The sequence below is a fragment of the Drosophila serrata genome, unplaced genomic scaffold (assembly GCF_035046125.1).
Source record: "Drosophila serrata isolate PLE 108 unplaced genomic scaffold, ASM3504612v1 contig_376, whole genome shotgun sequence".
Lineage (NCBI taxonomy): Eukaryota > Metazoa > Arthropoda > Insecta > Diptera > Drosophilidae > Drosophila > Drosophila serrata.
This window is the reverse complement of record NW_028257274.1, coordinates 1,969,319-2,107,873: the sequence shown is the minus strand read 5'-3', so window position 1 is coordinate 2,107,873 and position 138,555 is coordinate 1,969,319. Positions and strand designations below refer to the sequence as shown.

General features: G+C 37.6%; 13 protein-coding genes, 2 long non-coding RNA genes and 1 other non-coding gene across 22 annotated transcripts; 9 read left to right on the top strand and 7 right to left on the bottom strand.

Annotated features, from left to right (window-relative positions):
- The first annotated feature begins 2,654 nt into the window (after positions 1 to 2,654).
- On the top strand, positions 2,655 to 7,530 carry LOC110191133 (uncharacterized). Its single transcript, XM_020961885.2, has 2 exons — positions 2,655 to 7,105; positions 7,162 to 7,530. The coding sequence occupies exons 1-2, from the start codon at positions 6,569 to 6,571 to the stop codon at positions 7,501 to 7,503; spliced, it is 879 nt and encodes a 292-aa protein (XP_020817544.2). The 5' UTR covers positions 2,655 to 6,568; the 3' UTR covers positions 7,504 to 7,530.
- TRNAS-GCU (transfer RNA serine (anticodon GCU)) lies at positions 3,455 to 3,536 on the bottom strand. Its single transcript has one exon. It is a non-coding gene; the product is annotated as a tRNA-Ser (tRNA).
- Positions 7,531 to 20,216: 12,686 nt separating the features above from the next.
- foxo (forkhead box, sub-group O) lies at positions 20,217 to 59,618 on the top strand. Its single transcript, XM_086839700.1, is given in 12 exon segments — positions 20,217 to 20,355; positions 21,181 to 21,579; positions 32,736 to 33,134; positions 33,213 to 33,427; positions 49,692 to 49,984; positions 51,061 to 51,297; positions 51,568 to 51,790; positions 51,864 to 52,020; positions 52,134 to 52,279; positions 52,350 to 52,569; positions 52,572 to 53,014; positions 58,480 to 59,618. Coding segments are annotated over 9 exon segments (1,950 nt in total). The 5' UTR covers positions 20,217 to 20,355; positions 21,181 to 21,579; positions 32,736 to 32,881; the 3' UTR covers positions 52,778 to 53,014; positions 58,480 to 59,618.
- A 2,145-nt stretch (positions 59,619 to 61,763) lies between these two features.
- Npc2b (Niemann-Pick type C-2b) lies at positions 61,764 to 65,237 on the top strand. Of its 4 annotated transcripts, none has more exons than XM_020961996.2 (3): positions 61,764 to 61,981; positions 63,629 to 63,736; positions 64,615 to 65,237. In XM_020961996.2, the coding sequence occupies exons 2-3, from the start codon at positions 63,652 to 63,654 to the stop codon at positions 65,007 to 65,009; spliced, it is 480 nt and encodes a 159-aa protein (XP_020817655.2). In that variant the 5' UTR covers positions 61,764 to 61,981; positions 63,629 to 63,651; the 3' UTR covers positions 65,010 to 65,237. The 4 variants fall into 4 exon arrangements, with proteins under 4 accessions (XP_020817655.2, XP_020817653.2, XP_020817656.2 ...); XM_020961994.2 differs by having other exon boundaries at positions 61,765 to 61,981; positions 63,625 to 63,736; XM_020961997.2 differs by lacking the exon at positions 61,764 to 61,981 and adding an exon at positions 63,126 to 63,247.
- On the bottom strand, positions 65,030 to 70,824 carry CCHa1 (neuropeptide CCHamide 1). The gene is made up of 4 exons (XM_020959174.2): positions 70,457 to 70,824; positions 66,076 to 66,111; positions 65,941 to 65,987; positions 65,030 to 65,823 (listed from the first exon to the last, which is right to left on the bottom strand). Exons 1-4 carry the CDS (start codon positions 70,518 to 70,520, stop codon positions 65,410 to 65,412), a joined length of 561 nt encoding a protein of 186 aa, XP_020814833.2. The 5' UTR covers positions 70,521 to 70,824; the 3' UTR covers positions 65,030 to 65,409.
- Positions 66,283 to 66,700, top strand: LOC147642652 (uncharacterized). Its single transcript, XR_015273187.1, has 2 exons — positions 66,283 to 66,421; positions 66,554 to 66,700. It is a non-coding gene; the product is annotated as an uncharacterized LOC147642652 (long non-coding RNA).
- Positions 66,791 to 68,116, top strand: LOC147642651 (uncharacterized). The gene is made up of 2 exons (XR_015273188.1): positions 66,791 to 66,925; positions 66,984 to 68,116. It is a non-coding gene; the product is annotated as an uncharacterized LOC147642651 (long non-coding RNA).
- A 3,852-nt stretch (positions 70,825 to 74,676) lies between the features above and the next one.
- Positions 74,677 to 75,860, bottom strand: LOC110191052 (10 kDa heat shock protein, mitochondrial). The gene is made up of 2 exons (XM_020961778.2): positions 75,572 to 75,860; positions 74,677 to 75,505 (listed from the first exon to the last, which is right to left on the bottom strand). Exon 2 carries the CDS (start codon positions 75,440 to 75,442, stop codon positions 75,134 to 75,136), a length of 309 nt encoding a protein of 102 aa, XP_020817437.1. The 5' UTR covers positions 75,443 to 75,505; positions 75,572 to 75,860; the 3' UTR covers positions 74,677 to 75,133.
- A 1,964-nt stretch (positions 75,861 to 77,824) lies between these two features.
- PK1-R (Pyrokinin 1 receptor) lies at positions 77,825 to 81,057 on the bottom strand. The gene is made up of 4 exons (XM_086839698.1): positions 79,757 to 81,057; positions 79,087 to 79,304; positions 78,844 to 78,999; positions 77,825 to 78,781 (listed from the first exon to the last, which is right to left on the bottom strand). The coding sequence occupies exons 1-4, from the start codon at positions 80,616 to 80,618 to the stop codon at positions 78,701 to 78,703; spliced, it is 1,317 nt and encodes a 438-aa protein (XP_086695824.1). The 5' UTR covers positions 80,619 to 81,057; the 3' UTR covers positions 77,825 to 78,700.
- A 1,413-nt stretch (positions 81,058 to 82,470) lies between these two features.
- Positions 82,471 to 86,637, bottom strand: LOC110190962 (uncharacterized). Its single transcript, XM_020961652.2, has 3 exons — positions 85,830 to 86,637; positions 84,295 to 85,583; positions 82,471 to 84,230 (listed from the first exon to the last, which is right to left on the bottom strand). The coding sequence occupies exons 1-3, from the start codon at positions 85,914 to 85,916 to the stop codon at positions 83,711 to 83,713; spliced, it is 1,896 nt and encodes a 631-aa protein (XP_020817311.2). The 5' UTR covers positions 85,917 to 86,637; the 3' UTR covers positions 82,471 to 83,710.
- Positions 86,638 to 87,861: 1,224 nt separating this feature from the next.
- On the top strand, positions 87,862 to 89,650 carry Or88a (Odorant receptor 88a). The gene is made up of 4 exons (XM_020962053.2): positions 87,862 to 89,060; positions 89,115 to 89,304; positions 89,359 to 89,514; positions 89,582 to 89,650. The coding sequence occupies exons 1-4, from the start codon at positions 88,249 to 88,251 to the stop codon at positions 89,627 to 89,629; spliced, it is 1,206 nt and encodes a 401-aa protein (XP_020817712.2). The 5' UTR covers positions 87,862 to 88,248; the 3' UTR covers positions 89,630 to 89,650.
- A 292-nt stretch (positions 89,651 to 89,942) lies between these two features.
- On the top strand, positions 89,943 to 91,147 carry LOC110191361 (putative gustatory receptor 85a). Its single transcript, XM_020962209.2, has 2 exons — positions 89,943 to 90,942; positions 90,992 to 91,147. The coding sequence occupies exons 1-2, from the start codon at positions 89,968 to 89,970 to the stop codon at positions 91,145 to 91,147; spliced, it is 1,131 nt and encodes a 376-aa protein (XP_020817868.2). The 5' UTR covers positions 89,943 to 89,967.
- Positions 91,148 to 91,510: 363 nt separating this feature from the next.
- LOC110191268 (uncharacterized) lies at positions 91,511 to 95,927 on the top strand. Of its 2 annotated transcripts, none has more exons than XM_020962064.2 (3): positions 91,511 to 91,695; positions 94,776 to 95,149; positions 95,536 to 95,927. In XM_020962064.2, the coding sequence occupies exons 2-3, from the start codon at positions 94,904 to 94,906 to the stop codon at positions 95,788 to 95,790; spliced, it is 501 nt and encodes a 166-aa protein (XP_020817723.2). In that variant the 5' UTR covers positions 91,511 to 91,695; positions 94,776 to 94,903; the 3' UTR covers positions 95,791 to 95,927. The 2 variants fall into 2 exon arrangements, with proteins under 2 accessions (XP_020817723.2, XP_086695821.1); XM_086839695.1 differs by having other exon boundaries at positions 91,518 to 91,716.
- On the bottom strand, positions 91,731 to 96,990 carry ro (transcription factor rough). The gene is made up of 3 exons (XM_020962063.2): positions 96,061 to 96,990; positions 92,577 to 92,811; positions 91,731 to 92,067 (listed from the first exon to the last, which is right to left on the bottom strand). The coding sequence occupies exons 1-3, from the start codon at positions 96,584 to 96,586 to the stop codon at positions 91,821 to 91,823; spliced, it is 1,008 nt and encodes a 335-aa protein (XP_020817722.2). The 5' UTR covers positions 96,587 to 96,990; the 3' UTR covers positions 91,731 to 91,820.
- Positions 95,887 to 133,863, top strand: T48 (FU domain-containing protein T48). 3 transcript variants are annotated; one of them, XM_020962061.2, is made up of 4 exons: positions 95,887 to 95,913; positions 96,063 to 96,176; positions 99,657 to 100,283; positions 132,321 to 133,863. In XM_020962061.2, the coding sequence occupies exons 3-4, from the start codon at positions 100,019 to 100,021 to the stop codon at positions 133,310 to 133,312; spliced, it is 1,257 nt and encodes a 418-aa protein (XP_020817720.2). In that variant the 5' UTR covers positions 95,887 to 95,913; positions 96,063 to 96,176; positions 99,657 to 100,018; the 3' UTR covers positions 133,313 to 133,863. The 3 variants fall into 3 exon arrangements, with proteins under 3 accessions (XP_020817720.2, XP_020817719.2, XP_086695820.1); XM_086839694.1 differs by lacking the exons at positions 95,887 to 95,913; positions 96,063 to 96,176 and adding exons at positions 97,566 to 97,704; positions 118,095 to 118,313; XM_020962060.2 differs by lacking the exons at positions 95,887 to 95,913; positions 96,063 to 96,176 and adding an exon at positions 97,286 to 97,704.
- Ets97D (DNA-binding protein Ets97D) lies at positions 133,657 to 135,753 on the bottom strand. Its single transcript, XM_020962059.2, has 5 exons — positions 135,571 to 135,753; positions 135,369 to 135,501; positions 135,233 to 135,302; positions 134,471 to 135,173; positions 133,657 to 134,413 (listed from the first exon to the last, which is right to left on the bottom strand). The coding sequence occupies exons 1-5, from the start codon at positions 135,632 to 135,634 to the stop codon at positions 133,980 to 133,982; spliced, it is 1,404 nt and encodes a 467-aa protein (XP_020817718.2). The 5' UTR covers positions 135,635 to 135,753; the 3' UTR covers positions 133,657 to 133,979.
- Positions 135,754 to 138,555: the final 2,802 nt, after the last annotated feature.

Below are 138,555 nucleotides of genomic sequence, written 5' to 3'. Positions count from 1 at the left end.
ATCATCATTTGGCGGACACCAGAAGCTAAACCATTTATGACATCCTCATTCTCAATGAAAAATTTTTGCTCATATCGTAAAGTTTCCTCTGCGAAGTTGCTTTTTTTATTAACCCGCTGCAAAAATGGTCAGCGATAGAAAAGGCATCAAATTTGATGACGGAGACAAGAGCTTGGTGCGACTTTAGACTTGAGACTGGAAATATTCAACAAAAAGAAAGGGCTTTAAAAGGCAAAGGGTTAAGTCTGGTTTAAGGGTTAAGACATAAAACCGTCGAGGGACAAGCTCAATTGAACCGCATTTGCATATTGAAGTGACTTGAACAGAGTTGAGTCAACGCAACTTCAACTGTTCGGAGAAAAGAATACATTTCAAGGATTTTTTTTGGGAAAGGGAAAAGAAAGATAGTTTTGTAACGATATTTTTGGAAGCCTTGAGCTGCAAGGATGCACTGTAAAACTTTTTATTTTATTTTAAATAATTTGAGAACTATGCCTAAATAATCAAATTAATATCCATCATAGAAAAAGCCATTGGTTTTGAATTTAATTTGAAAAGACAACCAAAAGTAGCAGTACATCCCTAATTTTTAATTATTTCAACTCGTGAGTTTGAATACTTTTTATGACTTTTTAATTTTAATATGAAATTCAGTGCTATAAATTTTCTCCACTGTCTAAAAGTGAGATATTCCAATTCTGGAGATGCAAAACCCTTAAAAGAATAACGCTCCTCGTGTATGACTTATGGCGATGGCTACATCCATCCCCTTTTGGAGTGCAGTTCGAGGATTTCAATTTCATCATTACCAGCACCCCTTCGACCCCCCCTTTCACTGGGGTTTCTCCATCCCGCCCCCTTTGCCCACACCCCTGCAGCACGTCAGCTGTTGATGGCGCCGCGTTGCGCACTCGCAAAGATTTATTTTTATCGCCTACCATTCCAATTCAATCCAATTCATTTCGCTTGGCTTTCCATCTCTTCTTTCCCAGGATTTCCTTTTTCTTTTTTTTTTTGAAGATTTTGATTTTTGGCCACAAGTGCCAAGGGTGGGAGGGGGTAGCCCGGCAATTGTGGAAACATTTGGTTGCCATTTCATCAGGACAAAGTGAAAAGATGCCTCCGCCGCGGCTTCGTTTTGGCTTTTGGCTTTATGGCCAATTGGGTTAAGCCATGGTTCAGGGGGGAAATATCGATGCCTAGCCACATCAGGCAGCCAAAAAAAATGTATATTGATATATGGAACCAGCCAAGAATCAAAAAAAGGGAAGAATAAAAACTAAAACTAACAAAGAAAGGAAGCTAACTTTGAGAGGCCGAAGTAAGTATATCCTCGAAGGAAATCGATCATAGCTAAGCCAAAAAAGCATTAATTTTAATTCGGAAAGCTGTCTGATGTTAGTTTTTATTAGGTTAATAAATCTGCATACTCAATTTGGGATTTTAAAAAAATAAAATTTTTGCCAATTTTTTCTTGACAATTTTAACGATTTCATCCTTCAGAAAATTTTGCAAAAATTGAAAAATTTATTTTTCTCCCAGACATGGCTAGATCGACTCGGCTAGTGATGCTGATCATGAATATATATGGTTTATAGGGTCGGAAATGAATTCTTCACTGCGTTGCAGGCTTGTTTATGAAATTAAAATACCCTGTAAGGATATAAAAAGAGGCACCGGTAGACACAAATGCTGCCAAAAAGTTGCAGGTTACCCTTGTTTTATAAAAGTTTTTAATGAAATAATCATAAATTTTAATACAAGATACAAATTTAACTTAAATTTGTTGGTAACTTGAACACCTTTCTAAGGTTCCATTGGAAACTTGAATGCATTTCTTAATTATTTATAACAAAATAAATTATATCAATATTACGGCTTCTATAGTAATAATATAATAATATAATAATTTCTATAAAAACAAATTGATTTCTTTAAGAATTAGTAATTGTTCATTAATTATAATTAATAATTCTCACACATATATTTTATTTTTAGCTGTACGTTCTGAGTTTATATGTATACATTTAATTATTATAAGCCAGTTCCAAACATTGTTTTATTAAAAGTTAATTAACATGTCCGGTAAAAAATATTCCATTCGATGGTGTATATATTTATAACACAAATTTTATAAATATATTGCTGTATTTTCTTTACTAAAGATATTAATTCGATAATTATTAGCAAATATGACACAAACAAACAAAATAATGCTAGCTCAAGTATTCAATTTGAAGTCAATTGAAATAATGAATAATAGTATTTGTATGTATATAGTCCACGAATTCGACATGCTCCGACTTTTATACTAGTAAAATTATATAGAAGAATAACTCCATAGTTTTATTTAAATAGCTTACTTCTTAATTTGTTCCAAAACACATCTCTCTCATATCTGATCATAGTTACTTAGTCATAGATACTTAGTGTTAAGAGTTACTTACTGCTCATAGTTACTTATTGTTTATAGTTAAATTAAATATCAGCTCGCTGCTCCTCTCTGCCTCTCCCCGTCTCACTCTATGTTAATCTCTAGAGGCAACTGCTTCTCTCCCACGCACTCACACTTACTTTCTCTGCTCTTCTCTGCTCTGCTCTGCTCTTCTCTGCTCTGCTCTGCTCTTCTCTGCTCTGCTCGTCGACTATAAATAGAGGCGCTGAGGTCGCGCGCGCCTCAGTCTGTCCTAGGGGTACCTAGTGTTTACATCGATAGTGATAGTGCAAGTGATCAGCCTTCGACCTCAAAAATATGACGTGGCCAATGCAAAACATCTGGATGACCAGGAAGAAGCTCTCTTGGATTCTTGGTCGCTACACTGGAAGGAAGTAAGCAATGACGTGTCCTTTACTGCGGTAAGTCTTAACCATGACATGATCAGGCCTAGGTCTAGACTTTATATTCCAATTTATTTCTTTATTGCCATGGTCCTCTTTACATCCTTAGATACTTACTCATACTTTTAGATAGTTTAGATAATTACTGATATAGTGACTTACTGGTTATAGATACTTACTGTTCAGAGTTTCTTAATGTTACAAATGTTGCAAGTCATTCAAAGTGATCATACATACTTACGGGTCATAGATACTTACAGAACATAGTTACTTACTGATCATAGCAACTTATTGATTATAGTTACTTACTAGTCATAAATACTTATTATTACTGCTCTGAGTTAATAACTGATCATAGTTACTTAATGTTTATTGATCTATCTGGCCATAGATACTTAGTGTTGATGCTGATCAAGAATATACATACATATGTATAAACTTTATATGGTCGGAGATGACTCCTTCACTACGTTGCAAACTTCTAACTGAAATTAGTATACCTTGCAGGGGTATAAAATATAAATGTAATTAAATTACTAATAGAAAAAATATAAGCTAATAAATATATATAAAATCCTTATTAAGGTCTAACAAATAAAAATAAAAAAATATCATTCGACGAGGATGGGATTCGAACCCACGCGTGCAGAGCACATTGGATTAGCAGTCCAACGCCTTAACCTCTCGGCCACCTCGTCACGTCTACTTTCTCTGCCAAAATTCGCATTTTCTTCTATCGTAGATTTTGCTAAATTAAAAAAAAAGAGAGTTCGAAGTTGCCAACCGCGAATTATGAGCGGAATATTTCTTATCTAATTTGTGTTTATTATTATTTTGTTTTTGTAGAGAACTGGGACAGAGTTGTTGCTACTACTTGGCTCGAATGCTGATAACTGGTTTTGACTTGAAACTCCAAGTGAATGTCTTACACCAGCTGCGTTTGCTGAGAGAGACTTATATAATTTATGGTTAGATAATGAATAAATTAGGTGCCAACAAAGGCCATTTAAGATCCAGTATGAAAGAGTTAATGGAAATGTGAAGAATGCAAATAATTATGACAAGTGATTTGCAAAAAAAATATATTAAGAAGTATGAGGGAAGTTCAAAAAGTTTTTTGTGTATGAACTTTTATAGTTCCATCTATATATTTATTGATATTTTAATTGAGTTATTATAGCCTCAAGGCAAAAGGGTTTTAAAAACACCATTAAGCTTCCGTAAACCCCAAAAAATAAATCCAAGCCCCGCCTTAGAGAGGTTCCTTGAACCCCCACACATCACAAAAATCAATTTAAATTAATTTTTACGAGCGGCAAAACTCAAAAAGTTTCCACTCCACCGGCTTAACTTTGTAAAAACCGTATTAAGTCATAAAAAATTATCGCGTGAAGGAGCATATAGTCAGGACCAGAAAAGGATAAATGAAATTGACTTTGACGGAGGGAGGCGCGTGTATAGTTTTACGATCATTCCTGATATATATGTACATACTATATCGCGGGGTTAACCGAGCATAAAATCTTCGAAAGGCGTCGACGGCAGGAACTTAAATGCTTTTACGACCTCCAAGAAAACGGAGGGGAAATCGGGAGCTGGGACACTGTAAAAGTCAAGCCAGAAGCTAAAAGAGCATTCTTTGATGGATGTGGTGCGAAGGCGCTGTCAGGTTTATGGATATACATATCTCAGTAGTATAGTATCTCTGTGTATCTGGGGGGCACTTGCCAGTCAGTGCTAATTGAGCATAAATCAGAGATGCTAAAAATGTTCGTTACTAAGAATTTATTGCCATCGGTATACTTTGCGCACTGTGAAAATTCTTTTCGCAACTCCATACCTCTTTACATCCCACTTTCGAATTGGCGAAAAACTTTCCTAATACAAATTGCATCGACACTGAAGCGGAAATCGCACGGAAAGGAGCAAAACATGGCTAGTTGGGGGTGTTACGACCATGAGATACTTTGCATAATATAAAAAATATTAATAGAATATATATTATTTTATAGTTATATATTTATATATCGAATATTTCATTTCTCAAATTAAAAGTTAAAAGTTTTCTTATGTTATAGAAGCAAAGTAAGATTTTAAAATCATATTACTTCCTTTTTCTTATAGCGCTTATACCTTAAAAAAATAATTAAAAAAATTAAAATTAAGCGGCCTTGCTTAATACAGTTAAAGCAACTTACATCCCAATATTCAGATCATTCGGTCAAAAATTTCCCGAGATTTCGATATCCCGAGTTCTTTAATATTTTTAAACAACCACACATGGTTAGATGGATAAGGTTACAGATTTATTTTCAGTACAAACAAATTTTACTCTTAAGTAAATATATTGTTTTTTTACTATATTGTCTTGCCAAAGAATAATCACATTTATTCTTTAAAAAATATTCAATAAACAGATTTAATCTAATAAAAATCTATTTCAATTAAGGGCATAATATTGGCAATCTATGTATGCAATTAAAAATTTACCATAATATTTATCCTAGTATCAGTAAAACCTATATACCCTCCAATAACCATACTACACGATATAAAAAACTAGCCAAAGGCCGACGACAAAGTGGTCAACATGCCACAAACTTTTTTTCCCCCCTCCTGTTAGTTATCCCTTTTGCCAATCGCTCGGGTGGCAAAGTTCCATTGCTCTGCAGAATTCTTCTTCCAACATTTTTAAACAATTTAGCGCAAGAATTAAAAATCGCCAACGCCGCGCAACGTGAAAAACTTTTCATCGCAACGCAGCACAAAAAAAATAAAAAGAAATAATAAAATAGGCGAAAAAAAGAGCAAGAAAATCGTGGAAGAGCGAAAACTTTTGTACGCAAAGTTTGTCGGGTTATAAATTATCCTCTCCTGGGAGGGACGGAGGGGTGTGTGGAGGCGGCGAGAGCACCTTTGGCATACTGCTGGGCACGTTTTTTTTTAAGCCGATTTTCATCTTTCGTTTTCGGGTTTTTCCTTTTGCCATTGGCAGAACCGTAGACTTTTGGCGCCAACGGGTTTGACTTGTACAAATTGCTGTGTCGACTCACACACACTTGCACACACTCATGGACGCACCCGCACGCACAGGATATGAAAATCGGAGGGGAAAAGCGAGGGAAATTCGCGTTCTTGTCGTCAGCGTCGTCGTCGTCGTCGTCGTCGTCCTGGCAATGTGGATAAGTTTGTGTCGCCCTTTTTTCAAGAATACCCTTTTAGGGTATGGGTCTCACTGATCCTTGGGCTTTCTTGGCTAAAATCATTGCCTACCTTACAGCGCATGGTACAGGAATTGTTTCAGAAAACAGTTTGCTTAAAATAATTAAATTAAAATAAATTGAAAAGAGAAATTACGACTTAGTCTGATATCTGCATTTAGTTTAATGCTGTTAACTAGTCTTACATCGGTATCTCCTTCAAAGATAAGTAAGGACTTCCTTTCAATATATTCTTTTGCCTTGGCTTTCTTTACTATTTAAAATTCAGTTCACCAAGTAGGCATTGCATTTTTGTGTCAATTATGTTTATTTAAAACTCTGGGAATATCCCTTCACTCACACACCTTACACACGAGCACCTCACAAGGACGCACTCACGATCACCCCACAAGGACGCACTCACGATCACCCCACAAGGACACATACTCAATTCCCTTTCAGATACACCTAATATTCATCCGTAAACAAAATTAGTCCCCTGATATACAATACAACAAAAAGGACTTGTGATGTTCTGCAAGGCGCCAGGAATACCCCCGGTGGAGAGCAGCATAGAGCTGACATCCTGCAGCATTACAGAACACCATGATGAATTGGACTTGGATGAGGCATACGATCAGTTGGAGAAGATGAAGCAACGAGTATTGCAGATGAAAAGTATGATAGTTCGGGAGCCAGCAACCACTACAGATGAAGTGGAAGCGGAATTCGAGAAGTTAGCTGACTCGAAGAACGAACAGTTGAGGGAAATCCAAAAGGATACCTCACGATCCTTTCGGCAGATCGAGGTAGTAAGGAATCGCCTGGCGGAGACAACCAAGGAGCTGGCCTGCCTGACTGCACGGATCCAGGAGGCTGAGCGATGCACCAAAGATCTGGCCGAGAAGATGGAAAAGGTGCCCCAGTGGATAGAGGAGCTTAAACATCAAACAGGAATTTGCTTGGAGCGGTTCAACGAGCTGGACATTACCCTTTGTACTTACCTGACCTACAGCAATCACATGCGACCTTTAATGGTGACCCTGGAACACAATTCCACCTCGAGGGTAAGATCTTACAATTTATTTAAATTTATCTACTAAAATAATAATAATACCCAAAGGTACCTCTACGTTGCTATAAAATGCAATATGTAGGCATTTTAAGTCGCCTAAAGAAAACCCGTGAGTTGCTGCAGAATACTCATGACCAACTGATGAAACATACCCAACATATAAACAACGCCCTATCAGAATCCATACCGAAGAAATTTGCCATGCTGCCTGAGTTCTGTAATCTGTTGCTGGATCTACAGAGATCTACAGTAAAGCCAAAGAAGGCCGCTGCTAAAGTCAAAGCTCGAAGTCGGGCATCCATTCAGTTGGCCACGGCGGTATCAAAACTCAAATTATTGCAACCAACTAATGTGATTAAGTCAAGATATTTGCCACCGATAAATGAATAATGAAAATAAAGTAATGTTAAGAGATTATTGGTTAATTTTCTTGATATATACTAAGAGCTAATAAACCTTAAGTTAGGGATGTACATAAATACATTTGTATTCAATATTGAGAGGAAAAACTCTTCAGACACTTGAGAACTCTTTATAATATATACCTTCAAGAGTATTCCCGATTTCGTTCTGCAACCTACAAAAAATCCAACTTCCTTTGGCCGTTTTATACCTTTTGGCTTGGCCTTTGGCACTAATGGATTATCTAAGCCTTTTAGTGGCTATTGGTTGCCTTGGCAATTGTTCCAGCGGCTTTTGGGTCAGAAAAAAGGATTCCTAGACCATCCTGTCCTGCTGTTATCCATCGACAGCTGTGTTGGCAAAATCTTGGCAAAAGGGCACAACTAGCATTTAAATAGTTGGCATATACATACATATATAAAACCCCATGCCATTTGTATTTGGGTCATCATTTCATATGTAGATATTTTACATTTTAATCGCTTTATTATACCGGGGGAAAAGCAAGAAAAAGAATACGAAATAAAAAGGGGTCCATGGAATATGCATAAATTATGTTTATGGAATGAATATAGTTTCAATTTATGGATCAACTAATCAATATTAATGCCTTCCTGAATGCCTAAAACCTTGAGTCAGATTACCATATTACAAGGGTGTTCTCTGGACTACCTACATTTTGTGGAAGTATGATCTAATCGTGGATGGAAAAATATATTAAATTAGGCCTAAATATTCGTGGGAAATAAATATTAAAGGGGTAAGTTTGGTTACTTGGTTTATTAAAATGATTGTATTAATAAAAGGTTCTGGAAATTTTGAATTTTTTATAAATCCCTGAATAAATAAATATCTTTAAGTTATTTATACTTAAAACAGCTTCATTTTCTCTGTGCAATCAGTATAAACTACAAAAATTCCTTTTCCCGTGCTCCGGCATCAGCTTCATTTATATAATTTGCAGATACGAATGGAATTCAAGAATGCCCGCCCGTGGATATCGCAAAAACTTGTTGCAGTGCATTCAACTTCATTCACCACATGATTTATGCCCTTCCAGACCAATCAAGAGGCAGAACCAGAGTCAGAGGAGAAGGTACTTGCCCCAGACTCGTACTGCCACTTGTATATACTCGCGTGCACACTCAATGTATTCGCATTGATTTACTCATACTGGACTTACCTCTGCGGCGAAATCATTCATTTCAGGCCACAGCGCCAGACATTGTGATATCAGTTGAAGCTGAAGCGCCAGACACAAACCGGCACATGAACATTCTACATATAGCTTATATAGATACGTACTGTAGAGGGCGATATGACCAGAACTGCATCTATAATTGGAACAAAGGAGCTCAGACTGAAGCTCAGGCTGTGACTGAGGCAAAAGTTGATCAAACCAAGAAACAATTCATATTCATATTTCCGCATATGCCAAGTAAGTTTCAATTGCGGTTGCAATTTTGCCATTGCAATTCCATTTGCTGCCCGGCAACAAGCAAAACGAACGAATCCACACACACTCACTCGAGTTTGAAATTCTTATATACATATAGAAATGCAATCAGCAAGGCCGAGCGAAGCTTAAGCAATTTTCCATACTCCCGCAAACTTTTTCCACCCACACAGAGCAACAGAATTTCCACTGGCAATTTTCCTGCTCTTTTTTTTCGCTCTCCTTAGATAGCTCTTGGCGTTGCCTCAATGATAATACAAATCAACGAAACAAAGAATTTTCCAAGTCAAGATGGTTCAATGTAGCCATCAAAAGTGCAAACAACTGTTTGTACAGTAAAAATTCTTAAAGAGAGAATCTAGATACTAAACTATATGAAACTGTTTTGACCCATAAAAATATATACCAGAAGTTTAAAAAGGGGTTTGTGCTTCTATATATTTGAGTTTGTTTTATAGGCTTACTATCCTATGAATATAAACACAACTTTGGTTTCACAAGTTTAGTTATCTTTCTTGTTTTTATTTTGTAATATAATTTATAAATTTTCCATGTTATAGACCTAATTTTAATCTAATAAAAAACGACATATTTGTGACATAAAAAACAACTTGAAAATAATTCCTGTTATCAACAGCACCCAACTTAGGCAGTTTCCACTGTCTGGCCTATAAGTTGATAACATTGATAAGGCTACAAGCAGAGCTGAATCTTATCTGTACATTTGTTATATATATATATATATATGTATATATATATATGTATGTGTATATACCCCACGTATGAGAGGCTGGGCACTCCAACCACCAATCGCTCCCCCAAAAAAAGGCCATTCAAGTGAACTTCTTGGTCATGTCAAACATATATAGTATAACGTCTGATGACGTCGATTGTCTGCCCCCTCATTACTTTCATGGCTCGAAGTCACTTATCGCGGAACTACACAGGGTGAGAGGGGAAGTACATTGGAATATCAGCAGAATGCTTTAACCTAATTGGCAAATTTCATCAGATTTCTAAGAGGAACTCTTGGGGGAAATTCAAGAGGAGCGTTTGCATCCCATTAAAGTAAATTCTGAGAGCATTTATTAGTGCTAGCATGTAGTGCTAAACATCTTCATACCTATCTATCTAATATACATAATTATTCTATATATTTCCCTAATTGTTCATTGTTTGATGTAAACAAAGAGTCAATTCTTGGGTTAACCCAATTCTGCAGGAAAAGCATTTTCTGACGGATAGGAATATCACAAAACAAAGTGTTTTAATTAACAGGTTTTTATAATGACTTAAATGGGTCAACACTCTACTCACACACACTGTTGAGCATAATTTTCCTAATGGATTCATGAAGTGAACAATGATAATAATGATGCTAAGAATATGAATATTGTGTATAATAATGGTGTGGTTTTGAGGGGTCAGCCATCGTTGTCCACTTGTTGATATGGCAGCGTCCCCCCTGCTCATACTGATGGGTGTCATTGCGTCTCATTTGGTGTTATATAATACGGATGTATTACCAAGCTTATTGTCTGGTTTGGTTGAGTAATTAAATATCCTTAACCTAAAATATAATGGTAAGAGGAAAGTAGGTTATGAGATACTCAAGTATCTCGAGGATACTATACAAAGATACTAGCAATTATTAGAATTATAAATAGTTATTGTGAGGAAGAATGTCAAGGGTAGTAAAGGAAAGTCACAGGAAGTAACAGGAAGTCACTGGAAGTCACAGGAAGTCACAGGAACTCACTGGAAGTCGCAGGATGTCAAAGAAAGTCAAGGAAAGCTTCCCAGGAGCTATATATGTGATGACCCCTATCGTAAGTATCCTTCCTCCAAGCTGTTTCTATTACCATGCAAATCCTTTAAATAAAAAAACTGAAATCACTTACATATGTTTATCAGAAGGACTCCCCCCAAGTTTGTAAAGTAATTAAAGCCCATACCCGCGGCCACAAAAGGAAGAGAAGGATAAGCATCTAACTTAAATGGTGACCCCGATCACAAAAGGACCTCACAAACAAAAAGTCCTACTGTATGTATGTGTTTGTGCGTGTGCGGGTATGTAAGTACCTTTTTATTATGTACACGTGTAATGTATGCGTACAATATGGTAATGGACCATTACCGTTTGTCACCCACTTACACCCGCTTACGCCTCCGCCTCAATATCCTGCGGGTATTTCGATACATACAACCAAGGACATCGCGGACTGAAAAAGACTGCCTAACAACCAAAGCAAAAAAAAGGAAAATATATATACCATATTCCGACGGTGAATAAATCTAGGGAGCAGCCGTGATAAAGGCCGACGGTGAACAAGACTTCGGCATGCGGCACTTCGGCACGATCCTGCCGTGAAATAGAGGTCCTGGAACGTATCTCTAGGGGATGGGTTCCTTTCTAGGCTCCCGTCCAACCACGAGGCTCGTCCTGGGAGTCGGCAATTAAGCGGCCAACTAACCCAGCTGGCCAACAACCTATTGGAGCCGAGCATATCCTGCGCAGAATCCTGAGAGGTCGGCATGCCACACCCACCAAGGATAAATGGGATGGTGGGATGTCCTTTTTGAGGTAGGAGAAATGCCACACATTAACCGGCAGGCAGCGTTAACGTTGCATCCACTTCCATTTCCCCATCCTGCGGAAAGTGTGTCAGCGGAAGAGCTTGCTATTATTACCTGCCGAAGGCGAGTCCTTAAACAAGTGCCATCTCCTTCCCCCCAAAAAGGAGCCAGCAGCGAGTGAGCAGGATAGCCAGTGTTTGAATCGATGGGGGGGGGGGGAGGAGAGGTTGAGTGAGCAAACCAAAAGGAAAGCCCAAGAAAAACAGCCGAGCGAGTAAAAGTTTGTCGTGTCTTTGCTAAGGAGCGAAGGACATGCAGCGGGAAAAGGGAGAAAGTTTGGCCACGAAGGGGATGTATGTATGTGTGGAGAAGTCCTGTGAAAGAGAGGAGAGTAAGGAACTTGGAGAGAGAGCTCGTGTGGAGCGTAAGTCAAGTCAAGGTGGAATCCAACAAGTGGGCAAAAGGAGAGAGTCAAAGGCAAAGGACTTCTTGGGGAGAGTTGGAAAAGGATAAGAGAGTGGATTGGGTTTGTGCAAGATCGGAGAGCACAATTGTGGACAATAAAGTAGAAACATTCCATTATTTAAAAATTATAAACTTATGAAATATTTTATTTATTAATCAGAAATAGTTTTGGAATTATTTTTTATTATTATTATTAAGCTGTATGTCTGGAAAAACGAATATCAGATTAATTTACTTAAATTAAAACATATAGGAGTGACTTTATCAGTTTTACCCGTTCACTAAGGATTAATCCAACAAATCATTAAATTTCTTTGCTGCTCTTAGCAGATTTTTTAACTATTTTTTTAATTGTGTTAAAAATTATATAATGATATTTAATGTTAAGGCCTTATAATTTGTACTTAAAACTAACATTTACAAAGAGTACCTTTTCTTTTGCTATGATCTAAAAATAATTCTTTATTCTCTTTCCTATCATCTCTTAATTAATAGAAGAAGATGTTGCTCTTCTACAAGTTTCATGCTCTTTAGACCCTTAAACCCCAAAAAAACGCCCCCAACCCTAAAACCACAAAAAAAGCTCAAAATTCTTTAGTCGGCTGCACGTTTTAGTAGCTTTTTTCAACGTTTTTTTTTCTTCTGAATTTCTTGTCGTATTTTTTTTGTGCTTCTATTTTTTTTTTCTTTTAGTTTCTTCAGTTTTTATTTTTTTGTTGTATTGTAAGAATTTGTGAACGACGCAATAGCGTCGACGTCGCTGCCAGCGCACCACGTTTTTCGCTGTGCGAGTGTGTGAGTTTAGAAGGGGGGGAGGGCGTGTGTGTGTGAGGTGAGGGAGTGTGTGAGTGGAGGTGAGCTGGTGTTGGTGTTGGTGGGGCATTTCATAGCCCACATTAGGTAAGGTTAGGTTTTAAATTCTGTTTTCGTTTTTTCACAATCGTCGCTGCCACGAATTTGATTTGTTCTGGTTCCGCTTTTGACTCGCGTTCCCCGGCTGCTCCACTCTGATCGTTATCCGCACTTCTTCCACATCCTGTTCGCTCCACTCTCTTTCTCACTCTCTCTGTTATTTTTTTCGTCTCTCTATCCCCACCCCTTTACTCTCTCCACCTCCGCACTCACACCTCTTACTAATCTTGGCGGTGCTTTGTTTACATAAACCGCGCGCTTTTTTTCGCCGCTGTTTGTTTCCGCTTTTCTTTGCTTCGCTCTTTTGCCATTTGCTTTTGCTCTATGCTCTATGCTCTTTGGCTTTGTTGTTGCTTTTGGCCATAGGTTTGCTTTCCCGCCTCTTTCTAACTGGTTTTGCTTTCAAATCATTTCGCACCATGTGGTTTTCCTCAATTATTCTCACGGCTACACTGATAAACATAATTTTTCCTATGTGGAAAGCCGGAAAATGTTTTGGGAATTTTATAAAATGTTGTATTTGAAATTAAAATTAATTATATACGTAGAAAAATAATATTTTCAAGCTCTAGAATTAAAATAAACCTTATAACCAGCACCCGAAATCTGGTATAATCATAGTACAAAATGTATTGCCTACTTTTTGGCATATACCAAGAGATTTAACAAAATTGGCTAATTTTTAACAGTTTAAAGGGTTTCTAACCAATATTTTAAATTTCTCGGATATAAATACATTATTTTAAAGTATTTTAAAAATAATAATAAATATATTCTTATAAAAATTCTTCAAACAAACGTTTTTTGGTAATAATTGTAGTAATAGTAAAACAAAATATTGTCGCCTTACATTTCTTATTTAAGACAGAAGATATCTAATTAAAAAACTCTGCAAATCTAGAAAAGCACTCAAATACTTTGATCATTTTCGCTTAGTGTATTGCTTACATATACATTGAAACTTGTCTCTCTTTTGCGGTCAGCCCTGGTTTTTTATGTGCGCTCTTCATATGCTTCTTTTGCGTTATTTATTTTTTATTTTTTTCGCCTATTTATTGTGCTCTACGCCTTTGCCTACGATTCTTCTGAACTTGGGGAGACCACGTGGTGTGTAGTGACTGTGAGTGGATGTCAAGCGTGTGTGTGTGTATGTGTGTGGATCGCGTTCGCTCTGTATCTCTCAGATACTGTATCTCATATCTCTGGGGGTTTCTTGAGGAAGTGCTCCAACGTCGCGGCATCGCCTTCATTTACATGTGCGCTCGCAAAATTTGCATACTTGGGGCCCCGCCTCCTCTTGTTGCGCCCCCTTTTTTTGTGTTCGGCAATAGTTTGCGCCAATCTAAGTCGCACTTCTATCGGCAAATTCTGACGAAAGAAGAGATCGGTATCTGTGTATCTGTATCTCGGGGGCACCCGTATGGGTGCGTATCTGTGTTGTCCGGGAGTAGTCGTGCGCTTTTGCGGCTGCATCAATTACGTCGTTAAATTAATCAGCCCGCCTTAATCTCAATAAATTAGAGATAACGCTTATGCGATATACAATGTATATGAATACTTTTTTTTTGCATTTTAAATGCCACACGCTTCTAAGGCTGGGGGAGGGGCACAGGGGGAGTGAAAACACACCGAACCGGTACAGTTATTGGATCGCAAATGGGTCCAGCACTACGACACTAAAACGAAGTCAGGGGTGTCCTTAAGGGGGGTTCTAAGCGGAGCTCTTGAAATCATATCATTTTTAAGGAAAATTGATTTGTTTGAAAACAAAATATTCATAAATGAATAAAAATAATCTAGAAAACAAAGTATTCATAAAAGAATAATAAAAATATTGATAGCGTATAACTCAAGGAGAAATCAAGTTAATATCGGAAAACCGAAAGTTTCAATCGATCATGACTAAGCCAAAAACTCATTAATTTTAATTCGGAAAGCTGTCTTATGTTAATTTTTATTAGGTTAATAAATCTGCATACTCGATTTAACATTTTAAAATATGTCAAATTTTGACCCTTTTTTTTTGACAATTTTAGCGATGTAAGCCATTACAAAAAATTGAAAAAATTTAAAATGTTGTATTCTGCCAAAATCATGATAGATCGATTTGCCTGTTGATGCTGATCAACAATATGTATGATTTATAGGGTCGGAAATGACTCCTTCACAACTTTATAAGCTGCTGACTAAAACTATAATACCCTGCAAGGGTATAAAAATTCATTGGAAAACACCTTAAAATCCTATGACTTTTAAGTAAAAATATTAAATTTTGTTTTAAATAATAATAATATAAATAAAAATTATTTATTATTTATTAAATTATTTATCCACTTTCTTAAAAATTCGGAAACTAAAAAGGTTGCGAAACCACCTTAAATTCTCATGCCTTCTTAGTACAAATTTTAATTTTGTATTAAATTATAATCGATAAAATTAAAAATCCTTAAATTTTAAGGAACCCCTCCTCTTTCATGCACTTCCTGGCTACGCCTCTGTCCCCGTAGAATTCCATGTGGCCACATTAGGGGGGCTCGCTTTCGACAAACACATGCTCGCGGTGTGAGCATAATTCCGCGGGGCAACGACGACAACGACGACTGTGCTGTGTGGTGCTGAGTGGTGCTGTGTTGGTGGTGCGGTGGTGAGTGGGTCTTCCAAGTCTCGATATGATAGGCGCCCCATCCACAACAAGTCGACATTCGACTTCGAGTTCGACCTGACAATCGACGTCACGAAATCTCGTTTTCCCCAACGCAGTAGCGCCTGCAAATACCGTTTCAGCCACAGTTGATCAAGCGATTATAATGGGGGAAGTTTCCAGTCTTAAGTCACCTTTCAAAAAAAGGTCTCAATGGAATTACGATATGGTGATAGGGGAAGCTAATGGGGAAATATATGCAACAAATTTGATTAAGAAAGGGGTTTCAGAAGTGTTGTTGAATATTTTAAATAAGTTATAGCCGTTTCTAGTAATTCTAAATCAAGAATAACTAACATGTTATTATTACTGAATACCCACTTTATATAGTAATATAATTCAAAGCTAACATTATAAATTAAGTAGCTTTCTACGATAACTGTCTTAAAGCCCACTTAATAAATCCTCGTCTTTATAATAGATCAAGTATTAATTATACCTGTTATATAAAAACTAATCTCAATTTATTTATTTAACATTCTATAGATTCTAACCATTAAAACACCAGTAAATAAATCCTCAAAACCTCCTATTTATTGCAATCATAAACGAACTTCAAACCAATTAGGAATCTTGATTCCAATTATTGCTGCAAACAAGTTAGGAAAACAATCGTGTTCTATCAGAGCTCTCTCTTTCGCTCCCTCTCTCTATAAACTGTTGAGTTAACAAATTGTTACTAACAATATTTCAAATATCTATAGCTGAGAAGCACACTCATACTCATACTCATACTCATACTTTTTGGCGGGTAAACAAACATCGGGCGAGCTAACAACTGGAGCCCGAGTTTCAGAGCTTAGGAGCTTGGAGATCAGACCTCCGGCCCCCGGCTGGTTCATCCACCAGATCGGTCGAGACATTAAAGCAGAAATTATAATTTTTTGAAGGCCATCGGAGTCAGCGGCTCGACGCGATGCGGATCGGTTCGGTTCGGAGGGTTTAATGCCAATTGTGTTGACGCCAATTGGCGGTAATGTTAATAATGCTCTATGACGCAGGCAGGGTATCGAAATTATATATATACAGGATGTCATAAAGTTTTTAATTACTATGTTTTTAGATATATTTAAATAAAAGTTAATATTATCAGATAATTTGGATAGGTTCTTATAAGTTAAAGTTGTACAACTGGTCGTATACGTGATATTAGGAGTGACTCTGAGAAATAAGAACTAGAATGTAAATATAGCGAAAAGAAAAGTCCAACATTATATTTGGAGCTTAATACCATAATAAAATATCGTAAATTTTGATTATCAGTACTTTTTTTAATATTGAATAATTAAGAATTTAAATTTAAAGCATAAAGATTTTTAAAACATTTTCCATAAATTTTATTAAATTTATTTGTGTGTGATTACATTGGTTCGATATAATTATTAATAAAAAGTAAAGATATTTTGCACAATGTTAAATATCGCTTTATATATAGAATTTTCAGTCAAATATTAATGCATTATGAATATATTGATATTTTCTGCCTTTCTAGAATGAACTCTTAAGAAGAAGAAAATATTACAGAGATATTTTTGTATTGCAGATGATTTGTTTAGAAATGTAAGAACCTTAAATATTAAATAATTATTCAAAATATAAATTATAAAGGGTATTTGGAATATATCCCTTTCAAAGACCTACATTCTGGTTATACTACGTCGCCATTTGCTGACGTAGCCACCAAATTTTAAACATTTTATTTTTTGGCTGCTTGAATGGCGCGAAACTTGACCGTAATGGTTATCCAAAGTGTCCAAATAACCGGCCTGGAAGTGCGTCACTGGAGGAGCAACAGCATCACTAGCTCCGTTATGGGAAATAGCCAAGGGAGGACTCTCTCCCAGACGTGGTTCCAAAGATTTGTATTTTGGCGCGCAGTTTGAAACTTGAGCCCGGGTCTTGCGTGTCCAGTTTTTGGCCAATTTGGATGCGATTACGAGACGACGTCGCCACGCGCCAACGCAAATGAAACACTTTATGTACCACTTTTATTTGAAACCATTTTTTTTTGTTTTTATATATATTTATGGCCAAGTCTAGACTGGCTTTACTCGAAACTGAGTTTGTGTAATGCTAATGGAATGTGTCGCCGAAGTGGGTGTGGTTCTAATAAGCTAATAGTCTTTATTCGATACACCAATTACCACCGATTTTTATAGTATGCATAAACCTGTCCAGTTGCTCAGATGGAACTTACCTATACCAACGTGTTACTTATCAATCCAGAGCCAACTTCATAACATTGTAAAATACATCTAAGAGATACTTATCTTCTTGTTGTTCTCGCTTTTTTTATAATCCCTGCTTCAACAAACTGATTTTTGTTTGTCATTTCTTGTGGCTCTGAAGACATGACACTAAACTACTGGGCCTTAGAATGTATTTAAATCAGCTTAAATTTATGAAAATATATGGAATGAAATAGGTTTTAACAAACAAAAAGATAATTTTTAAATTATCTCAGTTGGAAACACACTTAATACGTGATATAAAACAAAATATGTTTGTAGATATCTGTGAGATGTTTTTAGATTACCTAAAATGATTTCAAATTTATTCTGAGATCTAAAGTTTAATTTTATTGTGTTTGTACATGTTTTAATAAAAAAACTGATATGTATTTCTGGAAATATTTTTTGGATTTATTTAAATGACTTATTACTTTATATTTCTATTTCTAAATAATTACTCAATTTTGTTCATATCAAAAGAACTTATAAAACTGAACTTATAGTTTTTAATTGCCAAAGATTTTAAATTTGTCATTTATGTTTTTCTTTTTAAATTTTTTAATACACTTTGGAGCATTATTTTTCAGACATCATAAATGTCATCAATATATCACCTGAAATAACCACTGTAAACTGTATATAATTCTATAATTCCCCTAAAAATACATTTTTTATGATAGTGACCCAATTAAAACCGAACAAAGACTCTTATTTTCTACAGATCCCCTGAACAGGTGCATAGCCTGAATTCCCACAATTCTAACTTGTCTGCTCGTTCTCATTAGCATCAGCATCTCATCGGATAGATAGGATAGGATAGGATAGGCTAGAGAGCTGAGAGTTAAGTCCAACCAGATCCATAAACATAAACACAACGTCTAGACTTCATTAGCCATGTAATGTTGCAGAATTTATGTGGCAGGCACTTAAAAAAAAAACAACGATACTCGAAGGCATACATAACATACATATTTCTGTGTTTATATATCGCATCGGGTCTAGACTTTTAGCTAAAAACTAGTATTTTTGGGAGTTGTCGCAAGGGGGGAACTGATATATGTTCTTATGCATTTTAAGCTCATTTTAAATTCATTTTAAGCTCTTATATTTATTATGCACAAAATATGCATTGCTGGCATTATCAGTTAAATGCAATTTCGGGAAATTTTCCATCGCATCACGAGACAATGAACGGAATGTACTAACCAGAGAGTGTGCGAGCAAGGGAGATAGACAGAGGTAGAGAGTGAGCGAGCAAGGCAATTGTGAGATAACAGCTGCTGCCTCTACGTTCTTATCAGCCCCCGCTGTCCCGCCCCCCCATTCCTCTACACCCCTCCTCTCCTTGCGCTATGGAACTGAACCTCAAGTTGACAGCAAAAAAAAATAAACAATTTAAATTCCAAATGTATAAAATAGGTAAACTATGGCTTTTATTTATTGATACGGGAGAGCGAAGACACGGATGCGTTCAAAAAAGCGTACGAAAAATTAAGACTTTTAGCAAGAAAAAGTTTTTATACTCTTTTTGTTATTAAGAAATATTAAAAACATAATAATATTTATTTGAAATAATTAATAACTTGAAAAGGAAGATAAACAGGAGGAAATTCAGCTCATCAAAAATTCCTAAAGAGCCCAACAGCATTTTTAGTTTGCAAAACAAATTTATTTTATGATTAGGGATAGTTTTAATAATATTAAATTAATATATTATTTTAATTTAATCATTTTTAGTTAAATCATTAATAATTAATAAAAGTATAAGGTAATTTTTAAATAAAACCTAATATTTTAAATATATTCTAGCCAAAAATATATTTATAAATATAAAAATAATAAAATTATTACTAAAACAGGTTGAGAATTTTTCTTCTTCTGACTTACAAAACCCTTTAAGAATTTTGTATTATTATTGTAATTAAATATGTACTGTTAATAATTAAATAGATCTACTATTATATATACCTTCTGCAATAGGTTAAAATATATTTTATTAAAGCAAGAGCATTTAACAGGTTCACAATTTTCTACGTTTTAAGGCCGTTTCAATTCTCATTCTTCTTTGGCATTTCTGGTTCCAGTAAATAAAAATAAATAAAATAAAAGTTTTACTATTTTGACCGCAACTGTATGTGTGTGCGTGTGTGTGTGTTTATGAGAGCAAGAGCGCCACAAAACCCAAACAAAAAAAAATAACGTAACGTGAAATAAGTGCGCTCTGTGTGGAACTTGTGTGTGGAATTCAATCCAGAGAGAGGGAGAGAGAGGGTTGTTGTTTTTTTCCGCTCACTCACACACACTCAGAGACGACACGACCGCCTTTTTGCGCCACAGAAAACCGAACGAAGCAACGACGTAAAGCAAAACGAAAGCTTACGCGACGTAAAGCAAACCGAGCGCTTACGAAGGCAACGACGAATCAGTTGTCAGTTCGAATCCAACTAGAAAGTTTCGAGCAAGTCCGTGTCTCTACGCTTGCGGTTGAAAGCCACGAGGTCGTTCAATTTATTCCGTTTCACAGTTTCACAGCCAGCGTTTATACGTTTTGAAACACTTTCGTTGATCGCAGGAAAATCTCCATATAGTTTGTTTCAAATAAAAAGTGAAAAAATTAAATAAATATACATAGAAAAATTAAAACAAATAATAAAATACAAGTGAAAGAAAAATAGAACGTAGAAAAGAAGCAAAGGCCGCGTATCAGCATTAAATAGGCGAAAAGAGCAAGGCACACCGAAATAAAAAAGAAATACATAGCGATGCTTGGATGATCTTCGTTTCAGTCACGTTGTATACACACACTCGCAAATAAACACACGCACATAGCCCTATATAACACACACACTCGAACATACACACACACACACCTCGCATATAGCGAATATACAAATACGAATACGGTTTTTTTTCAATTCGAATTGGAGTAAGCTTCGGAAACGTGTTTATATTAAAATTTTGTGTTCCCCATTTGAACTTTAAACAACTTTTGAACGTCGCAGCTCCACCCCCCGCTTCCTCAACCGTTCGGTCTTTTCATTGAATTCTCATACGAATTCCAATTAAGTGTAGTGTGTGCGTCCAATTGGCATGAATTGATGACGTGATCGGTGTGTGTTGGTTCTCTTTAGCACGCACACTATTGCGACATCGCGCCATAGCCGCTCTCTTTAGTGTTCCGGCCGCGTGTTCGCCGCTCGTTCTCTCATTCTCTCTCTCTATCTATATCTCTCTTTTGTTGTGCTTTTTTATTGTGTTTTATTGTTATTGTTGTTGTTAATTACACCCATTTATAATATATATTATTTTTTATATATACGCAGCTTAAGCAAAACGCCGCAAAAAAAAAGAATTGTTCTGTAATCCCAAAAGTGTTTGTGTGTGTGAGCAAGAAATTATGCACGAAGAAATCTAAAATCTAAAAGAAATAAATACGCAGCAATTTCCGTAATAAAATAAATAACACAAAAAAAAAAACCGCACAAGTTTTGCTCAAAACAACAACACAAATTACCGCATAAAAAACAAACAAACAACAGTGCAAACTAACAAGAATAATAAATTTAAAAAACAGTGCCAATTTCAAAAGTAACTAAAAACGCAGATCAGCAAATCCACAAAGTCAACAGAAACTTTAAATAATCGCAGTCAATAACAAAAGGAGCAGTGATTTAGCGAGCAACTTAACCAGCGATCTCCTCCACTGCGGCAACTTTTGGCGGGTAAATAACTAATTAAATATTAAATAAAATAATAAATAATAATTAGTAACTCGATTCAGGAAATGTTTTACTAGGTATTTCTCAGGTATTTTTCAAACTGTAATCTTTTAAAATTAGTTAGTTTTTAGGGTTTTAAAAAGTAAAACTAAGAAGTGGGTTTATAAAGAGCTTTGTGTCACTTTTGTTTTGTTTCTGTCCCTTTTTAATAACTTATAACTTATAAAAAAGTAATACTTCGCATTAAAAACTCCTTGATTTAATTAAAGTAACAACTCAATGTTTATTTATTTTAAAATAATTGTAATAATTACATCAATAATTGCAATATTCCTTTATTTGTAACTACTTTTGGCGGGAAAAAAAAACTTAATCAATTTGAATTTGTTTAATAAACAGTTTTCCGGATTATCGTTACAGTTTCTAGCTTATATTTAAAGATCTTTTCAAAGACTATCTATTAAAATACCATGTTCTTTTAATGTTCTAAAAATATTAATAATAATTAAGTGACTTACAAATATAAAATCTTTAAATATTTCGAGATTTCTTCGAAGACAATTCCTGAAAAATGCTTCTATATTCTTTTTTCTATCATATTTTCAACAATAAATTTAAATGATTTTTACAAAGATGAAGGAATTATTAAAAAGTTTTATTTAAAGTTAGTTCTTTATATCAAATGATTTCTAAGCTCCAGAAAATACTTTATAAAGTAAAATAATATATAAAAAACTTTGTATTGATACTGTGACTAAATATTGTGTGAAATCTACCCAGAGTAATCCAAAATGAATCTTATATCAAAGAAAACCCCGTATTCAACTGTCTAAAAAAATTCCATAAAATCATTTAAAAATTGTATTTTACCTTAAAAATAACTTCAAATAAAAACAAAGCACCATTAATGTCTCAAAGTGATTTACAATCAATTCACTTTCAAGATCAAAACATAGAAACGGAACTAAAAAACCAAAAAGCTAAAGCTGTATAATGTCAAATCCAAATCCAAATCACGTTTAATGCTCATCCAAAAGCTGATCTCTCTCTCTTTCGGTTCGTTCAGGGCTTTGATTAGTCCGTTTTGGGGTGTTAGTTGTACTAGAAAGAGGGAGAGAGAGAGACCAGGGGGGACCTGGGGGAGATCTTAATTAGAGCACTGCTGATAATGGCACTAAAAATAGAATTGGAACCCAGCGCCACACTGATAGCACCGAGCGGAGGAGCGTGTGTGTCGTGCAGCTCATTTCTTTCTGTTTCTGTTTTTGCTTCTCCTCGATTTCATATTATTATTACTTCTTATTATTAGTATTTTCTTTTTCAAATGTTATATTGGACACTTGAAGGCCGATTTGTATGCTCGCACTATATATTTTTAAATAACTCCAGTATTATTTTTTCAACATCAATATTGACATTGAAATGAGATTAGGTTTAGTTTTTCGTAGCTCCCCAGTTTGGTTGGCAGCCACAAGAGGCCTAAGCAGATAGGGTTTTATCTATCCGCAAATGTGCCAAGGTACAGCAGCAGCAGCTGATGGCCCAGGGAATATGGTAGTGTATATAAATATATATATTTTTGGGTCTTTTATCATATCTTGAGTGTTTGCTGGAACGTGCCGCGAGGTGATAACAGCCCAAGTGTGCGAAAAGTTTGTCGAAAAAAAGCTGTAATTACAGAGAAGAAAGTAAGAGAGGAAATCATAGGAAGAAGGAGAGAGTATATAAGGTGGAATTTTAGGTTAATTAAGGTATGATTTGTTATTAAATATAACAAAGAAGTTAAAGGAAGAAGAAAAGAAAGTGCATAAGGTAGAATTTTAGGTTAATTAGTGTATTATTTGGTATTAAATATAATAAAAAAGGAAAGGGCTTATAAAATGGAATATTAGGTTAATTTGTGTCATGTATTGTATTAAATAGAGCAATGATATTGTCAGTAAAATCTTATAATTATTTGTCAGGAAAAGGTGATTTCTGAGAGAATTTAAAGGGAGTATAAGTATGAGTATGACGTCTATTAAAGTTTATTAAATCATTAATTTCTGTATTATTATGTATCAAGTCTTTACCACATTTTGGTGCCTCTGAGCAAAACTTTATTGATTTTTAATTCAGTTAAAAGCTATATTGATTATTTCGTATTAAAACTTAAATTATGCTGATTACATTTAATATTATAATAAACTCTTTAAATCTGAATACTGAACTTTGAACCCGACAACAGAAATCAATGCTAAACATTATTCAAAACATTATTTTTGAATACTTTTACTTGTTTAAAGTGTCATAAAGTATAACCAGATAGTACAATGTTGTTTTCAATTAATTTATATTCTCCTTTATTTATTTTTATAGACTGTATACGTTTACAAATGCCAATCAAGTGCGTTAAGTGATCGATAGAGGATTGTGTATTTTGCGGATGATGATTAAGTCGGATGATCGCATCAAAGTTTTCCATGCGTCAAAGTTTTCCCAAGCCTCTGTGTCAGCTGTCAGTTGTTTTGTCGTTGGAATGGATGACTACTGAGGGTTACATTCTTGGTTGACTTTTCCTTTGCCCCGTTCTCTTTAAATTATTTTAATGAATTCTCAATATAGACTTATGCTTTTTGCGCTCTTGCATTTGCATTTCTGCTGCATTCCTTAGCTGATTTCGATTTCGATTTACTCAGAATCTGAGCTATATAGCACTATATAGTGCTCTCTCCTCGCTCTCCTCAAGTAGCGCGTGTTCCTCTCGCACAGTGCACGTGCCACCACTTTTAGTGATAGATAACTGCACTTTCAATAAGCTTTTATTTGAATAAGCTTCCGCGATAATTGACTTAATAAATTATTAAATATTATACAGCGTAGAAAAAACCAGAATGCAATTCACTCTCTGACAGAACAGACAGTTGGCATTTTCTCCTCGTGGATTTTCTAATGAAAACTAATGAGTAAATCATGCAAAGTAGCTCTACACTCAGCTTAGAAAAGTGGAAACAAAATGTTTATTAACACCCACTATTAATGTCATAAGTGTAATTAATATGAATGAAGGGAGACTTCTACTTTGTTAAATTTCAAAATATTAAAATATTCAATAAACTTTGTTGGCATTGTTTTAAAATCCTAGTGGAATAACTTGTAGCAGAATGAAATTGTACATTTCTGTGAAGCTTGGAATTTTATAAAATAATTTATCTTTAGATTAAAGCTCTTTTCCTTTAATTTTCCTTGCGATTTTTATGTTGTTTGTTGATTTAATATATCAAAATTAATACTTAGATACATGTATATATTTATAAACAATTTTAATCAACAAAAAAAAACCCTTAAAACCCTATTTTTTAACTCATCATACAAATAAAATAGGTTCCTCAAGAAAGACTGATGTAAAAAAAGAGTGCAGTGTCGCAAAAAAAAATTTGTTGTCCAAGGTTTATGTTTGGCATTGTCAAGGGGTTAAGGCGGGGCATGAATGTGGGTGTTGTGGGTGGGTTTGGGGGGTGCGAGGGTCGTGGCGGTGGTGATAAGCTGACCGGGGAAAGAGACACATAGATAACATGGCCAGCAAGTGAGTAAGTGAGCAAAAGACACAGAGACAGAGACAGAGACAGCCACATGACAACAGTTTATTTTTTTTCTTTCTGTGGCGGGAATGCATAAAATACACTATATTGTGCATTGCTTTTGCTATAATGCTTTATCTCAGCTTTATATCTTGGGGGCTTGATGATAACACACACATTCAGAGACACACAAGAGCAGGGAAACCGGGGGGAAAACTTGAGGAAAGCGTCCAGTGTCCAGAGGGAATTAAAGAGGAATTATGGAAAGTTCACCGGTTGAGTGACACTACTCAAAGGGAAAAGAAAATACTAATGGATTTATTATTATATATTCTATATCAGGTGAAATTTTACTTAATTTAAAGCTGCAAATATATTTAAGATATAATTTTCTAAATACGTTTTTAATAAGAAACCTAAATGATTTCTAAAAGCTAAGTAATTTGATTAACTAAGACCATTTCTAGATTGTTATCTTGAGTCTGCTGGTTTAAAATAAACAACCTGGAACCAATTTATAACATTTCTTTGTATCTAAAACCCATTTAAAATTTGCTTATTTTAGTTTTTATAGCTATTGATTGTTATTTCAAATACCAAATACCAATTAACCGAATGTAAAGCCATTAACATATAGATTATACTTCGATTAAAGTTAGCAAAATAATAGCAAAAGGAAACCCAAGTATGTTCATTACAAAATCATTAAGAGTTAATTGTTTTACACTTTGTAAATATATTATTTTTAGATTAACCTTGCTAATGTAACTTGGATTTAACCGAAAGTTACAAAGAGAATGTTTAATAATCTGATTAAACATTAGGGATTTTCTTAAATATGAAATTATTTTGAATACGCCAGACTTTTCAAAAAACACTATTAAAAACTAAATTGACTTTACTTTCTCAGTATGTGACTTAACTGAAAGATTAAATCTCTCTAATTTATTCTTAAGATTTTGGATTATTTACATAATACATTTGTTGTATTTATATATTATTTTTATATTTAATAATATAATTAGGTTGACTTCACTTGCTCAGCTGAACCCTAAGATCTAAACTTAACATGAACTTAATTGGATGTTAACAGAATAGGTAACCTGCAGATTAACCTATCTGAATTTTTAAATTATAATTATATTTTTCATAATTAGCTTGACTTTCCTCTCCCATCTCAACACAAACCCCAAAATAAAACTTAATTAGAGTCTAAAACAAGACTCTCTATTAAGCTAAATATAGAAATTCTTTATCAGCAGGTTAAGCCATGACAGAGTTTATATTGTTTTGGGTTTTAATTCACTTTCAAACCAAAGGTCGTACGAGGTTTGGTTTTATAGAGAGGGTGACAAAGCACACACAACTCGCACACACACACAGAGATCCCCCCCAATACAAACACTACGACAAGTGTGGGTTCGTCACCGTCAACATAATGATGATTGTCATTATCATTATCGTCATAATGGGTCGCGAGGTACTTGAGCTTGGGTCCCCAAACAAGGGCTCGGTTTTGGGATCGAAATCGGGATTGATGTCGTCGTCGTCGTTGTCGTCTACATCCCTCCATCTCCATCTCCATCTCCAGCTCCATCTCCATCTGTGTGAATCCACCTCCATCCTCCAGCTCATTAGGCAGGGGCAGACCGGACCAGATCGGTGCAGACCATACCAGTTGCTATATCTCCCCGAACTCGGACCAGCTGTCAGTCTTGCTTTTTATTTTCACTCTTTTGGGTTTCTTTTTCCTCATTTTCCATTTATTTATATATATATTTTTTTGTGTTTTTTCGGTCAGCACTGACTTACTTTGCCTTGCTTCCTCCAGTCTGCTCCGCCTTTATACTACACACATCTGTATGTATGTATATAATCCTGTTTGACGGGTTGTGCCGGGTAGTGTGGATCTCTTTTACTTCCACATTGCTGAACCCGGTCGGTCGGTCATGTGTGGCGGTGCAGAGGGAAAGGGTATCCTACAATACCTGAGATTTTCAGGGGCAGAGAGTAATAGTGTCTCATGCATAAGGAAAAAAAATCACATGGTTTTCTTTGCTGGATCCAAAAAAAAGCATCTGGCAGATACTTTTTTTGTGGTCCCCGGTTTTGGCAGCGATCTCCTTGGTCGCGGTACTCACTGATAAGCTAAGAAATCAGCAGGGACGTTGGGAGAAGGGTTTATTATTTTTATTATATATTAAGTTAAGAAAATTTATACTAAAATGTAGTGATTGGTAATGAAAGATTCAGACTTTAATCGTTTTTAGAAGTTATTTTCCTTATACTTGCATGCTTTTATTCAAACCTGATGTTAAGAAAAGTAATCTCACATGATTACAAATAACTTTTAAATATTGGATAATTAACCTTCTTTTATTACAATTAAAAATCGTCTTCTTTAATATTACGTAACAATATATAAAACTTTTCCTTTTTTGGTCCTTTATCCCTTAATTTTGTTTTATTTGAAATAACAGTTTCTTCCAAAACGGAAGTGATAACTAAACAAACTTCGAATAAGTAGAGTTAAAACCTCATCCATTACAATTAATAGTCTTATTTAAGTGTCTGATTTAATTGTCTAATTTAATGATCTGACTTAATATGATCTTTCCCCTTTTGAACTTATTTATATATTATTTTTTCGGCGCCCCTGGGAGCTTGCCACTTTTGGGCTTATCACTTAATCTTCGAGGCCGATTCTCTACCGGAACAGATGCTCTATGAGAAGGTGGCCTCAGCTAGGATTAGTTTCGGTACTAAATAGACAGTACTTAGTACTTAAAGTACCTAATTCTCATTGAGTCTAACTGATAGGGAAAATAATACGCATACGTATTGGAAACTGAAACGAAAACTCATGAGAAAAGTCGTACGAACTATAGAAAAGGAAAATTACGTAACGAGAGTGGGGTTTATTTTTGTTTTGTTCGCTCTGTTGATCTTTCTTCATTTCGTTTTCTTTCTGCTCATTCTTTTCTGCTTTCTTTGTACTGATTCTGTTTTTAATTTTTTGTTTTCTATATATTTTTTATTGCCGTCTTTATTTAGTTTTGCTTTGCTTTTGGACTCTTGCTTGTTTTGCTTTTTATTATTATTTAAGATTTGTTTTTGCTGCTCGTTTTTGTGTCGCTTTTTTTGCATTTGCTTTTGGTTCCCCCTATCTCTCTCTCTAGCTATATATATATGTTTTTAGAAGCTTTCTGAGGACTCCCACATCTAGTTTTAGAATTTCCCATCATGCCTGGCTGCCCCCATTTCGTAGTCACGCCCCCTTGTCAAAAGAACAACCCGAACACCACCTGAAGATTTTCCACCTAAATGGAACTCTGTGCTGTTCGTGACATTGAAATATTCGAAATTCTCAGATACAAAACAAGAACATATATCCACTTCCCATTGTGTAATGTTTAAAAACAGAGAATATTTAGGGTATGATGATGATTTTTCAATGCTAATTTCTCCAACATCCCACGCCGGGTGCTTTTAAAGGTGATTTAATGGTATACAATATGTTTTGCCAAACAAATAAGAAACAGAATCGGAATCTGAATCATTTTATACAATTTTCATTTTGATAACACTCAAAATATTATAGGTTTTTGCGTTGTTTGGAGCAGTTTGATGATGGAATATTTCTGTTACTCGAGATTAAACCAATTAACATAATCTAACATGGTTGAGTTCTGATCTCTCACGATCAAAGAGAAAAAAACACCTACGCAAATAAGCCCAGTTGTCTTTTAATCTAATGTAATAAAAAATATATATAATATTCATACATGTTTGTTAAGAACCTGTCGTTAACAATAAGCTCAAGCCCCCACTTAAATGATTCCGATCCGATCTGATCTGATCTTATATAGTAAATACTGTGTGACGCAGCAGATCGAGCAAAATTAATTCTCAACCCATATTTTGAGAGGAATTGTCTTGTTATTGTTTACATTTTCTATGCTTTTCCCATTCCTTGTTGTGTGTTTTTTGTTTTGCTTCTGCCTTTTTGGTTATTTTCATATAATGACGTGTTTTTTGCTAAATATTATTATCAAATGTTATAATTTAATGTTTCAAAAGTCTGAGTGTCCCCGAATGTGCGACGCAATTTCAGTCCCTCCCTCTTTCACTCGAAAGTAAAGAAATAGATTATATATATTTAAGTGCAAAATGCAAAATAGCAAATTGTTCACGTTAATTTTACTTAAAATAGTTTGGCAGCCGGCAATGGAGAGGCGGCAATTAGAATTTTGTACACTATTTTTAGAGGCAGACGAACTCTGGACTGTTTTGGTACTCAGTAATTAGGAAGGGTGTGTGTTTGGGTATTTAAGTATACAAAATTGGTAATTCGAGTGAATTAAACTTAAGTTAGTGCATAAATAAATATATTTAAGATATTCTAGACAATTATCAAATTATCTCAAACATGTATCTTGTAATGTTTTGATCAGGAAATAGGGTTACAATAAATCCTTATAACACATGGTATGATAAAGAGATATATTAAACTCATTATCACTACTAAATACATTTAAAGTCAATAAATAAATATTGAAAAACAGAAACAATTCCTAGAATGCCACTATTGAGGTAATATAGGTAAGGAAGATAGATTGTATCTCAAAAATTAAAGATGTATCTTATGTTGTTTTTATCAAGAAATGAGCTTGCAACAAATCCCTAAAACACATATTATAAAATAGATATACATTCTAAAGATTAAAAACCTTTAAAACTCTTTGTTTGTAGGTAGATTTTTTACATTTATTTTATTATGTATTCCCAAAATTCACAAAGATTTTTAAACCTTAAAGAAAGACCCACAAAATAAGCCCAAGAAAGGCACCAAAAAGAAAGTAAGTTAAGATAAACTTTTAACTCCAAGTTGTGACCCAAAAAGGCTTCAAATTTCACTGGGAAAAAACCCCATACTAAGAGGAATATTCCATTCGATCAGGTTAAACTCTAAGTTAGGGTATTTCTGGGGTCTCTTTTTGTTATACATTTTCGACAGTCTCATTATTTTTCGCTTTGATTTTCGTTTTGTTGGTAGTGGCTTAGGTCAGGTTGGAATGTTTCGGTCTGGGTTTTTTTTTATTTTAATTTTTTTTTTTGCTGGGGGCACTTAAGTGCGACTCATTCGCATTTGCCATTATTTGCGGCCATAAACCTTTCGCTAGGAAGATATTATGTAATGACAAACGTTGGACGCGACGTGCGCGACCTTATCTAAATAATTTTGTATTTAAATACAAGCACAACACAGGCATACACACACACACACACACACACTCAAAAATATGAGGAGATCCAAAGTTTTTTGTGTAAAAGAAATAATGAGGCGATGATTCGGAATGCTCTCAGGTAGAAAAGTGTGTTTTAGGTAGCGAATGAATGAACTTCCGTGTTCTCAAGGTAAATTCTTCGATGTCGTTCGGGTGTCTCTTTCTCCTTTTTTATTATTTCCCTCACACTCTCTCTTTTTTTCTCTGTTATAAAAAAAGCTTAATAAAAAATGCCTGTACCACGATCCACACTCGCACACAGATACTTTTCGCTTGGACTTTGTCACAGTGTGTGTGAGTTGATTTTTAATTGAGTTTACGCGCTCTACGCACACTTTTCAATTTGTTTACAATTTTATTGAGATTAAGAGAGACGAGAGGGATTCTCTTTATGTTTCATTTAAAAGCTTTGAGCTCTCTTTAAATTTGTGTTATTTTCTTAACCTGAAATTTCGAAATATTGTTACTTAAAAAACATGTTATTTGCTTTTACAATAGTTTTTCTGAGAGGTTTCTCAGATAGTTTTTATAAGAAATATAATATTAGCTGGGAATTTAGAAATATATATTTAAGGCATATTTTATTATTTATTTCAATACTTAAGACCATCCTTATTGATCTTCCTACTGCCCTAAAACTGTCTTAAAACTTATGATAGTATTAAACCTAAAAACTCTGTTTAAATAATATAAAATTAGCACACAAAATATGACAAAATAAGTTTCAAATAAGTTATTATTATTTTATTTGAATATTTCTTTGTTAGCAAAATATTTATTAGGTTTTATAAATAACACTTTAAATGGAAAATTTAATACTTATCAATCATACTGCCTTAAAGATACCATTTTTCCAAAGAATAATCGCAGTTTGCAGACTAAAAAATATTGTATATTCCTACTTAAAAGTTAATGCAATCAAAAGCTCATTGATAAGGCACGTTCTATATAATTTTATATATGTATATACCGATTTTTTCGGTTAAAAATTGCACCAGACAATGTTGTGTATGCTATCATGAGAGTTCGAGCGATGCCCGTCAGGCTTCGTTGACTTATCAGCTGGGTTTTTGTTCCATTCCAGACAGAGTCAATAGACCTTTTATATTCCAGACTCACAAACAGATTCTCTCAGTGTTATAAGTGAGAGAGAGAGAGAGAGAGAGAGACAGACTTCACATCACGTTTTTCAGTGTATTTAAATGGCATTTTGATAAAACAAAAATACTTATATTATGGCTATATTATTATTGGGGCATATACATATATTGATAACTCTCGTCGCCATTCCGCTAATTGAAATCGTTTATATTCCAACTGTGTGCTAAATTTAGTCATAAAAGCATTTATAGATTTTATTAAAACTAATTGATTTTCATTCCGTGAGCTATAAAGACGAGAGTCTCATTGGAATGCCAAGAAAATGTGCGAGAACAAGATCATAACCTACATTATGCCAGATGTTGGAGCTCTTTCTTTGATAACACTGCTCTTCTCTTAGTTATTTTTTAAGAGCATTTTAAATTATAGATATTCGTAGGTTTATTTTTCTGTGGAAAAATAAGGTAAAGTAAAATTTCCAGAAAATTATACAAAACACTTTGTCACTTTTATTGATTTGATTACGTACCAAGTGCCTAGGCACTCGCAAAACTATATATATATATATTAAAGCTGAACAATCAAACTATAAATAATCGAACTATTAAGTTCTCTGTACTGAATAAATTTGAAAAGCTGCAAAAATTTACTATACTCTCTCTACGGACACGTGATCAATTGAAAATCGAAAAATGTCAATTAGTTTGAACGATTCAAGATCGTTTGAAAATCGTTTTTCCACATTTTCAAGCTCACGAAAACAATCAAAATGTAATTTTTGAACAAAATGCTTAGCAGTGAGATGACATGATGACTTGACACAATCTTATATAGCTTTTATAAATTTATAGCAATTTCAATTCAAGGTGAATCTTTCTCTTGAACAATGAATTTGTATTAGGAAAAAAAAAAAATATATGTGTGATAAAATGTTTGTATATATTTCTAAATAAATTTTATAAGAGGCTAGAGGTTGACTAAGTATAGTAATAATATTTTTAGGTACATCTTTTACTGTAGATATTTTTGGTTTAATTAGTTTGAAATAAGTTATTTTGAATGCTAGGTTTAATGAAATATTTTTATACACTGTCTAACTGAACGCTGAGAATTGTAACTTTAAACTTTGTTACACAAAGAAATACTTTAAATTGAAGTATGTAATATATCCAATAAACAATTCTTCCTCTTATTTCCATATCCTTTTCAGGATTCTTAACTGATCGCGAGACTTTCGCGACTACTTCAACCATTTCTGGGGCTGGCTGGCGGAGACCTTGAAGCTTTGAGCTTGATCTTGAGGATAAATCCGGAAAAGCCGCAACGCTGCAACTTCACAACGACCTGCTTTACCCAATGATGGACGGCTTTGCCCAGGACTGGCCCACGCTGACCCACACAGACAATGGCCTGGGTTCGGCCATGGATCAGCTGGGGGTGGGCGTGGTCGGTGGTGTAGGTGTGGGGGATTTACCCGGGGATGTGGGCTTTGAGCCACAAACCCGTGCCAGATCCAACACATGGCCATGTCCGCGTCCAGAGAACTTTGTGGAGCCCGCCGATGAGTTGGATAGCACAAAGGCCAGTAATCAACAGTTGGCTGCCGGAGGTAAGGATTTTCCATAGTGGAAAAGTGGTTTTGCTATATATTTGTATTATATCTAACATATATTTTTGTATTTGACAGATTCACAGCAGGCTATACAGAATGCGAATGCGGCCAAAAAGAACTCATCGCGTCGAAATGCTTGGGGAAATCTCTCCTACGCGGATCTCATCACGCATGCCATTGGCTCGGCCACCGATAAACGACTGACTCTGAGCCAGATCTATGAGTGGATGGTCCAGAATGTGCCATACTTTAAGGACAAGGGTGATTCGAATAGCAGTGCCGGATGGAAGGTAGGAATTTTCTTTAAGTTTTTAAATACCTTAAGGGAATTGAATTAAGGAAGGAGATGTTCCTATGATTTTTACAGGGATTGTTCAGGTTATTTAAAAGCGGTTTCTTTAATTTAAGATCTTTGGTTAAAGATATCTAGAAGATTCAGGTTGTTCCTTATGATATTTACAAGCTCTGGATAAAGATATCTTGAAGTTTTAGGTTGTTTTAGTAATTATGAAAATGTAAGGAACATTTTTCGTAGATACTCATTTATTGATTTCCTATAGATGCTTTTTGAGCATTTAAACTACGACTAAAAAGTAACAAGTTTTTAAACCTTTAAACTGTGACTTAATAGTACTGTACAGTTTTTTTATAGATATTTTAAATAATGCCCACGAAATTCTTAAAGAGTGAAAAATCCAATAAACCGGAAAATAAAAATCTTATAAAATACAAGCCTTACATTAACTTGACACTCTTAGCCCCTTTATTTCTAAGCAACTTACTTTAGTAAATCTTTTTCCAAACACCAAACTATCTAGTTCACTTTGCATTGTTTATGTTTTCTTTATTTTTTTTTACCAAAGAGCTTTCAACTTTGTATCTTTTTCTTTTCCCACAACGCTCTTTGGCTTTCAAATGGCAAATTCACTCGCAATTCGCATTTCGCCGGGCAAAAAACGGTCAAGTTCAGGGCCAAGTCAGTCAAGTCAAATGGAGTGAGAAGTGGAGCCGCTGGGAGTGTTGTTTTGGCTTTCATATTTCTGCTTCTTGTGGTCTGCTTTTCTGCTTTTTTATATTATGCAATTTGTTGGAGTATATATATATCATTTTATTTATTTATATATTTTTTTTTCCATTTGTTACGTGTGTGAAATGTTTGTCAGAGCCGGCATCACTTTTTCCCCCTCGGTATCTTGACCGGATTTCCATTTTGTTTTTTTTTGCTGAGTTTTTGCAATTAATGCGCTTTATCTTCGGATCGTTTTTCGCTTTTGTTTACATCCAAGCATACGTAAATAAATAAATAAATAGACGCGTACACAATTATATGCATGCACGGGCTAAATGCGTAAATCATGCTTCATTTTCAATTTCATTTTCATTCATATTCAGAGACCGGTTTCCCCTTGCTTTTCTTTTGTGGTTTGACTTTCCACTGGAAAGGTTTTACTTTTGCGTTTGTAAATGTTTAATAGTTTTAGGTTTATATGGGGTAATCTTTTGAGGAAATACAACACAGAAATTGAAACTTAATTAGGCTTCAACTGATTTTATGTTAAAATTCAAAAGGGAATAGTTAAAACTTGTTATTTTTTATCTTATTCAAAGTTCGTTCTTGACATTTATTACTTCATTTTTGACATCCTTTAAGTTATTTTTCTAAATTTATGTATTTAAAACCTATAAATCCCTCTGAGACTTGATTTATTTATTTAAAAATCAATATTTAGATGGTTCTATTTATTTATATTGTGAGTTTTGTCCCCTCTTTGGTCTTTTCTGCCTGTCAATAATTTTTTTATTTTGCTATAATTTTCTTCTTTCTTTTTGACACTGATAACATTTGCTTACATAGACGAAATCCATGTATTTCACTTGTTTATACTATACAAGCTTTTTATTGGTTCCTTTTTTTTTTTTTTTGCAAAGTTATCAATAAAAGTCTGTGTGGAGTTCATTGACATTTACCACAAATGACAGAAATACTGTACACAGTTCAGGATTTTACTAAATTAATGTAGAATTTAATCGAATTCCAGGTGTTTAATGTTTATTAAAATATTTCCCAGAACTTCCTTTGATCGATCCTCTATGGGATACGTGATCTTCGTTGCCATAAATCATTCGATCCACTCATATTTCTTGGTTAGCCCAGTGCGTCACTCACGTGATTATTTTTCTTTATCAAATTTGCTGATAACTCAATGCACAAAGCACCCCTTGACTGTTTGAGGTGCTTAAAAAAAGAAAATAAACCAACAAAAAAGTCAAAGAATTTGCTGATTTTGCTACGAAGAAATTGAAGACGATTGATACCCGAAACTTTATTTTTTTGCGCAGACAGCGCGCTTCCACAGAATTTTTGGTTTATTATTGTTATTTGTTTGGGTTTATTTTCTTTTTCTTATTCTTTTTGTAGGTCTGTGAACTAATATTGCATTATTTATATTAGTGTATTGGTCATAGTCGCATTTTTCACGGAAGTAGTCCGTGGGTCGACTACGGCTGGGTTTTTTAGAGATTACGCAGGGGAAATAACACTCATCACCGTGATAATGAAATTTATTCGAGCGTCGCAGAAAAAAAAGGTTAGTTAAAGCCCCAGAGAGGCTTTCTAAGAATAAGAAAAGAAATGTAAACAAAAGTGCAATTATTACAGGTTTTTTTTTAGGAGAATTAACGCGTGTTATTGTTTATATTTTGTCTGATAAGGAGAAGGAATTTTTAAGAAGAAAATTAAATTCGTCATTTTTGTGATGTGATGTCTAACATTTTAAGGGAGATTTTTAAGAAATTTGTCTTTAAATTTCTTAAATTTCTAAGCAGGTTTTCCTTTGGATTAATACCCTTTTGGAGTGCAATTATACTTGTATTTTGTTAAAAAACATTTTGAAATTATTTAGAATACTAATAACCTTTTAAAAACTGTCTTGCATTTATTAATATTTTTAAATGATAGTTTCTACCGTTTTAAGGCAGTTAAGTGTAGCTTAGTTCTAGAAGATCAAGCATTTAATAAAATTCCCTTGAATAAGGCTTTCCTGTTTGTTAAAAAATCAAAGATTATCTTATATATTTATCTCCCTTAAGGAACTTCCTTATAAAAATAGACTCAACTATTTTTATCATATTTTTTCTTTTTTGCAATTCTTTCTCATATTGAAAGGAAGAGTGTCTTGTGCCTGCGCTGCGCATTCCTTTATAAAGTTTTATGACATTTTGCTAATTTATGCAACACGTTGTTGCCGATGCCACCGCGTTCCACCTGACACTTGCTTCCTTTTTTCCTGTCCTTCTGTCTTCTGGTGGCTTCAGAGCTTCCTCCGCGTCGTCATAATAATAATAAAGAACGAAACGAGCGAAACACTCAAATGACATTTGTGGAATTTTAAATTTTTGCCACTCTTGGTGACTGCAACGCCAAAAGGCTTCCTCTTTTCAGTAGTTTGCTGTGGCTGTCTGATTCCGGATGGTGGTGGTGATGGTGGTGGTGGTTGTGGATGTGGTGGCTATGGTGGCTCGTGTCTTCATCATCATCCTCATCAGGTTTTTTGGCCATTGAACTGCTGCCAAGTATTTTTTTCCCGCTGCCTTGCTCCTTTTATCAATTTATTTTCGTGTGAGCGCTTAGTTCTTTTTTTTATTTGTATTTCTGTTTTTTTTTTTTTTGTTATATTTTTGCCTCTTTTAATTGGCAGCGAACCGCATCGTGTTATAAATATTTTTTTTTGTTTTTGGCCGCAACATTTTCGTGGTTTTTCACTCTCGCCCTGTGAAACGTCGCACTTTTGGCAATTATGTTTGGAAATTTCTGTAATTTATGACGCCTTCTTAGGTGGCATTTCCCACTATTTACGATCTGGCCGGGAATATGTACATTTCCTCATTTTATTATTGGGGGGAAAAAGGTGTGAGGGGATTTTTTTTTCCGTGGAAAAGATATGTAGGAAAAGATCAGAGTTTGCTGAGGATTAGAATTTATGGAATACATTTAAATACGGAGATTTTCCGCAAAGGAAAATCACACAATATACATTAAAAGATAATGGAAAATGCATTAACTAAATACCAAGGTGTGTGGAAATTTAGGGAAAGAAATGTTAATTTTTTGTAGAGATTTATAGAAATAGCCTTGAATAGAAGATTCCTATTTAAAATATTTAGTGTTAGCTGTATATAATTTACAAGTTTCTCGAATTAATTTCATTGGTTTCAAATTAAATAAGAATTTTCCTTTGATGTTTAGTAAAAGTTAAGTAATAAGTAATTATAGTAAATCTAATTCCTAGTAAATTCTTAATTCTTAGTATTACAAAAATATATATTTTTAACTGAATATATTAAAAGTTTCTCAATTTAAATTATTAGTTTTGAATTTAATAAGAATTTCCCGTTGTTGTATAGTAAATATTGCCTAGTAAATATAGATTTTTATAATAATAAAATATTGTAAAGGCAGTGAATAGTTTTCTCTCTCTCCCCCTCTCAATCAGAGGCTCTCCTTCCCTCTCTCTCTCGCTCTCTCTATTTTTCGGTATGTCTATTCCTCCCAGCGTATCTCTAGAGACATCTCTTGCTCTCCCCCCATCTCTTTCTCTTTCACTCTCACTTTCTCTGTTCTCTTTACTGGGACAGTATAAATACAGGCACGACCGAGGCGCTTGCCTCATTCGGTTCGCGGCCTCCTCGCAGTTAACATCTCTGGTGATAGTGATAGTGATTGCCCTTCGAACCCAAAATGATCAACTGGCTTATGAAATGCATCTGGATAGCCAGGAAGAAAGTGTAAGGGTATATAAACTTAGCCTTCATGTTATTTTCCTTTTAGAATTTTATCTAGATCCAACTCGATTAATGGGGCGGCATTCTTCTCTTTGTGGAAAGTTCCCGATTTGATTCAATTGCTTGTAATCTGAAAGATAACGTATACATGGGGTATATTGTGTAATGATATTATTATATCGGTGGAAAACGCAGTAGTTTTTAACCTTTGTTAACTTTGGCCTTATCAAAATATAGGTCTTATCAAGACAATGGCCTTGCCAAGAATGCACTACAAGTACCCGAGGAATTAGTCAGCTTTAATCGAGTGCAATGAGTAGTGGGTTTATTTTTCCTGAATAATATAATTCTGAATATAAATAAATATGCAATGGTTAATAGGAAGTGGCATTCATTAACGTTTGAATATAGATGTGCATTGCCAGGCGTTGCGTAATCAATTTGACACTTGACAGTGTCTCTAGCTATCTCTTTCTTCCCTGTCCATATATTCTTTCTCTCCCTCTCTTGTCTCTGTTTTCCTCCTATAATTTTTTTCACAATTTATCCCTGGACATTTCCCACATTTTCCCCGCTTTTCACGCTTGCTTAGACGCGCATTAAGTATACGCATTGTTGGCCTGTTTGTGTCTTATTTCGCGTCGCATTTTATTTGGTGTAAAGTGCAGTCTTGAATGCAAAAACGAAAAACAATAACAAACAATAAAACCAACAAAACCCACTTGAGTTCCACATTTATTATTGAAAACAAATAAAATCAAAGCTATTGCCACTTGATTTGCCAGTTTTTGGCGTTGAAATGAAACGTGCAAATACTGGAAACAATCGAAATTGTATCGAAATTTTGTCTAACAAATTTCAACTAATCGCAACGAGAATGTGAATGAGAGCAGAATGAGAATAAGAACGAGATTCAGACACTCTAAAATCGCTAAAGATCGTGTGCATAATATTCGTTTAAAAATAAACATTAACCTTGCCCCGATCCCTCTCTCTCTCTCTGACAAGCTATTTGGCGTATTTATTTCTATTATTTGCATACAACTCTCGGCCTCAGTCTGGCACTTGTTGTGTGTCTGCCGGCAAACTGCGTAGTAATGAGTGGGTATCACTTGTCGAGCCACACACGCCCCCTTTTTTCTCTCAGTGCTCAGACACTATCAGGCGGTGGCGACACGGAAGCAAAGACAGCCGCGCCCTCGCCTTCGTCACTAAAAAACACAACACAAAATACTAAGTAAATAACAAAAAGTTTAATGTTTGCTTTTTTTTACGGCAGAAAGGGGGGCTCGAGCTTGTCTGTCAATGTAATTTCGCATTACTCAACATTCTCTTGGCTTAAATATTTACATTTAACTCGCCGTTTTAATTATAATTAATAATAATAATGTTCGACATCAAAAACTGGCTTAAGGAATGTATACTCGATTTAATGGCGGCGCTCTACTGCGCATTAATAATTTTTTAAAATTCTAATTGCTTTCATTAAACACTTTTGAATTCATTGCCTTGACATGAATTAAATACCTACATATGTATGTATGTATGTATGGTTATATCAGGAATGTTATCAAAGAATTTTATGACAAGAGTTGCTCGATTTTTTATTAATCGTTTAATCGTTGTAAATAGTATTACTCAATGTTATATCATTCAAGTGAGTGTTTAACTGTTGGTATTTGTTGTGTTTATTAATAACATTTTGTATAACATATTAAGTGGCTTAATCTAATATATAGTAAAAACTTGATCCAGGAATTTATACTGGATTTACTGGGTTGCTCTACTGCGTCATTATCATTTTTAATTAATAATTGCTTTCATTAATAATTTGTATCTATATATTACATATATACGATTTAAGAATAATAGAAAATTGTAATTGTTTAATATATCACTTAATCCCTTAAAGTATTAGGCTTAGAAATTCTAATGGAATTACTTAACTCTACTGCGTAGTTATAGTTTACTATACAAGATACCAATCATTATTTTAAATAAATTAAAATTACAAATTTATGATGGGGGAATATAGATTTTGAATATTTGAAATATAGGGTATAGATTAAGAATGGCTTTAGGAGTATAGTATTAATATTTCTGTCACTCTTAATGTAATATCTCTTTGCATACCAAATATTTCGCATATTTTTCATTAAAGGCCGAGTTACAAACTCAAATATGTTCCAAATTTTTTACAAGTATTAAATATCGAATGTGTTCATTATAATTTAAAATGTACATATTTCATAAACTCAATTTAGACACACATTTTGACATGTATTTATTGTTAATGACACTTTTAATTTAATAGCTCATATTTTACACAATCCCTATAACGATCTTTTATTACAAACCAAAATATTTTCAAATTTAAAATCCTTTATATGCATATTTAAATTAAATATATTTTTAATGCCTCTGACACATTTAATGACATATCTCTTTGCATACCAAATTTTTCGCATATTCCCCATAAAGATCTTGAGTTACGAACCAACTTTACAATAGAGATCTCTCTTTAGCTGTATTACCTGCCCACCTGTAATGATTTATTTTATCTGAAAAGCATGCCAAATATTTCCGATATGAGATATGACCTCGTCTCGTCTGACGACCATAAAAATTGATCGCAAATTACAAGTCAATCATGTCTGGGTTACTGCCAGACCTCCGTCTAGATCGTAAATGTGGCGGCTATTAATTATGTTGCAGTTTCTCACACGGCGCACTTGGCTCTGGGTTGTGTGAGGTTAGTGTGTGCAGTATAGTATATATATATACATATATATATATAGTGTGTATACAATTTCCCCCGGGCGTTTTATTGTTGTGCTAATTAACACCATGCCAGGCACTCGCCGCCTCCGGGTTGTAAAATAGCGAAAAACTCACATGCAAAAATGTGTCTCTATGTTGGAAATTTATGCTTTTTTGCTTTTGAGAATTTTTACGATTCGAGCACGAACTGAACCAGCCAGAGTCAGACGGAATGCAAGTGCCACTCGGGCATGGCCATAGACGGAGTCTGGTGTTGTTTTTTTTTCGGTATTTTGGCATTACGATATGGCCAAGATGTCTGGCCCTGAGATCCATCATTTATACACTTTTTTGCCACACTTTCAGTTGCCTGTTTTGCCTTGCAAATTATGAGTTTTTGGGAATATAGTATATACATATAATATAATTAAAATCAGGCTGTACGTTCTGCATATAAATATGTGAGTTGTCAATATAATGAACTTCTTTGTTTGGCCCCGCTTTTTCTATTTATATATATTTTTTATTATTAAATACTGCAACAATCAAGGCAGCGCAAATCAAACTGGTTTTGAATGTCTCAAAATAAAAAATAAAAAAACTAAAAGAATTGCAAATTATTTATTGAGAAATTATCTCGTAAAAAAATGCCACCCGTCGTCTGACTTCGTCTGACCAGAAGCCAGAGTCCAGTCTGGGAGTATCATAAATGTGCAATAATCATAAGAAATAAGCCATAAAATCAACCAAACCGATGAGGTTCACCGGCTTCGCTTCCAGAATATTGAACAAATTGCTATAAAAGTAAATTAAAAGGCAACAAAATATAGATCGAAGAATGTAGTATTTGGTAATATAGAATATGAAGTAGATGAGTACCCTGGAATTTAAAATGAGAGGAGTATTGGGGGTAAACGATGATTATGATTTTATATATATATTTATATCATTTATTTATCATACAGAACTGTCAGTATATAAAGAGAAATTATTTTCACTTCTTAAATATTCCCTAACATAATAAATATTATATATGAAATTTTTATATAAAGTTTGTAGACCTGAGCATATATATTTTCTTAACTGAGAATATACTTAATATAATACATGTTTTTATATGTTTAAAGATTCTGATAAATTATAGTCATCCTATCCGAATTACATACCCCTTTTCCGTCACATTTATACAAATCAACTCCCAAAGAAAAGTTTTTAATGGATTTATCACAATGCCTTGCCCATAGATAATAAAATTATAATTTCCTTACGCCCCTCTGAGGCTGCAAGAAGGCGTGGCTTACAAACACACATATGTATACTCAAACACACACTCACACCCGATGACAACTTCAAATCCAAATCCCCATTGATTGTCGCTCAAAGGCCACTTGCCCGAGTTCCGCCCACATTTATCACTCGATTTGGAGGCGGGGTTGGGGCCAGAGCCAAAGACGGAGCCATTCATGTCCAGTTAATGGCCAAAAAAAGGGAGTCGAAGGAAGGAAGCGAAACTAATGGGGCGGCCACACAGGATCGTAAATAAAGTTTTGGTGCAAATTATATGCCTCTGCCTTAAAGCAATTGCGGGAATTACTTGTGTGGAAATCGTTATTTAATTTGTGGCGCGAGTCGCTTTAAGCCTCGACTGCCCCAAAATCCGCACGCATAATCAATCAAGGATCTCAGAGAGTTGGAGTATTACGACCAGCCATAAGGGATTTGTAGCATTATATCCTTTTTTTTGCTTCTTCTTTTATCCTTAATGAGTGTCTCAGCTCAGTAAACTTAGCAACGAATGGCCGGCAAGCAGACAGAAATACATTTATGAACTTGGCTTCAATTTGTGTTGCATACATTTTGGGGCAATGTCCTCGCCCGCAAGCTAAGTAACTTGAATGTGTTTGTGTGAGTGCGAGTGAGGGTGTTTGGGTGTGTGTCACACACAGAAATTGCACATCATTTGGCCCGATTTTGTCCTGGCAAAGAGTAAAGTGCAATTGCAAAAGTTTCAGTTGGCCTTTTGTGTAGATTTCTAAGTTTGGTTAGCAGGAACTTCTATTTTACACTTGCCAAAAGGGGTTTTATATAAATTTTGTTGGTCAAAGTATTGTTTTCTAATCCATAAATTATGGAAGATAATAAATTATCTTAAGCTAGGTTTGATATTTTTATATATTTCAAGATCTGAATCACAGTAAACCATAGTTATGAACTTGGTAAAGAAGAGCTCTTTAAATCCTTATACTAACTTAGTATTATTTCATTAATCAGTTTGTTTTAAAAAGATTCTTTTAAAAATGAAAATATATTCTTTTATTTTCTAATGGATTACACCCAGAAGAACTTGTCAGTGTAATATCCTTAACAAAATGCATTCCTTTTGCTTTTCTTTATCATTGTCCCCGCGACAAACTGCGACACTTATGGGACTGCTTACAAAATGCACTTGTCCTGCGGAAAAAATAATAATAATGACAGACAGACAGACATTGTGTGGCCTTCGATTGAATTTTCCTTTTCCACTCAAGCAAGGATTTGCCGTTTAAAGTTCCCTCAGGTGGAAATCGAATTGCAGCAGGCAGAACCTTGCACATATATATTTTTGTCATTTGATTTCCGTTTCCGGTTGCCACGCAGCCGCCAACGTGTCCTGCGATTAATCGTCGCAGTCGCAAATCGCTGTCGCAGAAAGGCCCGCTTCCTATTCATAAAAGTTTGCCAAAAAAAAAAAGTAAATAAAGAAAAGAAAACCCTAAAAGCGAAACTGAGAAAGAGAAAACTTTTGCAATTCCATATCATATCATCACATCATCATTGCGATGATAATGCCGCCTGTTTTATGTTCACATATCTTTACAATACATGAAGGGAGATTTGCTGGAGGGTTCAGAGGGGTTAGGTTATATCTATAGTTTAGTTTAGTTTAGTTTTTTTTGCAGAGTTTGAAATTCCCTCGTTTGTGTTGCCCTGCAAATGGTTTTTTGAGTATAGAAATGGCTTAAATATTGATTTTAGATTGGCCTTAGGCTTTAAGTGAGTTTTCGCTTCTTGAAAATTGTGAAATTTTGTGTGAAAATTTGCCACATTAAATCGGTTTTGGCTTATATAAGTCTCAAACTGTCAATTTGATTGGAATTTAATGTTTGATTTGATTGATGGGAGAGGCAATTAAAGTTGCTCTAGTTTTTTTCCGTTTTAAATGGTTCACTTGGTCTAGGTCATTACTCGGTTATTATCTAATCAATTAAAACCAGGAATTTTGCTGATTTCTGTTTGCCGCACGCGCCAGAAATCACTGGAATTGAAATCTCATCAATATAGCTCGATCGTGATGCGTTTCTAAATTGGTTTTCAAATTGCCGCCACATACTGTCAATGATCTTTTGGTATAAACACAATTGGCAAATATCAGACACATTTCTCTTGGTTAGCCAGCCGGAATTGTTTAAACAATTAATTAGTCTTTCATGGGGGTAAACAGGGTGCAACAGATTCAATCTTCAAACCAGATCCCCATCATCATAAATTTCTTTCTTCGATTTGTTTAGTCTTTGGTCCCGCCAAAGTGTTTACAAATTGTGGTCCAGAGACGAAACAAAATGTTTCTGCTCAAACAATTAAAACATTTTCAACTGGAAACCAAACTTACTGGTCTGTATTTTATAGCCATTTTTTATTGTCCGGTTATGGAAGAGTTCAAGGGTATATGTTATATACATACAATATATGTGAAGCGAGTAGAATTTATTTGCATTGGCAAATGTCGTTATATTCTATTGCTTACCGGGCTTAATACTTGTTTGATTAATTGATTTTTTAAACCAAGCTGGTATAATCAAAAGTTCAAGGATGATTTAGTAGTACTTAGTATATTAAATATGTTAAATTTTATAAAGAAATATATTCATTAATGAATCATTTTCTCTGAATGATTGATCAGTTGTAATATTTAACTTGATTCATACGCTTTCCTGCTTATTTTCTGCCCACTCGGTGTACATTTTACAGATCGATTCCTTAGTAAAACAATAAAATCTATTTTAGAATGATTACTGCAGTATTTCAACAATTGATTTGATATATTTCCTAGAACTGATGTATATTTATCATCAAATCAGGGAAAGCAAGAAGCTTTATTTTCTTATATTTTCTAATCTTTTTAAAGGGTATCTTTAAATTCAAACCCCATAGAAAATAAATATATCTATTTCTCCTTATTTTTTGTATATAAAATTTTAACTGAACAAACTGCTGCTCGGCAGCAATTAGCTGAATGAATGGCGGTACTAGATGTGGTTTTTTTTTTGAGGGGGCAACGAAACAGTAGTAACCTGTTTTTCGGGGGAGTGAAAGGAGAGTGTGTGTGTCGTTTCAAAAATTTATATCTCAATTTCACATCTAAATGCGAATAATCTTTTTTTCTTTTTATTTTTTTCTATACCAGTCTGGTTGTGTGTGAGTGTGTGTTGAGTGTGTCCATTGAGTGCTATGGGTTCATTTGATTTGTGTGTGAGAATTGCTGCAGCTGTTTTGGCATTGGGGCTGGGATCTGGATCCACCTTCTGCCTGTTTCGACGGTGTTTAACCTTTTACCATAAACTGATATAGATCTAGTGAGCTTTTTTTCGCCAATTTGTGGGATTTTTTCTTTCTTTATTTGTTACTATGAACATTTTTTGTATCGCTGACAAACCACACAACAAATTTGAATCCTTTTAAATGTGATATCAATGAAAAGTATCTTAGGTCTAGCCTTGGGACTGATATCTTTCTAAGAAGAACTTTTTGTGGTCTTTGGCAAATATAAAAATGTTGAGTACAACCTTAAATGGAATATAAAATGTACAAAAATTTAACAAAATTTCTAATTGATTCACATTCTACCTTCTTGCTGGCTTGCTCTTAATTCTTTCTTTATAAAATATGCTATAAAATCATGTTTCTTTGTGTTAGAAATTTACCTATTGTGTAGTTCCTCATTCCCTCCTAAAAAAACCCACTTGCTTAGAATTATTGAGGACGACCCAGTTAGCGGCACATGTCGCTATATATGCTATATGCCATTCGCGATTCCTCTGCTTCATAAGCCGCTCAAATGGCCCAATGAAATATGCATATTTGATACGAGATGACAGCGGCATACATAGAGGAGAGGAGGAAAATAAGTAGAAGGAGGTGGCCCTCACGAGGGGATGCAAAAGATAAGGGGACTCACCCGCCACCCCCAAAAAAGGAAATGGGAATGCTCTGGCACAGATTTAATATATTTTAGTGCTCTGTCTCCACCCCACCGCCAATTACTCATATAAATTATAAAGAAATGAATCAGGAACAAGCCCGACCGCCCCTTCGGGCTTCCATGTTCATAAATAAAAGTTCTGCTGTAATAATTGTAATTGGTCAACGGGAAAACTTTAACTATGCGATTTTCCACCACTCATACCATTCATTCCCATCGATTTTGGGTCACTTCTTTAACCTAGCAACTCAATTTTCTGGGTGTAGTAGTTGTGATTGTGATTCACGCTGGATGCACATTAATTGTACGAAATAAGGACATACACATACACACATAATATCCTTGGCTACGAATTGTATGAAATTTCCATTTCTTGGGCTCTCTTTGCTCATTTGCTGCTGCTACAAGTGAATTCAATGGAAGCCCAGTTTTTCCCCCGATTGCTTTTCTTCCGTTTTGCCATGGATGCGCGAATTGTGAGAAGGGGGCGGGACAATTGTGAGAGGTGACCTACATATGAATAAGTATGAGTGCACTGAGGGAAAAAATTATGAAGGAAATGGAAATATGTTTAAAATTTAGTAGGGGGTTTTTAAAATAATGCGAAATATATATGTAGCTATATAATAAAATCCTGCCAGGCTTTGCTTTACATAACCTTGCAGGTTATAATTAGCAATAAATAATGATTCAAAGAATGCAAATAATTTAAGCTTAGTTAGGATGGATTTTCGATATGATCCTATAATTCAATAGAAAACTTCAAGGTTATATAAAATTTGGTGGCTCAAAGTTATTTTCCTTTGTTTCTTTTCAACTAAAACAAGTTTGAAAATATAATGTTCTTTTTTTATAGAATTCAAATATGAAATCGTTTGTTGTTTTCCTATCTAAAAATTTTCTCTGAGTGCATACCAAACGGATGATTGGCCACAAATAATGCAGCTCCTTGGAAACTGAAACCAGTGGCACTATATATACATATATATAGACCCGATCCGACCCCGCCTCGCACCCCACAAAAGATCGGCATGTGGCCACTGTCGCCGGGTCTCGCATATATCTCCCTCGATTTAATAGGCCCAATTAGTTAGATGAATTGTGAATGTTCTGAATGCGACGGCGTACTTTTGGCATTTTTTTCCATCTCTGGCCGAGATTTAAGTTTATGAATATTCAATGAAGTGTGTGCCATAAATTATGAATGCCATTTGTTTGCATTTTGCCTTGATTTTATGGCCTTGAGGCTAAGCGAAGCAAGTGGGCCTAAAACACACCCCTCCTTTGGTGGTTATTAAATTTTTTGGAAATGATTAATTTAGGAAAGCAAAAAAATTATATTAAATTTGTAAATTTAACTTTTTTAAGAAATTATTTGCCTAGGTAATTGTATATATTTCAAGTAAATATCTCTATGATATCCGCTTGAATTTTCCTTTGACCATTATCTGAATAAATTCACTTTTTCTGACTCTTTCCACCTTCCATTTAACCCTCTCCTTTTGGCCAAGCAAATAAACCCAGCAAATTATCCAATTCCAAATACTTTCTCATTACTCAGCCACCCACGATAAAATATATATACAGATATAGATACATCCTGTTTCTGGGCGGAAGTTGGTTGGATAATTCCACAATCTGGCCATTAGCATAATCAGAACGTTTGCCAAGTGGCAGCTAGCAGGAAAAGGAAAATGTTTGAACATGCATGGAGAAGGGGGAAAATCCAGAGACGCCGCCGCACTTAAACATTTAAATAAAAATGATAACTTTATGCGAAGGGGGTAAAATTAGAGGACTGAAAATGTCATTACAGGACTCGGTCTCTCTTGCTCAGACGCAACAGTAGCCAGCAGCCTTCTCATCCAATGACGCCAAGTAAAAGTTTTTACCAAAAAAAATAAAGGATAAAGAAAAATAGTCAAGTAAATCCAGAAAAGTATTAGAAAGTCTGCGGTGGCTTGGGGTTTGGTGGCAGCTCCTGTCTGCGAACAGGTTTCAGGTCGTCAGGCGGGCGTCTGTCTTGTCCCTTCCTATTACCTCGTTCCACTTGGAGTTCTCCTGGGTTATCCTGGTTACTCTTGTCTCCCATTTTGGCCGCCCACTCACATGTCCTGACGTCCTGATGTCCTGGCAACGGTGATAAATGGCGCCAATGTGCCGCCTGAAGTCGCGACGCGTCGCAATCGCTTTTTTTTTGGTGCCGTTGAAAGGGGATGTGCGGGATGTCTACACTGTAAAAATTAAGCATTAGCTAATCTTAGTTATACATTTAATACTGTTTTTTAAATTTGTTTAAAGTTAATCAAGGTTTAAACATACTAAATAATGAGTAAACTAAAGAGAAGGATACGGGTTTAATATGGAACAATATACTTGATGTGTATTTTCTGTTTAATAATATTTACTTGAAGTAATTATGCTTTTAATGGCAAAGAATTTTATTCAATTTTATTTAGATTTTATAAAAATATATCCAATAATATTTTAATGTTTGAAAAAATCATAAAGAGCATACTGGAGCAATTTAAATGGATCTTTAGGTGGTTTGAGTTAGTCTTTTAATAGTTTTTCCAATAGCGAAAACTACGCTAGTTTGATGAATTATTATTTTCCCACGCTTTTTAAATATTTAAATATATTATAGTTATAGCATATATTTAATTCACATTATTTTCTCAATGTGTACTAAATTTTAGGTGGGTAAAATCTGCGGCAAGTTGCCTTTTTCAGTTAGTTTAGTTTGTAATGCTCCATTTAGTTTTGAGCTCATCCCAGAGTTTTCCTTTTTTTTTTGGTTATACCCAAAACCCATTCTGGGGGAAAAAAGAAGATCCATCTGATGACAAATCCACACTAAACGTGTTTGATTCTATTTGTTTCTTTTGGGTTTTTTTTTCGCTGAACCCGGTGACATGTAATTGTCCTCTTTTTTCCCGCACCTAGACAGGATTGGATGCGATGGCAAAGGATGGGTCCTGGGTCCTGGGTCCTGGGTCCTGGGCTGTGTGTAGTCGATGTCGATTTGCTGTCATTACGCTGCTTACACGCGGTTATTTATGACAATTGTTGGAAAATATGAATTGACAGGAACGACGACGACGAGGACGACTACAACGATGCCGGCGACAGGCGACGAGGTCTAGTGAAGACATCTTCCAATTAGGGAGCAGGGAATACGGAATACGTATCTCTACGTATCTGTTCCAAGGAAATAAAAACGTCGACAGACAATTGAATGGCACAAGACTCTGGCGAAAAGGAAAGCGCAGCCAGCAGCAGTTTTCCTTCGACACCAAAGCGATTGCTTGAGAATTGTTACTTCAGCGCAATGAGCTCGTTTTTAGAGAGACAAAAAATATAAGAAAAATTCCAGGGATTTGCAAATTTTGCAATTTGTTTATTTTTATTATTTTATCAGGTTTGTAAAAGTACTTTTACAGGCAGAGGAATTTGGGAAAGGATTGGAATGATTACAAACTTTTGAAGAGCATCCTTTTGTAAATAACTTAAATATAATATAGAATTAAAAATATATCTGAAGCTTCATTTATATTGTTTAAATTATAACGATAGTTTAAAAGCTTAAATTCCAATAAATGTTGATCCATATTTTAATAGAAAACTCTAATTTACTAAAAAGGATCAAATTCGCATTTGTTTTAATTGATTTTCTTCTCTTATAAATTAATCAAAGTTAACTTAAATATTTTGTATATGTATTTCTTGTAATAAATCTTTACAAATCTCTCTATATTTGTTCCATCTTCCAGAACTCCATTCGTCACAATCTGTCGCTGCACAATCGCTTTATGAGAGTGCAGAATGAGGGCACTGGGAAATCCTCCTGGTGGATGCTCAATCCAGAGGCCAAACCTGGAAAATCGGTTCGTCGTCGTGCCGCCTCCATGGAAACATCGCGGTATGAGAAGCGACGTGGACGGGCCAAGAAGCGAGTGGAGGCACTGCGTCAAGCTGGTGTTGTTGGCTTAAACGATGCCACGCCCTCGCCAAGTAGCAGTGTATCCGAGGGATTGGATCACTTCCCAGAGAGTCCTCTGCACAGGTAACTACCAACTGCGAGTAGAAGTCTTAGATTAGAGTAGATACCTTATTGCTTAGCTTTGAAAGTTGATTTATTAATTAGATTTTAGAATATAAAACATACTCTATATAATATTTTGTAGATTTTTAGTATAGAAAAAGCGTGACACTTTAAAATGTATTTGTTAAAATGGGTTAGGAACTTTTATAATTCTTTGCTGTATTCATTTTAAAGGTGTTACTTGATATTCAGCAAACTTGTTAAATAATCTTATATATTCAAATTTTATGAAACTAAAATAATCACCATTATAACATAACCTCTGATTAAAAGCTTGACCTTTAGCATTTATTGTACCAAATTTATACCATTTTCTAGTACAAAAACATTATGTTCTTGCTGGCAATTAATTCGAATTGATAAACAATTATGTAAAAACATTCCTAAGATTTAATTACTATTATCTATAGTAGTTCATGGTGTCTAACCTGTTGAGTCTTTAAATAAAGCAATAAAGGTTGGAATTTAGAATAGTGTCACGATTTTTTCAAACCAGTCGTGAGTTGTCTATTATAAAAGGCACATCGTTTATTTGAAGTAACAAGTTTTTAAAATATTTCTTAGTAATTTGGTTGCTTTTAAATTTAAAAGTAGTAATTATAATTTTATTGATTAGCTTAAATCCTCAATCTCTATTTAGTAATATATATAGAGATATTTAAACCTTAAATAAATATTTAAATATGAAGCATGCCATTAAGTTTCTTACATACATAATATAACAAGTTTCTCTTTGAAATAATATACCTAAAATCAATGCTTTTAAGTAAAATTAGAAAGTTAAAGTAGCACTTCTAGAGCTTGGCTTAATTTATTAAACATTTACTTAACTAACAATCAATACGTAGCGTCAACTTTTTTGATCAATTGGCAAGTCTTGTAGCGCCTCTTTGAGGCATTGTCCCGTCCTAAGTATTATGTCTAAGTTCTCCCTACAGTTAATTATTATATTTTTAATTATTTTATTCGATTTATTATTTATTTATTTCTATTTTCTTTTTTTCTCTTTAATTTTCCTTTTAATTGCAACGATAAAGTGGGAGCGGCTTCCAGTTATCACCCGATTTCCGGCAGCGCGCCTCCTCCAATGCCAGTTCCTGCGGACGCCTGAGTCCGATCCGTGCCCAGGATCTCGAGCCCGATTGGGGCTTCCCCGTTGATTACCAGAACACAACGATGACCCAGGCCCATGCCCAGGCGCTGGAGGAGCTAACCGGGTCCATAGCGGACGAGCTGACGCTGTGCACCCAACAGCAGCAGCAGCAACAGCAAGGGTCAGTTCTCTCGATGGCTGTTTGATTTGATTAATTGTTTTCCTTTTTTGGTTATTCCCTTTTTGTGTAAATATGTGTTAACCAAAAACCAAAATTATTTATTTTGAAATATATATAATTTACTGCATGCTGGAAAATCAAAAAAAACAATACTTAGTCAGAGCTTTGCATGCTGCCAATTTATTGTATTTATTTTTATATTTAAAATCAGATCTATAAAGTCAACTCTCTTCTCGTTCTTGCCACCCAACGATCGTACGGCTGGAGTAGGTTCAGTGCCGCCTCCGGTTTGCCCACGCAGCCACCCCCGCCGCCCTATCAGCCGCCGCAGCATCAGCAGCAGGCGCAACAGCAACAGCAGCAGCAGCAACAGTCGCAGTACGCCCTCAATGGCCCCGCCCTCAATGCCAGTGGCTATAATACGTTGCAGCCACAATCGCAGTGCCTGTTGCATCGCTCCCTCAACTGCAGTTGCCTGCATAATGCAAGAGATGTGAGTTCAACAAAAGATATTGTAAGAAAAAGATATGTAACGCTATACATATAATTTTTCTCGTTCTCCTTAGGGACTGTCACCGAACTCAGTGACCACCACAATGTCGCCCGCCTATCCAAACAGCGAGCCCTCCTCGGACTCCCTGAACACGTACAGTAATGTGGTGCTGGATGGACCCACGGATGCTGGATCGCTTCTTGTCCAGCAGCAGCAACAGCAGCAGCGCTGGAAGGTAGTCTTAAGCTCCTCTTTCTATCTCTTTATAAATCTTCCCTCTACTACAAATCTGTGTATCCCGCTTATCTTCTCTAATCCCTCTAACCGTCTGCGAAACTCCACCCATTTCGATGCGAAATGTTAGATAATAACTGCGCCTCTACTTTGATAGGACAATGCCTGGAGGTGCTCAATAATGAGGCGCAGCCGATAGACGAATTTAATCTGGAGAACTTTCCAGTGGGGAATCTGGAGTGCAATGTCGAGGAGGTTTGCTTATAATCATATACAAAAATTCCTTGAAGGAGTTATTAATATGTTTATATTTATTCCTCTACAGCTGCTGCAGCAGGAGATGAGCTATGGTGGCCTGCTGGACATCAACATACCCTTGGCCACTGTGAACACCAACCTGGTTAGCAACAGTGTTGGCGGTGGTTCGACCATTAGCAACCTCAGCAACCTCAGCGGTCTCTGCAATCTGAGCAGCAATGCCGGCAGCAATCCCAGTCTGAATCAGTTGCAGGCACAGCTCCAACAGCAGCAGCAACAGCAGCAGCAGCACAACTGCAACAGCAGCAGCAACAGCAACAGCAGCAGCAACTGCAACAGCAGCAACAACTGCTGCTAAATAACAACAATAATAATAGCAGCAGCAGCAGCAGCAGTCTGGAATTGGTGACACAAGCGGCCAGCACAAATCTAAACACACGGGTGCAGTACTCGCAGCCCAGTGTGGTCACCTCGCCACCGTCCTGGGTGCACTAGATCCGCTACCAGGATCCCAGGATCTCCAGGATGATCCATAGTCGTTAGGTAACCTGTGTGTGAGCGAGTGTGTGTTGTTTGTGTCGCCAATGGAACGCTTTAAAACGCTAATTCTAAGGACAATAGTGTAAAGTGAAAGCAAAAGGAAGCAAAGTCGCCGCAACAGCAGCTGCTGGATCAGTGAGCAGGATGGGAAGGCTGGAGCCGCAGCTGGATAGCCACTAAAAAGTTTACAAAGTGAGTAGAAAATGATATAGTTTCTTAAATTATTATTAAGAAATATCTGCATTGAAGGGGACTTAGACTTAGCTTCACCCCACTATGACTTCGGTCGGTTTCAATTTACATCAGAGCTCTAAAAGCCATTCAATGTGACAGCATAAATTATGTTAATAAACGTCATTTCATGGCGCGCATTTTATGAATATGTAAAATGTGAAAAACTGGCACAGACCAGGGGGAAGGAAGCACCCTACTCCTGAATTTTCTTTAAGGGATTTTCTTTTCTTTCCTCCTCGTGTTTCGTGTCCTGTTTATATACAAAATCGTCTTCACTTGACTTCATTTCAACCATGAATCTTTTATGGACATTTTTCCTTCTTCCGAATTTCCTTTTCCTGGCCGCGGAATTTGTACTTATTATGTGTTTCCTCTTTATTTCTTTTTTTTGTCTGCTGCTACTTGAGGGCAATTACACGCGTTCAATTATCATAATACATTGTCAAGAGGAGTTTGCTTCGTGTCCTTGTTCCTTTTTTTTTTTTTTTTTCAATTTAAGCGCTTTTAAAGTGAGAGCTTGCCTCGCGCTTGGCGCTCACTCAAATTATGGCAAATTAAGTCAATTTACCTAAGCCATAAAATATGTAAGAGGCCACTTTGCTACCTGGACGAGAGCGAGAGGAATACCTCCTCGCCGGAGTGTCCTTCCAGCGGAACCAGCGCTAATTTGACTGGCCAAGCGAAGCGAAGCCAAGGGAAACAGCCCGAGGGCCATTTTCCTCCTCCGCGCAAATTCGTCAAGGCAACCTCCCCAAATTTCCCTCGATTTTCCCTCGGATAGCAGCTGAATGCTGAAAAATTAATTACGTCCTTAGGGTGACTTATGCATGCCACTGATATCTGACCCCTCGTCAGGTGGTCTCGATGGAGGTGGACACCGAAGTTACGAGGGGACTCCTTGGCTCAAATCAAGCGCGTTAAACGTTGCTAATATTGAAAAATTACACTGGCGATGGGTGAGAGATTGTTTAATGGCAGAGATTTTAGCAGGTTTTTTGATTGAAATATGTTTATTTTTTATGGGAAATTCACTTTGAGATAGAGTAGCATTTGTAATTAATTGTTTAAGAAGAAACTTTGATTGATTTTCATCTTAATTTCTTCAACATTTAGGTGTGTAATTGTTAATAAATTATTATTTTAGTAGTTCAAGCATTCTTCATTAATTTTATTTATATATTTGAAGCTATAAGGAATGATTAAATGGTGTTTAAAGTAACATAGCTTACTCTTATGGTTGTAGATTTATTAATTTCTTTAAAAACATTTTAAATTCCAAGAAACTTGTCCAAAATCATTTCATAACTAGTTCAAATACTAGTTCCTTACAGTAAAATGTTCAATTAATTTATTATTTAAAGTACCTAAGGACAACTCTAACAGCATCTAAATGAATTATATCTAAATGACCGACTACTTTGAGGTAAACTTTTCTAGCCTCTCAATTATACCCGGATTCAGAAATTTTTGGTTCCACTTAACATTCCTTCAACTAAACTGTCCTTTTTCTACATTTTTTGTTTCTATTTCAATGTCACGACTGGCGACGACTGTCACCGCGCATTTTTGCTTTGTGCCAAACTTCAGCGAGAGAAGCCGAGGTGAGGTGTCAGGAAAAAAGGTCCTTTGGGGACCTCGAGTAGAGACTGGGGAAAACCTTTGTCCACACAAATTGAATTCCTCACTAAGTTGGTGCTGTAAGCCAACAATTAGAAAACAGCAAAGCGACCAGAAAAAAACCAAAAGGAAGAATAGAAAGAAAAAGGACCAAGTTGCCAGGCAAAAGGACAAAGTTGTAACTTTGTCAAGTTTGGCGCCAATCGCCTGACGTGCTAATAAAATAAAATTTTGCCAGCAAAGAATTCGAAACGATTTCGAAATTTATGCCAAGTGCAAACTTTTGTGTTTGCCGGGATTTTTTTTAGTCCTTCGCTTCATTTGAGTGAATAATTTGAATTGCATCAGCAGTGGATTTCCATTTCCATTTTATCCACTTTCTTTTTTTTTTGTTTCATAATTCATCCAACTGACGCCGACTAGAGGAATTCCTTTCTTATTATGCTAATGTCTTAAAGAGGGGGCCACTCTCTGTACATATTTAATAAAGAATTTCATAAGGATTTGTTTAACTTTAAGCGAGGGCTAGGGTGTCCTGGATAGGCTTATTAGCCAGGAGCGACACATGCCACTCAATAAGTTGCCGCAAAACGCAACATCTGCCCAGGAGGCACAAGTCACCAGAGTCCTTCAATAAAGCGCTGAAATGATGTAAAATAAGGATCGGGGGTAGGTGTGGAAATCACATCATCGTCCGCAGATTGACTGACTTGACACATAATAAAGTCACACTCAAATTATGGCTGCAGATGCTGTGCCACCAAAGGAGCAAGAATTTACCATTCTCTTGGTTCTTAATACACTGGAAAATGTAAAGGAAATTAACAAGAAATACATGAAAATAATATATATAATATCAAATTTTGAATTAAAAATAAAATAAAGGTTTAGATTAATGAGAATATCAGGTTTGTAAGGTGTGTTTTTGGTGGAGTTGATTATAAATACATGTTCTATTCAATTATCTTCAAACTATAATTTCAAAGGGTTCTGTAACTTAATACATTTTTTTAAGAAAAGGCAAGTGGTTATGAACTTAAGACTTTTTTAATAACAAGGAAAATGTCTTGAACATATTAAGCCTTTTTCTTTTTGTTTCTAAGCTTTCAATGATTCACTCTTTAATAATATAATTGTTTTCTCAATTTCCCCATACTCAACCCAAAATTTCCCCCAGTGCATATTTAACAGGGGGTGCAGGTCGGTTGCCCTGGTGAAACCGCGCGTGAAACACAAAGGCATTTTCAGGCAATTTATTAGTTGACAAAAAGAAGGCAACAAAAAAAAAAAGAAAAAAAGAAACGTGCCCGGAAAATGGGAGGAAAAATGTGCGGCTTCGTTGCCGCGGCCTCTACATTTTCTCTTCCAATTTTTTTTTGTCCTGGCAACCAGAGATTTGGAGGAGACCACCGCAAGTTTCGCTTAGGTGTTGAAACTTGTCCGCAACTCGCTGAATAATTCAGAGGTCCAAAAACTTTGCTGCCTCCCGGCTCACATTTGATTAAATTTTAATGCCAGTGCACATCATTAATAAATTCCCAGAGGTGGGGGGGCGGGGCGAACTTTGAATAAATTGAATTAGCGACAGGATTTTATGTCCTGCGGGAGCTAATCCCCGCAGATTGTTTGACAAACTTTGGACAGGTTTGGCCGTCAACGGTGGGGGGGGGGGCTAAAGTGTCAGAACTAATTGTCCAGCAAAAAAGTGGTGGATAAAAAAGTGCGAGAAAGTGTAGGAAAAATGTAGTCCCCTGCATTGGCATTGGCATTCAAATGAAAATTTCATTATCCTGTGTGCCCGGTGGTGGCGTTAGCGGGAAATCAATTTGTCAGTGCGCTGGGGAAATGCGCGTTTTCATCGTACAAATTGTCAGCAATTTAATAACATTTAAGCTGCCAACGGCGGGAAGCAATGATAAGCGAGGCCACACACACACACACACACACAGAGAAAGAGATTCAGAGTCCTGATCCAACAAGGACCTGTTCGTGGGTCCTTGTGGCAACAAACCGCATTTACACTCACTTAACTCGACACGATGCGGAGGTCGTAGCCTCCATGGATAGCTTTTCCCTTTTCCTGAGCAGGGAAAACAATTGCCGGCAGGAGCTAGTCTGGGTGAGGGGAAAAGCGGAAAAACGGCTTGTGTACGTACAAGCTGCTTAAGGTCCTTAAGGACCCCTCTCCCTCTCTTGCTCTCTCGAACGCACGTTCAAACAAATAAAGCTCTGCGAGCGGTTTAAACACTTGTTGCATGGACAAAGGATAATAATGACGTGACAGCCAGGAGTCCTTACTTATACAGGGACGACCATAAAACACACACATACTATATAAAATATGTTGAGTTTACACTGAAAACATCTTTGGGGTGTACTCTTATTTTTAGGGGAATTTTTTGTGGAGAAATTTAAAGGGTGAGTCAGTCAAAAGCTTGTAATTCTATGAAGGAGTCATTTCCGACCATATATATTCTTAATCAGCATGAACAGCAGAATCGATTTAGCATTTCTGGCAGAACAAAAATTTTACCAAATTAATTTAATTTTGCAAGGGGTCACATCGTGAAAATTGTCAAAATTGGGAAAAATATTTAATCTTTTGTTTGTTAACCAAATAAAAACTAGCAAAGGAACGGTTTCCGAATTAAAATTAATGCTTTTTTGACTTAGTTATGTAGCTTTAAACATTTTAATTTTTCGAGAAAAAAATTGTCATGTAAAAATATTGATGAACATAAATTAAATAATTGAGAATATTTTGAGCTTAGTTCCTATAATTTGACTTCTCAAAGTTTATTTCCTTTCTTGTTTTAAATTCACAAGTATCACGTAATATTTTTTGTGTAAGTAATAAAGCAAACAGAAGGCTCGCATTTATTTTATAAGCCTGCAAGGTGGCAGAAAGGACCTGCCAGAAAGGGGCAAAGACTGGCAAAGACACCTGGTGGCTTCTTGTCTTGTCCTGCTCATTCTTCCGTGAAAACCTCTGCAAATATATGAATTATACCCGAGGCATCTAATCATGAGGGAGGTGGTGACATGTAGTTACAAACCAACAAAAATTTAGTGCCCCCGCGGGTGTTGGCCATAAAGCGCTCATAAGTAGGCAATACATTTCGCACTTGGCACTCCTTCATCTTCATCTCCATCTCCTTGCAGCAGCTTTCATCTTTGATTCCGGGATGGGGGTTCCTTCAAAGTGCCGAGCATAAAATTCAATTGCAGGCCATAAAAACTGCGCGTGATCTACATACCCAATATAATTTAAAGCTGTAACTAATAAAATTGTGTCAGCGATAAGCTTTGATTTTTATGTTTTCTTTTTCGAGGGAATTTATTGAGCCAAGGGGAAGAAATCTTATTTTAAATGTTTAGCTTTGCCGTTGTCGTTTTTATGGCATAATTTTTTGGGCCGTTTGTAGTTTCTGTTTTATCGGAGGGGGAGGAATATACATATTTGCATAAAAATTGCCAAAAATGGAAGCCGAGGGAAAGTGTCATCCTCCTCTATCTCAGTCTCATCAGACACTGCTTATGAATATTTCGGAGCCTGCCAAGTGTCAAGTGCCATTACACGCTCCTTTCCCCCCAAAAAAAAATATAGAGAAATCTGAATAAATTAGCTATTTAAGAGGGGGAAAATGGAGGCCTGTCGTGGTCATTGTAGGACATGCTGATTGTCCTTTTATGAAGTGTTGATTTGGGAATGATTGCTCCATTGAAATTTAATTCTACTTTAAATAGCACAGCTACTATTTCTATTTTCACTAATAGTTTTTTGTATTTTCTTTGTCTCTTTTCAGGATAAATCTGGTCGCTTCTAATTTAACATACATACAATACATATACATAGATATATAAATACAAATATATATATATAAATATATATATATATAATATGCATTACAATTAGAAAACGAAGCATACAAATAATACCAATTAATCACCAATAATTAGATGCTACCATCATTAGTAAAATTCTCTGTTGTGGCAATGCTATAAAAAAAAGGAAAAGGAAAACTTAAAAAAAAGCAACAAGCTAAATTGTCAGCTAGCGAGGGAAAACTTTGAATTGAAAAGAAAACACGGTTTAGTCATTAAGTTCAACTTTGTACATATTAATTTTAATAACCTTGACGTAATGCAACAACCAACAAATAATAATAATAATAATAACAATAATAATAACACTACCTTGGATAATGATAACAAAAAACACAAAAACAAACGTAAAACGTAAACTAAATGTTCGGACAACTAAATGGAAAACTATATTCATTCGTCAAGCTATCAAGGAAGGAAAATAAGAAATAATACAAGAAAAACAACAACAACAAACAAGAAATTAGCACAATTATGTAATAATTTATGCTTAATTAATGTATTTAATTGAAACAAAAAAATCTAATTGTAATTGTATATTTTTTCTATAAAAAAAACAAGAGCAAACGAAACCCTTAAAGAAGAAAACTTGTGTAAAAATTATGCTTAAGATTCGCAATGGAATACGTAATAAATTCTCCGGTTAGTTAGCATCAGAACAGCTTACTGAAAATCCCCCCAAAACCCCCTTTTGTTACCCACAATTAATATGCCAATACATATGTAGATCGTACGCATTAAACAAACGAAATGAATAACCTAAAAACATTAAACCAATTGAATGTAATTCATTGAAATTTCAAATATTAGTAAATGTAAATGTTGCTAGGCAAAAATTAGGAATACGACAAAAATCACAGAATATCCGCAAAAAAACCCAAAAGCCACAACTAAATACCAGAAATAACAAGCAAATACAACAACATGCGCATCATTGTGTACTATTATGGGCTAAATGTTAATTATTAACTAGATTGTACAATTCAAATGTAGTTCATACTATTTAAAATGCAAAAACGGAGTGAAGATGAATAAACTGATGATTCAATATAAGAAACAACACCAATATCATGTCTTTAATATTTATGGTTCCAAAGGAAACTACAAATATAGTAAGTAAACAAGAATGAAAATTAACTTTGGGAAGACGAAGATTTTGTACCATTGTAGTTTTATTTAATTTCAGAATTGTATCAAAAATAGATTATACCTTGGCTTAAAATATTCGCATTCTTTGATTCAATATTTATCGATTTATTTATGTTTTAATTCTTTACACAAAGCAATGTTTAAAAGTCGGAAAGCTTTTCTATGTAAGTTTTTATTAGATTTAAAAATCTGCATACTCTATGTAAAATTTTTAAAAATTCAATATTTTATACATTTTAAACAATTTTAAAATTTTCAAATTTATAAAAAAAATGTAAACATTTTTATTTTAACCGGGCATTGCTAAATTGATTCAGATGTTGATGCTGATCAAGAATCTATATATTATTTTTAGGGTCGGAAATGACTCCTTCACTACTTTAAAAGCTTCCGACTAAAATTATAATACCCTGCAAGAGTATAAAAAGGAAAAAAAAAAGGATTTCCGCCAGGGGATTTGAACTCTCAACCTTTTGCAGATATAATTTTATGTAACTAGGCTTTATTTTAGCCAGCTAAGCCACAACGATCGAAGCGGCCTCGCTGGAGAGTAGCTCAGTTAAATCGTGTCTTGCAAAACTGGTTCTAGCAAGATCAGCTCTGCAGAGGAACACTATAATTCCCAAGTCATTATTCCACGGAAAGCAGCTTAAATACAGGTTCTTGATTCTTCCAGTCCCCCACAAATTGATTACGTCATCAAGTCGTTCTTCAACTCAATTTCACAACTGCCACATACAAACACAAAGCTTACTCGTTGTTGCAAAAACAACTAATAAATATTAATTGTTGAATTGTTTTCAACCTTAAGCCCTTCACCATGAAGGTCTCTTCAAGGAGAAGGAAATGTAAAGTTTCCAAGATATATAATCGATTATTCAATCGATCGCAAAAGCACAATTATCATTGTGAGCCAATGGATGTTGAAATGGGTGAGGAGGAGATTGATCGTTCTCCTCCAATCGATCCCTGCGAGCCAATGGATATGGAGTACTCTGACACACACGTTACTCAGATTGAATCGATACCACCCCCACCATGCCAAATATCTGTATCTATATGTGTTACCGTAGTGCAGCTTCTGCCGAGCACACAGTAACTTAGATGCAGAGTTATAAATTCAAATTTATTTTATTTTTTATTAATTTGCAAAAGTACTGGGGTTTTGTCAGAATAAATTTGATGTCGCTCCTATTATCTTGGTCGGCACTGTATGTTTCGTAAGGAAAACTTGTATAAGCTGTGGTTCACGTCTGTGCTTTTTGTCGCGGTCGGCAAGGCAGCTTCCAACTGAAAGCAGTTTGTAAACTTTGAATGAAAGCAGTGCAATGCACTGAAATCAAAATATTATATTAAAATATTATTAATTATTAAAAATATCATAAAAATATAGAATTCCTACATAAAAAGATAAATCAAACAATAATTTTTTATACTAAATAGTTATCATTCTCTTAACTTTAACTTGTATAATTTGATTTATTTTGATTATAAAAGAAGAATCTTAAAATAAAAATCTTTCCGAAATAAAATTAATGTATTTTTGACTTAATTAGGAGCGTTTAAAATTCAGCCTCCTATTCCGATTGCAAACTGCAAGAGTATACAAACTTCGGCATTCCGAAGCTCGCTTTCTTTATTATTATTATTTTTTATATTTAATCACACGTAATTCATGTTAACTATGATGAACAACGTCATGATATCCACGTCATGATCAGCTGGCCAGCCTCTGTATAGTGTCGTTGTTATTTCCGATTTAATAAACAAATAAACGCACTTCCCCAACACTTCTTCCTCTTCCCGTAAGCTTCCACTTCCCACTTCCACCTCATTCAGAATTCAAAAGCTAAATAAACACAAATTTTCTAAATACGAAGAGTGATTTAGTTAGAAGCTGTTTAAAGTTGTTTTTTGTTTTCAGCAGCAGCTGATTGCTGATTGAACGTTGACCGCCCCAAACACTAGACACACACACACACTCCACAAAAGGCCGGAAACTTTCAATTCAGCAAAGAGTTAGTTTTGAGCAAGAAAGACACTCAAATAAACCGGCCAGTCGCGACTTGTGAGTTTTTAAAGCTGACCAGTTGCCAGGCATTTGTGTTTTCAACCTATTTGGGAACGGCTTTCCGTTTCAGTCTCAGTTTCGTTTTCGTTTTCTGTCAGTTGCATTTCAAGCTTCGAGCTCAGCAGTTGCAGTCGTATTTATTTAAAACAAAACAAAAATCGTTGTAAAATAGCAACAAACAATTAACGTTGTCATACTAAGTTGTAAGTGCGTCGGATTTGTAACTTTTAAACATCAGGAGAGGTTGTATTAATAATAATTCTACAGACATTTATTTTTTTAAGGTTTTGTAAAGTTCAGTGAAGTAAATACTTTCTTTCATTGATTGTATCATTATTTCTGCTTACAATTTTTTTCGTCAATATAGAAATCTATCCCATCAATCAAAAATGATTTTTGTGTCGTCATAATTTCGTAAATCACTCTTATCTTGTATAGTTCTGCTTATTTATTTTTTTTGTGATATAAAAAACCCATCTAACCAATCGATCAACAAACGTTTTCTGTGTCGTCACGATTCGATTTCAGTTTCAGTTTTTATATACAAGTATTCTCGGTTTCGTTTGGATTGGTTGAGGGAATCTCAGCTTTCTAAATGCTAATAGAGGAACTCGCAGCTTTACAAAAGTGGGCGCGACATTTACTTCCTGGACTTAACCTGAACAAAAGGGGAACGGAATTCGTTGTTAATTCTTAAACAGTTTTACTAAATTAAGGCGGTGTCTTGCATAACAAGTGCCGATGACGATGACGATCGGACTGGCAGGGCCTCCCCGTGCTCTTTCTATATAAATATCGTCGTGCAAGCCCATTCTCAGATAGTAATCAAAGCTTAATGTTTGCTCATGCCGAATGTTTTGTTTATATATTAGCATTTTTATAAAGCACACAACATTTATTATTTGCCTACTTGTTTATGGGCACAAGACATTGTAGATATTGTTTGAGATTGCACCTTTGTTGGCTCTCAAACTAAGGTCAGAGAGTATACCCTTCAAAAGCTGTGTCTCAAATTTATTTTCTTCAAAAAAAATGTAATAGAAACTGATGAGAATTTGTTGTGGTAAAAGGGTATTAGTTTGATTGATTGAGGCATTTCCCTTTTGCTAGGTATAGGTTTCACTTTTCTTTTAAGAAAAACCTCAGCGTAAATTGAAATAGTAATGGATATGGCCTGTGGCAATTGTCTGCGAGTGTCTTGAGGCAATTCAAAGGCTTGGCAGGCGGTGAAAATGGGCGGCATTTAATCCAAGCTTGTGAGTCAGTTGAGCCACTCGATCGGTCAGTGGCTCACATATATCTTATATATCTTGAATATATATATAGCGAACACGCGATTCGAGAGCCGCTCAGTTGCCGCTCGTCGTTCGTAGCTTCAAGTACTTCCCAGCTCGGGCTCTGTCTCAGTCTCCGCGTGAAAATCTAGACGAAAACACAACTCAAATTGATCAACAATTGCTTGGAAATTGGTAAATTAAGCAGTTTAATAAGATCATAAAGATGATAATACCTAAATAGGGGGAGTAAATAGAACTCAAAGTTGGACAGTGGTTATTTTTTAGGTCATCTGTCAGTTAGTCAGTCAGTCGCCTTATAATTACAGACTTCAAGTCTCGCATTGTTGTGATATATAGTGCTGCAATTTTAAGTCAAGGTCGATCTTTCGCTTTTAACCCGCTTCAGACTGGTCCAAGACCGGTTTTATTTTCTTGCTGTCTGGTTAAGTTTTGTTATCAAAGCAGGCAAAAGCCAAAGCTCGGGACCCCGCCTGGCCCCCGGGACCCAAATTAGTTGACCAGCAATTAGCGACGTCTCGTTAAATTAGCCTCACTTCTCTTGCAATTAGCCAGATCGTCATCAAACCAAACACGCCATGAAGCTCAACGCGAGTCTAATTCTCATCTGCGCCGCTTTGCTGGGATGCTCAACGGCCACGGATGTCAGGCCATGTCCGAAATGTAAGTGTGAAAAGTTATAAAACTTTAACTGATATGATCTAGTACTAAATAAAGCTATCATGAACATGTGCAGAGCATCTAAAGCCAATAAAACCCTGCAAAAGAATCAATTAAATAATTCAAAAAAAGCCTAATTGAATTCTATGTAATTTGTTAATTTTACCTGTATAATATGAATAATATTCATTAAATATTTAATTGATTTTCTAAATTCACTTTGTTCAACAGCTTAGTATACCATTTTTTTGTAAACCTAAATTATTATCATCATATCAAGTATTACTTTTTATTATAAGCTTAACTTACCCTGTCAACACTGCGTATGAGTAATATGTTAAACAAAAATATAGTCACTGTTACTAAAGTCCAACGAAATATGTTTACAACTGACTTTTATAATGCTTTGTAATTTGAATTTAGAAATAATTATTATAATGACACCAAGTTCTTGATGGACATGTAAATTATTTGTAAAGTCACCAGACAACAGGGCGGATGAGTAATTACACTTTATGTTAAAGTTGTAATTATATGAAACCTTCTATTTTGATAATTAAAATAATATTTTAATGTTACTTAGACATTAAAAATTATCTGATACCTTATGCATTTAAGTGGAATTTAATTTTAATAAGGAATTTTAATTCTAAAACTTGTTTAAGATGATCAACAATAACACAGGTTGGGTGTTATTTCTTTTGAATCAATTTATGCAATGTAGAACTTAACATTCGTACTTTGATTGAATTCTTGAATTGCAAATAATATTTTAACAAAAGCAAGAACACTGTTCGATTATAATTTGTTGATATTTTAAATTTCTACGTAATTTAAGTCCTAAGGCAATTCTATACTAATTCGTTTCTATCGATTCCTAGCTAAATCGAAGGCCCTGAGTGCCAGCGAGGTATCCATCTCGAATTGTCCGAAGAACAAATGCATCCTTAAGCGCAACACCGAGGCAAGCATTGAGATGAAACTCCGGCCGGAGCGTGACTTCCAGGAGCTGACCTCTGACATCCAGGGCATCATCCTGGACGTGCCGCTACCCTTCCCCGGCTACTATGGCACCAGTGCCTGTCCGCACATCTACGACGAGGCGGGCGAGAAGAAGGTGGGCTGCCCCCTAAGGGCCGGCCAGGTGTATACCTACAAGAATAGCTTCAAAATCCTGCCCGTCTACCCCACCGTCAGCCTGGAAATTCACTGGGGACTCGGTGACAAGCAGGGCGATGCTGCCTGCTTCCAGATTCCCGCCAAGATCAAGGCTTAAAACACCGAAGGACAAGAAGTGCACTCAATGTAGCTTTTATTAGTGGTAAATCTTAGAAGCTTAAGTAATAGGGATTAAGTACGGTTAAGTTAGGGCTCCCAAATGACAAGAGCACGCGTGCGCGATCTGGTGGCCAATATTGCGACATCCAGCCAGTGACGCAATATGGCCAGAGGACTCCACCAGAACCCGCTCGGAAGAGGTCTAATAAAAAATGTCCACAACGAACTCTACGAAACGCCTTCATGTACATACACTGCTCTACTTTCTGCCGTGTGCTTGCTTTAATTGGGTTTTTGGAATTGAATTTTTTTGTTTAATTGATGCTCGGCATGCAATGATCTCGTGTGTGATCTTGTGATAAATATCTTTTCAATTTAGCGCTGGCATTCTATGGAGTTCACTTTTTGAGCTCATAAACCGGTTGCTCCTCGTTCTCAGCGGGCTCTAAAGTTAGATCCTGATTCTGCAAAGCCTGTTGCAACTTTCGCCAGCTCTCGGCGGCGGCATCGTATCCCCTTTGAGAGCCTCGGCCACGACCCAACAGCTGCTCCTGTTGCTGCTGCTGCAACTGCCTTAGTTGGTAGCGATGCTGCCGGAGCAACTGGGTCCACTTAAGACCATTGCCATTGCCAATCCGGTTGCGTTCCTCCTCAGCCCGACGGGCCTGGAGAGCAGTAGCTGGAGGAGCTGCTGCCAAGGGTCCACTGTTGGTGTTATCTTCATCATTGTCCTCTGGGTTCTGATTGTTCTGGTTGTTGGTATACAGCTGCTCAGCCAGGGCATCAAGGGCATAGGTATTGGGTCCAGGTCGCTGGGGAAATAAAAGGTTAAAGTTAGGTTGAAATATATACAAGAATTAATCTTTGTTCAGTTAAGGTATTTTAAGGTTATTCCTGTTCTAAATTTAGAATAAGGTGTGAGGGCTTACCTGCTTAGTATCCTCCACCGCCTTGCCTCCGGATCTCTTGCCATGTGCTGTAAAAAAAATATAAAGTACAAGCACACATGTGAGTATTAAAGATGATGAACTTGTCCTATTAGAGCTTAACTGGCGGACACTCACCTCCCCAACATGAATGTCCGTATTCCAGGCAGGAACCTGCAAGTAGGCAACACATTTTTTCCAATTTAAAATAAATCTTCATCAGGTGGCAGTGTAAATTTCTCCTACAAATGAGCCCCGTGGTTTCAAGCCCTCCCTGGGGGGTGTCTAGGTCAAAAGGCTTTAAAGTTTTTCCCTTTTTAAGTCAGTTGCTTTCTTCCTAGGTTTCCTGTAAACCTGTGGATGCTACTTTGGCTGCTACTCTGTCTGATGCCACACAAAACCTGATGTTTATTGTGTACTCGGGCTGCTAATGTCGCAAGCCATGATAAATGCGGCCATTATGGAACTCATACGCCAAGTCAGAGTGGGTTGAGTAATGCACTCGGCAGTGGAAGGTGCAGGAAGTAGAAGGAATCAAGCTACTCAGCAGCTTCCCCGTGCGTGCATTATACTGAGCGAATAAGGTGTTACCTAATTTTGTATCCTTCCCTACAAGGAAGAAGTTACAACAGCCATATTTTCAACAGTGCAGTGGCAGGACCAACCTGTGGCTGTGCATAACACACACTTACAGCTTATACAACGTCCTTGATGCCTCCATGCATTGTGTGCCAAAAAAAAAATGAAGGAACAGAACAGAACAGAACAGAAAAGGTGAAAGAAGGTGGCGGCCCAGAACTAATCACACAAATGGACGGCAACGCATCATCAAGACGAGGACATCGGGACCTCAGCTGGGACAGGACGCCTGGATACGGATGCGAAATGTCAGTCCGAGGGCAGATCTGCGACAAAGAGCAGGAGTTATGGCAAGTGAATAGCAACAAGTTCCATGACGCAGATGGCCCCTAAACTGGGCGGAGGAAGAGTGGGTGGCGTTTGCATAAGCTTAGATAAATATAAATAACTATCTTTTATATATCCAGGCCAGACGATGGACTCACTTCAGTGTCGGCTGTTGCTACCCCGCTGGTCATATATCAAACCCCGTAATCATTTGTCAATTACTTAAACCATGGATTAATTGTTGCCGGGCAGCCGGGCAATGACTGTAGCCCATACATATTGACAGGCATGGCCATCAGAGATAGCGCTTTTCCCCCGCATTTTCCGAAGGACTGTCATTAAGCAAAGTCCCTGCTTAACGGCCTTCCATTGAATCCTTCGACAGCGATGCCTAATTAAGTTGACCATTGCAATTTAATGGCCACATCCTTGATCTTGGCCAACGTTGGACTCGCTGGCCACTTTGGAGTAATGGGAATAATGCGAATAATGCCTTTTTTTTAATGGTTACACCTCTTTATTGTGCGACGCAATTTGTCTGGAAACCCCATTAAATGGGCCATTCTACCTGTGACGGGTCAGTATCTGAGTATCTCAGTATCTCACTTCTGCTATCTCTGACTTTTGTTTGGGTTTTTGTTTCGATGGTTGCCGTTTCGGGGGATTCCCCCACTCAGGACAGACAATTGCCAAAATTATCATTAAATGTATCATTCGGTGTTTGGGTTATTGTTTAGTGCGCCACTTAACGCAATAATTATTAATTTAATAGCGAAGTGTCGTTGGACATTAAGTCGTCTCAGAGACAAAGGTTATATAACAACCTTATAAAGTTTATTCTGAGTCTAAATAATGACTCAGAATATACGTTATTAAAATTAGAATAACATAAGTCCTACAAATAGTAGCTGTTTTTTGGAAGTTATTCTTGTTATTAAATTAAAAAAACCAACTTAAGGAAGTTTAAGTTTATAAACCCTTTTAGTTTGCATTGAATGATAGGTTCAAATCTTAAATCGATCATAACTAAGGTTAAAATATTCGAATGCTTTGAATCAATAATTATCGATATTTTTATATGACAAATTATTGACAAAATTTAAGTTTAAAATCCTCATAACTTTGTCAAAGAATCATTAATATTAATTTGAAAAGCTTTCCCATGTTAGCTTTTATTGGGTTAATAAATTTGCATACTCAATTTAAAATTTAAAAATATTAAATTTTTTGACAACGTTTAGCAATTTTAACGATGTAACCCCTTATCTTTTTTTTTTGAAAAAATTGAAAATTATTTACCTGCCGGTTCGCCTGTTGATGCTGATCAAGAATATATATGTTTTAAAGGGTCGGAAATGACTCCTTCACATAATTACAAGCTTCTGACTGTAATTACCCTGGAGAGGTATAATATGCTAAAAAATTCACATTTTTAGAAATTTTTATCAATCAACTGTCGGATAATTTTAATGGTAAATTTACGAAAATAAATCATTAAAAATGATTCATACCAAATTAATAAATGTACCTTATGTAAGGCGCATATCTTCATCTATATATGAATTATATAAATCTATATAAGTTTTATACAAATAACCCTTCTTTTACGGGTCTTCTTTATATTATTCTTAATTTTTGTAAGGTAAAATAATATTATTTCCCTTAACAGATCTCCTAAATTTATATTCTGTATAATTTATGTCGTACAAATTATATTTTCCATGCTCAGATTTTCTAAAATTTATGTTCTATATAAATAATATCAGCTCCGATTACCGAACCTGAACCTAACCCAATCTACGCAATTTGTGGAATTTTTCCTATCCAAATGTCGGCTCTTTTTGTCCATTTTGGTTTATCTCTTTTTGCCGCATCCCATAAAAAAAACCCCAACTAAATGGAAATGGTATTCAAAGGGGAAGGGTGCTAACATGGCCAAGAATGACGGCCATGCCACCCACAATTGCAATGCTTGCAGGCGGCACAGCTTGACATTTTCACACGTTCGGCTCGAGGTTTATTTCCACGTTCTCGCTGACGTTCTTTTCGTGTCTCCGTGGGTTCCTCTATGGGCCATGTCACGGGTTCTACGCTTTACATTGAATACACAGTGAAAAATCACAGGTCAATTTTAAAAGTTCACATATATCTCCTACTTGAAATGGTATTAGTCATATTAAGTCAAGTTTATAAATGCTCAAAATCTGATTAGCAGAATAGTTTACTTAATAACATAAAGTGCTTTTAGTTGTTGCTTTGGAAATCAATTCCAGGATAACATTTTTATTATCAAGATTAACATATATATATGCAACTTTTTCTTACCGTGTCCCTGTTATTTGGCACGCAGTTGGGATTAATTTACGACGGCAATTGAAAGCGTCGAAAGCGGTTGTGCCGGAGGGGTTTGTTGATGGTCCGAAGGGCGATCTAACCCTACCCCAAGCCCCATCCCCGATCCCCAATCAATTTCCACCTGTTAGCCTGCATTCCCAGGTGAGTAAGGTGAAAATACGTAGAAAAAAACCCAGAAAAGGGAAGCCGCCAAAACCAGCGAGCAAACAAAGGCGTATCAGCAGGAAAATGTGCATAAAACTCAGGCTGATAAGGCGGATTAGAGCCGCCAAAAGGAAAGGGGGGTTAATGGTGGTAAATGGGAGCTGGAGTTTTCCCGGTTAAACCATGATATTGCTAATATGTGTTAATCAGTTGGTAGTTTGGTATTTTTATGATCCAGGTCCAGATAGGACACCACCAGTTAATTTTTGGAAATATGACTCAGCTAAATATTCAATTTCATCACTAGACCGAAAGCCCCGAAAGTATACCTCGAAAGCTGATAAAAAAAAACAATTAGGTACGATAAACTAATTCATATTATTTGTTTAAGTAATTAAATACTTTAATGAAACATTGGAAAATTATTGTTCGCAGCAACTGAAAAATGTTTCGATTAACTCCTTATATTTCTTGACGATATTTAAATATTCAAAATGGTATTGAATAGAAAATGTTTTGTGTTGGTAGGGTTTAATTTTTAACCTCAAGGTATAATTATTACTTACATATAATGAAAAGGGAGTTGACCGTGATATAATAAAGTATTTAATTATTTTTGTAAGGATTATATTCACACACAGAAGGAATTATGTATTTATTTAGTGATGTTTAATTGGCTACTAATTGAATTAATGCTTTGAGTTTGCATTTTATAACAGTTTTACCCAAATAATGTAAATGAAGAAAAAGCTCTTTATAAGGGAATATAAATTTTAAATTGGAAGTTTTTACTGATTCTCTACGTGAACCCATTTTATTTAAATGCATTAAGTTATATTATTTATTAAAATTTTAAGAAAAAACTAAGTTTCGATATTATCCGTCAAATAAATTAAAATTATCTTTATGTTATATAAAGATTGCCATGGCCTACTAAAGATGCCAAAAAGTCAGGTCAGTATATGGTTTAATTAATATATTTTATGAATTTTTTACCAGTGGTGCTTAAAACTAAAAAGGACAGAAACTAACTCTCAACCAGAGCCAGAATAATATTCATACTAATATTATTATTCATCGTATTAAGTGAAATTTGATGTTAATTATTTCTTACCTGTCACCAAGGCAAAGAGCGCCACCAACACCAACAAAGTCCAACTGCACTTGAGATACCGCATTTTGTAATGGATTTTTGCTTTTTTTTTTAATAGCACTCTCTTCTGCACTCAAATTGTTTGATGTCAATTATAATTTATTCCAGCTGCAAGCACTTTTGGCAACTTTTAGTAAAACTTTTCACACTGCAAATCTGAACACTGAACTTAGAGCCAGGGAACTGGAGCCTAGAGAGCTGAGAGCTGAGGTGAGCTGCCACTTGTTGATCGGAGTCAGGTGCTCTTCGCTGCGAATTGCCAGCAAACTGTGGTCGGTCAGCGGCTTTTATAGCATGCTCCTGGCACAGGCACTTTACGTCCACAGAATGCAGATAACGGGACGACCCATACGAGCGGAAGTACCCGAACGAGGAGCCTCCAACCCGAAGAAACACGAGCGCAGCCGAAGCGCAACCAATGAACCAATGAGCGGTGAGTTGGAGGCGCCCACGCAACAGGCTGCCATCGGTAAGGGTTAAGGGGGGTCAACGGGGGCTAAAGTTAATAGGGGGAACGAGGGGGCGGCATGGGAGGGTGTACTTTATGACAGGGGCGGCATTAAGGGGATACATTTAGGCACGAGTTTTTAAAATAACTAGCTACTACAAGGACTATTATTTTGATGTATTATAATTCCACTTAATGAATTTAATAAACATTTAAGTACAAAACGCTTAAATTCCTATTTATTACTTAATAAATATTAAATATTAAGCACTATTTATTATTAGTAATAATGGCAATGACAATGAAGACATTTACATTTTTTCATTTTGGTTCATTTGGATTTTTAATATTAAAAGATTTCTATAAATTAATTAATAGAAAGTTTAGGCTAAATACACCCCCCTTAACCCCACCTCTGTGCTACAAGAAAAGGCGAAGCTATAAAGTAAATGCAGTTGTCGGCCCCCCACGCAGGCAACGCAAGTTCATTTTGTGGCCAACGAAGGACTTTACTTTTAATTATCGTTGAAAAAAAGTTGTGTTGTTCCTCTTAAACGCTTTGGCATTTGTTAAAGTAAAAATATTTACCTGTCTTTTTGTATCAATGACAATTTAAAATTTTATTATGAGATTTTAATTAAGAACAAGAAAGATTTAAATTCGATCTCTAGGAGTAAATACAATATAAATTATTTATATACATTTATGTTAAAACAACAATAAAGTAATACCTGCTTTTATGTTTAGATTTACAGTTTTACATAAACCGTTTTGCGTTTTCGTCTATTCAATTCGTATGGCAGTTATGGATATTTATAGTCCGATTTTCAAAGCATTTTAGACAACATTACAGATTAATATATAATGGTTATACATATATGAAATTTAATGAAAATCTATTATTGAAAACTGGAAAAGTTATAATTTTTCTTTAAATTTTACGATCGTTCATATGACAGCTATATATATATATATATATATATATATATATATGTAGTCCACCGATTCGATACTTAGTGTTAAGAGTTACTTACTGCTCGAAGTAACTTATTGATTATAGTTAAATTAAATAGCTCGCTGTTTCTCTCTGCCTCTCCCCCTCTATCGCATTATGTTGATCTCTAGAGACAACTCCTCTCCCGCGCACTCACACTCACTTTCTCTGCTCTTCTCTGCTCTGCTCTGCTCTGCTCTGCTCTGCTCGGGCACTATAAATAGAGGCGCTGAGGTCGCGCGCGCCTCAGTCTGTCCTAGGGGTACCTAGTGTTAACATCAATAGTGATAGTGCATGTGATCAGCCTTCGACCTCAAAAATATGACGTGGCCAATGCAAAAGATCTGGATGACCAGGAAGAAGCTCTCTTGGATTCTTGGTCACTACACTGGAAGGAAGTAAGCAATGACGTGTCCTTTACTGCGGTAAGTCTTAACCATGACATGATCAGGCCTAGGTCTAAAGTTTATATTCCAATTTATTTCTTTATTGCCATGGTCCCTTTACATCCTTAGATACTTACTCATTCTTTTAGATACTTTAGATACTTACTGATATAGTTACTTACTGCTTATAGATACTTACTGTTCAGAGTTACTTAATGTTCTTTGATACTTACTGGTCAGAGTTACTAAATGTTCATTGATACTTACTGCTCATAGTTACTTACTCTATTGTTTATAGTTAAATTAAATATCAGCTCGCTGCTCCTCTCTGCCTCTCCCCGTCTCACTCTATGTTAATAGCTCTATGTTAATCTCTAGAGGCAACTGCTTCTCTCCCACGCACTCACTCTCACTTTCTCTGCTCTTCTCTGCTCTGCTCGGGGACTATAAATAGAGGCGCTGAGGTCGCGCGCGCCTCAGTCTGTCCTAGGGGTACCTAGTGTTAACATCGATAGTGAATGTGCAAGTGATCAGCCTTCGACCTCAAAAATATGACGTGGCCAATGCAAAACATCTGGATGACCAGGAAGAAGCTTCTTTGGATGAAGTCACCCAATTTTGGTCACTACACTGGAAGGAAGTAAGCAATGACGTGTCCTTTACTGCGGTAAGTCTTAACCATGACATGATCAGGCCTTGGTCTAGACTTTATATTCTAATTTATTTCTTTATTGCTATGGTCCCCTTTAGATACTTAGATACTTACTCATACTTTTAAATAGTTTAGATAATTACTGATATAGTTACATACTGGTTATAGATACTTACTGATCAGAGTTACTTAATGTTCATTGATACTTACTGGTCAGAGTTACTTACTGCTCATAGTTACTTATTGTTTATAGTTAAATTAAATATCAGCTCGCTGCTCCTCTCTTCCTCTCCCCGTCTCACTCTATGTTAATCGCTCTATGTTAATCTCTCTAGGCAACTGCTTCTCTCACGCCTCACTCACTTCTCTGCTCTTCTCCGCTCTGCTCGGGGACTATAAATAGAGGCGCTGAGGTCGCGCGCGCCTCAGTCTGTCCTAGGGGTACCTAGTGTTAACATCAATAGTGAATGTGCAAGTGATCAGCCTTCGACCTCAAAAATATGACGTGGCCAATGCAACACATCTGGATGACTAGGAAGAAGCTTACTTTGAATGAAGTCACCCAATATTGGTCACTACACTGAAAGGAAGTAAACAATGACGTGTCCTTTACTGCGGTAAGTCTTGATCATGACTTTTATTTTATGTATGAGGAAGCTATTGGTGGTATCAGACCTAGGTCTAGACTATATATTCCAATTTATTTCCTTACTTCCATACTGCTTTGGTCCCCTTTACATACTTAGAAACTTTCTAATATTTTTAGATATCTTAGATACTTACTTATTATAGTTACTTACTGGTCATAGATATTTACTGTTCAAAGTTACTTAATGTTCATTGATATTTACTGATCAGAGTTACTTACTGGTCATATTTACTTATTGTTTATAGTTAATTTAAATATCAGCTCGCTGCTCCTCTCTGCCTCTCCCCGTCTCACTCTATGTTAATCTCTAGAGGCAACTGTTTCTCTCCCACGCACTCACTCTCACTTTCTCTGCTCTTCTCCGCTCTGCTCTTCTCCGCTCTGCTCGGGGACTATAAATAGAGGCGCTGAGGTCGCGCGCGCCTCAGTCTGTCCTAGGGGTACCTAGTGTTAACATCAATAGTGAATGTGCAAGTGATCAGCCTTCGACCTCAAAAATATGACGTGGCCAATGAAACACATCTGGATGACTAGGAAGAAGCTTACTTTGAATGAAGTCACCCAATATTGGTCACTACACTGAAAGGAAGTAAACAATGACGTGTCCTTTACTGCGGTAAGTCTTGATCATGACTTTTATTTTATGTATGAAGAAGCTATTTGTGGTATCAGACCTAGGTCTAGACTATATATTCCAATTTATTTCCTTACTTCCATACTGCTTTGGTCCCCTTTACATACTTGAAACTTTCTATTATTTTTAGATCATAGATACTTACTGCTCAGAGTTTCTTAATGTTACAAAAGTTACAAGTCATTGTTTATTAGTGTTCAAAGTTAGTTACTTATCATACATACTTACTGTTCATAGGTACTTACTGTTCAGAGTTACTTATTGCTCATAGTTACTTAGTGGTTTTAGTCAATTACTGATAATATTTATTTATTGATCATAGTTAATTATTGATCATAGTTATTTAATGTTCATTGAAACTTGCTAATCATAGTAACTTAATATTCATTGATTCTTACCGAAAGAAAACAAAATTTAATTTTAATTCTCATTCTTTTATTATTGGCTGTCCTTACAATAAATCTTAATTCAGTGTGATAGACTGTCGCGTGGCTGTAGCGTAAATCATGTGTTGGCCTCTGCAGGTGCATTTACAATTCATTATTGTGTACGTGTGCATGTGCATTTATTGTATGTGTATGCATGCGTAGCTTGGTAGTGTCGTTAATTAGCTACCAAAAAAACATTTCATTTGTTACGTAAGTATAATCATTTAGTTTCGAACGCAATTGGAGCAAATAAAGAAGTCTGCTGCGGCTCCAGGATGCAGCAAGACCAACTTGGTAATGTTGACCATCGTGTGTGCGGGTGAGTACGTATGTGTGTGTGTGTGTGTGTGTGTGTGTGTGTGTGTGTGTGTGTGGGTGGGTGGGTGTGTGGGGGACGTGCTGCCTTAAGTGTGATCTTAAGAGTGTCCTGTGTACTAGCATGGATCCTTACTCCAGCTTAGCCAGGATATCACCCTCGCGGAACAGCAAATACTCGCTCTTGTCGTCCATGTCCACCTTGGTGCCACCGTACTTGGGCAGCAGGACACGGTCGCCCTCCTTCACGCCCACAGCCAGGTGGCCAGCACCGGCTGGATTGCGAGCTCCTGGGCCGACGGCCACCACAACGCCCTGCATCTCCTTGGGCACAGACTCCTCTGGCAGCAAGATGCCGCCGGCTGTGGTGGTCTTGACCTCGAAGCGCTTGATCAGGATGCGGTCCAGCATCGGAATCACCTTCTTAATCACGTTCGACATCGTCTCGCTTAGTTCTTGGTAGTGCCAAAGTTTGTCGCCGAACGGAGAACTTAAGAAAAAAAACTATGAAGATTGAGAGTTAAGAATGAATTTGGATTATTTTTCTCACAAAAACTAGTTCACTTTTACCTTGGCCAAATTTTTTTTTTCAGGTTTTTAAAGAATTTTTTTTGGGTTTTTTATGAGGCAGTCGATGCTTTCCCTTCGTATATTAGATGTAGACTGAATTCGTTAGGGACTGGTCAGAACTAATACGACTGACGGCCAAAACTCAAGGCTATATTGATAAATATTGTTTTTTTAAAGGCTTACTTGGATCGAAATAAATCAGTTAGAAGCTTAAAACGCAGTGAAGGAATCATTTCCTGCCCTACAAATCATACATACATTCTTAATCAGCATCCAAAGCAGAGTCGATCTAGGCATGTTCGGATAGTAAATAAATTTTTGAATTGAAAAAAATGAGGTTACATTTTCTAAATGTTTAAATTGAGTCTGCAGATTTATTAACCTAATAAAAACTAACATAGGAATGGTTTCCGAATTAAAATTGATGCATTTTTGACCAAGTTATGATCGATTTTCACTGCAATAAATTTCAAAGAGCTTCCTTTCATCTTATTAAATAAATTTGGATACATTTGTAATAGACACAAACACAATAAGAACTAGAATTTAAATCGTTAATTATTTAATATTAAGTAATGTTCAAAAAAATCAATATAATTTTGTACTCCAGCTTATAAACTTGCATGTGACTGCGTATACGTAATTGTATTTTGTTTTATTTTGTCGCTCACCCAAGTTTGCTCGTCTTGATTTAAGTTCAACACGTGACTCACGAGACGTGAGCAGCGAATTAGGTAAATCAAGCACACAAAATAGAGCGAAAACCGCAAAACAAAAGCAAAGAAAAAAACAAAAGCCAGACACCAGTAAACAATTCAGAGCAAAGCAGACGCAATAAACAAGGTCCACTCTAGCGATGTTGTTGATTTATTCTGCAGGCGCCACCTGTTGGCAGCTTGACTTACTCAACCGTAGTGGGGGGTGGTGACGTCCTTGTCTCCCTGCCTCTTAAAACCTGCATGTCTATCTGTTTGTTTTGCGGCTTCCTTACTTGTGAGAACGAGAGTTATTCTATGTATGTGTGGCAGTGGGTGTTCCTCTGTGTGTGTGCGTGAGCGTTCGTGGGCTTGCTTTTGTGTTTGTCTAAACTTGTGGCATGTTAAATGCCGTTAGAAATTTTGTTTGGCTTTACTTTTGCTTGAATACCTCGTTATTTGTGGGATATAGAAGGGTGTATAGGTGTTAAAGGAGATTTATTAGAGATATTTTAAACAAAATAGAAGTCCAAGGCTCTACACGGAACCTTTTAGGTTAGGCCTTTTCCAATTTCATTAGGGTGTAACTCAAACTAAACACCTGAATTTGAAATTAAATACTGTTAGCTAGCAGCATGCATTTTTTTAAATTAAAACTAAATAAGATATTTTTAAATCTAATTAAAAATATATAAATTTCTTTATTTATTTCTAGATTTATTATGTATTCAAAGGCACCTGAACTGGCCCTAAAAGTTATACTATACTTTAGATGCGGCCATACCGGAAGTGAGCCATAGGAATATATTGCATACTTTCTAGAGCCTCCTAAGGTGATTTAAGCAATACAATTTTGTTTACTTTATTAAACTTTATAACGTAATGATAGCAACCCGGTACTCTGACATTCGAGCTGTCCAAAGGCTTACCTTTTTTCTTCTTGGCTTTTTTCGCAGAGCCTTGCCTCGCTGATGTGCTCGTAAATCACAAACTTCATAATTTCTACGTCATTTTGCGGGCGTGCGAATGCGTGGCTTTAGCTTGTTGGCTCTGAGTGAATTCTTTTTTTTTTTTTGTTTTGTATTTGTCCCGCAGCTCTATACGTGACGTTGGCAGAACAAATCGCTTTTGTTTTTAGCCATCATCTGACTTTTGCCTGTTTGCTCCTTTATGGCCCGCTGCGCTTTGGACTTTCGACTTTGACGCATTTGCGCCGTATTAATTCTGGATCCAACCGTGCAATTTCACTGAACTTTCCACCATTTTTTCGTCTTCGTTTTCTGCGGGGGAACTCCTTTTGGTCTTTTGGTTCGGTGGCCTCCGCTTCCATTTGGCTGATTGCATTTTCATAACAATTTGCAGGATTACTAATGCGCCACGTTGGTCCTGCATTTGCATGACCTTGGCAGCCAGAGAGCCAGCCGCCCGCCCGGCTCATTAGAATTTCATTTGTAGTCAGCGAGCGGCAGACGACGGGAATCGATAAACCCCAAAATGTATTTTATGGCCAAATTGGAATTTCGAGAATCCTTAGGAAGGATATGGAAACTGTGGAACGTAAGCGGGGAATACGCGAAATATGCTAAGCTTTATTTTTTTGGAATAATTTGCAACACATCAAAGTAATCCTTGAAGGCTTCCTTAGGACATATACACAATATACACATAAATATCTGGTAAGTAAGCGAACTTGGTCCGTCATTAGAATTGAGTAGGTTACTGAATCAAGTTGTTTATAAACGCTTAAGCTTAGGATTTATCTTTTATCATTACTTTGCTTACATTTTCCTACTGTTACAGTTATTTATTATGACAGAATAGTAAGGTAAGCATTTTTATAATCTTTTTGGTCAAAAGAATTACTTATTTCAACTTTTTTCTGGATTAAAACTACTATATCAACTGCTTGCATTGTATTTTCAATTTAAAATTTTATAATAGACACTTTGTAGCAATGCTCGAATATTTTTCTGAGAATAATTAAATGGTTCGTTGTTTGTTTTTAATAAAGATTTATATACCTAAAAGGTGGGCGTTTCACTAAGTGATTAATTTATATTGTATCATTTGGAAAATTTACAAAAAGCTATTATAACCTCCTCTGGCTTCTTACATATTAAAGAGTACGTCCCCCAGCGATTAACTAACGGAGACTTTGCAGCCGACACTATTCTTACACTAAATAATTCTGAATACTTGAAAGACTAGTTCGGGCATACATACATATATGTACATATATTCGACCGATTCAGGTTCGATTTCCGATGCTGCATGAATGAAAACTTAATATTTAAGAGACACAGAGAGAGAGAGAGAGGAGAGAGGCTTGCGATTAACCTCTAATTGCCCGGCAGGTGAACGCGACAACAGCTTATACTAAACACTTTGGTAAGAATCCGGCCTGGAATTAGCATCAGGAAGTTTTGTTGTTCGTTCAGTTGTTCTGGGTATTGATCATCGCATACTGTGAGGCAATCTGCGGCTTGACCAGCGACAGGCGATCATTCAGTGAGTTCTGGAGGGGATCATAGATGGCATTTATTATGGGATCTCGCCTGGCATAAGAGGATGCCTTGCCTGCACTAGAGTTTGCTTTGGCTGCTGTTCCGCTGAGTCAATGGAAACGCGTTGCGTCTGACTGGAATTGGTGAGAGCTCTGCGCAGGCGCCGTGACTCGATGTTGTTCCGGGAATTGAGTGATCCCTTGGAGACCTTCTTGCCAAAAAGCACAGCCTGGAAAGGGATAAGAGTGAGTATGTATCTTAATGAAGTTCAAAACAGAAATTCCTACGATTAATAACTTAAATCCTTTCTACCCACCTTGAAGGCCTCTCGGAACTTGTTACTCATCAAGTTGTATAACAGCGGATTGATGCAGGTGGACAGGTAATAGAGTACTCCGGAGATGTAGGTCATTACCGTGTAGACAAACTCATGCTGGTCCCTTAGGTCTGCCCCACGTGCTGGGGCATAGATGGCAATCAGTCGCTGGGCATGAAAGGGGGCCCAGCAAAGGAAGAAGCATACCACCACGGCAACTGCACAAAATGGGGGGATGACGATGTATTTGGGTTCAAATTCGGGTTCGTACAGACGCAGCGAGAGCACAGAGATAAAGAGTCAACGATTATATTTTTCGGTAATCGCAATTGTCATCATAAATGGCAAATGCCGAAATGACAAACGCAATAAATTGGACGCAGACGGGTTGATTAGTGTGCTTAGAGGCATATGGCCAAACAGTTAGAGTACACTTCAATACAAAGTTGGGATAATTGAAATTAATTAAACAAGGAGAGAATTATACAAAATTGTTTTTAGGATAAGATAGGACCTGTTTTCCACAGGGATATTCTGGTGTTTAGTCTTCCTTAGATTATGTACTGATTGCTTTATATATTCTTGACTTGTTTGTTATACAAAGGAATGTCTTGGGCCAATTTCTCTCTGTGTTCTTGCCAAATTTACCAAAGCTTAGCTATATAATTACCAAGCATCCTGAGCACCCGCCGGGTACCATAGTGATTGAGTCGACCCCTCACCGAGCTGAGCTGTGCCCCCGAGCCACCCACCGCTGCTGCTCCAGATCCGGATCCATTGAGATTCATGGCATTACTGGATCCCGCATATCGATAAAGGATCGTGTCACTGGGAACACTCTTCAGCTGCTGGCGGCGGGAAACCGATGCCGGAGCCTCAATCCTGCTAGAGCGATACAGGTGCAGGCCAATCAGCAGATACAGCACCAGGATAATGGACATCGGGGCCAGGAAAAAGATAAATGTGGACAACTGGAACGAGTGCTTCACTATGATCCGAACAATGCCACACTTGACCACGCCATCATCGGCAAAGATTCCAAACTGTGCGGCCTGCGGAATGGCTGTAATCACGGCCAGCAACCAAACCAGGACAATTATCCTGGTGGCCCGACTGAGTTTACTCATGGCCTGGCCCAAAAATGGATGACAAATGGCTATGTACCGCTCCACGGTGAAGGCGGTTATGGTTAAAACTGTGGCATTGGCCGCCGTCTCGGCCAATAAACCCCTGCCAATGCAGACATATTCGCCAAAGACGTATGGGTATTTGGACCAGATGAAGGCCACCTCCTGGGGCACACCAGAGAGCAGAAGCAGGAAGTCGGAGATGGCCAGGGAGAAGAGATAGTAGTTGGTGGCGGTGTGCATAGAACGGTTCTTCTTAATCACAATACAGGTACTGATGTTGCCCACCACACCGCTGACAAAGATCAGGGAGTAAACTACGGTCACAGGTACCACGATTCCAAGGGGATCTCTTGTTGGTCCTAGGGTCTGGCTGACATTGCCCGGTGGCTCGGAGATGGACATATCGGCGTCGGTGATTTATTTGGAATTTTTCCCCCTTTGTTTTCACAAAATTTCCACTAACAGCGCTAAATTCCAGTGTCGCTTAACTCGGCTGCTGTGCTGTGTGTCCCCTCAACTATGCTAATTATAATAATTTATTGGAGCCAACCGGGGCGCAGAGGAGGAGAGATTTCTCGACTCTTGAGTCTCGATTCGATTCCTCGGTTCTCGATTCGCGATTCTCGACTCCGGACACCGAATTCCCCGACTGGCACGCAAACGCACCAAATTACCCGGCACCGCCGATTCCGGGGGGCGCGACTCACTGCCTCAATCCAAATCGATGCTATATCGAAGCTATATCCCGCGGGTATCGAGCAATGAGCAACTGCAACCGCACTCCAGCGCGCTCCGAACTTATCTGATAAGCCGCGGCGACAGTTCATTCAGATTTGTATCTGAAATGAAAGCCAGCGACGAAGCGTCGCGTTTTCCCCTCACATGAGAGTGTGTGTGCTGTTTAGAAGGTACGCGACATGGCTGCAATGCGGCGAACGTGCAAAGGTAATTATCCATCTTGATGGGAAGTGGAGTTTTGGATACAACGCAGATGTTGAAACTACTTAACTTTAATTAGCAAAACAAGGTTTAATTATGGTATTTTCTTAAACAAATTTTTAACTGCAAGCTGAAACTAGTTTTATTTAAAGTGGTGACACGTGATAGAATTTTAAGAGAAGCTTGAACAAAAATATTTGAGCAAAGACAACATTACGTGTGCGTGATATGCTCATGAGGAGGCTCATTATAGCAATATAATTAAATTCAAATAAGTAAAAGCAAAGAAATTAGCATTCTCAGTAGTCATTATTAAAGGGTATTTATTATAAATTTATTATATTATTTATTTATGGAATTTAAAGAACAAATATGATATAAAATGAGAGAAGTATAGTTCTAAATTTATGGTTTTATATTTTCGTCACTTATTGAAGGTATTTATTATAACATATTTATAGAACAAATACATACAAAATATTGAATTAAGTACCCAATTATGATGTATTCCTTCTTCCATCTTATACATTTATGTCTCTTAAAATATTCCAAGGACCATTAAGTTTTTTGCCAGGTTCTGTTACAAAACTTATTTACATTTACTGTTGAAACCCACGCGCACCTTCCTGCCGTCTTATTTACGCTTTCGTGTGTGTATTTTGGCAACAATATCTCATAGTGGCTATGGAGCAGCACAGTTTGCCTCGGGACATTAGCCACTGGGTGCCAACAAAAACAACAGGCAAGAGCTACTAACTTGGCCGAATGCGTTTCGCGAGTGCCTCTGTTTGCGGTTCGACGGTTCGCCGGTTCTCGGTACTCAGTTCTCGGTTCTCAGATATCGGGTCCGGGGCTCGGGTCTCCATACTCAAGACACTGGCTAGTTGTCGCATGTCCCACGCTGTCGACGAGTGACATTCTCCTATGGCCACATAATATTCATATTTTCATTCATTTGTTTCGTTCCGTTTAGCACTATGCTAAGTGACAAGGATAGGGGGGGACCCTATCTGGTTATCGGCCATAACCCCAACGCACACGCCCCTTGAGATGGATGTCAAAGGGCGTGCGGACCCTGAGGAGTTTGTTACGGTTACTAAAGCTTTTCTCGAAGCTTTTTTCGGGAGGCAAAAATACGTGTAAAAGCCCATCAATCAACGCCACGGTGTGATGGATGAAAGCTCAAGGGGTGTGCAACGCCAAGGAAATGAAAAGCGGGTAGGTCACTAGAGTTAAAAGATTAAATCATTAAGTACAAACTAAATACAGCCATTAATTTTCATTTTAAGCTGGATTAAATCAGAACGCAATTATCTTATTTAAACATTTAAATATATATTGTGTGTTTATTTAGGTTTCTTCAAAAGAAGCTGAATATCTTTTTAGCACATTTATATATCTTATAAATACTTTCCCTTTTCAGGAAATTGCAATATTGTTTTTTATGTTTCGATTAGCTTATAACACATTCAACACTTAATAAATGTTTCTTAAATTTTTGAATATTAAAATAAAGTTCTTCAAAAGAATATATATACATATATATTCCAAAGGTTCTAATCCGGAAGATCCTTCCCAACGCACCGATATCAAATCATTTCACATTTAAAAACTTTTCTCAAAAATGCTCTTAACTCTAAGGATTAAAATTTATATATCAGATTATGGCTTTTTTATATTATTTGAACATTGACTTAAGCTACCAGCCTCTTTCTTTTTGCAAAACTCGAAACCACCATTTTCTTGCAATCACTTCGTCGTTTTTCTAGTTCCTACTAAAAGTTAGACACTCTGATTTATGTATTGACTTGAAAAACACTCAAAGAAATATATGTAGACATCTATATTCTTTATGAAGTTCGTTGGTCAGCCCCGTATTACATTTATTCGTTAGGTGTTTAAAATCAACTGAAAAGGTGTACCAAAGTAGGCTTACAAAGCCTAATTTTTGACACCCTTTTGATAGATCTTAAATACCCATTAATTTCTGTCTGAAATGGTGCTTTGGGGGTCTGATTTCTGTGGTCCTTAAAATTGTAAGTCTACAGTTTAAGCTCATTTTGTTGGCTTCTTGGTATTAATGGATTATTTAAAGCTACAATCAGAAGTCTTAGTCAAAGTTTTTATATGCTTAGTAGATCGAGTATAAAATAGCCTCAGAGTTGTGCTCTTTGAATCATAATGTAGATGGATTTCGGGTGGGATGTACACTATACTTGTACTTGTACTGTGATATTTGGCTTCTGTTATTTTCATATCTCAGAGTATCGATCGAAGGGCAAAGTTTAAAACGTAAATCTAAGCTTTCACCTCAAGAGTTTTTTCTCACAGTTTACTGGGTTATGGATTAGTTAATTATCAGAAAATGGGATATACCCGAAAATACAATGGACTTAGCTAAGCTGCCTCGTATTGCACAGATTGGACGCCTAAACCACAATGTCGATAATCTCGGACTCGTCGTCGTCGCCCTCGAACTGGTCGTCGTTGTCCCAACTCCCCCAGTTATTTTGGCGGAGCCTGGTCCCAGTCCGTCAGTGAATGTACCTCTCCTGCTATAGCAGCACTTGCTTCATTTGTGGTCTCTGCCGCTCCAGAATCTTCTCAGCCTGCTCCGAGTCCAAGCCATCGATGGAGCAGGCAATCAGTTCCACCAAGTTGTGACCATGCCGCAGAATGTGATGGATTGACTGCAGCGTCAGCTTAGAGCAGTTGCTCAAGTTGAGGATCCTCAAACGCTTCAGATTCACCACAATATTCCGCACCGTGTCATCATCCACAGCCATGCAGCTGGACACGCAGAGAGCCTCCAAGGATGGACAATTGTGGGTAATGGCCTCGAATCCCGCTGGCTGGAATCGTGAACAGTAGCCCAAGGAGAGAGCACGTAGTTCGGGAAGCTTCAAAGCATGCTTCAAGGATCGATCTGTGAGATTGCGACAGCCCCGAAGATTCAACTCCCGCAATCCCTTCAACCGACTGATTGGATAAGGAGTAGCACCAAAGCCCATCAGTCCCTGATCCGTGATCTTTACGCAGTAATCAATGTTGAGGTTCCTAAGTCGCGTTTGATACCTGCCAAAGAGTAATCAATGATTAAGATTCATATAATATTAATGGATAAGGTAGTAATCCTTACCTGCAAATGGCTGACATGGTAAGATCCGTCACCGCCTGCCTGCAATTATCCAAGCTGAGACGCTGCAGATTGGGCAAACGCTCCAGCAAGTCGCACATGGAGTTCTCGTCAATGAAACACACCTCCTCCAGATGCAGCTCCTGCAACGCATAGTTCATTTGCTGTGCCAGACCCTGGACCAAGCCCACACCCGTCAGCTCCCGACAGTAGGCCATGGTCAGGACCTGCAGCTGTCCACTCAACTGACGAAGGGCATCGATACAACTGGAGTTGAGCTGGACGCAGAACATAAGATCCAGCACTTTTAGGGTATGCTGCCACTTGCCGGCTATGTAGAGGAGCAGTTCATTGGTCAGGGACAGCATTCCGGTGAGGTCAAGCTGACGCAGTGGGGCTGATTCCGGAACAGCCCTGATTACGGCATCGAGGAGCATCAAATGACAGTTTCCGGAGAGCTTGAGAGTTCGTAGATTCTCCATGGCCTCAAAGGCCTGGCACCACTCTCGCGTCTCAATCCCCGGCGAGCAGCTGAAGAAGATGTCCACGGATTGTAGAGTGTCCGCATGATCTCGAAGCACATCCAGCAGAGCTTGCTCATTGTTCCTGCGGTACTCGAACTGCAGACTTCGTAGGTGCACCTTATTCTCCGCCCGACGCAGCTGGAGGAGCATCAGCAGCTTCAGTGACGAATCGAGGCTCACTCCATCGCACTCGAGACCCACCAAATGGCTAAACTGCTTCATATTCAGACCATCCATGGCTCGCATTTGCTGATCATCCATGGAACTGGTGGTGGCAATTGTCAGCACCTTCAGGTTCGGCATCTTGCCATCCAAATTCCGGAACACAGGTGCATGTCGTATCTGAAGATGCCTCACCTCGGCACCCACCAGCTTGAGAAAGTTCTCCAGTTGCCGGCATTGGTGCAAGTTCCTCAGCTCAATTCTCTCGAAGCTCAGGTAGGAGTTACCGTTCTTGACGTGCTTGTGAATCGCCTCCAGGTTGTGCTGAGTTACAATCACCTTGCCCTTCTCCATGAAGCGTCGACGGCTGACCAGTTCCCGGCAACGCCAAGAAACCATGCGCAACTGCTGGAGATCATTGTAGGAGAGATACGACATAATCTCCAGCCACATCTCGTTGGGCAACAGCTCGATGGGTGCCCGCTGGGATTCCTTATCCGCATCCAGCTTTTCAGGTGTCAGAGGAGGCGGCATCGTTGGAGTCGTAGCCAAGGAGCGGGCCAAAGCTAGCAAAGGATTCATCTGCAAGTCTAGTTTGTTGTGATGCTGCGGAAAAGAAAATGTGAAATTATTATGAGTCTGAAGAAGCTTGAGTACCGGTACCCAAGCATAACCATGGTGCCGCTTTTCACCTGCGGTCCAGATCCCACCCCTCAACAGTTCGATGACCCTCTGACCACCTGTTCCCCTCCCCCGGCAGGTGTAAGCTTCGTTGCCAAGGTTACCCCAAATGCAGTTTTCCACCACTACTGTGCAATGCATTTTCCCTTGAATTTTCCCGGGACAACTCACCTGAGCGTAGCTGCAGCTCAGCCTCTCAAAGAATCGCCTCTCCCGGCGCTGACTCGGTTTTCCACTCGTTATCAGATTGTTACCCATGCAGCAACTCAATTAAAAAATGGTATTTAATGAGAAGTCAGTCGGAAAATGTATACCCGTTGTCTGCCTATTATGGGTTATGATTTTCCTTGAAAATATTTAGTTTTATGTTGTTTTCTTAACAAGTTAATTGTAGCACTTTTTGGGGTTACTTGCTTATCCTTTTATTTCAGTTAATAATTGAGAGCTCGATTTGTGCTTTAAATTATTTTTATAGAGGATTTGTTTGTTTGTTTAGTGAAAACATATCTTCTATATATTTTCGTATGCTTTTGTGCCTTTTTACTTTGATTTTCTCACTCTGTAAGTTAACTTATCTATGCTTTTCTGTATTCAAGTTTATAAAAGATTTAAAGGGATCAAATTTTGTTATTATTTGAATAGTTAACACAACATGACAGCTTGCTATTTATAATTGTTTTACAAACATTGAAAATCAAATATTTGCTCCGTGTTTTTGTTTATATTTTCCTTTAATTTGTGATTGAGTATTCCTTTGTTTTTTGTTTCCGCCAAATACTTCAGCTTATTGTCGGAGTATTTTAAGTTAATTCCTTGGTGTTTTTCCGGATTAATTTTCCAGGGTTTTCCTCTCCAATTTGACAGCAACCTGCTGCCTGCCGCTGGTCGGTGTTACAAAATCCAAAATATAAATGTGAATTTTCCCGACAAACGAACGAAAACAAACCACTCGCAGGGAGCACAGCTGTGTATCTGTATCTAATGACCAAAATTGTTTGGCCGGGGTCACAGATACATTTACAGTGAAGCCACAGTAATAATGGATTTTAAGTGTTTATAAAAGAAGAATGATTTAATAAAATAATAATGAGGGATAGGCCTTGAAGTAGTATTTATTAATTATACATTTAATAGTCATTAAATTTAATGTTTTCTCAGCTAATAATTTATTATTTCTATTTTAAAATAATTTAGAAATGTCTTTTATTTATCTTACTGAGTGTGTACTGTACCGTTACTTCTGCGTAGATAATTTCGTTGAACACGCATGCCCTCTCTCAGGCACACACACACACCGTTACACCTTCCCCTAAAGGGCCGCTCTCTTTTCGTATCTCTCTCTCTCTTTTGGTTTCTTTCTCCCGTTTTGTTTATGTTTGCTGCTGCTTTTGACCCACTTACAAAAAAACAGCAACAAAAACCCAACCATGGCGGCCTTGATTTCAAGAGAGTGTGTGTGTGTGTGTGTAAGAGCAAGAGAGCATCAATTGAGAACCACTTAGATAATTATTTACATCTATGTTACATCAACTCACTCAGAATTGTGTGCAGTGTAGACAGGCCACGCACTTACGAAATTTAGAAAGGGTATTCCTTTAATTCAAGTACAGTCCTACTTAACACATTTCTTTATACTAACTGTGGATATAATTTGTAGTATTATTACTTAAAGTATTTAATGTCCTGTTGCATTATTGCATTCCCAAGATATCAGGCTTAAAGACCCTGTAATTAAATCGACACTAGCTGAGCAATTACGCTATGCACCCTAGGTATTTTAAATAAAAGTCATATAATTAATAAAGCAATTAAAACCAATTGGTTTATTGCAAATCGAATGGTATTACAGTGAAGGTTTGTAATTTTTTATACCTTTGCAGGGTATTATAATTTTATTTATCCCTTTCCGGCCCAATAAACCATATATACTCTTGATCAGCATTAACAGCCGAATCGATCTGGCTATCTGAGAGAGATAAATACATTTTTCAAATTTTTTGAAATTTTATAAGGGGTTACATCGTTAAAATTTTCAAAAATTATTAAAAATCTTAAAATTTTAATATTTTAAATTGAGTATGCAGATTAATTAACCTAATAAAAACTAACATCGGAAAGCATTCCGAAATGAAATTAATGAATTTTTGGCTTAGTTATGATGTTTTAAAACTTATATATTTTGTAAAATGAAGATATTTTTGGTCATTTTCATTGCTTTTGAAGGTCAAACAGAGATTAATTGCCAAGACTCTTATATATATTTCGATTCACCATTAAGATCCTAATTAAAGAAACACAGGACATTTAGAAAAATAATAAACAAATAAATAAAATAAAATAATTATTAAATATATTATATGGGCTTAACTGGAACGGGAGTGCTATTTTTTTTTTAACTTAATCCTATGTGAAAAAAACAGCAAAGAAAATTAAGGCCGCATGTAGCGATCAGGTAACCAGCAATTATATATCCAAGCTGCCAAGGACTCTACAATTATATCCATAATTATACAGTTTCCCCGTATATATAAGAATCCTCTAACGAAGCAGAAACCACTCAAGAAAACCAAAGTAAGTAAGCCACAAGACGATGAAGACCACGGAAGTTATGAAACCCTATCGGATGGAAGACTTTCTGCGGACACAGTGGTTCCAGAAGCTATCGCAGATGGAGCACTTTAAATGGCAAAGGAACCCGGAGGACAATAGCCTGGTTAACGCCTCAATGAGAGGCTTCTGGCTATCGGCTTTCCTCAACGTCGTATTCTTCGGCAGCAATGTGGGGGACATCCTTCGCCATTTGTGGCTGGGCAGACCGGCGAATCAGAATCCTCCCGTATTTAGCATCACCATGTACTTCTCCATTCGCGGACTGATGCTCTTCCTGAAGCGGCGAGAAATCGTGGAGTTCGTTAATGACTTAGATCGGGAGTGTCCTCGTGACTTGGTCAGTCAGTTGGATATGCAAATGGATCAGACTTATCACCACTTTTGGCAGCGCTATCGCTTCATCCAGATCTATGCCAATGTCGGTGGTCCAATCTTCTGTCTGATGCCCGTGGCCTTCTTCCTGCTGGGTCACGAGGGCAAAGGAGTTCCGGTGGCCCAGCATGAGCAACTTCTGGCCGGCTGGCTGCCATGGGATCTGCGCAAGGATCCTAGATTTTATTTTTTCGTCTGGTTCATCGATGTGGCCTGCACCACTTGCGGCGTCTCCTTCTTCGTGACCTTTGATAATCTATTTAATGTGATGCAGGGACAACTGCTTATGCATCTCAATTACCTTGCCCGGCAGGTTGCAGACCTCGATCCAAGCCAGAGTGTGAACAATGAGGGGGATTTCTTTTCGGTTCTGAGGAGGTTGGTGCAGAGGCAACAGCTCCTCAATGGACTGTGTAATAAGTGAGCTAGCTGTCTTAAGTGCCTTAATAAAATGTTTAATCTATTCTTATGCAGATATAATGAGATCTTCAAGGTGGCCTTCCTGGTGAGTAACTTTGTGGGGGCCGGATCCCTCTGCTTTTATCTCTTTATGCTGTCGGAAACATCGGATGTGCTGATCATCGCCCAGTATATCATACCCACCATGGTCCTGGTGGGCTTCACCTTTGAGATCTGCCTGCGCGGTGCACAGCTGGAGGAGGCAGTGAGTCTTAATTGCATCCTTAATTATATATGTATATTAATTGAGCCTTTACAGTCGGAGAGGTTGGAGCTGGCCTTAAGTAGCCAGAATTGGTATTTGGGCAGCCAGAGGTACCGGAAGTTCTTCCTGCTCTGGATGCAGTATGCTCAGCGAACACAAAAACTAGGAGCCTTTGGCCTAATCCAGGTTAATATGGTGCACTTTACCGATGTGAGTAATGTCTCAAAAGGGAAATTAAAATTTATATAATATATACTAATATATCTCTGATTTACAGATTATGCAGCTGGCCTATAGGCTGTTCACCTTCCTCAAATCGCATTAGATTTCCTTTGTACTTATGATCCTTGTTGTTTTCTTGTATTTTATTTTTTATTCTTTTACACATTCTTTAGAGACCAACTACAAGCTTAATTGAAACCTAATATAATTAATATAATTATTCCCCTTAAAACATGTAAAACTACTTTAGACTTGCAATCCTTTCAGTATCAGGCAAAAAAATCGATAAGTAAAGGCTTTGATTATAATTAAAGCAATCCCAGAGGAACGCGGGTACTAAAATTTATTATTGTTGACGTCGTGAAAATTAGTTCCCGGCTTTAGTTGCTTTTTAGTTTTTTTGCTACTTAGTTGCTTTTCATAAGGACACCCGACAGGATCATGGCTTCACCCAGGCGCGTCGTCCAACTGGGATTCATTTGGTTTTGCAATTTAAATGGTTTAACCACTTTTAGCTTTTACTCGGCAAGAATTCGCGAGTCCCGCTTTCTCTTCTGCTATCGAATATTTCACAATATCCTGGTAATGACCCTAACCATTAAGTTCTTGATGGACTTTTGGTATTTTAGTGCCGATTCCTTTGAGGAATCACCGCTGGTGCGCCTGGCTGCCATCACTTACTTCGGCTTGGTATTCCTGTCGCTCATCAGCTGCATGGGAAGTGCCCATCGACGACAGGATCGTATACGGAATTTGATCACGAAGCTCCAGGAGATGGAGGACGTAAGCAAATCTCGTAACTACAGGGTTCCCAGAGGCAGGAAGCGTTTCCTAAATCTCCTACTGATTGTCCTAACCGCCCTGCTCGTCCTTCGACTTGCTGTTCATGCCTACTTGAATGTGAATAGATTTCGCCGGGGAATCCACAATCCCTGCAACTGCTTCCTGTCCGAGTGTATGATCTTTGCTATGAACTCCTTAGCCTTTGGTCTCATGCTAGAGATAGCCCGCAACTGGTGGCGACTGGAGTCGGGTTTGAAAATGCTGATCTTGGATCCGGAACCTCGGCCGGACCGGCTGACTCATTTACGGCAGCTCCAGACCATGTTCCAGTGCCTGATTGATATGATGGATGAGGTGTGCTTGGTGTTTAGGTTCGTGTTTCTGTGCTATTTGATGCGCAATGTGTGGAGCGGCATACGGGTCGGATACATGCTAGTCCGCGTCTGTCTGGGTCACAGTGCCATTGAATCCGAGCTGGAGTACCTGCAGATGGTATTTGTGACCTGCATTCAACCACTGTTGTTCTCTTTGATGATGAACTCCCTGACCCATACCACCGACTCTCTGCTGGAGGATACCAAGGCCACGATTAGGGGGCTATATAGTCGCGGGAATTGCCAGGTGGAGCGCAGGGTAAGTTTTAGAGATATATGTAAAGGTTCTATATCTTTCCCTTTCCCAGATGGAATGGTTCTCCCTGCAACTGGCAGAGCAACACACCTATGTCCACATCTTCGGTACTTATCGCATGAATCGAAGCTTAGTTTTCGATGGCTGCTCAGTTATCCTGCTGCATGTCATCTATATGGTGCAGTGCGAGTACACTTCAATGTTTTAGATATTTTCTGATTCTTTGCACCTATTCTCTATATGTTTTGGTAAAAAAAAATAATCCTTAAATAACTAAATAATCTTTGCGAAGCCGTAATTTATATATCCTTGCAGTTTGCTATTAAAAATGGAATGGGAAATCATACACTTTGGCTGTCAAAATTAGTTATTATTATTTTGTGTCATTGCTTGGTAGTTTAAATAAAAAAAAGAGTGAAACAGTACAAATACTGTTTTTAATTACCAGATACTTGATCTAAAACGTTTGGTGTTTGGAATTCGAAAAACTTCAAATTCGGCTGTAACAATTTAAAATATTTCACTTGCCCGCCCCTTTACAGCACCTATCGCTGTTAACTTTCGATAGCTTGCCTATCGATAACTTGCTTGCGTTAACAGCAGCAACAGCTGTTTTGCCAACCAGGGCTACATTATTGTTTGTTAGTTTTTTAGTTTTTGCACCAAAATTTTTGTCTCTTTTCTCTTCTTTCTTATATAAACAAATTGTGTGCTGTCCCGCTAAATCTAAAGATGCCAAATCAGTGCTAAAATCAAGTGAGTCTCCAGATGAAAACCGTGAGTGATAATCCGTGTTCATAGTTCTATTTATTTCATTAGTTGCTTAGCCTAAACAGTTTAAAGCTCAATTAAAAGTAATTAGTTAATACTCGTAGATAATGCTAGCATGTGTTGATAACCGTTGGCGTTGCACGGCGTCGCTGTTGCTGCAGTTGCTGTTGCAGTTGCAGTTGTTGTTGCTGCTGCTGCCGCTCGTAGTGGTCATCCTGCGTGTTATCCTTGGGCAGAGCTGCCGGCGTCGCTGCCGCGGGATAGTATCCCAGACCCACGCCCACGCCCGGCGAGGGCATGGTCGTGCTGGGCTGACCCATTATAGAGCTCATAAAACCATTGGCCACGACAAAGTTTCTGAAAAATTGATTACATCAAATGAAACCAACTCCTGGCAAAAGGACATCCCTTCTGGAAGGGATCGTCTAATTGGGTTTGTGTGCGCGTTAGTGTCGTAAAATTAATTTCGTGTTAATTTTATGTGGGGCCATCAATTAAACGAGCGACATTTCCCTGAATTACTTCCGTTTCAAAAAAGGAATACATATATCTAAATATCAATTAAAAAACAAAAACCTCTTCACGAGTTATCCATCAAAGGCGTAGTATTTAAGGCCTATAAAGGCCGGTTTTTGGGTTTAACTATTTTTGGCATTTATGAGGGGTTTGTAAATGGATGTGTAAGATCTAATTTGGCTTAAATAAACCTATTTTCAATTGTTTCAAATTAGTTTTTAGAATAGAAAACTTTAAGCTCAAATTGAAATGATGAAAAGAGAACAAGGTTAAAAATCTTATCCGGAAGCTCTAAGTGATTTGAAAATGTATTATATTTATTGTTCTCTAAAGTTAATACTCAAACCCACCTGTAATGCTGATCGATTTGAGCCTTTTCTATACGCTTATCCTTGGCCCGACGATTCTGGAACCAAATCTTGATTTGTGTCTCAGTCAGATGCAGTGTCTCAGCCAGCTCAAAGCGTCGGCTCCTGGAGATGTACTCATTTCGATGGAACTCCACCTCGAGGCGCAAAGTCTGTTCTGTACTAAAAGTAGTCCTTTGACGACGTTGTCTTCCCTCCTTGCGACGCCTGCGAGCCACTAAAAAAAAAAGAAAGAAATGGAAATGAAATTGATTAAATCAAATTAATACATTTTAATTAACAAATCACTGTCATATTTTTCACATTATTACTTGAGGGAACTACAGGCTTAATAGCTCGGATCAATGCCAACAATAGTAACAATTAAATCTGTTTCAATTTAAATAAAACTATGTAATTGCATTAAAATAATTTCCAGGAAGCTTAACCATTTACAATCACTTAAATTCATGCTTATTCATATTAATTTATTGTATCATATCGCTCGTTGATCTATTCAAAGTGAAACAATAACTAGAACACCCCTCAAACTCACCCATTGCAAATGCTATTCTTTAGCTTCATTCTTTACCAACATAATGGAGATGTTAGAGCGAAATTAATCTTACATTAACAAACCATCAAGTTATGTTCGAGGCTAAACGATTCCGCGTGTGCTTGGTTGCGTGTTTGGCCAGTTAAACAAATAATTAATCGCTCTGCTATGTGTCCTGCTACCCTGACCGACCATCCAACCCACACCACGTTCTCGTCCTTGTCCGATTCCAAGGCTCGCGTTTATGGTGCACATTAGAGATGCATTTTCAAGCAAGTTCCCCTCGGTTTATTTTTTTTATTTTTTTACTATTCATTTCGACAATCTATGCTGATCCGGGAAACTTTTAACAATGCAAACAGCTGGCCATTCATCGTCCTCGTCGGAATTCTCTCATCATCATCCTGGCATTTTCCGTACCATGGTCTCTGTTTGTTTGCATTCGGAGTGTCGCCGGCGATGAAGCTCAGCCGAGCGCACATTATGCCCCACTACCTCTGCCTCCTGCCACAACACGGTACACCACCTGACACCCACTTACAACCACCCCAAAATTGCGGTTTAGTGTCTCTAATTGATGTAACAAGGCGAAGCTGACAAGTTGTTTTTTTTTTTTTGGTGGAAGGGTGTTATAGGTTTTCGGTTGGTTTTGTGGGCGTGGTAATCCTAGTTTTTGCTTGATTACCCCTTGCCTGACTAACTCACAGCTTAAGTTCTCCCTCCTGGGTCCTTTCTTCCTGTGACAAGTTCTTTCGCTTTCCCTCTTTCTTCCTAAATATACATGTATTTTTTTAAATCACGTGTGAAATTTGATAGCCAAGTGTCCTTTGAACAGTTTTTTCTTCTTTTTCTATATGTTTCTTAACGCTTAACCCTCTACTTTTTCTTTTTTATGTTTGTGTTTTTTAGGTTTCCTGTCAAGCTCAATTACAATGTTACTTTTTTCTGTCACTTACATATGATTTTTTTAAGATTTGTGAGTTACAAAATAGGGGCTAAATATACAGTTGAAAATGGGGAATTATAATCAGGTGTCTTTTATTTTTTGGCAATGAAAAAGAAGGCTAATATATCATATTTCCTTTTAACAGCTACTAAAGCGATGTTATAATATGATAATAAAATCTTTAGAATGTCCTTTAAGTTACGATACTTGTATTATGCTGTTAAAGATGTATTTACAAATTATTATTTTATAAATAAACTTAACTTTTTAATCGAGTGCCTTCATCCTGCTTATAACTTTCCCTATTTATCCAAGCATACTCTTATTTATGATCGCTTTTTCATTAGCCATAATATTTCAATTTCTTTTTTTGTTACCTCTCACCTCACCACCACACCTGGGAAAGCTCATATTGGCCGCAAATGAAAAAGCCGCAAGTAAACGAAAACTTTTACGGTTCAATGCGTTTTAATTTTTTTTCTTGGCAATCATTTTTTTCCTCGGCTAATTTTCTTTGGCACTGAGGGTCGAGCTTATTGTGTGGCATTGTTTCCCCTGCTCCTTGGCAGCTAGCTAGCCAGCTTCGTTATGTTTATATTTTTTCTTGACTGATTTTACATAATCCTTGCCCATGCAATGATATTCAATAGCACTTGCACTTAATCAGCCCTTTTTTTCTGTATCCGATTTTTTTTTGCAGTTCCTGCGGAACTAAGTTCATCTGGCTGGGCTGCACCTGCGCAGGCGTGTGAAATGTTCATCACTTCCTCTAGGCCTTTTCAATCCTGACTTTTGTACTTTTTCTCTCTCGGGGAGATTGGGTGCAAAATGTTGGCTCCCCTGGGCTTCAGCTGTCCGCGCTGTCTGCTCCTGAGACGGGGGGCAGGACGTTGGGCCATTGGCTCCCTTGCCCGCCAATTGTCTGGGAGTAGCTCCAAAGACACCACCGCCGGCAAGGACACAACTTCTAATGCAACAGGGAATAAGGATGTTGCCCCTAATAGCAAATCTAGCAGGGAAACCATCACCGCCAAAGACAATTCAAAGGAAAAGAAGTCCATCAAGGATATCGAGGTGAGTTTGTGATCATTTTTGGCTAAGGTTAAATATGAATTATATAATTTTATAATTATGTTGTCATCAAAAGAAGAGGGCTACAGAGACTTAACCAAATGTAGAAAAATTATTTTATATAATTTCTTATAACCCTCTGACATTTAAAATTTTTTGTTTAAACATTTCGACATTTATGAAGTGCCACAGAGAAGGTTTTAAAGTTCCAAATATCAGTTTTTTTTTTTAATTGTGAATGGTTGTATAGAAAATCTTTAGGCATAAAAAATCATCTGAACTTGGCATAAAATCTGCTAAATATTAATCTGTAGGTGTGATAACTAACTAATAACTAACTTCAGATTAAATAATAATCCCCAAATCAATATTATCTTCCTCCTTTATAGCTTCCCCCCGAGCCCACCACCTGCTGCATGTCTGGATGCGCCAATTGCGTTTGGCTGGACTATGCCCAGACTCTGGCCAAGCTACTGGGGGATAATGATGAAGCGGCCCGAGAACTTGTCCTGAGCAAGATCACCGACCCGAATTTGAAGATGTTCCTCAGCCTGGAGCTTCGTCAGATGGCGCGGCAGCGGGAGGAGAAAGCGGCTGCGGAGAAGGCAGCCGCGGGGAAGCCAAAGACACCGCCCTCGAAGTAGTACAAATGTCCTTCTCTCCCTATATCTTACCATCTAGTTAGGACCAAATTTGCAGTAGCTCAAATTTACTCTTGTACTTAATATCTAAGAACAAAAACAAAACCTCAAAATAAATATTTAAGAGTTGAGTATTCCAAGACGAGTTAGTTTTTATAAGGAAACTAGCCCAGGATTAATTTAAACTAGGTTTTATTTTATAAAAACTGTTAATAATTTACTTAATTTATTTAAGACACTTTTAAACACAGTCTAAATCTATATTCTACTTACAGAAAGCGGAAAATCCGGCGCTGAAATGTGGATCACTTGGAAATCCGGCGGGAAATCCAGGCGGCAGGGCAGGATTCGTTACTCCCGCACTAATCACCGGCGGCGGACTTACATAGGTAAGTTTTTGTTGCACCTGCGGATGGAGAGGATGCTGCTGACGTGGCTGTGGTGGGAGGTAATCCTTGGCAGGACCATAGAAGTCGTAGGCGGGAAAGCCGGCAAGTGAGGTGCGTTCATCGCTGATGGAGATATCCGGCGAAGATACACTGCCACCGTCGCTGTGATAAGGCGTTTCACATGGCGGCGGCTTATGGTTATGGGTGCCAACGTCAATGTCTCCGCTCTCCGGGCTGCGCGTCTCCAAATGTCCGTAAAGTCTTTCGAAAAACTGTCGCGGCGACGAGGGTCTTTGCGGTATAGTTATAGTTATATTTGTAGAATTCGATTCCGGGTTCACGCTATCGCGTCGCTTGATGGGCTCATCATGAGACCCACTGCCACCGACTTCCACTTTTTGACGTTGCATTTGGAAAGGAGCTACCGCGGAGCTGGCCAAACTAATCACTTTGGTAATCGGCGAGCGACTGAAAGGCCAAGAGTAGTGATATATCCACTTCCGCTGGTCAAGCGACGCTTATCCTGACGGGGGCGCCTAAAAAGCTGCTTAATAATAATACAAAAAAATGCCCCTTCCTCTGTGACACCTGCAGGCTGGTGGGAAGCTCACCTGATTGGCCACAACGCTGCGAAATAAACCCTTATTTTCACTTCCGGATGGAAAGTCCTTAAGGGTGACATTAGCTCCGCCCCTTTCGAAAGCAGTAAACTGCTTGTATGTAGCTGACTGTCAACGGAAAAGTTGTGTAAAATATGCAAGCAGTACACGTCGTTTTTACGCGTTGTTGCCAGACTTTTGAACAAAGAAAGTATAAATATTATTTTTTTATGTAGTAAATAGTAGCCGAGGAATACAATTATTGGTATAAAAATACAATTTTTGAGCACTTAGCTCATTTATAATATCCTAAATCTAGCTTGAAATTAGCTAATCGCTCTCGAAAGAATTTTGTTATTTTACGCTGGTCTTTCTGAATGAGAGCAGATCTGTTATTGAATTTTACTTCCTACATGCGATTTCTATTCCATAGGCGAGAATTCTACTCCATATATTTGTAAACATGTAAAATTGGTTCTTACACGTGTAAGGTGTAAAATGTTAAATGTTAATCGATAGTGCCAAATATCGATAGTAGCGATCGTGCTCCGATGTTTGCCAGAAACATATCATTCGGAAAAAAATTTTCTAACAATAACAACGGCGGGGAGTGTTTCGCTCCGTGAAATTTCGTTATTTCTTTGATCGCGCGCGACGATTCGAATCGAAACTGTGTTTAAAATGTAATATGGATGAATATGGATCATATTATCTTGAAAATCCGGTATAAAAGAAGTGTAAACATCGTGTATTTAAGAATCGCCAAGTGAAGTTCACCGGCTATGTTTTTGGTCTGTCGTCTGCTGTGCACTCGTTTCGCATGTACCGTTAGCTCGCGCAGCTGCCGCCGCCAGAGTGCCAATAAAGAATAATAACAATAAACAAGAGTTCAACAAGTGGCCAAAACAAAAAATTTATAAATAAAAAAGGTACGCAGCATCCCTTGCAAATGCAATTTCAATTTCGTTTGTGCTGCTCCAAAGAATAAACAAACAAAAACAGCCAAACAAAATTGCACTGCACTTGCTTTTGTTAGTTATTTTCTGTCCGGCTTTGGATATTAATTGTATGTGAGCGTGTGTGTGTGCGTGTTTGTTTTTATGATGGCTTTGCTGTTTGTGCAATGCAAAAATATTTTGTTAAAACTCGTTTCGTTTAAAGCTTAAGCGGCAGCTTAAGGCCCGCGACTGTGTGATTTTGAGTTTCTTCCATCCATCAATTTGTTTTTGTTACACTGACATATGCAAATTTTTTTGGCTGGTCTTTGTCGCTGTTTTTATTTTTCTCAAGCCCAATTTAAAAATATCTTCTGAGTGCACAGTGAAAAAAAATATAATCGTTTTAGATGTTGAAGTTATAAATATTATTTTATAATTATATTAAAAATAGGGTTTTAGTAAAGAAACATTTCTTTGAGTGCAAGATGCAGCGGCATTACCCCCAATGGAAGAGAGAGACAGAGTGTCCACATGTCTTCTCACTGTCCTTCCAACAAAAACAATAAGCGGGGAAAAAAAAAAATAAAAACAAGGAATAACGGCAGCCTTTCCATTGACATTTATGAGCGGCGCTAAGGGTGCATCCATCTCCCTTGCACACAGGAACTGCCAAACCTCCCTCCCTCCCTTTCTCTGTTTCCGCACACACATTCAGAGGCGTGGGCGAGGCATTCCAGGGCTTTATTGTGGGATTTCTTTTGATTCCCCTAATTCCCACCGCGGGAATTTGCGTGGGCTCGTTTTACATTATCCTGGGCATGCGCAGCATATTACGGGAAATTGCTATGGAAATGAACGCGGATTTTTTTGATTGATAGAAATGTCGCTGCGCTTGCGTATTTACCGATAGCCAAGATCACTTAACAACAACAAATAACAGCTGTTGGCAATGTGTGTATGCTGACCAGTTTCCGTTATAAATGCGAGTGTGGAATAATGATGATTGGGTGGAGTAGTGACGAATGCACATGTGTTTCACATACATTTGTAGTTACTATAAAAAGAGTTAAAAGCCATTTAAATTGTACGTGCAGTGATAGTTATTTATACATGGCAACTTTAAACAATAGGTTTCTTGACTAATTCTAGTAAAAATTTCGGATAATGTCTATAAATAAAAAATTGATTGTCTAAAACGTTTTTAAACAAATTCTGCACTTTAACTCCCTTGCCCGGTATTATACTTTTAGTCAGAAGCTTAAAAGAATGTTAAGCAGTCATTTCCGACCCTATAAATCATATATATTCTTGATCAGAATTATTAGCTGAATCGACCTAGTTATGTCTGAACAAAAAAAATTAATTTTTGAAATTTTTTCGAAATTTTTAAAAATTTTATAGGGGGTTACATCGATAAAATTTTCAATAATTGGCAAAAATTTCAATTTTCTAATATTTTAAATTGAGTATGCAGATTTGTTAACCTAATAAAAACTAACATATAACAGCTTTCCAAATTAAAATGAATGCCTTTTTAAGTTAGTTATGGGTTTTTAAACTTCCACGAATACGAATATTTTAGTCTTAGTTGAAATTTCTTTTCGATTTGATCCCATAATTAATTATAATGCAAACTGCAAGGGTTTATATACTTCGATTGCCCAAAATCATTTCTTGCTTTTTAACCCAATAGAACTATATTTATCTTTAGTATAAATAGTAAGACCTTTAAATTAACAAGGAAAAGTATTTACTATTGAGAACTTGAAACCTAAATGATTCAGGCCCTGGGGTAGCTATTGGTATCTGGCAATTACCAATCAGTTTTATTGCCTTTGTCACACTGGCCCCCTTGAACGCTTAAGAAAGTGATTTGCATGCACATGTGAACTCCTGCTTCGCACCGCACTAATCCCACTCTTTATGCCCCCTTATCTTTGCAGTGCCAAAATCGTCTGACACACTTCAGCGGCTTACTTGGACGGCGTCATCGGTCGTCGTCTCCACTAATTGCTGACACACATAATTTCCCTAACTGCCTGGAAATAAATAAGTAAATAAGTAACGAGCGCGAAAAGAGAGCAAAAGCCGACCGCAAATTGAATTTACGGTGCCCCATCAAAGTCAAGTCGGTCGACTCTAACTAATTTAATGATCAAAAGTTACACATTTTTTTCGCACTCGGCGTCAGGCCGCTGAGCGGTGTTAATTGAAAGTGTCACGCGCTGTGCCGTCTAAAATTAAAATATCTATCAATTATCGACTGGTTTTCGTCTATGTGCGAGTGAGTGAGTGAAAGTAAACAATGTGCCGTGGAGGAGCAGAACTGTCGGTCATGTCCTGGCTCATCCTGGTGCTCTTCTGTGGGGCAATAGGCACACGGGCTGCCACACCCTTTGCGAAGGAGTACCGCAGCGCGGGACTCTTCAAGGGCAACACACTCGTCGATGTGGATGGATCCACCACCTTGGATGTGGGAGCAGAGAAGCCCACGAGCAGCAGTGGACTAAGTGGAGGTGGTTTCAAGTCGGAGTCGTCGGTGGTTCTACCGGGCATGGATCTAAATTCAGGTAAGCTGAAGATCTGTTTCTCGTAAAAGGGAACTAACTTGATCAAGTTTTTAAGTTCAATTTAAAATGTATCTCATATTAAGGTAAATGCCCCAAAAACTGGGCTTCCTCATCCCTCTACTGGCTCACGGAAGAGACATTTCTTCCCAGAATTATGTATCCCAACTAAAACATTCAACATTCATTCATTCTACTCATATCAACTGCATTCTTCAACAAACCCGAAAAAAGACAACCGAAACCCAAAAACTTGGAATCCCTTGAAAGAAGTACGAAGTATACCCTTAGTCGCCAGGTATTCATACGCCGGCGCTTATCTAACCTTATCTTACAACACTTTCCTGCCCTTTAGTACCCCCTGGGCTCCCATCCTTTCCGGCAATCGGTGCCTCATTCGTGTCTTTGGTTTATTTATGACCTGCGCCTTGGCGGCATCATATTTCAGAAAGAAAAACAGGGCAACAAATGTGGGGAAACAAGTGTATTTGTCTGCCGGTTGAATCTCAGGGTTTTTTTTTTCGGGGCATATATTATCTCCCTCGTTCATTGTGTCTTCTTGTCTGCTTTTAAAGGAGAGCTCCTCCTTGGTAATTCAATCGCCGGTGCAACACTCCATGGACAAGAGAGCTCAGCTGCCCAGCTGGCATTGGCATCCAGGATGTCAACCGCAGCTCATCGCAGCTCAGCTAAAAATCCAATCCCAGACGTACTCCATCCCTATTGCAATCCCATTCCCGTTTCGGGCACGCTCGGCACATCCGCCAAGCAATTTTCCTGCCTCATTATAACGAGATTAAAGTGTAATCACGGGGAGAGAGACAGACGTGTGCTGGAATGGCTCTCCCCGGGGGTTTCTCTCTATAGTCTTAATTTCCATTCCCCCCACATTTCGGGGTTCTTCTTCGATCTTTTGCCAAAGTGCGAACTTCCTGCCTCAACTTGAGTCCAGTGAAAGGGATCTTCAGTCTCGAGTGTCGGTGGGAGCTCGGTGTGTTTACCTTTCCATAGTCAGTGGTTGCCTTTTTGGACGTCCGAATTCTGTCTCACATTAACCTCCTCCAAGCCCCCCTGCTTTATGGTTGATTTAAATGTCATTTAAGCCGCTTAACTTGGCCCTCTCGGTACGTTTCTGATTTGGTGTTTTTATGACAACATTTTTGAGTTTTATGCGAGTCCCATTTTATGAGCGTGAAAATGAAAGTACTTTCGTCTACCCTTTCTCTATCCTCTGTCTCCCGTCGTCGCGTCGGCCTTTTCCTTTGGAGTTGAGTTGAATTTGAGTTTTTGTGGCGTCCAACTTATGACTCGACAGCAATTTCAAGGCTTGAGTAAACTCAACGAACGTAAATTTTTGGCTTTCTTAAATGTGTCATAATTAAAAGCAACCAAACGGGCTTTGACACTTTCGTGGGCTAATGTGCTATGCGGGCTTTGGAATGATTAAGCGGTATATTCCAATAACCCTAAGCTAGATTTAGATCAGATTGAGATATGATCGAGATCTTTGGGTGGCCACCCTCAGCTTGTAAATCAGAGCAATGTATCGAATTTCCTGTGTTCAAAACCATTAAGATTTTACAGACCATTTCCCTGCGAGCCAGGGGTGCTCAGCCCTAGCACCGGGGAGCCACTTTTGGGTTTTCATGGAGACAGCAAAACGTGACAAGTTGGCGAAGAACAAATTAGAAATGAGAACATTCCTTGAGTCCTGCTTTAATGGGTGATTTTCAGGCATTTCCTGAATTCATTCTCCACAAACATGAAATCTAAATGGAAGAAACCAAAGACCGTTAAAATAGTTGCACGCCTTTTTGAATAAATTTAATCCTGCTCTCGCTCTTCCTGGACATTGGCCGAAAAATATTAAACGTTTGCCCCTTGGCGGCTCAGAGGGCTACCTGAATGTTCTCTCCATTTCCAAGAGTCTTTTCTTATTTTGTTTTTTGGGGTCCACATAGCAGCGCTTAAAATTTCAGCAAAGCACGCAAACTTTGGCAGGAACCAGGGACCAGTTTTTGGTAGCAGAATCAGTTTTTGGTATAACTTGGTCTGGGGTCTCTTTGGCCCCGAGTACAGTACGCAGGCGCAGAGATCTTAGCAGGAGGCTGTTGTCGCTGCCGTTTCTTTCTGGGGTCCCTGGCACTTCAACTCTTCAGCATGTATTTAGATAGGCCAACGTCGAAAGATACAAGCCGCGCGTCGTGTATCTGTGAGTTCGTGTTTCTCTTTGGCTGTATCTGTGTATCCACGGCGCAAACAAAGCCAGCCGACAATCGTAAAAACTAAACGACGAGGGAATTTATGAGGCCTCTTCGGCCCGAGAAGCAAACGCAGACGCAGACGTAGTTCCTCGGCCAGAGGTATGTGTGTCTAGATCAAGTGCCAAAGTCAGAGCCCGGGCATTCTTCGAGTTAGATAACAGAGAGCAGGGCTTGTGTCATGCAAATGCAGATACAGATAAAAACTGAATGCAGTTTTGCAGTAAAAATATATAAATCAAGGCAGCAGCATCAGCACCAACAGCAGCATCAGCAGGTACAAGGAAGGCGAACGAACTGCCAGAACGGCTCTGGGTAGGAAAAGAAGAACCAACCAAAGTGCGAAATATCCCACAGAGCGAGCGGCCGTTGCACAGATGCATCTGTTAGATACATTTGCCTGCAGCAGCCTCTCGGGCCCATCGTCCATCCATCGTTAACGCTGCCACGCTAATTTGACGAAAGCCCATTTCATGGCATTTTTCCATCTCGGCACAGCGATTTCATGCCCTGGAACTCGGGACTCTCGGGACTCCGATGCGGATGTGGACGTGGACTCGACCGTTTGTATCTCTGCATCGTACAGGTAGTTTTTAGCACCTTAAAACCCAATCGTTTAGTGCGCACAAGTGTCTAGCCTCACTTTGGAATGGCCTCTCCGCCCCGCTGACCGGTCCTCGGGGGCATTGTGTTTACGCCTTTTGCGAAAAAGTCAGGAGAGGAAAAATGAAACGGTTTCTTTCCAATTTTATGGCCCGAACACCGATAACCTGTGCGTTGACCCCTCCCTCCACCTGCAGGTTCTGTGTGTTTTCCGATTTTCCCATTTTCCCATTGTTTATTTTACCAGTCGTTTGTTGTTGCTATTTTATTTGTTTTTAATTTTACATTCAAAAGGAGAACGAAACAGTTAGGGGAATATTGTGCAAGGCGGTGAAGTACACGCCCGATACTGTAAACTAATTAAAAACGAAGAGTTTTTATGATTTTATAATATTTTTTAATATTTAAATACAAAGAAAACTAACTTCTCGATGCCGCTGTTTATTTACCATTGCAGTTTGGGTTTTAAGTATATAATCGCATAGGATAACAAGTATGTTTAAGTTTAAAATTGACGGTCTTTGATTCGGTATTTGTCAAAACTATGACAAGTTTTATGAAAATCCAAAGATTAAAAATCTCATAACTAAGCTAAAAAAGCATTAATTCAAATTCGGAAACCTTTCCTTTGCTAGTTTTTGCTAGGTTAACAAATCTGCATACTCAATTCAAAACTTTAGAAAATTGAAATTTTTGTCAATTTTTGACATTTTTAACGATGTAACCCCTTATAAAATTTTTAAATTTCGAAAAAATTTCAAAAATGTATTTTTTGACCGGACATGCTTAGGTCGATTCAGCTGTTGATTTTGATCAAGAATATATATGATTTATAGGGTCGGAAATGACTCCTTCACATTATTTTAAGCTTTTGACTAAAATTATAATACCTTTAGATGAGGTACAAAAATGAAGTTTATATAGATTTATATAGACAAGTTTGTTTTTCAGTCTGTTTTTATACCATATCGGTGGTCATTCTTTGGAGTACTCACTGTAAATTCTCACCGATTTGTTTATCGAATTTGTTTTTGGGTTTTTATGAACTATTCGGTGCAGTGTGCTGCTGTGGTCCAAACTTTCTACATCTCCCGGGCCTGGCGGAATAGGCAAATTTGGTAGATTTTTATCAGGGCGCATTGTTTGTTGTTTTGGCCACGAGACAAGACAAGCAAAGTGCAACAATTTTGGGGCCACGAGCCGAGCCACCTACGTTGAATTTGAACCACCACCACCAACACCGCCCTCTTCACTCCACTCTACCCTCGGATGCAATTTTTAAACAAAAGACAAGACCATAAACAGGTGTCTGGCAATGTTTTTCTTTTCCGCGCTTTTCTCTACCTCTCTCTCTCTGGATTTTAATTTGAAAAGTAACCGAAACTAGCGGTGTGTGTGTGTTATTTCTTTTTTGTTTTTGGCAGCGGCCAACGCATTTTTCCCCTCCCAAATAGAGGCCCCTTCTGTTACTTCACCCACACACAGATGCCACGCAGCTAAATACAAAACTTTCGATTAGAAAGAAAGTGCCAAACAAAAAGTGAATGTTATCCCAAGTGGAAAACAACAGAAATTCAATAGAAACCCAAAAGTGCCATAAAAATATGCCATAAACGCAACAAAAAACTAAAATCTTCGAAATCAATTGTGACCTAGCCCTGTCTCTCTCATTTGATGATATGCCTGTCTCTTTCTGCACAGAATTCCGGCAACTCATAGCGGAGGCGATATACTCTATACTGGTGAATGTAGGCGTTTCGATCCGGCGCCGATTTCTTACGATCGTGCCGGTCTCAATGTTAATAAGATTTCTTTAGGGCACTGCCACAAAAATGTGATCTTTTAAGGAACTATAAAATTTAATTAAACCATTAAATCTATTTTTAAAATGTACCCTCTGATTTAGATCAAATAAATATAATATCTATATAACATTTAAGATGCAAATGAAGGCCCTTAATAAGTCCAAACATACTTTTACAGCTCTTTATAGACAAACAAGTATCAAATTAGGTTCCCGAAATATACCTTAAATATTAACATCTTGGTGCCGTTTTATGACTTTAATTGTAAGTTTTAATAGAAATTAAACCTCAAGTTATAGTAACTTAAAAGGCTCATACACTTCCATGTTTTTCTTTGAGTGTTCCTTAGGTTGAGCTTAAAAGTGTAATTTGATTGTGTCTCTCTGTTGGTTTATTTGGCTCGCTGATAGCTGGGCTCTGGCTGTTTGCCATAAACATCTCGTAAATTGAAAAGCGAAGTCATTAAATTTGAATCTCGGCATAGCAGTTGAAGTTCATTTTGGAAACTTGACGAGAATGCAGCTGCAGATGCGGGCAGATGCTGATGCTGATGCTGAGGCAGATGCAGATGCAGATGCAGAGCATGTGCAGCAGACTAAACTGAAAATTAACAACATTATTGTGTGTTCATTATGGGTTCTGACGTCCCACATGGAGCAGCAGCATCAGTTTGTTCCTCTAATTGAAATAGAAATCTCTGGGACTCCCAGCAGTTGCCCAGATGTTTTATTTCAAGTTTTGACTTATGTTCTGGCCCTGTGTACCCGTCCCCGCCGGGCTACCCTTCTCCTTTCTGTCGCCTGACATTTGAACTTCAGACGTGCAACCGCAAAGAGCAAGTTGCATAAATAACTTTTGTTCCAGGGAACACACACTCGCCGTGTGTGTACGTCTGTCTCTCTGCTTCTGGCTTGTTTGTTTGTTTTTGGCCTTTTCCTTTTTTCTTTTTTTTTTTTTTTGGCTTCTTATACAATGACCTAGAAATTTGGCTTTCTTTTCTTGGCCTTTGTATGCACATGTTGAAGAAGACCATAAATTAATGGTACAACCTCCAAGATATGGTTAAATGCACAAACATTGACATTGCTTTATGACCGGTTCTTAAAAAGAGGTACTATGTCAACAGAGGGAAAAGAATATCTCAGGAATTTGTCATCAATTAGGTGAACTGTTGAAGCTTATAATATCTTTCTAAAATATAGGTACGCTATATGTATGTAGTTTATATTAAAAGCTTTCCTTTAAACAATTTCTGCATTTATTTTCTGCATTTTCCCAATCGTTTAACATCGTGGTGACCTCCACACCTGAGGCGCCAGCCATCTCTTTTAGCTTTTGCCTGGGCACCCACACGGAAATCAAAGTCAAAGCCACAATTATTGTCTATAAAAATACAAGGCAGCAAAAATTACCAATTTCGCAGGTAAAAATGTTTAACAGAAATTGCTTCCGCACTGAGCAATTTGTCATGGCAGCAACACCCTCAGGTGTATATATTGCATCGCCGAACTGCAGATCGAAGTGCCATATGACAGAATGGGCAGGCGCTGTTGCTGCGGACTGATCCGATAAATGATCAAAAAGCCAAAAGCCGACTTCGACTGGCTGTTGCCAATAAACAGTCAATTATTGCAGACAGCCAAGTGCATAAAATTAAATACGAATGAGCTGGGGGCACATCCATCCATCCATCCATCAGTCAGTCAGTTAGCCAGCCAGTTCGTCAGTCAGTCAGTCAGTCAGTTACTAACTCAGCCAGTTACGCAAATCTAGCCAACAGGCGTGACAACAAAAGCAGCAATGAGTTTACACATAAAGAAACATATTTATTTACCATTTAACTTTTGTTTTTATAAGATATTCATTTTAAGGAATCTTTCTCTTTCAAAATTTACAAGTAATCCGCTTTTATTTGGAGGCCCAAAAACATATAAGCAATTAAGTAATACGAAGAGGCGCATGATTGAGGTCGTGATATTTGTTCGATATGCAGAACTGAAGGCCTTTACCAAAAATAGAAAAGTATGCCTTCAATTTTAAACTCAAATTTTCCAAATAGTATGAGTCACAAAAGAAAATAAGACTCTTTATTTAAATTCATTCGCAAGAGGTATTATAAATCTTGTGACTAACTAACATGCTTTGTAATAAGAACCTTTTCCTTTTAAAAATATATAACAAATATATGAAAAGCTAAATAATTATTACCCTTATTTAATAAGTTATTGATTATTTCTCTCTGTGAAGCAAAAAATTTACATTGGTGGCGTTGTTAGGCCCGCTTACCTTGCATCTACTAATTCGACGACTGGCTGGCTAATTTATGCCAATTTATGGCATACAGCCCCACCCCTCGGGGCGATGCCAGTTTTTCCCACCCAGTCGGATCTGGCCTTATCTTATCGGCCCAAACCATTGTTGGTACTGGACAACGATCTGTAGTATCTGTGGCAATACGCTCGGTGTGTGTTGGGAAGATACATATAGTATATGCCCCCCTTTAAGCCGCTTACAAGGTAATCTCCGGAATGGTCGCAATATTTTGATCAGCATTTAAATGACTGTGTGCGCCACATTCACATTCACATTCACAAAAATAACCCAAAATATTTTGGGCTATTAAAAACTTTTCTTTCAATTGAATGCCTGAACATCTTTGAGATGTTTTTTTTCTCTTCCTACATTTTTGTTTGGCGCCAATGAAGAAAAAATATAATTTCAACATCGGCGACAAATGCTATTGGAATTATTTTTGGGATTTTCCTTTTAGCCGCTCTCTTCGCGGGCAAGCATTAAAATTTGTTATTTAAACGACTTTTTAGTTACAGCAGCCGGAGGTTGGGGGTGTCTGTCTTATATGGTTGTGTTTGAGCCATAAAATTGTTATTTTATAGATGCGTTTACATGCCTTAAGGAAATGTGACGGACAGAAATTAAAATGCAGTTAATATCTAAAAGATATGCATGATCAAAATGAATTTCCATTGTTCAATAAAAGTCCTAAAATATATTCCTAGTGTTGTGTTGATGACAACTAATGTTTCCTTACCGTATGTGGTCGGTTCTATCATATTGATATGCAAATGCCTAACTTTCCACAGCTTCATCTGGGGATTATCAGGGAATCGAAATAATCGTTTTCAAGGGCCATCGATTGGTATTGATTGAGGTGATTGGGGATCAAGAACGCGTGCTGATCTTTTCCACTTGATATGGGCCTTGTTCTTCAACACTTCTCGCTCTGTGTTTAGGTTTTTTTTTTGTCATAATTTCAACCAATTTATGCACATTTCTCTCCCCATCAACCGTTAGTTTGCCGTTCGGCTTATCACGTTTCTAACGGTGCAATCCCCCCACCTAAAGTTCTCAAGCACCCGCCTCCCCCTCGGGTGCTTTTCTAGCTCTTTGTCCGCGCATATGATTAGTGTTCTGCCGACTGAGGGACAGGTGAACGAACCCTCAGTTCTTCGATGACTTTTCAAACTGATCAATTTCATTGTTTTTGCCAGACTTTGTTTTGTCCCTGGCTGTGTTCATTTCACCACCAATTCATAATTTATTAAATATATATAGTGCGTAATTTATGCACAAAAACTCTTAGCTAATGAAGCCAAATGCCCAAAAGAGCAGAGCCAAAGTTAAATGGAGGCTAATTAAAGCAAATTTATGGCAAAAGTTCTGTGAACTCTGAGATGCTAACATCGAACTAGTTGTACACTGGACAAAAAGTCATTATAATATGTTTAGAAAATTAATGAGACATAGGTTATTAACGATATTAGACCATAAGGTATAAGAGATTTTAAAACATATGATGCCTTTAAGTTACCTTCAATTTACAGTCTTAAAAAGTTTAATTAAGCTGTTTAAAAACATAAATCCTAGATAAACTTGTCTTAAAAAACAAATGTTTTTCTAATTGGCTGCTATTAATAACAGATAACGAATAATAGAGTCCTGAGCAGCACTAAATTGTGCCTTTGATAAGAGACTCCAGAACAGCAGTTTTAACTTTTATTCTTCCAAAATCGAATGGTTTTTTAGCAATCTAAAAAGTACAACACAGTTTTTACTTATGCTGATTATCAATCCACTTTATTTATAATTTAAAGACTACTATTTATAAGATAGTATTCCATATTTCTTCCTGTGTACCATTCTGTACCATCGAAGAACTTTCACCGCACCCAATTTGACGTTTGATGTCCCATGAAAATGAATTTATAAGCGTGCCCGCTGCAGGCCCTCCTCTTCTCCCGAACCATTTCTACCAATCCCTCCCACTATTTATTTATCAAGAACAAAAGTGTTAAAAGGAAAAAGAGAAATGTGTGTGTGGTGTGTGTTCACATTCAGGGTACAAGTTAATTAGCCACAGAAATAGACGAGTAGACACGGTAACAGAACCGAGAGTCTTGGCGGAGGCGAGAACATGAAAAGAAACCAATGTGAGAAGAAGGCAAACGCGCAGATACAATTTACAGCTACAGAGATACATGCGTATCAATGAGATAGCCGGCGGACCATGTCAACAAACAGTTCGACACGCTCGATCGACCATTAAAATTGTTTCGCCTGGCGATCGGCGAAGTGAATTTCATGTTCCATTGGCAAGAGAACTCTTTCGATACCGATCCGTAGATCTGTCACACTCCATAGACCACTTTTGACAGGCCAGTAGAGGGAGCTGGGGGCCTTGGGGCCATCCATAAATCTCTCAACACCTCTGACAGATCTGATCTAAATTTACGCTTAATAACAAAAACTTTCGGTTCCTGCCAAAATAAGAAGTAAATGAGAACGCAGGTCAAAGACTTTTGTCTTCTTAACATAATGAACCCGCATCCGTTCCCTACTTAACCGTAATTGCAACAATCCCTGGTACCCAGATCAAGGCCCATCGATCGGCCAAGAGTCTCAGAGAGAGAGACAGAGAGGGAGCGAGAGGGACATGGCCAAAACAGAATCATATTTTGGGCCAACTTTGCGGTGATTGATCGTTCGTACGCCACTCTAACAAAACGAGAAGCTTCCCAAAAAAGCCGGCTTTCTTGGCCAGGTACTTCAGTTCACCTACGTTTTGTAGGCTTGAGCCGTCTTTTCATGTTTTAATGTCTTTGCGAGCGTTGACATTCGATTGCTTGGCCATGGCCAACAACAGGCGATTGATATTTTATATGTGTAACTACAGTGCGTTTCAAAAATATGCTTTTTTTTCCAATGTAATTAAGTATTTACTTGTCTTTGACTTACTACTTAAATCACTTTGTCACTTAATATCTTATCATGTTTAGAAAATTACCATTAACAGAGTTTACTAACTTGATGACTTGTTGAAATTCAATATTTTTGAAACGGACTGTAGTCCGAGTATCTGTATCTTTTGATCTAAATATAGCGGGCGCCGAGGCACTTGACTATCTTGTATCTGCCAGGGTTGACCATGTGCGGTTGGTGACCAGTTTGTGGGCGTGCCCAAGAGGCTGAGATTGTTCAATGAATGACCACGACAGAGGTTAATGTTAAAGCGACCAAGGCTAGTCGGTTGCATCGGAAATGTAGAGCAAATACACAAGACAAAAAGATCAAGAAATGAATATATATAAAGTATAAATATATATAAAATTATTAAAGGAAAAGCTGTTTAAATCGATTTATTAGATATTAATTCTAAAGACTTTCTTTATGATCTCTTTTCTTAAAAGTGTTTCACGTGATTCCTTTCTTGTTTAAAAATAAAGATATAAGATATTAAGATATTTCTTAAGATACCTTTGTTGAACTTTCCTATTTATAGTGTTTCACTTGTTCTACCTTCTTTATTTCCTGTGCATTTATATCTATCTTGTATCTGTGTGTAATGAGGCCATCGTTCACAGTTATATCTTTTCCCGATTGGAGCTTTAAAAGGCGGCTTGTCTTTGAGCCTCGTGTGTCATTGCCGCCCGGAGGGCAGAACGCACATTAGCAGGCATCGAATTGGAGCCTAAGAAACCCATCATAGCCATATCAAATTTCGCGGCTGTAACGTTTCGATGTTTCCTCGGCTAGGCCAAGATAATTGATTGGTTGAGTTGGTCTCAACCCTCAAGGCTCTGACTCTGGCTTGGCTATATAGCTTATAGCCTGGCTTTTCAGTTGGGTTTGGCTCAAAGTCAAAGCCGCACGCCCGCAAGTGCTGACATTTGTTCGGTGTCACGACTCGGCAAAACTGGCAGACAGAAGACAACTCCCGGCAGCTTGTGTTCTACGTTAGAGCCTGTGCCCGGTTTGTCAGTGTGTCTGGCAGTCAGTCAGTTAGTTAGTTAGTCAGTTAGTCAGTTAGTCAGTCTGGCTGTTAGTCTCTCTCACGACTGTGGAACTGTGGAAACTTTCTTCTTCCGTGCCGCAGAATGACAGCAGAATCCAAAAGGAGGCAGCATCCACCCGAATGCTCATCATGATGTCATTGATCTCTGGGACTCTCTGGCTCTTGCACTTCCAACTTGCAACTTGCGGCAGCACCGAGGCACAGCCAAGCTGCATTGTTCTGCAGGAGGAGGAAGAGGTCCCCAGTTCCAGTCCCTGTCTCCTACTCCGACTCCGACTCCTTGTCCGTGGGCTTTATCGCCTCTTGTGGATCGGCTGCAGCTTGCGGTACTTGGTAGGTTCAAGAGTCAGCACTCTCTATGCACAGATGAGGTTAATATGCTAGGATTTATTAGTATAAAACATTAATATATTAAAATATCAAATATTTAGTAGAATTTAAAGGCTCTAAACATTAATATATCATATATATTTACTCATCATCGTATATTTTCACTTACTAAATTTGTATAAATGAATTGGTAGACTTATGCTCTCACCTTAATTCGTTTTAAGTATTTATAAACCATAATGAAAGTCTTTATAGTAAGTTATTATCCTTTATAAAACCCTATTATCTTGACCCCAACTGTATCCCGTACCCATGTGGGCCATCATTCCACGGTGGCAGATGCAACCAACAGTCAACAGTCTGCTCACTGCAATATTTTTGTGGAAATTAATTCAACATGAACTGACGACTAATTTTGAAAGTGTGGCCATGCCGCAAATCCACTTCTTTTTGGTTTAAGGAAGCCTACGAAATTTAATTATAAAGAAATTGTTGGTTTTTGAGCAATTTTCTTTATGGCTTCATATGGCTTCGGACAGCTGCAAAACTCAGCGGTGTTGCTTTAATAGCCTCAACTTTTGGCAAAACAAAAAAAAAAGAAAAGTAAAATAAAAAAAGCCCAAACGTGTTTTGGCCGAAAACTGGTTCTTGGCCAAAGAAGAAGTCTACTGCTGCCGCTGTTGTTCTTCTTTTTGGTGAATTTTCGTGAATTTGTTTCTAAATTGAGCAGCAAAAGCCGGCTTAAACTTATTTCAGCCAAAAGACCTGCTGTGACTAAGAGAAGATATTAACTAAATGATAATGCTTAGCAGGTAGTTAAGGGCCTGCCTCCTCTTCCTCAAGATCAGAGAATAGCGTTAAGCTTCCTTCTTCACTTTTGTGGCGGAAGTTTTCGTTTGTGCTTCGGCCAGGTTCTATGGTACTTCTTGGCTACGTGCTTTTGGCCAAGTTAATGGCATTTAAGTTTGCTACCATTTCCGCTTCGGCTGTTTCCACCAAACTCTGATTGACACAATGCAAACTCATTGAACCAACAAGAGAGATCAGAACGTGGAAATCCACTTGGTAAACTAAGTGACGGACCGCCACTGACTGGTTTGGTTGAGTGCCTGGCCTGCCGCCCCAATGAAAATTCATTTTCATCGCCTCAATCAACAATTTAATTCAATTAAATTTTGAAATGTTTGTGGGACGCCGAAACAATAACAACATATACCCATTGAAAACAGAGCGGCCAAAGAATGCAATTGCAAGGCACAGTACTCACACACTCACTCGAATGTGTTTAATTATCAGAAACGGAATTTTCACGAGCCAGCCACTAAAAACTAAGCAAATGCCAATAAAAACAAGAAAGAAAGCTAATTTCGGCACGCCGAAGTTTATATAACCTTGCAGATAGAACTTCTATGAATAGGAATCCATACAATATAAATTATATATATTTGTGTTAAAAAACAATGATGTAATAGCTGCTTTCATTTCATTCACCGATACATATTATATTTGCAGTTTTACATACACAGATTTTCATTTTTCCTCTACATCACACGATCGTTTGTATGGCACCTATAAGATATAGTCGTCCGATTTTCATAAAATTTGACACAAAATTTAAGACTAATATAGAATAGCTATACCTTAAATTTGATGAAAATCAGCTGAAAACTGAAAAGGTTATAAATTTAATTGTATTAATTTCTCGATCGTTCCTATGGGAGCTATATGATATATTAGTCCGATTTACATAAAATTTTACACAAAATTGATCCAATTCTATTGAAAACTGAAGAAGTTAAAAATTTTTTTGTAAAAATTTTACGATCATTCCTATGGCAGCTATATGATATAGTCGTCCGATCCGGCCCGTTCCGACATATATACGAGTGAGAGTATATAGAAGGCTAACTACAAAGTTTCATTCAGATAGCTTCAAAACTGAGAGACTAGTTTGCGTAGAAACGGACAGACGGACAGACGGACAGACGGACAGAAGGACAGACGGACAGACGGACAGACGGACAGACGGACATGGCTAGATCGACTCGGCTGTTGATCCTGATCAAGAATATATATACTTTATATAGTCGGAGGTGCCTCCTTCACTGCGTTGCAAACTTCTGACTGAAATTATAATACCCTGCAAGGGTATAAAAATGTGCATAAATTTGAAGACAGGTCTTTGCTGCCGGCAGAACCCGCAACTGGCCACGATTGGGAAAATTGTTAGGCAGGAGGCGGCCCCTTGGTGCTGCCTGCTTCTTGGGTTGCTGCCCCAATCTTGGCCAACAAAACGTTTTCCCAGGCAAGTTCACAAGAAATTGTGGGCCAGTTGTAGAAAAACAAAACTAACCAGAAAGAAATCCAACTTAGGGAAGCTGAAGTTTATATACCCTTGCACTTTGCAAATAAATTTTAGAATCGATTCCGAAATCGTTAAAAACTTAGCTTAAAGTATTTTAAATGACCAAAAAATCAAAGTTTAAGAACCTCATAACTAAGCCAAAAATGCATTAATTTCAATTCGGAAACCGTTCCTAAGCTAGTTTTTATTAGGGTAATAAATCTGCATACTGAATTTTAAATTTTAGAAAATTGAATTTTTTGCCAATTTTTGTAAATTTTAATGATGTAACCCCTTATAAAATTTTCAAATTTCGAAAAAAATTTTAAAATTAGTTTTTTGACCGGACATGGCTAGATCGGTTCAGCTGTTGATGCTCATTAAAAATATGTATGATATATAGGGTCGGAAATGACTTCTTCACTGTGTTTCATGCTTCGGACTAACATTATAATACCCTGTAAAGGTATACAAATTGAGGATTTATTTTGCAAGTGTTTGTCTTAATTTAGAGCTCCAACTTATAGATAAAATTTATTTAAACAAATATATTGATCTTTACGGAACTGAAAACTTTAACCTTTATAAAATCTCTTAATATAAGCCCGTAAATAGTTATCAAATGCATACAGCTTATATTTGAATAATCGATTTCCTATTTTACAGCGGTTTTATTTTTCAGTGATTAATAAATTTATTAACAAAGCTTAATTATTATAAGCAATTCAGCGCAATTATTAATTTATAATGTAATAATAACATACTTTCATCTAAAATGAAATTACTTAAAAGCTTATTTATTCAACCGAATAGTTTGCTGGAGTGCTTGTGTATATATCAAATTTCTAAAACAAAATTAAGTATGTCGTCATTTCCTTTAATTTCCTACAAAACTGGCTTCATAATTCTATTAAACTTATTAACCCCAAGAAAGGAAATCATCTATAAAATCATATATATCTAAAAAATCATAGATGTGATCTCAAGAAGTTTGCTAAAATGGAACAGCAAACATTTGCATAATCGATTTGTCACTTCAGAGAGCGGTATTCTTTGCCAATGATTAATGAATGTATTAATCTAGCGTTAATGACTTGGACCGGGAGAAGAGACATTCATTCCAGAATTAGCTCGGATTATGCCAATCCGGTGAATAGCTCTGGAAAGCTGGTTTCCTCTTAGATTTCACTACTCGAATCTACAAAAAACTAGTTTGCTCATTTATCTCTGCTTTGCAAGCGGAGACGTTTTAATTTCGCCAACTGTATTCGATGGACCAAAGCAAATGCTAAGCTAATCGACGGATCTCGACTTGTATCTTATAAATACCCCGCAATTTATGCATTTGCTCGCATTTGCTTAAGCAAAGAACCGTTAAACGTTCGCGAGCCTCTTAATTAAAGGCCATGGAATCCGTAGAAAAAGAATCTACTTCTCGGCGAAAAAGAATGTTTTCATTTCAGTTTTTCTTTGCTGCAAAATGAATGCCACTTACAGAGCCAATTTACACGGCCGAAAAACTTGCTCAATTTATGTGCTGGATGAGGAGAAGCAGTTGCCACTTGGAGATACAGATACAGATACAGATACAGAATACTGTTGAGAATCGGATACAAACTCAATTTAAACAAAACGCCGCATGACATTGAACGGCAGACGGAACGGATTTCTGGCCGCTTCCTCCATAAATTTTGGCCAGTTTTGTAATATTTTTGGCCATAAACAAAATGTACTGAAAAATGGTTTCTCTTCATGTATATATATTTATTTCCTTTTGGTCGGAATATATTAATTAAAGAGGCCCCCTCATTCGAGGGCATAATAAATCAATTCCGTTTGGCTCGGCTGCTTACCACCAGCAGCAGCACTTGAGAAAGGGAGAATCTGAGTGAGAATTGGAGAATGCAATGCCAAAGCCAAGCTAAGATTTGCAACAAAGTTGATGATATCATATACATATATGTATGTATAATGATGAAGGAGGGGTGTTGCTGTTTTGCAATTAGCCGTGTATTTGCATTCATTGGGTAGCCAAGCTACTCATTACATAGAGCCGCATCTGTGTTTGTTATATAATCAACTGAGTCGTGACTAATGGCTGCCACTGTTAAAAAGCATTGTAGCTTTATCATTCTCAACTCATACTCCTCATGGGAAAAAGGGGTCAGCACAGAAGGCAATAGAGAGGAGTCATAAAAAAGTTCCAAAGTTCCAAGAATCCATCTGTAAAGACCTATTACATTTATACTCAGCTTTTGTAGAATGTATAGAATTAGTTTGTAGATCATTTGCTTGAGCTGAGATATGCATTATCTTGAACTGATACTAAACGATATCTTGTAAACATTTAAGATAAAACCATATTTAGGTTCAGTTATCACTTGCTAATTCTTGGGTAAATATATTGTTGATAATATTATTAAAGTGTAATAAATAAATAAAGAGAAAAAGGGATCATGATTAAACCTATTCCTCTAATTTTCACATACACTTCAAAACAAAGGGTAGACTCTTACAAAAAAAAGATCATTGAACCTTTAAGGTTTTGTTATTGTATCTTTAACCTTTTTTATGACTTTTGGAAGTTTCCATTTTAAGAGAGTGTTGAATACTTTTTTATATATCTACACATACCTCGCGTAACAAGTGGAATTTTAAGTATGGAAGAGAAGAAAATAGAGGAGAAGGTGTTGAAAATAATTAAATAATCAAAAGAACCTCGGAATGGGATTTACATTTTATTTGAATTGAAATTCTTGAGCGAGACAAGCCGGTTGAATCATCGACATTAAACAAATGATGATGATTAAGTCAAACTTCCCCAACGATTAACTAAATACAATGACTAAAAACGGTTCAAACTAATAAGAAACATACTTCGGAAAGCTGAAGAATAAATGCCCTTGATTGAATTATTAATTCCTTGAATCTATGTATGTATATACAACGGCCTTTAAAAAGTTTATAAAGCATTTTTTTCAACAAATCAAAGTTTCAAAAGCTCATAACTAAGTCAAAAATGGCTTAATTGTAATTCGGAAACCGTTTCTATGCTAGTTTTTATTAAGTTAATAAATCTGCATACTCAATTTAACATTTTAGATAATTGAAATTTTTGCCAATTTTTGACAATTTTAATGATGTAACCCCTTATAAAATTTTCAAATTTCGAAAAAATTTCAAAAATTTAGTTTTTGACCTGACATGCCTAGATCGGTTCAGCTGTTGATGCTGATCAAGAATATATATGATTTATAGGGTCGGAAATGACTTCTTCACTGTGTTTTAAGCTTCTGACTAAAACTATAATACCCTACATGGGGCTATAAAATCTATAATATATACTGTTATAATCTTTATGAATTTGTCTTTACTGAATCATTGCGAAGAGGATTGTGTCTCTTTATTGATTATATTTATGAACAATTTTACACAATTTATTCACGCATGATTTCATGCTGCCAGTTTTTGAACTCGAGTTCAAGTTCACTCGCCGGCAAAGGCGAAATATAATTAAAAATTATTATGTCACGCAATGTTTACGAATGTTTGTGCCGCGCATTGCGCAATTAATGAACGCTTCGATTTCTATATGTTCAGTTTGTATAATAAATGAAAATCAAAATTGACGTAATGTGTTTTTGATTGAACATTTTGGGGCACGGCGGTTGCAATATCGATATTTCCCATTCAAAAGCGAAATCAGGCGCCGCCGCGTGAGTTGCCAAATCTACGAAAACTACAAACAATTTATGAATGAATAGCGCTAAATTGGCGTGTTAATGACAACAACAACAACAACAACAAGGCGAAGCCAATAGCAACAATCGGCGCACTAAACTGTAAAAATAATTTTTCAACAACTTTTCGCAATAATGCCGAATATTTTTGTGTATTCGAATTTCAGCTGATCGCAAAGTCAGCGGCGCGCTTGACCCCAAAATGAGACTTTTAAATTGATTTTTATTATTTCTTCGACTTGTTGAACTCAATCAATTAACTAGAGATAACTCGATGTGGGTGTCAGCACTGGCAAATTGTCGCTGAACGACAAAAAATATGAGAAATACAATTACTTTAAAGGGGAGACGGGTCAACAGAGATGGCCTTTTTCTTTAGCTTCCTTCATAAAAACTAATATTTTCTTTCTTCTCATTGCAGGTAAACATTTGTATACATTTTCCCCTTTGGTCGTCGTGGCTGGCCATAATAACATGCACACAAGGAAAAGCTGAAAAGCTGAAAAATTATTCATTAGCCAAGTGCCAAAAGCGTATTCAAATTAAGTTGCTCAAGCGAAAACCAAAACCGAAACATGTGTCAGCCATGTCAATGCGTTGGCCCAAAGACCAAGCCATAGAGAGAGAGAGAGAGGTAGTGGTAAGTCTCTGGCTTGAGTGCATTTGCCATTTGGCCAAAATGCTGGTTTTTCCATGTCCCAAAAAAAAAAACCAACTTAACACAAAATCCTTGCCCCAAAGAGATGATTTCCCCTTCTCTGTGCTATAAGCTTGACTCTTACCAATTTGCCGGCGGAAATTTCATAATCATGGTAAAATGAAAATGTTACATTTCATGAAAATGTATTATTATGTCCATCATAAAAATGTCATTGAATGACACTTGCTGTGGTCCGCCTCCGCGGATTATTTTGACAGCTACAATTTCCCCTCTCTAATTTTCCCCCATTCACTGCCTTGCCCTCTGCTAATTTTTTGTTGATTTAGGCAACTTCTTTTTTATTTTCGTCTTTACTGCAGTTATAGAGAAATCAAGTTGGTAACTTAATAAAAGTGAAAATTTTTCAGAGATTGAATTTAATAATTATGAATTGGCTGAAGCTTTGTCTGAGCCGCAGAGTCGACGTGCGATTGCAATTATTGCCACAATTTGTGGCCATTTCCGCTTGGCTGGAACGGAACAGTGCGGTTGTGGCACGGAAATACCTTCTAGTTAACCGTGGGTTCATCTCGATGGGGAAGTGGCTAATTAGATTAGTATTAATGGTTCAAAATTGTTGGCTTGCGTCTTTATAATTGGTAGGAAGATATCATTTTTAACGTTTTAGGTAGACTAGGAAATGTTGCGAGTACTATTTGGAATGCATTTGAACTTTATAACTTTCATAGAACAGAGGTTACAATAATTAAAAGTATTGCTTTTTAGTAAGCTTAAAAATTTTAATGATACAAAAGTTATAACTCTAAGCTATTATAAAAAGTTATGGTACTAGTTAAATATTCTTTTAAGTACATTATTAGTTCTTGTATTATTTTCCTTATTAATGGGTTTCTTGATTGGGGTTTTTATAGCCTTATAATTTTATTCATAAGCTTGGAAAACAGTGAAGCAGTCATTTCCGACCCTATAAATCATATATATTCTTAATCAGCGTTAAAAGAGAAATCAATCTAGCCGTGTCTGGCCAAAAAATAAATTTTCGAAAATTTTTCGAAATTTGGAATTTTTATAAGGGGTTACATCGTTAAAATTGTCAAAAATTGACAAAAAATTGAATTTTTTAAATTTTAAAACTCAATATGCAGGTTTGTTAACCTTCTAAAAAATAACAAAGAACAGCTTTCCAAATTAAAATAAATGCATTTTTGGCTTAGTTATGATTGATTGAAGATTTGAAATCTTGATCCCATGGATAATGCAATTTCGGTTTCTCGATGCTATTTTTGTTTCTTATTCATAAATATAATATATTCTTCTAAACAACTAATGTTGTAACGTTTTTTATTGTACTTTTGGCACCATTTTTAATAATACTCTTAAAGAATCTCTGATTAGGATTCCATCAATATATTCAACTTCAATTAGGTATTTTATAATACTGCCTAAAGAAATGAACAGAAATTATTAATAAATTATGGAACGTTATTTCCTAAAAGAAAAACCGATGTCTTTAAAGTTAACGACTCTTACGACACCTGTAAGCCCAAGTATTTGAATATACTAAACCCACTTCCATGGGCCTTGGCCCATGAGTACTACCACACTGTCCTCCATTTGAGACTCTTGCGAAAAGTGCAACATTTCCTTCAAAAACGCCCATTTACCTACCAATTGCTGGGCCCAAGCACCGCTCACTTTGAAAGCTCAATTCCTTCTTTTCGAGTACTTACAGTGCTACTTTGGTTCTTTTTTGTGTTTTGGGTAATTAAAAGCAGCGTTCAAAGTGCAATTGCCGTGGGTTGCATTTACATAGACATGTGTTCAAACATTTGCGTTTCGCTCTCTTGGCCGACAAGTGTTGTGGTTGTTGCTGTTGTTGCGGTGGGGCTACCTCGTGGGCGTTTCAATTTAAACAAAATTTCCAGTCTACGGGCAACGGTTTAATGGCATTAACAATATATAGACAAGACACGCCCAGGCCAACGGCCAACTGACAGAGTGACAGAGTGACAGAGTGACTGAGTGACGGAGTGACCTACTGCACTCAAATGTTCGGCGACATGTTGCACTCACATCCACATCAGGAGACTGAAACCAATTCTGACACCTAAATTTGCTACGCATTTTCAGGGAATCATTAATTAGTCAGAGCGGGAAAGTTTTCTTTTCTATATTTCTTTCCTTTCTTTACATTAGTTGGTGAAAGTCCGAATTGGAATCCAGTTCAGTTCGGGATCGTGGGTCAGGGGCCTAGCTTCATTTTTCATAATTACAAAATCGAATCGTACATTACCTTGAGCTCAAACTGCCAAAGCGAAAAAAGAGTTGATGCATCTCTCAAGTATTTTTCACATTTCAATGCTCTGAAGAGCTTTCAAGCCTCTGTGGACCATATTTTATATATGTATATGTTTTTTTGTGAGGTGATACCCTGGGAAATATGAGTGATAATCGAGGGGAATGTTGGGCATTCTTAAATAAAGCTTTTATTGTACATAGATAATATGTTATTACTATAGATTAAAAAGAGTTTGGTTCTGTGTACATTATTTTTATTTGTCTTGAATTTATTTAGAAATATATTCCGTAAGACTTAATTACACAGTACCATTTGGTCAAAACAATCCCTCACTTGGCTTGTCTTGCCGCATTCTTTTGCTCTTTTCCATTGTATTTTTCCAATATGCACTTCAAGCTGCAAGTTTTGAAGGCTCAAGTGGCACTAGAGTTGTCAGCTGTGTGCCAGCACAAAGTTGTTGTGTGTGGCGGCTCAAAGCTGCAGCTGCGGTTTCTTGGAGGTGGCCCGATCCAGTCCGATCTTGGCTCAAATCGTAGCTGGAATCCGAATCCAAATCCGAGCTGGTCTTGAGGCCATTAGAAGCGCATGTCTGCGGCCGCGTCGACAACAATCAATTGCCTGTGAGCGCATTTTATTGGCGTCATCAAATTGCCTTTCTGTGGAAATCCGCATTGCAAGTAGAACTCCACAAGCCAAAATGGTCATCATCATAATCGTAATGGCGATGATCATCCTGAGGAAGACTTGGCCATAAATACAAACTGACATTGCTGGGCAGCATCTCGCGGGCCGCCGCGTCTGCCCGCATTTTCATCTTGGTGGGGAAAATCCCCAAGCTTCCCCCATTGCAAGTCGAAAAAAAAGGCAAAATTAATTGTTCAAACATACTCAAACATAGCCGATCGATGGAGCCTCGCGCGCACACCTTTCAAGGAAGCATTTTCCGAGCTTTCCACATACATACGAGCCACACTGGAGTCGAGTGTGTGTTTGCTTTATTTCTTCCTTTATTTGCACGATTTTTGCCATATTTCTCCCCTCTTTGGATCACGATCCAGGCAAGTACCACCTCCCCGAAATGGTGGCGACATTGTGACGTCGTCGTGTTCGCTGGCAGATTATGATCAACGTGTATATATAGCACATATAGCCAGAGTCTTTCCTTTAACCATGACAGCAAAAATATTTCCGTTGCTGCCTGCTGCCATGTGTGAAAATATTTATTTTCCAACAGAGCTCAATGCGGGTCTGCCCATTTAATGGAAGGGCATTGGGAGGGAAGGCTAAAGCCTTGCCTTCCAATCGGAACAAACAAATCTCAGCAGATGCGTTTTATTTCTCATGGGTTCTTAAGTGTGTTTGGGCAAGACTTCAAATGGGTAATATGACTTAAAAGCCGTTAAATCAATTGAAGCTTTATGAGGAGCAAGCTCGGCTTAATGGGAATGGTCTGGTTGAACTAGATTCTTCAATGAAAACTGATTGATTTTTGAGGAATTTGTATATGTTTAACGGTCGAAATCTTAAGTATCTTTATGGTTAAATAATAAGAGAACAAATTTGAAAGTAGGTTGTATAAGCTCTGCAGATTTTTCCTTCGATTGGTGTTAACCATATTCATTAACAACTTTTGGCCAACCCAGCAAGAACTTGGCAGTTAAACTTTGGCCTTTCAATGAATTCTATTTTCAGTTTATTTAATTGCAAATATGTGTCCGTTTTGGACTTTGTTTGATTTACAAATTGCAGTATTTTGCAGGCAGCTAAACTTGAGATCTTTGGGAAGAGGAGAGGCATGGAATTCTCTTGGAATAATTATTATGCTACTATGGTGTTGCAAGTTGCAAGTTCTGCCTGAGGGTTTTTTTCTGTGTCTTAACTTTTGAGCCACTCATTGGACTTTTTGTGGCACTGTCTGTTTGTGTCTTGTCTGGCCGGAATTCGGTCAAGTACTCTTGGCTCTTGGCTGGTTTTGTTCAATTTGATTTGTGTGACATGTGGAAGCTGTCGGCTGCCGCATTATTGACACTTTATCTCCGTAAAAAAACAAAGTCAAAGTCCCAAAGCCTTCTTGCATATTCATAAGAGTAAAATCCACAAAAAAATAGAGGCAGTGGCAGAAAATGCAACTTTCTACGCATTTGTTACAGTTTGTATCGCTTATCATTTGCCCAACAAAATTTAATTATTTCGCCTGTCAGTCAGTCAGCAAGCCAGTTAGTCCCCGAAAAAGAAAGAAACGTAAAACATTTTTTAATGAGCAGCTACCGCTGTCGACCTTAAAAAGAAAGTCAAGCGACATGTCTGGGCTACCTTTTGGATAACATTGGACTTCGTGCCAACATGTTTCTGCTGTTTGCCTTTGTATTTTGTATTTTGTATCTTGTATTTTGTATTTTCTTGGCTATCGCCTCAGCTCGATGACTCTGCTCATTTGTGCATCAGGGTTTTCTGTATACAAAAGTATCTTTCCTTTTTTTTACATTTTGGAAATTACGGAAGCTGTCGCTGTCAAAGTTGTTACTCTCAATTTTGGTAAAAGAAAGAAATTTCCAGCTACCGTTTGTCAAGCAATTTCTATGGCCATGCCAAAGAAAGGATAACCATCATAATTGATTGAACCAGGTCTCAGCGCCAAACAGAAGAAGCAACAAAAGGTTTATTTTTTTGTGTGTGTTTGTTTGTGATTTAGGGGTTTTGGGTAAACCTAAACTTGTGGAGGTTGCTTTGCTGGCTTGCAAATGGGCAACAAGTAAGCAATAAATAAACCTTTTATCACCCAATGTCCATCGGCAGTGCTGGAAGCTAGCTGCTGCCATACAAATACCTAATTATATTTCACACACAAGAATTTCAATTGGCCCTCAAAGGGTTAACACTTGAAATTAGCTTTTATTCAGCATTAAATCGGGAGATTAATATCTCTGGGGAAGTGGGTAACTTTTGTTGTTTTATCAATTAGATGTTAGAAAAAATATGTATATTAAATCCCTTATTTTAAGTACTCATTTTTTGGGTCAATAGAAGTATTTCAACTATCATAACTAAGCCAAAAATGCATTCATTTCGATTTGGAAAGCTTTTCTGTGCTAGTTTTTGTAGGGCTAACAAATCTGCATACTCGGATTTAAAATTTAAAAGATTAAATTTTTTGTCAAATTTTGACAATTTTCATGATGTAACCCCTTATAAAATTTTAAAATTTTGATATTTTTCGGCTGTTGATTCTGATGAAGAATATATATGATTAATAGGTTCGGAAATGACTCCTTCACTGTCTTTCAAGCTTCTGACTAAAGTTAAAATACCCTGCCAGGTATACAATCTGTACAATAATAACCTCAAGCTTTTTATTAAATTATCCAACATAAAGATCTCCATAGCATATTTTTTAACAGTGCACAAAATGTTGCAATTATTTGTTTGCTAATTGAACAACCCGCTGACATTATCGGGCACTTTCGCCACAAAAACCAAGAGAAGCTACCGAACAGCCAACGGGCTGTCAACTTCATTAGATTTCATTTCAACAAGAAATATCATTGAAAACATTAAACGCCTCTGAATAAATTCAAATTAATTGATAAAAAAACGCAAGAAAACCGGAATGCTGTGGGGACACGTAAAAAAGAGAGAAATAAAATTATCGCCACGTTTTGTGGCTATCGAGGCAGTCAGCGTTTAGCTTGGCCAATTTGCAGACCGAAAAGTGCAACTGTTTTTCGAGAGGGGAGTAAAAAGGAGGAGGAAAACTTGGGGGCCTAAGTGGACTGAAAACCGCTCCGGGGAGCTGGATTTTCCTCAGGCTGCTTGCGCATGCGTCGCGGCGTATTGCGCAAGTTCACAAGTTGCCCGACTCACAGAGCCTCTAGTGTCCACTCTACTCTGGAGTCAGTGGTGGGTTTTAGGGGGTTTTCGAGGCTTAGATTTAAGTGGATATATTTGAATCTAATTTGTAATTGAAAGGGATATTAATACGAAATGATGTGATTTCTAAAGCACCTTGTAAAACATTAATTTCCCGGAGTTCTTCATTCCTTACCCGAAAGATTGAACCAATAGATTGATTGAATAACTCAATTATTCTAAAGAAAACATGAAATACAATAAGAAAACGTTTTTATTTTTAATCGGAATACTGGGTTCCCTGTTTTCCATTTAAGATCCCCCTTGAAAATATTTCCGCTTACACCTCTGCTCTCATCGTTCAAGTTTTTTTGCGTGGCGTGTGTTTAACTTTTTAGTAGATTTTGTCGCATTTTCTTGCCGTGCAGGTATTTGTTTTCACAGAGCACTGCTGCTACCCAGACTCCCCTTTGGGTATCCTGGTCTATCAATGGCTCTATTTGATGTAAACCGCCTTGCCGGCTCTTTGAACCATTTGAACTTTTGGCTTTTTGTGTTAAGCTTGTGCATTTTTTTTTTCGGAGGCTCCATAGCATTGCCCCATTCACCCACCATGGGGGCACCATGTTTTATTTGATATTTCTTTTGATTTTTTGTTGTCGTTGTTGTGTTTTCTACTTACCAAAATGCTACGACATTTCGTCATGCTAATCAGCATGGAGTCACTCGTTGGCTAATTGGCTTAGACGGGCTCAGTCTCTGTCTTGGACATGGCTTTGGATTTGGACAGGGATTGGGAGGCGGTCGGCCTGTCGGTCGTTGTGCGTATCAGATTTCATGACATATTGCAAAATTAGATTTATATATGGTTAGATGGTCTCAGAAATTGTGAAACTAAAGCGGGCTAAGAGATAATGATTTACTTTCTAGAAATTATCAGTGATTTCTGGTTATAAATTAAGAACTAAATGTAGCCAAACTTTAGCTTTAATCGTTTTTCCTAATGAGCTAAGCTGGCATTAAAATTAAGTACTAAATCCCAGGGCCAGGCTATAAAAATTAAGTATCCGATTTAATAAAACTGAGGGCTAGTTGTTCTCTAATGAAGCAGATAGCCTGAGCTTGGTAGTAAAGTGCATATTAAATTTGTAATTTGCTCACTGATATCTGAAAGATCAAGTTCTCAGTGGAGGATTATTTACGTCAAGAGTTTCCTACTCTCGGCCCCCTCTTGATTTCCTACCCTCTTTGACTGATTGAATTTCGATATACATAGTTTTCCCAATCAAGCCCAATGCCAAAGTCAAGTTAAAGCTGTCATTATTGCTTATTATTACGGGGTTCCTTCCCCCTTAGCCATTTGCATTTACTAATTTATTTATTTACTTGTCTGCCTATCGATGCAGTATCTTTTTATTATGCAAATGCAGGTGAAGCGAGGTGTGTGTATAGAGTATATCTAGAAATTATGCAAATATCAGTGGGCCGATTGTGCCTTTGTGACTTGCAAGCCAATTTAATTTGTGACATTTGCCTAGACAATTTTCTCCTTAAGAATTTCGAACTCACTCAGCGTCTGTGTGTGGGCCTGCTGTGATGACTGTAACTCTCTGACTTCCCCTCAAGGAACTTGCGTCTACATGAAACAATTAAAACCCAACATGCATTTATGTCAAGTTATTCGCGCTGTGCCGGTAATTAGAGAGCAAAAGCAACAACGCATGATCAGCGTTCACTGGGCACTAAATTAACACAGCTACACTTCAATATATAGTTACAATAACAGTTCGACAGCTGCTGCAGTTGTAAATTTGATTTTTATGGCCAGAAACATGTTGCCAATTGGCAGCAGCAACTGGCCAAACCACTAGCAAAAAAGCAGCTTAAAGTCCGCGCTTTTCCAATCAGTTTCCCCGATATCTGTCACCAGTCATGAAAAAGGAAACCTCGGCGACTTTTGAGGTGTTAATTTGGCCACATGCCGAAAGCTTTGGCCATAAATTCACATCGTGTTCATGTCGCAGGCAATTAGCCTGGCCAAAATATTACGCTGTACGATTCTTGGCCAAAATATGTTGGCGGAGAATGTTAAGAATGGATAGGATAAGGTGTTTCTGGGTATCTAAAAACATTTTAAGTAATTTTTATTGGGAAATATAAGCTAGAAATTCCTTAAAGTTCTCTATTATTATCTACGCTGAACGTTGAAGATTGAAAGATTGTTTTATAGTATACATATTTAAAATATTTAAAGCTTGCTTAAATAATCTCTAAAGTCAAGTGGACAAACTCCATTTTGTCAGCTGCATTTTAATTATTTGCCAAGCAGCCCAATAAAATGTAAAGAAATAACAAAGCTTAATTTTTTATTTCACATTTTTTTCTGAAGTCTTGTCCGGGTCTGAAACTCTGTCTCCGTCTGTGCTTGAATCGAACTCAAAGTCTGTCTTGTCCAGCAAGTAAATCGTGACAATCATGACAAAAATCGAACGGATGTTTGTTGCCAAAATAATACAAATAAAAAACCAAAAGCAAAAAATGCAAAAAGCATTTTTGATTTGTTTTGTATATTTGCGGCTGGCAATTTATCACAAAACACCAAACAAAATCTAAAGAAAAGGCAAGATCTCAACCCTATAATTTGGAGGCAGGCAAAATAACAATAAATACAAGCAATAATAATTCATAATAAATTGTCATTTGACGTGTTTGAAATGTATTGGCAATTAAAAACGCAATTGAGCGAGGAGAAGGGCGCTCCTTGGTGAAGTGAATCGCATTTATTTTGGAGTTTTTCTGTATATTTATTTATGAGTAGCAGCAATTTGTGGAGTTCATGAACCCAACTTTTGGGGTGTGTAGAGCTCGGTCATGATACTGAAATCGAGTTAAATCAAATCAAAGGCTAGGCGCTGAGTCGGTTCAATGAAAGGCTGAGGCTAAAGTTGAACAAAAGACTGAAATCAGAGGCTGAACTACATTTAAGTTGATTAAAATCGTAACAGATCTGGTCTCGAAAATCCAACCAATAGTTTGGATTTTCTGCAGATTTATATTTATATTATAAATAGCAAAATGAAGTTTCAGTATATACTTTTCTTGTTATTAAAAATCATCAAGATCTGTGAGATTCTGCAGAACTATAACTGCAATAAAAAATATCTTTCATCACATTTGCTTATTTGTCATTTTTTCGTATTTCTTGAGAAGATCTCACAGAGTTCTTCTGTTTCCGCTCCCCTTTTTGGTTTTTAGTGTCTCACAAAAAATGCTTATTAAAGGTCTCTTTTCTCTGTCGATTTTGTATTTTCTTTTTGTTTTATATTTTGTGGTTTCCCTTTGTCCCAGGTCCGCCCATTCTGAAATTTTTGTTGTACCCTTCCAGGGTATTATACTTTCAGTCATAAGCTTATAAATCTTGAAGGAGTCATTTCCGACCCTATAAATCATACATATTCTTGATCAGAATCAACAGCTTAATCGATCTAGGCATGTCCGGTCAAAACTTAATTTTTGAAAATTTTCCGAAATTTGAAAATTTTATAAGGGGTTACATCATTAAAATTGTCAAAAATTGGCAAATATTTCAAATTTCTAAAATTTTAAATTTAGTATGCAGATTTATTAACCTAATAAAAACTAGCATAGGAGTGGTTTCCGAATTTAAATTAATTCATTTTTGGCTTAGTTATGCAATTTTAAAACTTAGATTTTCCGAAAAAATTGTCTAATAAAAATGTGGCTTAATATTGATTCACAGAAGACAGAAAGTTTAAGCTTAGCTATTTTTTAAAACTGTTAATTGAGTACGCAGATTTATTAACCTAATAAAAACGTACATAGAACCGTTTTCCGAGTTGAAATTTATGCTTTTTTGGTTTAGTTATGAGTTTTTTACAATTTGATTTTTCGTAATATTTTACATAAAATATAGTTAATATCGATTAAAAATGGTATTGCACCTTCAGTCAGGAGCTTAAAAGAAAGTGAAGGAGTTATTTCCGATCCTATAAATCATATATATTCTTGATCAGCATCAACAGTCGAATCGATTAAGACTAGTCCGGTCGAAAACAAAAATTTCAAAATATTTTCGATTTTTTAAAAAAATGATAAGGGGTTACATCATTAAAATTGTCAAAAATTGGCAAAAACTTCAATTTTCTAAAATTTTAAATTTAGTATGCAGATTTATTAAACTAATAAAAACTAGAACAGAAATGCTTTCCGAATTGAAAATAATGCATTTTTGGCTTAGTTATGATATTTCAAATATGCCGATTTACCCAAAAAATTAACTCAAAAAAATAACGATTTAATATACCTAGAATACAAAACCTTTTGGTTGTCTGGGAGGTTTACGAAGCTCAAAAAGATGAATCCATTGTTGGCTTAGTTAAGATCAATTGCACTCCCATGATCTGAATACAAGGGCATGCAAACTTCAGCTTCTTTTCTTTACTTTTTCGATGGGTTTTGGCCCAAAACTTTTGGGTGCCCCTTAAATATATATATTGTTTTTTCCTGGTTTCTTGTGAGTTGCATGTTGAACATGACTGGAAGTTGGAGCTGCAGTTTGCTTAGGGCGTACTTAAGTACCGTTATTTTAATAAACGCCGTTTGCCCATGCGCAGCTCGAACTGGCCTTGTTTCATTGTGTCCCTCTCCTTTGCGGCCCAGCCTCTCCTGTTATTTGGGTAATTTTTTCCTGTTGCCCAAAAAAAAGACTTTCTTCACATAAAAGAAATTGAATTACTGCTGATGGCAACTAAGTTGCTCAACAAAAAAAAAGAGCAAAAAATTTGCTTGCTCATGGCATTTTTTGTTTTGCAACAAGAGAGGAGACATGGGAAGCTAAGAGGAAGTGCCTCATAAAGTATGCCATTTGATTATTGTAATATTTATTTACTTTGTGCATTGCACAGAACCTTTGTTTGTTTATTTTTCGTTTTCTTTTTTTGTTTTGCTTCGGTCTGTTTGTCGCTTTTTGCATAAACATTTATGCAAATGTCAAATGCCTAATTGACAGACAAGAGCCAAGTGTTTGCCTTGCCTTCTCCTGAAAAAAAAGCGAAAAGTGGGGCTAGGAGGATAGACTATGAGATACCCATCTCTATTCATTAAAAGCGCTACTTTCGCATCTCAAAAATTGAATTAAAAGCTCCCAGTAATATCTGGATCATCTTAGATATTGATTTTTAATAGGCAGCTATTGTATCTCCTTTTTCTTTAGTTTTAATAATAATTTAATATTTAGAAAATCTATTTTTGGAACTTATAACTAAAGAAATGTATCTTAAAGTTACCGGATTACCTTACATCTTTCATAAATCTGTATCTACAAGACCTTGAAACGATCTATTCTCTATACTTCTTGTGATTCCATTTCCAAAAAGCATCCATATACCCCTATAATATTCAAGTACCCAGCACTGAAAAACCCCATGACAGTGACCAGGCATTGTCTATGCTGGCGGCGAATTACAATTTACGATCGTCGATCAGCGGATCGAGCTCCACATTTTGTCAGCGACTCTCGGGCTCAGATACATTTCCCGCTGCGGCGCAGCCCCCTGATTTGGAACGACCTTGAGCCTTTGTGCGGCAGAATAGAGACGCAACAGCTACCCCTCACGGGGCACCCAATTATCTGGCTGGATATACGAGTTATAAAGTGATCTAATGAATTTACTTTATGCGTGTTTCATTTGATGGCGATTGTCCGATAAACATTTTATTTCGCTTTTTATGGCCCTAGCTGGCTGCCGTCACATTTGTTTGTTTTGAGTGAAAGTAATTTGTCGATTATCTGTTTTTTTGGTGGATGTATCTAAATCTGTGGACCTGACACGCCTAGATACTTGGCACGTCAAGTGCTAAGAGCCAAAATCTGTGAGAGCTTGTCGTCCGCAGATTCTGTGAGTCATGCGAGGAAAGAAGAAAGTTTAAACAATGTCTTTGGGGCCTTGGATTCCTCGCCTTTCCCAAACTCTGAAGATCATCATAATGAATGATGATGATGATGGACGTAAATATAGTTGTAGTCATCAAAGTTTGATGCCTACACACAGTCGCTTATTTAGTTAATAATCATTGGCCAGCAGCAGGTGAAGAGAAATTTAAGGTTGTTTTTTTTTTTTGGGCGTGACTCTGCTGGAGGATGAGGTTTTCAGAATCAATAATGGGCTGGCCATAAAATATCCAAAGTTGAATACGATTACACGCCCCAAATCAGATTGTTCAATCATGGAATAATTTGAGTGAATTAAATCTCTTGGCTCTAATCCGATCCGATCTGGTCGCGATTAAGATAACCAAGGGAGTGGGAAAGAACCAAAGTTATCCCACAAATTGGCCCCATCTTCCTCCGAGATGAGATCTTCCATTACATTTATTCCACTCGAGTTCATAGCAATCGACAAATTGTTTTGCCATATATGTATCATTGGACTCTGCCTTGGCCAATCGACATCATTATTTATATCGCCAGTCCGAAGTCTGCAATTCCGGGCCATTTACATGATCACCTGGAGAAGAAGAGGAGAAGAAGCCAGCCAAGCCGACCAGCCGACATTGACAGGCGGAATAAAGGCAATCTTCCATTTAATAACCAATTATCATTGATCAACTGCACGCCCAGCCCCCAAGAGAGATCGGTCGCGATCTGGAGACTCAAGGAATACCGAAAGACAGACGCACGACACAGAAACGGAGACACTGGCCACTGAGCAATATCAATTACGAATTACATCTGATTATCCGCCTGCCTGGGAACTATCCAGGGCCATGGCCAAGGTGATCGTGGCTCCAGCTCCAGCTCCATTCCCGATTCCGAATCCCGCCCGGGGGCTGTGTGTGTGTGTCTGTGTCTGATTAGCGCATAAACAAGTTAATGCCATTGATGATGCTGAGAGCCACCTGAACAGACGCCAAGTGCATGGCAATGGGGCAGAGTACGTGGTGCAATGTTATTGTTTCTCTCTGCGTAGCACTTTGGACCTCCAAAACCGCTGGCCAAGATAAATGGGCCAGGGCAGAGCCAGCTGCCAGGAGAGTCAGAGAAGCCTGAGATAAGCCTGAGGTACCAGCGAACTTCTGGCCTGTTTGGGAGTCTCAGTGCGTCGTCGTCGTCTGTTGACAACTGTTGGCGGCTTCCCGAGCTTTTGATCTTGACGACGTTTTAGCCTCCAGATAAGTGTGCGTCTGCCTGTTCCCAGTTCCTAGAATATGTATCTCTTTGTCCGTTTACTGTTTGCCCAGCCAACCTCTTGGAGGCGGACAGGGAGGGCGTTGATATGCTAATGTTGTTTGGGATTTTGCGCTTAGGGTTTGGACAGCCAAAAGTCAAACATTGTTTGTTGACGTTACCTTGAATTCGGTGTAGGGAAACAAGTGAGACAAAAGCTCAAGACTTACAGCGAAGAATAAATAGAGATGTTCGGGAGATATGTCATGAGTTCAACGTTTGACATCATAGTTGGGGTTCAATTGCTCTGTCGGCTACTGGGTGGAATAGTTGTCTAATTTGCATGAATACATAGAAATCATGAGGGGAACTAACTGAATTTTAAAAGAAATAAGTTAATGTATTTGAAAAAAAGAATTCAAATTCCCTGGAATTTAAGCAGACTTTTGAATTTCTAAGTGTAATCCCGGAATAGTCTGGAATGGGATGCTGTAACTCATTGACATTAACTTGGACAATTGCCTGTGGGAGTGCTGTGCTCCCATGCAAGAGGGGGACAATTATGCTGATCAGCGCTAATTGAGGTTCTCCCTCAAAGAATGACCCACAGAGTGACTAACCCAATTTTGTTTTCCATCTTTTCTGTCATCCACAGGCTGCCCGGCGACGACGAGCTCCCACTGCCAGCGCTGCAACAAGGCGGGATGCATCAAGTGCTTCACGTACCTAGTGACGGATACCAGGCAATGTGTGGATCAGTGCCCTGCCGGTTACCTGGACCAATGGTCAGCTCACACCGAGTTCATGGGACGAGTGTGCGTGCCCACGGGCTACTCGGGTCCACTGATGGCTGCTCTGGCTGGGCTCCTGGGCGGCTTCCTGGTCTGCCTTTCCCTTCTGGCCGTGGCCGTGATGTTGGTTAAGAGGAAGCGGCGACGGAAGTCCGTGAAACAGAAGCTCATCAACGAGAACACCATGGATCGAGCGGACTTCATGAGGCAGCTAAACGAGATGCGACCGAATGCCGAGTACTTCCTGGCCATGCTGAACGACACCCGGCGGCAGATCCGCAAACTCTATCTGTCTGGCGAGGTGGCGGCTGCCAATTCCTACCGCCCCATTGTCCGGGATCTGGCCAAGCTGCTCATCCTGCTGAATAGGCCGATTGAGCTGATACCAGCTCCTCCGCCGGATTGGTCCCGCCTGTATGCCTGGTCTGAGCAGGCATTGGAGCGGTACAAGCCCCAGGTGGGTCAGCTAATCGACTTCTTCCAGGCCTCACACGGAGGCGGAAGTGGTCATCAGGAAGTGCTCTATGCGGCTCCGGCCAAGAAGAAGCAACATCAGCAGGCCAGCATCTTCCGGCAACAGGTGACGCCCACGGCGACGCCTCAGGGAGTGGGCGAGCTGATGGCCGGGGACAGGAACAGCAGCGCTTCGGCGCAACAGAAGCTGCACCTCTTCGGATCGCTGATCAGCCTGCACGAGTTCGAGGAGCCAAGGGCCTCGGATCCCTTCGGTAGCAGCTTCAACACGCTGAAGAGCGGGAATCTCATCAGTGATCTCAACGCCAGCTCACTCTGGCTGGAGGACGAGTTCTACAAGCTGGGCTTTCGACCGCAGGACGAGATCACCACGGAGCTGTAACCGCCGCATCACAAAACTCAGACTCAAATTCAAACTCAAAACTTAATGTAATGAAGTATTATCCCGGCTGACGGGGCTAGCGGATCGGATCTAGCGCCAGTTCAGCCGGGGGGAGGAGCATTTGCGTGCACATTCCGCCAGGCCATCATCATCGTCATCATCAGCGAGATCGACTCCATTTAGCTGGAGCCGCTAAATGCCCACGTTTAGAGTTACTTAGATCAGTTAAGCAAGCAAACTAGTCACGTAAAATCACAACAAACAAAACCATCATCAACACACAACGATGCCGTGCAGGAAAAACCGAAAAAGGAAACACTGGAGTGAAAAACAGCAAATGGAAATCGCGTGGAAATGAATTTAGTTTTATGGATTTTACAAAAATCGCAACAATCATGTAACGAACAATATTCAATATACACACTATATAGATACTATTCAGATTTAAAGTAATGTGTTTAAACTTATAGCCATAGCTTAGGTAGACAGAGATTATGGAGCTTATCGAATACGAAATGGATAATAAAATCGTGTGCCTTAAGAGTGTAAAATCAGTAACAAGTTGTATCATTATGCAGGCGCCTCCATCCGACCAGGTCAGTCGACGCTAAGGCTCCTCGTACTTCCAGAGTATGTCGGGTTCCACTTTGACCACAACGGCGCCTTGTCATGTATCCTCCTTGATGGCTTCCATGGCGGCCAGGTGCTCGGGTGACTTTTTCCGCTCGTTAACCAGTCTGGACAGCTCCCTGGCATCGTAGCCGGTCAGCAGCCGGAGGTCACAGTCGAATTTGTAGGCGAACCGCTTGCCGGACACCTTGGAGATCATATCTCCATCGTAGTAGTAGCGCAGCGCCCTCGACAGCTTCTCGTAATTCATGGCGGGTTTGTTCTTCTTCTCACCCCACAGGCGGGCCACGCGATCCGGGTCGCTCAGCTTGAACTCGCCGTCGGTGCCCACCCATTCGATGATGTCCGTATGCTCGGAGTCGGTGAGGATCTCGAGCAGGAATTGCCACAATTGCACTTGACCATTGTTGCCGGAGCCAATGGTGGTGTAGTTTGTGGGACTGTGTGGCGCGGGTGATAAACTTTCAGCGGCTGTAAATAAAGAGATATATTAATATACAAGCTCTGGTTGATTTTTATTGAACTTACAATCGGAACTCTTGACACTCTGGTAGGATTTCCTCATGATTCGCTGTTCCAGGGAACCCCCTGTAGCCGACATTATTGCGTTGGACATAATCTTGGGCTGTTTGGGTTTCCTCAGCTCCTCTGCCTGCTTGTGCACAACGGACACAAAGTTGCACTCCTTGAGCAGCTGCAGGTGCGTCCAGAACACGTTGCCAGGATCGCGGGGCAGTTTCCGACAGAACTGCTGGTGCGTCATGCTGCACAGCTCCTGGCCGTTGATCTGCCAATCGCTCATGTTGATGTCCTTCAGCTCGAACTGCTTGATGGCCCACTCCAGCCAGTGGGTCACATGGGACTGCGTCCATTCGCTGGCCGCCTCGGGTATCTTGAGACGTGCCTGCTCCCGCTTGAACTTGCTGTCCAGCACCCAATTTAGGACTGGTTTCACTTCCTTGCCGGCCTCCACGCTCTCTTCCTCAGACTCATCCTTGATCTTTCGTTTAGTGGGGGTTTTTTTGGGGCTTTCGCTGTTCGAACTGCCGGTGTCAGGCGGGGTCAGATGGCCTAAAGTCTCCTCTGCGGCCAGGGTAGCCAGTGCATTTTCTGTGGGTTTCAGAACATCGGCGATGTTGATGCGCTTGCCTATGGTTTGGATTTGCACATTAATCTGTACCAGACCCTCGCCCTTGACGCACTGATCTACCAGGTTCTTGTGGGATTCCAGCTGGAAGGGAAAGTAGCTTATATAAGTTGAAAGAATCCACAGGAGCTTGTTTCACTTACCTCCTGGGCATCCTGCAGCCAAAATGTGTAGTAATTGAGGCACACGTCGATCTTCTGTTCAACAAGTTTCCTGTTGAGAGGGAGCAAGAAGAAGATATGTGAAATCAACCCCCGCTAGTGGTTAGGGAACACTCACCTCAGCGTGCTCAGCGGTTCCCGGATGTCCATGTGCACTATAATGATATCATCCGGCTCCGCCTCTGCCTCCACATCGTTGCTGTCCTCGTAGATGGTCGTCTCCTGGAAGATTTCGTTGGCAATCACCTCCTCTGAAAATCAGAAACTAAAAAGTTACAACAGGTGCGACCCCAATTGGGAATTCTGCGTTCTCGGCTTACCCAGAGCCCCGCCAACGCTGAGGCGACGGATCAGCTCATCCGACAGGTCGTTGCTGCTGTCCATTAATTTGTTTGCCACTAGCCGTCAATGTTTCTTTAAATATTTATTTATTTATTTGTTGAAAAATATTTATCTCGTGGTTGGTGTGACCGTCGTGGACTACAGCTAAAACATTGAAATTGCTTTCGATACTATCGATATTTGAAAAATTACGATATATCGATATGATTTGCCGAGAACGTAAGCACGTTTTGTCCATCCCTCGATTTAAAAGAGTACTACAAAAATTTTAAATAATAGGAAGCCTATTGTTTTTATTAATAAAATCTAATATAAATGTTCAACAATTCGGTTTTTGCAAGATGATAAACTACATCGTTGCTTTTTTCTAAGGATTCTTGACAGATACCGAGAATCGAATATTTTAAAACGAAGCATTTTAAAGGGTAACTGTTTTAAATTAAAATAAATTCGTTCTGAAGGAACATGAACATATTTAGAGTCACACCTAGATGGCGCTCAGGCTGTGTAGAAATTTATGAAAAATATCAATGCATGGGTAAAACTGATATAGAAATAACTGATTTTAAAAAATTAATATTTTTCCTTTTAACTAATAACAATTAATTCTTTATTTTTTATTCACTAAATTTAGATTTAATTTTGATATTCAATTCTTAATTTAGTTTACTATTCTCTATTGTTAAACCCAACAAAGGGTTGATTCAGATATATGAAAAGCTGTTCAAAGCTATGATAAGTATTCAAATTTTTAGCTTGAAACGCTGAGAAGGAGTCATTTCCGACCCTATAAATCATATATATTCTTGATCAGCATTAACAGGCGAATCTTTCTATATACATCCCGCCGTAAAATTTCTTTTTCAGAAATTTCCCATTTTTTGAAAAAAATGAAAGGGGTTACATCGTTAAAATTGTTCAAAAATTGATACAAAACTCACATTTTCTAAAACTTTAAATTGAGTATGCACATTTGTAACCCTAATAAGAACTTACATAGGAACGGTTTCAGAATTAAAATTAATGCATTTTTTGCAAAGTTATGACAAATTCAAATTTGAGCCCCTGATCCAATTGCAAAATTTAAAACACTTTGGCTACCCAGAGTTAGCGTCTTTTCTTGTTTATTTAAAATTCTTAGTAAAAAAATTAATATTTCCCATTTATATATTATATCTGTATACCCATTAATATACAAATATTTCACGAACTTTAAACAGTTTCCTATATTCAATTTAAGATACTTCTAGAACCCATCAACTCCGCTTTAGCAGAGTATTTCGGCATGCAAATTTCGTTCATCATCTGCAATTAATACTTAAAAAACTAACGATCAATAAAAATTAGGCAATTTGCTGGTGACAAAATAACTGCTCTCCTTTAAAGTGATTCCCTGGAAAAGCAATCGAAATTAATTGAGGAATTCGCAACAATAAGTCGATGCTCAAGCAACCCACTCGAGAGATGAGTGTCTTCTATCAATAGTGATATTTTTGCCACTTTTATGGCCACAATTGGCCATGTTTGTTTTGGGGAATTGAGGAAGTGCAGCATGTTCCCACTCCCACATCAAGTGGAGTGGCAAAGTGCTCCTCCTCTTCGGTAAATGCTGATTAAATGCCCCATAACTGCGCCAGTGGGTCACCCGGTGGGACAATGAATGCCAATTGTTTTATCTCTGACAGAGAGGACTGCTTCAAGAGCACAACGCACTTGTTAACACAAGCGATTTTCCATGTTCCGTGATATATATACAAATATATATATAGTTAAAGTCGGCTACCGGCCTGAGAGCTAAAGTTTTCAAGACTTGAAGGCTTTGTTGATATATTTTCAATAAGATAAAACCTCATATATCACACATTTTATTTATTTCTAACATTTATAAAGGACACTAACTAGTCCTTTTCTTCTCTTTTCTTGAAATATTTTATAAGAATTACAATGCCGCATATCCCTATTTTAATATATCTCCGTTTAAGTACAAATGTTCTTTATAGGTAGTGTCTCCAAAAATTACCTCATTGTTGACTCAGTTGGCGTTGATGAACGATATTTGTTTGCGAATATCTCGCTAAATATATAGATGACAATATTAAACTGGTGTATACCGCTAGAAAATGATTCAAAGTTAGAAAATAAATGAAACCTTGTCAGGCTGCATCATCCACATTTTAACCTTGCAACTCCATTTCCCATCCCTTTCCGCTTCGTGTCCGAAAAGCTAATAAAGTGAAGTTTGCGGGTATTTATGTTTGGATGACAAACTTGGCTTTTGTTTATTTGTTGACTAAACTTTGTGTGTAGTTGTTGACTAATATTAGCCAGCTGGCCAAATTGAAACGGTCGGCTTCAGGTCAGTTTCTGTGGTCTTCCAGCACTTGAAGTTGACTCATTGCCAATGTCATCCCAAAAAAAAACGTGGTTAGATATATTAATAGGAATGATAATTAACTTTCCCACTCTCTTTTGGTATACCAAGTAAAATATTATTAGTCATTGTTACAGAGAAAGAAATTGAAAGGGGATTGAAACCGTTTTTTAACAGAGTCAGTGGAATAATATTGTAAGAATATATCTTACAATCGTAGCAAAAGGGTGTGTTAAAAATTAGTACTAATTTTATTCTGTTAAAATAAAATAAAGCAACATTAAACTGCTATCCTATAAGTGTATGCTAATGAGACCCACAATTGCTCTCATATTACTCGTTAAGTATACGCCACATTGACCTTCCTGGAGATAGAAATCTAGGCAGACCCCAAAAATTGTCTAGGTCATGACATCCAGCTGCAGTAAATATATATGTATATATAAACAGATACCCAAAACCATATCAATTACCAGCGTAGAACAACAAACTACGTTGCTACAATGACAACGTGGAAAACTCACATAAAAACGTCGATGCCATAAAACTATGCGCAGTCATCGTGGCGCCACCACCGCCAGAAAAATTCCCA

Bases quoted from the DNA above. Each gene is read 5' to 3' on its own strand.
- LOC110191133 (XM_020961885.2), top strand. From the start codon at position 6,569: ATGTTCTGCAAGGCGCCAGGAATACCCCCGGTGGAGAGCAGCATAGAG. The intron at 7,106-7,161 runs GTAAGATCTTAC...TAATACCCAAAG, and splicing joins AACACAATTCCACCTCGAGG to GTACCTCTACGTTGCTATAA.
- Npc2b (XM_020961996.2), top strand. From the start codon at position 63,652: ATGAAGCTCAACGCGAGTCTAATTCTCATCTGCGCCGCTTTGCTGGGA. The intron at 63,737-64,614 runs GTAAGTGTGAAA...ATCGATTCCTAG, and splicing joins TGTCAGGCCATGTCCGAAAT to CTAAATCGAAGGCCCTGAGT.
- CCHa1 (XM_020959174.2), bottom strand. From the start codon at position 70,520: ATGCGGTATCTCAAGTGCAGTTGGACTTTGTTGGTGTTGGTGGCGCTC. The intron at 66,112-70,456 runs GTAAGAAATAAT...GCCTACTTGCAG, and splicing joins GCTCTTTGCCTTGGTGACAG to GTTCCTGCCTGGAATACGGA. The intron at 65,988-66,075 runs GTGAGTGTCCGC...TTTTTTTTACAG, and splicing joins CGGACATTCATGTTGGGGAG to CACATGGCAAGAGATCCGGA.
- LOC110191052 (XM_020961778.2), bottom strand. From the start codon at position 75,442: ATGTCGAACGTGATTAAGAAGGTGATTCCGATGCTGGACCGCATCCTG.
- PK1-R (XM_086839698.1), bottom strand. From the start codon at position 80,618: ATGTCCATCTCCGAGCCACCGGGCAATGTCAGCCAGACCCTAGGACCA. The intron at 79,305-79,756 runs GTAATTATATAG...CATTTTGTGCAG, and splicing joins GCGGGTGCTCAGGATGCTTG to TTGCCGTGGTGGTATGCTTC. The intron at 78,782-78,843 runs GCAAGGCATCCT...GATCCCCTCCAG, and splicing joins CAAAGCAAACTCTAGTGCAG to AACTCACTGAATGATCGCCT.
- LOC110190962 (XM_020961652.2), bottom strand. From the start codon at position 85,916: ATGGGTAACAATCTGATAACGAGTGGAAAACCGAGTCAGCGCCGGGAG. The intron at 85,584-85,829 runs GTGAGTTGTCCC...TCTTTTCCGCAG, and splicing joins TGAGCTGCAGCTACGCTCAG to CATCACAACAAACTAGACTT. The intron at 84,231-84,294 runs GTAAGGATTACT...ACTCTTTGGCAG, and splicing joins ACCATGTCAGCCATTTGCAG to GTATCAAACGCGACTTAGGA.
- Or88a (XM_020962053.2), top strand. From the start codon at position 88,249: ATGAAGACCACGGAAGTTATGAAACCCTATCGGATGGAAGACTTTCTG. The intron at 89,305-89,358 runs GTGAGTCTTAAT...GAGCCTTTACAG, and splicing joins GTGCACAGCTGGAGGAGGCA to TCGGAGAGGTTGGAGCTGGC. The intron at 89,515-89,581 runs GTGAGTAATGTC...TCTGATTTACAG, and splicing joins ATATGGTGCACTTTACCGAT to ATTATGCAGCTGGCCTATAG.
- LOC110191361 (XM_020962209.2), top strand. From the start codon at position 89,968: ATGGCTTCACCCAGGCGCGTCGTCCAACTGGGATTCATTTGGTTTTGC. The intron at 90,943-90,991 runs GTAAGTTTTAGA...TCCCTTTCCCAG, and splicing joins ATTGCCAGGTGGAGCGCAGG to ATGGAATGGTTCTCCCTGCA.
- LOC110191268 (XM_020962064.2), top strand. From the start codon at position 94,904: ATGTTGGCTCCCCTGGGCTTCAGCTGTCCGCGCTGTCTGCTCCTGAGA. The intron at 95,150-95,535 runs GTGAGTTTGTGA...CCTCCTTTATAG, and splicing joins AGTCCATCAAGGATATCGAG to CTTCCCCCCGAGCCCACCAC.
- ro (XM_020962063.2), bottom strand. From the start codon at position 96,586: ATGCAACGTCAAAAAGTGGAAGTCGGTGGCAGTGGGTCTCATGATGAG. The intron at 92,812-96,060 runs GTAAGTAGAATA...TTTTTTTTTTAG, and splicing joins CGCCGGATTTTCCGCTTTCT to TGGCTCGCAGGCGTCGCAAG. The intron at 92,068-92,576 runs GTGGGTTTGAGT...TCAATTTTTCAG, and splicing joins CAAATCGATCAGCATTACAG to AAACTTTGTCGTGGCCAATG.
- T48 (XM_020962061.2), top strand. From the start codon at position 100,019: ATGTGCCGTGGAGGAGCAGAACTGTCGGTCATGTCCTGGCTCATCCTG. The intron at 100,284-132,320 runs GTAAGCTGAAGA...TGTCATCCACAG, and splicing joins GGGCATGGATCTAAATTCAG to GCTGCCCGGCGACGACGAGC.
- Ets97D (XM_020962059.2), bottom strand. From the start codon at position 135,634: ATGGACAGCAGCAACGACCTGTCGGATGAGCTGATCCGTCGCCTCAGC. The intron at 135,174-135,232 runs GTAAGTGAAACA...TTTCCCTTCCAG, and splicing joins GGCTGCAGGATGCCCAGGAG to CTGGAATCCCACAAGAACCT. The intron at 134,414-134,470 runs GTAAGTTCAATA...CTTTATTTACAG, and splicing joins GAGTGTCAAGAGTTCCGATT to CCGCTGAAAGTTTATCACCC.